Source organism: Bos mutus, chromosome 9, assembly GCF_027580195.1.
Source record: "Bos mutus isolate GX-2022 chromosome 9, NWIPB_WYAK_1.1, whole genome shotgun sequence".
Classification (NCBI taxonomy): domain Eukaryota; kingdom Metazoa; phylum Chordata; class Mammalia; order Artiodactyla; family Bovidae; genus Bos; species Bos mutus.
In genome coordinates, this window is record NC_091625.1 from 100,912,415 (window position 1) to 101,040,857 (window position 128,443).

Here is a 128,443-nt window from a genome sequence, read left to right on the forward strand (position 1 = left end):
CGAATCTCTGCTTCCTGGTTTTGCTCGGAAGGCTGGGCGTCTCTCAGCTCTGCCCTGCGTTGTGGTCCCCGTTTCAGTCCTGTTCCTACCTCGAGGCGTATCTCTGCTTCCACGTCGTATTTCTTGCCCGTCCCGTTTCTCCACCGTTGCATCCCTCAGCCCTTTCTGCAAGAATCGTGCAGCCTGTGAGATAATTTTCCCGCTTCCTTCTGTCAGTTTGCTTTCTTCCGGCACGTTTGGTTTTTATCGCCTCCGGTGCAGGATTCCTTTCTGAGCCGTAGGGTGGGTTTTCGGACAATCCTGATTCCCTCGTCCCTGCAGCCTCCCGGCGGCTCCTTCTCCTAGAGGCCATGGTTTTTGTGTTTGACTGGAAAGGAAGCCAATCTGTTCTCTGATTTTCTCTTCTGCTCCTTGTCACTGATTATTTCCAGCGGCTGTTTCACCTTTGGGTTTCAGGACTCACCCCGCTGCTCCCAGCCCTGAACGCCTTGCTCCCTGCTACTTTCTCCCCGCCCCTCATTCTCTTCCTCCCTCGGTCGGTCTCCCCAGCCTGCCCGCCGCCCTGAGGACCCCTCCCGCCACCCCACAGGCAGGCAAGGTGCAGGGTCTGTTTACTCACTCAAACCAGCACCTGACTCCCGCTGGGGGCCCAAGGGGTCCCTGTGGAGTGACTGGGTGGGCAAAATCGGAAAGCAGCCCACACGGGCATCTAAGGAGAAGCTAGAGCTCCAACCCCCCCAACACACATACCCAGACCTGCCAGGGAGCATTTTAACAGCAGTGTAGACAAAACATTAACCCTTAACTTTCACCGAAACAGGAGCCACAGAATCCACAGTGGCCTTTCTTCGGCCATTATCATGGACTCAAATCGCCTGTTGTTGGGAAGACGGTAAGGGAAGGACCCCCTGTGGGCATTGTGTATAAAAGGAGACCTAAGAATGAAAAGAAATGAACTCTTTCAAGAGACGTGATCAGGGCGAAGAGGTAGGATTTTAGGCTTAGAGGTGCTAAAGAAGTCATGCCTGGGGACTCTACCCCGTCATCTATTCCGTGACTGTGTATAATACTACTCACCCCACGCTCCTCTCTATATGCCTTAGTTTTGAGGATCCTATTTTGGCACAAATTATATCTGAAGTCCCAAACCAATTCTCTTCCAGGAAAGAACGCTGGAAATAAATGCAGGTAGATGTAACCCGGTCACTCTGTGGACTGCAGCACGTGAGGCTTCCCCCTCATGCATCACAGCCTTATCGTGGTGAAAGGCTTGTGTAACTCAATGAAGTTACGAGGCATGCCATGCAGGGCCGCCCAGATGGGTCATAGTGGAGAATTCTGACAAAACATGGCCCAGTGGAGAGGGGCATGGCAACCCGCTCCAGTGTTCTTACCTGGAGAACCCGGTGGACAGCGGAGCCTGGCGGGCTACAGTCCATGGGGTCACAAAAGAGGCAGACGCGACTTAGTGGCTAACCAACAACATGTATAAAATAGATAACTAATACAAAAGTTTAAAAAATTTACATAAACTGACGACAACCGAGAGACCATGGACTTTTAATGACAGTGGAGGCTCCAAGGACGCAGTCATCTGATTAGTAAGAACCAGTGGGACACGAAGACCGGAGGGCTGAGTGCACGAGGGCTCCTGGTGAGGCAGGCGTGCTAGGTGGTTTGGGAAGAGGAGACGGGAGGTCAGAGATGAGCCAGCGGGTATGGGGCTGGGGCACTGGGTGGGTTTCAGGGATCTTAGGGACTAATAGCAGGAACTCTAGAAAGGTCTGCATCGCATCGTAGACACTCTGGGGCACGTCCAGAGGCTTCCTGTAGAAATTCCCGTAAATCCTGTAGACAAAGACGCACACAAGGGAGAAGAGGAAGAGTGGTCCAAGTGTAGGATATTTGGGGAGGGCTCAGCTGGGCCTGGGAGAGAAGGGAGACAGGGTGCAGCCCAGAGCAGATGCCAGCGGAAGGACTGGTAGGGCGGGCGGGGGCAGCTGGGGTGGGAGCAGGAAGCTGGAGGGAGACCCTGGGGAGCGCCCAGTGGGGAGAGCTGGGGGCAGGGTTAAAGGGCAGCCTCCTTCCATACCAAGTACCAGACTGACGGGACAAAGGGGAGGGTTAGCATGTCTGTGAGAAAGGAGCCCCGGTCAATGGTTCCCACCGCGGGGACTTTGCCAGCTGAAAAGAAGCCTCAGAGGAGGAAAACCCATTTGGAAATTAGAATTAGCACATTCTGCCACCTAAACCCACACAGTTTCCAGAGTCCCAGCCGTCCCAGCCCAGAACCCAAGGAGGAGGAAGTAGCATTCAGTGTGCTCTATTATATGCAAGGAGGCCTGCATATGCTATCACCAGGCATCAGCTTGCAAGGCCCTGAAACCCCTCTTTTATATTCAGGTAGCTAAGGCTCCTAATGGCTCCTCAGGGGCTTCCCTGATGGCTCAGTGGTAAAGAACCCGCCTGCCAATGCCAGAGACAGGAGAGACACCAGGTGGGGAAGATTCCCAGGAGAAAGAAATGGCAACCCACTCCAGTATTCTTGCCTGGGAAATCCCACGGACAGAGGAGCCTGGCGGACTGCAGTGCCTGGAGTCGCAAAAGAGTTGGGCATGACGGAGCCGCTAAGCAACGAGGACTCCAGAGAGAGGGGAAGGGGACCAGCTGGACTTCTGACTTGTCTTACTTTAAAACTCATCTTGTTTTCACTAACCTAAACTAGGTTAAATAAAGAGCAAGTGGAAACACGTATTTTTCTCTTTCCCACCCACCACACTCATAAAATTGCTTACAAATGGAATCTGGTGTGTGTGTGTGTTTGCAGAGGGGACACTGGTGGGCTTAAATACTTTCAAAATCTGAAAAATGTTTCATTATGCAAAGGATAACAGTGTAATAGGAGCTGGACAACCACTCCCTTACACAACTTACAGTCCTGCAGAGGTGCTAGTGACTCGGAGAAAAGCAAAAGCCAAACAGTGCTTTGGCCTGAATACATCATCCCTGTGCTTCCAAAGCACCCTATGAAGGTCACTATAGTTATCCCCTTTCTTTTAAAAATCTTCATAATAAAGCGTGGATCAGAGAGGTAAAGAAGTCTCCCAAGGTCGCACAGTTCATGTGGAACTCCAAGTTAGGTTAGGGGACTAGTGTCATTCCGGAACAGAAGTAGGAGGACTCAAATTATGTCCCTTGGTCTTTGTTTAATTCATTTCTGTCAACATGTATAACTTTCAAACATCATCAAAAATCTCAGAGGCTGGCTCAAAAAAAAATCTGCTATTGTAGCTACCTCCTTGGCTTTAAACAAAAAAATCTATTGTAGCTACCTCCTTGGCTTTAAACAAAATCTGCTATTACAGCTACCTCCTTTGGGTGCTAGACGTGTTGGTGAGATTAAAGGCATGAAACGGTGTGGGAACTTGGACAGTTATCTGCTGAGGTCTGAATACAGGTTATAAATCTTGTGATGCCCATGTGTGAGAGTGTTCATGTGTGAGTTACAAGACTAAAAAGGGAATTTCTGAGTAAGGTCCACCTTCGGTATTTACAGTGTTTGCTGAATTGTTTTTCAGAAGAGGTTGTAGCCGTTTTATATGCCCCCTGCGGTGAGTAAGCCTCCTCTCTCTTTGCATCCCAGCCAGCACCTAATACTGTCAGATTTTACAGTTTTTCCAATCTGAAGGGAATAAAGAAGAACGTCCTGGTTTTAGACGGCGTTTCCTGGAGCACTGAGGACTTTGGGTCTTTTAATCGAAGGACAGTTGGTCCAGAGCGCTGTGTTAGTTTCTGCTTTACAGCAAATATTTCGTTTATTGTATTTATCTAACTTTTTCCTGTCTTTCACATTATGGTTTATTACAGGACACTGAACTTAGTTCCCTGTGTTACACAGGAGGACCTTCTGTTTATTTTACATGTAGGCGTGTGTATCTGTTAATCTCCGACTCCTCATTTACCCCTCCCCACACCCCCTTTCCCCTTTTGGTAACCACAAGTTTGTCTTCCATGAGTCCACTTCTGTTTTGTAAATAAGTTCATCTGCGTCATATTTTAGATAGCATATGAGAAGTATACGGAATTTGTCCATTGAATCTTTTTTAAAAATTCAATTACAGGCGTTTTCTTTAATGCTGATACTACTCATTTCTTGATGTCATTCTCCCTCTTCATGAGTAGTTTTTCAGGTCCTCAATGATGTCTTTTTGCCAAAACATAAATTCTCAATTTCAATAAGGTCATAGGTCTTGCATTTTTCCTTTCCACTTTACGCTTTTTGTGTCTTTGTTTAGGAGAGCCATCTCCCAAGATGGTCACTTGGATTTTTAAAGTTGTATAGCTCTGTCTTTTTACATTCAGGACTTTAAGGCATGCAGAATGGACTTCTGCACATAAGATGAGAAAGAGGTCCACTTTCAATTTGGAAAACTGATTGTCAAGCACTGTTTATTAAATCATTCATTATTTCACTAAACAATCAGCAATAAATCTGCCGTCAATAGTCTTCGTTCTGCATCTGAGTCTGGGCTCCGATCCTGGGCTCGCTTCTAATTCACTGACAGAGGCTTTTATCTGTACTCGTGCCAGTGAAGCACTGGCTTAATTGTTCTATGGCTTTGAATCGGGGCGGACAGTAGAACAAGCCCTACGCCTCCCTGTTTTCTGTTTCGGGTAGGTCTTGTCTGTTACAATTGGTAGCTCTTCTATATAAACATAAGCTTGTCGTGTTCCATGAAAAATTATTGAAATTGCTTTACATCTAAAGATCAGACTGGGGAGAACTGAAATCTTGGAAATGTATAGTATTTCTCTCCATGAGGATGATATCCCTTTTATATCAGTTCAGTTCAGTCACTCAGTCGTGTCCAACTCTTTGGGACCCGAGGACTGCAACATGCAAAGCTTCCCTGTCCATCACCAACTTCTGGAGCCTACTCAAATTCATGTCCCTTGAGTCAGTGATGCCATCCAACAATCTCATCCTCTATCATCCCCTTCTCCTCCTGCCTTCAGTCTTTCCCAACATCAGGGTCTTTTCTAGTGAATTGGCTCTTTCCATCACGTGTCCAGAGTATTAGAGTTTCAGCTTCAGAATCAGTCCTTCTAATGAATATTCAAGATTGATTTCCTTTAGGAGTGACTGGTTGGATCTCCTTGCAGTCCAAGGGACTCTCAAGAATCTTCTCTAACAGCACAGTTCAAAAGCATCAATTCTTCAGCACTCAGCTTTCTTTATACTCCAGCTCTCACATCTAAACATGAGTACTGGAAAAACCATAGTTTTGACTAGACGGACCTTTGTCAGCAAAGTGATGTCTCTGCTTTTTAATATGCTGTCTAGTTCTGTCTTAGCTTTCCTTTCAAGGAGCAAGCGTCTTTTAATTTCATGGCTTCAGCCACCATCTGCAGTGATTTTGGAGCCCAAGAAAATAAAGTCTCTCACAGTTTCCATTGTTTCCCCGTCTATTTGCCATGAAGTGATGGGACTGGGTGCTATGATCTTCGTTTTCTGAATGCTGAGTTTTCAGTCAACTTTTTCACTCTCCCCTTTCACTTTCATCAAGAGGCTCTTTAGTTCTTCTTCACTTTCTGCCATAAGGGTGATGTCATCTGTGTATCTGAGGTTATTGATATTTCTCCTGGCAATCTTGATTCCAGCTTGTGCTTCATCCAACCCGGCATTTCACATGGTGTACTCTGCATAGAAGTTAAATAAGCAGGGTGACAATATACAGCCTTGACATACTCCTTTCCCAATTTGGAAGCAGTCTGTTGTTCATGTCCAGTTCTAACTCTTGCTTCTTGACCTGCATACACATTTCTCAGGAAGCAGATAAGGTGGTCTGGTATTCCTATCACTTGAAGAATTTCCCACAGTTTGTTGTGATCCACAGAGTCAAAGGCTTTGACATAGACAATAAAGCAGAAGTAGATGTTTTTCTGGAACTCTTTTGCTTTATCGATGATCCAACGGATGCTGGCAATTTTATCTCTCGTTCCTCTGCTTTTTCTAAATCCAGCTTGAACATCTGGAAGTTTACACTTTACGTACTGTTGAAGCCTGGCTTGGGGAATTTTAGGCGTTACTTTGCTAGCGTGTGAGAGGAGTGCAATTGTGCGGTAGTTTGAGCATTATTTGGCTTTGCCTTTCTTTGGGATTGGAATGAAAACTGACCTTTTCCAGTTCTGTGGCCACTGCTGAGTTTTCCAAATTTGCTGGCGTATTGAGTGCAGCACTGTAACGGCATACTGACAAATTGAAAAAAAAGAAAACTGACAGAATGGTGTGGGAAACACATCCCACAGGTTCCACAATACACACAGAAAGGCCAAGGGATGAAACGTGGGGAATCAGAATTTCATTTCTGAAACTGAGCAAAATTATAAAAATTATTGAGAGATATTTTAAAACCTGTATAAAAGAGTCAGTACTGAAATCAGATTGGCTATATTCTTTGCAGCAAAAACAAGACTGGAGCTGACTGTGGCTCAGATCATAAACCCCTTATTGCCAGATGCAGACTTAAATTGAAGAAAGTAGGGAAAACCACTAGACCATTCAGGTATGATCTAAATCAAATCCCTTATGATTGCACAGTGGAATCGAGAAATAGATTCAAGAGATTGGATCTGATAGAGAGAGTGCTGGGAGAACTATGGGTGGAAGTTCATGACATTGTACAGGAGACAGGGATCAAGACCATCCCCAAGAAAAAGAAATGCAAAAAGGCCAAGTGGTCGTCTGGGGAGGCCTTACAAATAGCTGAGAAAAGAAAAGTGAAAGGCAAAGGAGTAAAGGAAACATATTACCCACCTGAATGCAGAGTTCCAAAGAATAGCAAGGAGAGATAAGAAAGCCTTCCTTAGCGATCAATGCAAAGAAATAGAGGAAAACAATTGAATAGAAAGACTAGAGATCTCTTCAAGAAAATTAGAGATACCAAGGGAACATTTCATGCAAAGATGGACTCGATAAAGGACAGAAACCTTATGGACCTAACAGAAGCGGAAGATATTTAGAAGAGGTGGCAAGAATATACACAAGAACTGTACGAAAAAGATCTTCACAACCCAGGTGATCACGATGGTGTGATCACTCACCTAGAGCCAGACATCCTAGAATGCAAAGTCAAGTGGGCCTTAGGAAGCATCACTACGAGCAAAGCTAGTGGAGGTGACAGAATTCCAGTTGAGCTATTTCAAATCCTGAAAGATGATACTGTGAAAGTGCTGTACTGAATATGCCAGCAAATCTGGAAAACTCAGCAGTGGCCACAGGACTAGAAAAGGTCAGTTTTCATTCCAATGCCAAAGAAAGGCAGGGCCAAAGAACATTCAAACTACCGCACAAATGCACTCCTCTCACACACTAGCAAAGTAATGCTTAAAGTTCCCCAAGCAAGGCTTCAACAGTATGTGAACCGTGAACTTCCAGATGTTCAAGCCGGATTTAGAAAAGGCAGAGGAACAGGAGATCAAATTGCCAGCCTCCGTTGGATCATCGAAAAAGCAAGAGAGTTCCAGAAAACATCTACTTCTGCCTCATTAACTACTCCAAAGCCTTTGACTGTGTGGATCACAATAAACTGGAAAATTCTGAAAAAGATGGGAATACCAGACCACCTTACCTGCCTCCTGAGAAATCTGTATGCAGGTCAAGAAGCAAGATTTAGAACTGGATATGGAACAACAAACTGTTCCCAAATTGGGAAAGGAGTATTTCAAAGCTGTATATTACCCTGTTATTTAACTTACATGCAGAGTACATCATGCAAAATGCAGGGCTGGATGAAGCACAAGCTGGAATCAAGAATCCCAGGAGAAATATCAACAACCTAAAATTTTCAGATGACACCACCCTTATGGCCAAAAGCAAAGAACTAAGGAAACTCTTGATGAAAGTGAAAGAGGAGAGTAAAATGTTGGCTTAAAACTCAACATTCAAAATATGAAGATCATGTCATCCAGTCCCATCATTTCATGACAAATAGATGGGGAAACAGTGGAAACTGTGACAGACTTTATTTTGGGAGGCTCCAAAATCACTGCAGATGGTGACTGCAGCTGTGAAATTAAAAAACACTTGCTCCTTGACAGAAAAATTCAGACAGACCTAGACAGCACATTAAAAAGGAGAGCCATTACTTTGCCAACAAAGGTCCATCTGGTCAAAGCTATGGTTTTTCCAGTATTTGGGTATGGATGTGAGAGTTGGACCATAAAGAAGGCTGTACACTGAAGAATTGATGCTTTTGAGCTGTGGTGTTGGAGAAGACTCTTGAGAATCCCTTAGACTACAAGGAGATCAAACCTATCCATTCTAAAGGAAATCAATCTTGAATACTCATTAGAAGGACTGATGCTGAAGCTGAAACTCTAATACTCTGGACACCTGATGGGAAGAACCGACTCATTAGAATAGACCCTGATGCTGGGAAAGATTGAAGGTGGGAGGAGAAGGGGACGACAGACAACAAGATGGTTGGATGGCATCACCAACTCAGTGGACCTGAGTTTGAACAAGCTCCAGGAGGTGGTGAAGGACAGGAAAGCCTGATGTGCTGCAGTCCATGGGGTCGCAAAGAATTGGACATGACTGAGCAATTGAATGACAATAATATTTTGTTTTGTTCTTTAGCTGCTCAGTCGTGTCTGACTCTTTGTGACCCCATGGACTGTAGCCCTCCAGGCTGCTCTGTCCATAGGATTCTCCAAGCAAGAATACTGGAGTGGGTTGCCATGCCCTCCTCCAGGGGATCTTCCTGACCCAGGGATCAAACCCACATCTCCTGCATTGCAGGTACATTCTTGACCACTGTGCCACCAGGGAAGCCCTTAATAATATTTGTAAGCACTTTTATCTCGTAACAAGATGTCACATAGTGACTCATTATGAAACAAGCATTAGTAATCCCCTCCCCATTCTCAGCAACCATACGTTCCCTTCCTAATCACAAGCCTTTACCTCCCCATTAAACATTTTCCAGAAAATTATAATAAGTATTCTCTTGCTTTTCTGTGCTGGAATTTTTCTATTAAAAAAAGACATTTTATATCTTTTATGAACCTTATGATTTTTATTTCTTTTTTCTTTTTTATACTGGTCAAACTTCCAGTCCAAGCTTGAATAGAAAAAGGAAAAAACAGGCTTCCTTCTATCATTCCAAAATTCAAAAGGAAAGGTTTCAGTATTTCACCATTAAGTACAGTGTTTATTTGCAAATATTTTTAAAACTATATTAACCGATTAAGAAGTTTCCCTCTTATTTATACTTTGCTATCATTTTCACTATGAGCAGAAATTACTGAAATAAACAATAGTCACTGGGCTCAATTTATTAATATCTTGTTTAAAATTTTTGGAGCTGTATTCTTGAGTGAGATTAACCTTTTTTTTTTCTTCTAAGTTTTGCAGGCATCACAAAAAGAGGTGGAGGACTTGCCTTCTTTTTCCATTTTCTGAAAGAGTTTACTTATAAAAGATGACATTATTTTCCCTTAAATATTTGGCTGAAATTCACCCATGAAATCATATGGGCCTATAGTTTTCTTTGTGGGAAGGTTTTTAAATTATGGATTCAATTTTTTTAATAACTGTAGGACTACTTGGATTTCCTATTTCTCTTTACTAAAGTAACTTGTCCACTGTTGCTATTGAGATGTCATCTGCATTTCTAATCGTTATTTCTTTGTGAGTGATCTGTCTTTTCTCTCTGGCTTCTTTAAAAAATTTCACTTTACTTGTGGTGGTTTTTAAAAATCTATTGCTCTTGTGGTTCTTTGGAATCCTTAAATCTGAGGACTGGTGTCTTTTATCAATTCTGAAGTTGAAAACAAAAAGTTTCAAATATTGCTTCTTCCTTCTCTTGATTACTTCTACTAGTAACGCGATGAAACATATGTTGGAGTTTCGCGCTCTGTCCTGTCCGCCCTTAACCTCTGCGCTATATATTCTACCACTTTGTTCTTCTGTGCCCCATTTCAGATAATTTCTGTTGATCTGTGTGCCGTGCTTAGTCGCTCAGTCATGTCCAACTCTTTGCCACCCCATGGACTGTAGCCTGCCAGGCTCCTCTGTCCATGGGGATTCTCCAGGCAAAACTATTGGAGTGGGTTGCTGTGCCCTTCTCCAGTGGATCTTCCCAACCCAGGAATTGAACTGGGGTCTCCTGCATTGCAGGAAGATTCTTTACCAGCTGAGCTACCAGGGAAGCCCTCTATTGATATATATAGTTCACTAATTCTATCTCCACATATGCATAATATACTCTTTAACCCACTTGCTATTTTTACTTACTGTATTTTCCACTCTAAAAATTTCTTTTTCAAACAAATTTGATTCATTTTCATAGTGTCATAGTTTTTACTCATGATTTAAAATTTGTAAAATTTTATTTAACCATATCAATCATATTTATTGTATTTTCCACACACGATAATTTCCATTATCTTGACTTTTTTGTGAATCTACTTCAGCTGATTCTTATTTCTACTGATTTTTATTCATATTTCTGGGTTTATATTATTATTTACTAGATAATACCATATTTTCTTGTCATAAATTTGAAGAAAAAGAAATCTGCCATTTAATTATTTTGGGGGGAGTTTCAACATTTCTTCATTCTTTTCATGCAGGTGAGACACTACATTCGCTTTCTCAATCCACATAGTTAGTCCAGTATCGACTTGCTGCCTTAGCCTCCTAGAATCAAAAAAGAAAAAATAACATATAAACTCTGAAGGCAAAGTGCCGTGGGGAAGTGCCCTCACCTCCACTATAACTGTAATTCTTGGCTCTTTGCTCTTACTCACCAAGGAACTGGGGGGAGATTCATGCCCCTTCACCCTCCTCCTGCGTCTTCATGGGAACGTCCATATTCTCCGGCTGCTCACCCGTCTCACTCGGCCTCCCTAAAACCGCCGTGACCTTCACCCCCACTCCACGGAGGGCAGGCGCTCACGCTCCTGCCTTCAGGCACTGCCCAGAGCTGCTACGACTCTAATCTTCAGCTCAGCGTCCTGCTCTGACCCCAACCTCCCAACTCGGGCATCTGGGGCTTGTACTCCTGCTTTAACTTGTTCTTCGATCTCCTGGGAACCACACCCTCTAACTGTCTGGGCAGAGAAAAGAGAGGAGCCCACCAGAACACGGGACTTCTGACTTGCTTGTTCCAGGGTGAGGGGTGCTGTGGTCATCCCTGGAGAGGCAGGCTTACTCCTCGTTTGTTCTGGAAGGTTACTCCTGAAGGAAAGAGACAGAGTCTTAAAGATTGTATTTACCAACAGTGAATCTTCTGAAAAAGAAATCAATCGCATTTACAATAACATCAAAAACAATTAAATACTGGGAACAAATTTGACCAAAAAGATGAAAGCTATCTGCTCTGAAAACTGTAAGACTTTGATGTAAGAAAGCTAAGAAAATACAAATAAATGCAAAGCTATCCCATGTCCATGGACCGAAAGAATTAATATTATTAAAATTTCAATGTTACCAAAAGTCATCTAGATTCAACGCAAGCCTTATCTCAGGAATTCCCAGGCACCCCCCCAGAAGCCTGACTTTCCCAGTCTCTCCATAAGGCCCAACTCCCAGTTACGGTGGCTTCTTTACAATGCAAGGGGCCTTAACAAAAACAAGAACTCTGTTCATTTCTCTCCAGAAAGACAAGAGGAGTTGACCAGTTAGCAAAGTAGTGAGATATGGAACCCCAGTGTCTTGTCTTGGCTTTTCCGTGTCTGCCACATGAAGCTGGGCTCATGCCAAAAGCATCTTTCTCACAGACACAATCAGACAAGACCAGCAGCCAGGCCGCAGCTGAGCTTCCCCTCATCAGAGGCCGCCTCACCAGTGCGGCTCCAGCTGGAAGCCCAGGCCTCCCCTTCCCACTATTTATGAGGCTGTCCTCATAGCTCCGCTGGTAAAGAATCCACCTGCAATGCGGATTGGACAGTCAAGAGCTTGTACCACGAGCAGGCGCTATGGTACCTTGGTACCTTACCTGCATTGCTGAGTTCATCCTCACAACAACCCTGGAGCAGGCGCCTTTGTACCCACCGCTCAGAACAAGGACACCACGGGCGGACCTCACTGAGGCCACGTGAGGAGACAAGGCCAGGCAGGACCTGTCTCTGCGTGAGAAGCTGGGGCGGGGCACGGGCAGTGCACTGACTTGGTAGATGGAAAGCTGAACGGGGAGGAGCTCGCTCACTCGTTCATTCGGGACAAGTCATGGATCTCCTCTGTGGGCCAGTTACTGTTCCTGAGGCAGGAGACTCTGCAGTGACCGAGACTGCTCTTGTCCACTCACCGGTTTCCCGCATGGGAGGAGGGTAGGGGGAGAGAGGAGGGCGTAGATCGTAAGCCATTATCCCTCCCTCCATGGTGATGAGAGGAGGAAAACACCAGATGGGAAGGATGGGGCAGGAAGGGGCCCAGTGCGGGCCCCACTCCCTGCTACTGGCATCCTAGAAGGCTTCCTGGAGGAGGTGATACTTGGGTTGAGATTGAAAGTGGAGCCACAGTCTGCAATCTCTCAAGTCTCTTTCCACTCCCCCTGCCAAACTGTTCTCAAAAACAGCAGAGGTTTTAAAGAATGGATGAAGATGTGGCACATATATAGAATGGAATATTACTCAACCACTAAAAAGAATGCGGTTCATGGGGTCGCAAAGAGTCAGACACAACTGAGCAACTGAACTGAACTGAAAAAGAAAGAAAGAAAGAATGCCATCTGCAACAACATGGATGGATCTAGCAACTGTCCCGCTGCGTGAAGTCAGTCAGACAGAGGAGGAGAAATACTGTATGACGTCCCTTATACGCTGAACCTAAAAGGAAATTACATAAGTGAGCTTATTTATAAAACAGAAGCAGACTCACAGACTTAGGGAATGAACTTACGGTTGCCAGGGGGAAGGATGGGGGAAGAGACAGTGAGTTTGGGATGGACACGTACGCACTGCTGAGTTTATGATGGATAACCAACAAGGACCTACTGTCCAGCACAGGGAGCTCTGTTCAATGCTATTGGCAGCCCTGATGGCAGGGGGCTTTGGGGGGAGCATGGACACATGCATAATAGATGTATGGGTGAATCCTTTTGCTATTAATCTGAAACTATCGCAACATGGTTAATCAGCTATGCTCCAATACAAAATAAAAGGTGTTTTTTTTTTTAAATAGCGGGGGTTGTTCTGTTTATTTATTGTTTTCTTTGTTTGGAGTATTTCTCATTTCTGGCGTTTTTCTAGACCACTCACATGCCACCCAGGGCTGCTGCGTGTCCTCTTGCCTTCTCATTGGAATCCTTCTTCCTGCCGGGCAGGCTGTCGCATCTCAGGAAGACGAGAGGAGGCCGGGCTTCGCGCTGACGACCAGCGGCCCGGCGGGCACCGTCAGGCCGCCTCTCCGGGGGCCGCACCTGGCGCTGCCCATGTCCACTGAGGAGCGCGGGGTCCCACTTCGGGAAGCAAGCATCATTTTTGTGGTTATGGTTTTCATTTCATTCACAATGTGAGAAATAACTTTTAAAACAGATCTTGATACAGTTGAACTAGCAATAATCACTAAAATGTGTATTCATATTTTCATTATACTCTCTTTGATATTTTGGAAGATTGTACCTTATTGCTATTAATAAAAAAATGATAATAAATACCACTTAAGTCCCCGAGTTCATCTTGTCTATGATCGCCCACTGAGGGGCGGGGAGCTTTGCTGGGTCGTGAGAGTGGGTGGAGAAGAGAGGCAGAAAACTCAGAGCAGAAAGGCAGGTGCGGTTCTGGCTTTGCGTTGGTTTTAAATTAGAGTCAAGGTTAGATCTGTGTCTCTAAAACCAGAACTAACATCTCTGTCCTCTGGTCACCGCATCAAGACCCAGAATGCAGATGGACATGCCTTCATCCTAGGTTATTAACGGTGGCCGCTGCTTCCAGGCAGCCCTCCTGGGTGCGTCAGGACTTTGACCGCACAATCGCTGCCCTGCAGCAGTGGGAGGGGCGGGGGTGTGCTGCGCAGTGGTGGCTCCTGCCCACCCACCCCACCCAGATGGGGACAGAGCCTCCCTGTGCGCCTGCCAGACCCAGACGACACTGACCAGACCGCTGGCTCTGCCGTCCGCGCCCACGTCTGCACCCCGGCGGCTCGCCTCCAGCAGGCTGCTCGGGGTAGCACCAAACAGAGAAAAGCAAACACAGAAGAAGCTGTCAGGCTCGGCGCCTTGAGCACACAGCGCCGTTGTCAGGACGCCTCGAGGCTTTTCCTGGCTGGAAGCCGAGCGTGCGCACTCATCATGAAAGAAGCAACAGTAAACGGGGGAGACGGCATTCCCGACGCCGCGCAGCGTGCGTTCACGAGTCTACCATCTACACGGATTCTGTATGAAGCACGTTGAATCCACCATCATAAGAGCCCATTTCCCTTTCCGCCTCCAGAGCATCAGTGATAAAACCTGGCACAAAGTGTGCCTGAACGCAGAAAGTTAGGGGCTGACGGAGAGCGCGTGGCTGGAGGGCGCCTCCCTAATGCGGGTGAGGATGTGGTCCCCCGACCTGTGCCCCCAGCCCAGGTGGGCTGCCCGCTGCTGCGGCCCTGCGAGTCCCCCCTGAGCCCGCTCTCTGATCTGCAACCCTGATGACTCAGAGGCCCGCGAGGGACAAGGGACCCACGTGCCCAGTGCCCAGCCCCCGGCCGGCCCCACCAGGTGCCGCCTCTCTGCTGACGCTAACAACAGGGGCAGCCTTTGTCACCAGGCTGCGTCCGGTCTGCCTCTCTCACCTGCATCCTGGAGGGCCTGGGAAGGTGAGGCCAGAGGCCAGGAGACCGTGGTCTCATGGGGAATTCGCTTCAGGGCACTGGGACCAGAGGGTCATGCGTGGGGCCTGTTTCGGACCCCCCGGGGACAGTGACAAGGACGTGTCCCAGCTCCGTGGCTGTCAGTGGCCCCACACCCTCTCCCCTGGGTCTCACAACAGCTCCGCCAGAACACGGAGTGATGGGGGTCATCACTGATTTCTGAGAAAACGGACTCTAGACCAGGTGGGAGAACTGCCCAGGGCGCGCTCTCAGCGGCAGCCCTAGACCCCCAGCGTTTCATCTTCCCTTCCCGAACTGCTTCTCCCGGAGAGGCGGAGCAGCTGGCAAAGTACAGGCGACCCCTGCCCCAGGGGTGAGCTCTGGGGGTGCTGGCACCAGCCCCAGGGGGCAGGTGGGGTTCCCTGGCACGGGTGCCCGCATGCCGGGACAGGACAGGTGTCTGAAAGCCCGGCTGCCGTTTGTCTTCTGTACACACGACACCGCAAACACCAAGGCAGAAACAAACACAGCCTTTCTCCCTCCTGGGGAGCAGCTGCTTGACAAATTGCTTTCCTCGGGAAAGTGCTCAGGCCTGTGGGAGGACACACGATAATTAGAAGACACGGTGCCTGCCTTTGAGGTCCTTACAGAGCTCACACAGCTGCAAAATGCAACTGGCAGAAGGCTGGTTTCAGCCCTGGCTTAGCCGGGAACCCGGGAGAGAAGGGGAGGCATCCTCGAGGGCTTCCCGGAAGTGGTGATTTGTGAAGGGGACGGGTCAACCACGTCTCAGAGAGGGGAATTCTCCAGATGTCCAAAGTAGGTGGGGGAAGGTAGCTAGCAAATGTTTCAGCCGGACGCATGACAAAACGCGGCTTGCTGTGCTCGGATACCCTCTGCAGGCCCAGGGTGATGTGGGAGCAGTTTCTCCTTGTGCTGAGCCTGGTCCTGGGGCAGAGCAGGGCCAGAAGCGTCTCATCTCTGAACATGCAGAGCAGAGCAGGGCAGCCTCGGCTCCCCCCACCTGGAGCTGAGACCATGGGTCCAGGACTCCTCCCTGGGCCTCAGCTCACGCGACTCCTAGGGTTTTACAGTCTTGCTTTCCAGATGCTCTGTGGGGATGTTGCCAAGCCCGTCACCCTCAGGGCCCAGGAGCCGTAGGCCCTGAAGAGCAGCCAAGAGCTTCCCAGCGGGTGGCGGCCCGGCCTGGCTGTCAGGGTGCGGAAGTAAGCCATCCTGCTGACCTCGGCTCTGAATTTGGCTACAAACTCGTCAACTTAGCAAAGACCTTTTTTTTCACCAGATGGGTGGTCTTTAGTCATCTGTGTTTCTAAGAATCCAAAACTGTCATGTCTGTGTGTGCAAAATATGAGAAAATGTGAGCGAAGTAAAGGAACAACGAGGCAAGTGAGGGGTTCTGAGAACTTGGCCCGGCATCTTCTTCAATTTAGAATTTTGCAGCTTTTCTTCGCTAGGAAAGTGAACAGAGTGTCTCCTATGCACACAAATTAAAAGCAAATCGCTCCCTGGACCCAGGACCTGGGCTTCCAGGCGTGTCGGTGTCACCTCGGGACCTGCCAAGGAGCTGCCCCTTCCCGCCTCGTGCACAGGCCACGGATCAGCCCACAAAGAGGAGACCTTGAACGCCCACCTTCCAGCTGCGTCTGTCCTGCTGTGCGTGCAGGTTCAGTCGCTCAGTCGTGTCTGACTCTGTGACCCCGTGGACTCTGGCCCGCCAGGCTCCTCTGTCCTGGGATTCTCCAGGCAAGAACACTGGAGTGGGTGCCATTTCCTCCTCCAGGGGTTCTTCTTGACCCAGGGATCAAACCCATGTCTCCTGCGCTGGCAGGCGGTTTCTTTACCACTAGCGCCACCTGGGAAGCCATAATTATTGGGGTTGGTTTAATGCAAACAAAGAGAATAATATTTTGAAGCTATCCAGCCAGCCTCTGACGGACAGGACAGCCGGCTAATGGGGGTTGGGGTCTCCCAGGCTGAGCGTCACTTGCAGCACGAGGGGCTGGTCTCGGGCAGCTTCAGCTTTGGGACAGGAGCTGCGTTTGCATTTCCGAGGCCAGACCACACCTTTCCCGTATATATCGCCATTTCCCCCAAATCTCAGGCCTGATTAAAGGAGGGGAGAAAATCACTTACGCCCCTGAATTGCAACAACAAAGGCTGGGTTTCTCTTTTCAATCAAAACAGCAGGGCGGTCTGATTCAAATGCTAATCGCGGGGCCTGAATTGGCCACTAAGAGAGGGAGACACTTTTCCCTGCAAATGACCACAAGGCCACTCCTTTGCCCAAGAACCCATGGGATCCGCCCAGTCAGACAGCTGTGAGATCTGTGAAGTCGCTTCACGGGAAATGGCCCCGAGGTGGTGTCCGGCCCGGCCAGCTCCGGGAGCCTGTTCCTGGAGAAGAGAAGACGGCCTCCAGTTTGAACAAAGTTCTCCTCTTCCCATTACACGTCCAGGGAGAAATGACAGGATCTGGCATGACACCGGGCACGGCGCTGGCGTCCACAGTTCTGGGTGCATCGTCAGGTGTTACAGGAGAGGCTGTCACAGAAGGACGCCCCCCGGACGCCAGCTGAGCGGTCAGGGCGAGGCTGGTGCGGGGCGCCGGCGGGCCCCACAGGGCGCACATGCCCTCCTGCCTGGGGAGGCAAACACGGCTCTTCTCTTCCTGGGACTGTCCCCCTAAGGACTCAGGGTGCAAGGAACACACAGCACAGAATGGGGCCCAAGGCCACGCCCTGAACGGCAGGACTTGAGCTGGGATCATTGGCCCCACGGCTGCCTGTCTCCAGCTGTCCCACCTCCCCAGCAAGCAGAGCGCTGGGGTGCAGGATGCTGGTGGGAGGACTAGGGTGGGGGGATGTGGCTGTGGGGAGCACAGTGGAAGCAAGGCCATGTCAGAATCAAGATGAATTAGGACGACAGCGGCCACTCTCGACCTGCAGCCTTTCCAACAAAGGCTTCCAAAGTCTCCCCTGATGGAGAGGCTTGGAAAACTTCTCAGCCTCTCTCTGCCATTATCACAGCATGGGTCTGTTTCTGTAGGGTTCAGTCAGTTCGGTCACTCAGTTGTATCCGACTCTTTGCAACCCCATGGACTGCAGCACACCCGGCCTCCCTGTCCATCACCAAATCCCAGAGTTTACTCAAACTCATGTCCATTGAGTCGGTGATGTCATCCAACCACCTCATCCTCCGTCGCCCCTTCTCCTCCTGCCCCCAATCCCTCCCAGCATCAGGGTCTTTTCCAGTGAGTCAGCTCTTCCCATCAGGTGGCCAAAGAATTGGAGTTTCAGCTTCAACATCAGTCCCTCCAATGAATATTCAAGACTGATTACCTTTAGGATGGACTGGTTGGATCTCCTTGCAGTCCAAGGGACTCTTGAGGGTCTTTTCCAACATCACAGTTCAAAAGCATCAATTCTTTTGTGCTCAGCTTTCTTTATAGTACAATTCTCACATCCATACATGACTACTGGAAAAACCATAGCCTTGACTAGCTGGACCTTTTTGGCAAAGTAATGTCTCTGTTTTTTAATATGCTGTCTAGGTTGGTCATAACTTTTCTACCAAGGAGTAAGCATCTTTTAATTTCATGGCTGCAGTCACCATCTGCAGTGATTTTGGAGCCCCAGAAATAAAGCCAGCCACTGTTTTCACCGTTTCCCCATCTACTTGCCATCAAGTGATGGAACTGGATGCCATGATCTTAGTTTTCTGAATGTTGAGCTTTAAGCCAACTTTTTCACTCTCCTCTTTCACTTTCATCATGAGGCTCTTTAGTTCTTCTTCTTTTTCTGCCATAAGGGTGGTGTCATCTGCATATCTGAGGTTATTGATATTTCTCCCAGCAATCTTGATTCCAGCTTGTGCTTTCTCCAGCCCAGTGTTTCTCATGATGTACTCTGCATATAAGTTAAATAAGCAGGGTGACAATATACAGCCTTGACGTACTCCTTTTCCTATTTGGGACCAGTCTGTTGTTCCATGTCCAGTTCTAACTGTTGCTGCCTGACCTGCATACAGATTTCTCAAGAGACAAGTCAGATGGTCTGGTATTCCCATCTCTTGAAGAATTTTCCACAGTTTGTGGTGATCCACACAGTCAAAGACTTTGGCATAGTCAATAAAGCAGAAGAAGATGTTTTTCTGGAACTCTCTTTAGTTTTCGATGATCCAACGGATGCTGGCAATTTGATCTCTGGTTCCTCTGCCTTTTCTAAATCCAACTTGAACATCTGGAAGTTCATGCTTCATGTACTGTTGAAGCCTGGCTTGGAGAATTTTGAGCATTACTTTGCTAGCATGTGAGATGACAGCAATTGTGTGGTAGTTTGAGCATTATTTGGCATTGCCTTTCTTTGGGATTGGAATGAAAACTGACCTTTTCCAGTCCTGTGGCCCCTACTGAGTTTCCAAATTTGCTGGCATATTGAGTGAATTGATGCTTTTGAACTGTGGTGTTGGAGAAGACTCTTGAGAGTCCCTTGGACTGCAAGGAGATCCAACCAGTCCATTCTGAAGGAGATCAGCCCTGGGATTTCTTTGGAAGGAATGATGCTAAAGCTAAAGTACCCACTCCAGTGTTCTTGCCTGGAGAATCCCAGGGACGGGGGAGCCTGGTGGGCTGCCGTCTATGGGGTCGCACAGAGTTGGACATGACTGAAGCCACTTAGCAGCAGCAGCAGCAGCAGACACAAGTAAAGTAATTCTCAAAATTATCCAAGCCAGGCTTCAGCAATACATGAACCATGAACTTTCAGATGTTCACCTCATGCGAAGAGTTGACTCATTGGAAAAGACTCTGATGCTGGGAGGGATTGGGGGCAGGAGAAGAAGGGGACGACAGAGGATGAGATGGCTGAATGGCATCACTGACTCGATGGATGTGAGTCTGGGTGAACTCCAGGAGTTGGTGATGGACAGGGAGGCCTGGCGTGCTGCGATTCATGGGGTTGCAAAGAGTCGGACATGATTTGAGCAACTGAAGTGAACTGAACTGAGTACAGCACTTGCACAGCATCATCTTTTAGGATCTGAAATAGCTTAACTGGAATTCCGTCACCTCCACTAGCTTTGTTCATAGTGATGTTTCCTAAGGCCCACTTGACTTCACATTCTAGGATGTCTGGCTCTAGGTGACTGATCACACCATCATGATTATCTGGGTTATTATGATCTTTTTTATACAGTTTTTCTGTATATTCTTGCCCTTCTTCTTAATATCTTCTGCTTCTGTTAGGTCCATAATGTTTCTGTCCTTTATTGTGCCCATCTTTGCATGAAATGTTCCCTTGGTATCTCCAGTTTTCTTGAAGAGATCTCTAGTCTTTCCCATTCTATTGTTTTCCTCTATTTCTTTGCACTGATCACTGAGGAAGGCTTTCTTATCTCTCCTTGCTATTCTTAGGAACTCTGCATTAAATGGGTATATCTTTCCTTTTCTCCTTTGCTTTTCACTTCTTTTCTTCTCACAGCTATTTTGTAAGGCCTCCTCAGACAGCCATTTTGCTTTTTTACACTTCTTTTTCTTGGGGATGGTCTTGATCCCTGTCTCCTGTACAATGTCATGAACCTCCATTCATAGTTCATCAGGCACTCTCTCAGATCTCGTCCCTTAAATCTATTTCTCACTTCCACTGTATAATCATAAGGGATTTGATTTAGGTCATACCTGAATGATCTAATGGTTTTCCCTACTTTCTTCAATTTAAGTCTGAATTTGACAATAAGGAGTTCATGATCTGAGCTACAGTCAGCTCCTGGTCTTGCTTTTGTTGACTATAGAGCTTCTCCATCTTTGGCTGCAAAGAATATAATCAATCTGATTTTAGTGTTGACCATCTGGTGATGTCCATGTGTAGAGTCTTCTCTTGTGTTGTGGGAAGAGGGTGTTGTGGGAAGAACTAGTGTGTTCTCTTGGCAAAACTCTATTAGTCTTTGCCCTGCTTCATTCTGTACTCCAAGGCCAAATTTGCCTGTTAACCCAGGTATTTCTTGACTTCCTACTTTTGCATTCCAGTCCCCTATAAGGAAAAGGACATCTTTTTGGGGTGTTAGTTCTAGAAGGTCTTGTAGGTCTTCATAGAACTGTTCAACTTCAGCTTCTTCAGCATTACTGGTTGGGGCATAGACTTGGATTACTGTGATACTGAATGGTTTGCCTTGGAAACAAACAGAGATCATTCTGTCATTTTTGAGATTGCATCCAAGTACTGCATTTTGGACTCTTTTGTTGACCATGATGGCTACTCCATTTCTTCTAAGGGATTCCTGCCCACAGTAGTAGATATAATGGTCATCTGAGTTAAATTCACCCATTCCAGTCCATTTTAGTTCGCTGATTCCTAGAATGTCGACATTCACTCTTGCCATCTCCTGTTTGACCACTTCCAATTTGCCTTGATTCATGGACCTGACATTCCAGGTTCATATGCAATATTGCTCTTTACAGCATCAGACCTTGCTTCTATCACCAGTCACATCCACAGCTGGGTGGTGTTTTTGCTTTGGCTCCATCCCCTCATTCTTTCTGGAGTTATTTCTCCACTGATCTCCAGTAGCATATCGGGCACTTACCGACCTGGAGAGTTCCTCTTTCAGTATCCTATTATTTTGCCTTTTCATGCTGTTCATGGGGTTCTCAAGGCAAGAATATGGAAGTGGTTTGCCATTCCCTTCTCCAGTGGACCACATTCTGTCAGACCTCTCCACCATGACCCGTCCGTCTTGGGTGTTCCTACACGGCATGGCTCATAGTTTCATTGAGTTAGACAAGGCTGCGGTCCATGTGATCAGATTGGTTAGTTTTCTGTGACTGTGGTTTTCATCGTGTCTGCCCTCTGATGGAGAAAGATAAGAGGCTGATGGAAGCTTCCTGATGGGAGAGACTGACTGAGGGGGATACTAGGTCTTGTTCTTGTGTTTTTGCAGGGTTGGGAGGGTTTAAATCAGAAAAACGTGTTTTATTTCTTTACTTTTTAAAGGTGAGCAGGGCTGTGCCGCTCTCGCTGCGGCATGCTGGCCTCTCTGTTGACGGCGTGCGGGCTTAGTTGCCCTGTGCATGTGGGATCCAAGTTCCCCACCAGGCATTGAACCCATGTCCTCTGCGTCGGAACCTTGGAGTCTTAACCACGGGATTTCCAGGGAAGTCCCATGTTTTAAGACAAAATGGTTGACTGGGCATCCGACACTTCTATGGACACAAAACTCTGGAAAACTAAATTCTGAGGCAGGGCTGAGAGGTGTTCGTGCAGGCAGCCGGCCCCCAGGGAAGGGGCTCAGAGGCAGCCCCTGTGCACTCCTGACCAGCGTCTGGCCAGTGCAGCATCTCCCTACACGTGTGGCCAGGGCCCCTCGGACATGCTGAGCTGCCACGTTTAACTCACACGGCCCACGGCCTCGAGGCCTGCTCTTAGATTTACAACAGCTATTGTTTAGCTGTAAATCAACCTAGGTATTATATATCAGTGTAAACACCTTTTCACATACTTCACCACATAACTTGTCATTTTTAATCTCCTGACTTTAATCTCCTGCCTAATCTCATTTTTAGTCTCTTACCATCAAACTGTCAACACAGCATGGAGTGCATTTTCTACGTGACTAAAATGAGTGATTGAAGAGCTGATTGAAAAAGAACTGTGTGTCTTTTTAATATTTGCTTTTGTGTCGCCCCTATCCACCCATCAGGCTTCCCAAGTGGCACGAGGTAAAGAATCTACCTGCCAATGCAGGAGACTCAGGAGGCTTGGGTTTGATCCCTGGGTCAGGAAGATCCCCTGGAGGAGGGCATGGCTACCCACTCCAGTGTTCTTGCCTGGAGAAACCCATGGACAGAGGAGCCTGGCGGGCCTCAGTCCTTAGGGTCACAAAGAGCTGGACACATCAGTGTCTGAGCACACACACCCACCAACCCCATGTTTGTGCATGAGTGGACCCTGCACCCACCAACTGCTACAGTCTCTCACTCCTGGTGCGTGCCTGGACTCAGCTCCATTCTGCCGGAATCTGCATGTTTGGTGGGAGCAACGCTGGTTTTAAATCGGCATGAGTGAGAGGCTTTAACAGTTTGCAGTCTCGAGGGAAGGGCTCCACAATCCTCTGAGATACCCATCCCTTTCTCTCCTCTCTACCTCCACCTCCTACAGTCTCCACGACCCCAAAGGACAGGGGTTACTTTTGCTTACTTTTCAGATTTACATTATGCTAGTTACTCCACTCCAGTATTCTTGCTGGGAAATCCCATGGACAGAGAAGCCTGGAGGGCTACAGTCCATGGGGCTGCAAGAATCGGACACAACTTAATGACTAAACAACAACAACAGATTCTTATTGATTAGATTTTATGATGCTTCTTTTCCTGGAAAACAGTGTTGGTACCATATTGTGTAGTGACAATTCTTTCATATCTCTGTGAAAACACCATGGATGTGATTGTGCAAAAGGCGTCTAAAATAAGCATCCACGTATGTGTTAGAAAGAGACTTACCTCCTGGAGAACTCCATGTTGGCGAGCGAAGTGGAATACATCTGATGTAAGCGACTAAGATATCTTTTACTTTGAGAATCCTTCTTATCTGATTTACAGATAATCTTGTCCTGAAAGAAATGTTTTATTTGTATTTTTTGTGTCTTACCTCTGAAGCTAGAATCTAAGGCTGTCAAAGATGGGTCCTCATTCCTCTTCATACTTCTGAGGCCGGGATTCATGTACCACACACAATCAGTGTGCACTGTGCTGCCGGAATAAGGAAGAGCCTTTGCAACCTATTACAAGTTAATCTCTAAAGGGACATTGACTCTAAGTTTAGACGATACATGGCGGCCCACCCTTGGGAACCTTGTCTTGCAGATTAGGAGCATTAAGCTAAAATATCTTCTCAGGAAACATGGTGACCAAGCCTATATGCGAATGGCGGCAGGAAGGAATCACACGTCCCCTCAGGAGGCTGCCTGGGACCACCAGACGTTTGGCTTTCCCCCTCCCCTTTTAGCATAAAAGAAGCCTGCCTTCTAACTCAAGCAGATGCTTCTCTGGGACACGAGTCTACCATCTGCTCGGTTTGGTGCCTTTCCTTGCCCTAACAACTCATCTCTCAGTTCATGGCCCATGTTGTACGAGCTTGGACTCAGTATTATTTACTATGCTGCGTAAACCTAGCAGCTACTCTCTGAATTTTATATTTATAATGCTTTTGGATCTATGTCAAAATATTCTGGTATGCTATAAATATTAATACTTAGACTTCCCTGCCCTGGCCTTCTGGTATAAACTAGTTGACAAGATCACGTTAATGCCACTGGACTGCCAAAACATCTCACGAAAAGCGGACTCCCAGGCTAAGACTTGTTCGAACCAAAGCACATGATTTAGCACAGGGTAATTAAGGGCAGTATTAAATGCAGTATTTGAGACAACATTTTAAAAATTCAAAAATACTGATGTAAATTATATCACCCTAAGTGTAGAAAAGGAGAAATTTAAAAAACACACACACAGAACAAAACATAGAAATAGTCAGAAAGCTAAAGTAATGGGTTGGTCAAAAAGTTCCTTTAGATTTGTCTATAAGATGTTATGGGAAAACCCAAACGAACTTTTTGACCAACCAATAAAATGAACTGAATGCCAAGTGATAGAATATCAGGTTAGAGAAAATCCCAAATGGATGAAAAGAAACCAAGAAACAAGTGAGACCAGGAAGGTGGAGGAAGGGAGGACTCAGAAATCAGGGCTGCTGGGTTGAGCTTTCAGACCCCTAAGGCCTTGGTGGCGACGTGCACGGCTCACTTGGGGCCAAGGAAGGAGCTGAGCCTGTGAGCCATCCCTTAATTTCATGTCCACCAGACCAAGCCAGCACCAGTGGTCACGGGCAGGTGCTCTGATTCAGGATTTCCCATGTTTGTCTAATCCTCAGAATCACAGGGATTCGCTGAGAAGTTTGATAACAGCGCAGATTCCTGGGTCCCCCCAGAGACCCACTCAAACCGAGTCTTTGGGGAAGGGCCTGGAACTGCACATTTTACAGGTGCCCCAGGCGACCGCTGTGGCCCAACACGCCTGGGGACGGCCACACAGCTGAGGATGACCCAGGAAGAGAAGCCAGAGATAGCGGAAGAGTCAGTCTTTCAGACAGTCCCACAGCACGCGCTTACCACTTGCCCTTCGCGTAAGGAAGCAGATTTCAAGATGGACTACGTTAGTGATGGGCCTCCCTGGAGGCTCAGACAGTAAAGAATCTGCCTGCAATACAGGAGACCCAGGTTGGATCCCTGGGTCAGGAAGATCCCCTGCAGAAGGGAATGGCTACCCACTCCAGTATTCTTGCCTGGAGAATCCCATGAACGGAGGAGACTGGTGGGCTACAGTCCGTGGAGGAGTCGCAGAGAGCCGGACACGACTGAGCGACTAACACTTTCACTTTCGTATTAGTTACAGGACAAGGTTTGTTTTACAAGTGAAAGGCATTCGTGTGTGTGTGTGTGTGTGTGTGTGTGTGTGTGTTTCCAGTTTACTTGTCCTGTTGGGGTGGTGGCTGTAACCTGGTCCCTAGATTTCTACACATGAATATTCATGGAATTTTACAGTCTGAACAAGTGGCTGAGAAGATCATCTTCTCAAAGTCCCTCATTTGACCGACAGGAGATGCCCCTGTGGCTCGCACATTTCCACGTGTGTGTGCACAGGAGGACCTTACTGCAGGTGTGGGTCTTTGACCCTTTTCTGAGCCTGGGAGGATTCTGGAGCTCACTCCCTTAAACTTCAGCCTATAAATGAATTAAAGAGAGTCCGATGCTGGCTTTCATAACCGACGACAGTAAACCTTTAGCGGAAAGTTTGTGCAGCAAAATCCAGGAGTTTCAAGAATTCACTTGCACCCTAAGAGGCTCAAATGGGGCTCAGGTTATCCTAACGTGGCCTTGACATGCTTTTGGGAGATTGAGCCAGTGTATCTGGCTTTGAGGCTGGCACTTCAGATAGTGAAGATAACCCCTTTATCTCAGGGAAGGGAGCCTTTGCTCAGCCCTCAGCCAGGCTTTGTGGCTATTCTCATGGTAAAGAAAAGCATTTGTCTGTGGCTTTTCTTTTCTTCTTCGCCACCACTGGTTCTTCTGAATTTCACTTTGAACCCCTGACACCTTGGGCCTTCTCTCAGGCTGAACGGGTGGAATCCACAAGACGCCCAGGGTGGGAGGAGGAGGGGTGGGGGTTGGGGGGGAAGGTGCAGGGACGGGGGAGGCGGTCCAGCAGGGACTGAGGGACACACACACCCCCAGCCCACCTGCTCCGGGCCTCGGGGTCGCCGGGCTGCAGTTTCTCGCTGTTCACGCTGTTCCTTCCATTCCGTAAGCCGAGAAAGAAGGCCCTTAGGAGGAACGTGAGATATCCTTTAATAAATATTAAAGGATTTAATATTTAACACTCCCGTGTCACAGTTCACCAGCCCTGGCAGCTGAGCATGGCCCTCCAATTTCCACCACAACTCACAAAGTGGGGGTCTTGCCTCAGCGTTTTGTACCCGGACCGGGGGTGGTGCGGGGCAAGGCCCCCTGTTATTTAAGGCTAAGGTTCCAAACGCAGCCCAGTGTGGCTGAGACCCACGTCTCAGTGAGGCTTCTCCCCGGTTTTAAGACGTGCATGCACATCGTCTCCACTCCAGTACTCTTGCCGGGAAAATTCCATGGACGGAGGAGCCTGGTGGGCTGCAGTCCATGGGGTCGCTAAGAGTCAGACAGGACTGAGCGACTTCACTTTCACTTTTCACTTTCATGCACTGGAAAAGAAAATGGCAACCCACTCCAGTGTTGTTGCCTGGAGAATCTCAGGGACGGGGGAGCCTGATGGGCTGCCATCTGTGGGGTCGCACAGAGTCGGACACGACTGAAGTGACTTGGCAGCACATCGTCCCTGGTTCGATGGTGCCGGGACCTCCGTGTCCGCGTTACGACGGCTCTGCGTCTCATGCAGAACGCCAGCGATGGAGCTGGATCTCGTATTCTCTGGTTAGGTAGGAATGGGGTGCTTCAGATACAGCACAGTACTGACGACTCCCTCCATATTTTCCTTGGCTCCTCTCACTGCTGGCTCTGCAAGCATTCTGGGCACCAGGTACAGGGTCTTCACGGCCGTCTGCCCGGTGTAGGGTGACGTCACTGCCTGGCCCGGCCGGGGGCGGGGACTCTCCCGGGGGGGAGGGGTGGGGCCCACTGGGGGCCCATTTTCCTCCTTACTCACAGGGCCCCAGCATTGCATTGAGGTACAAAGCACACGGGTGAAGGCGGCTTCCTGGCACTCAGGATGCCCAGGGGAACCTGGGTGAGTTTGGATGCTCGCATGCCAATCACTGTTCCCAGGACTCCGGACCAGGTCAGCCTGCCCATCCTGCTCGGTCCGGTTCCTCTCACACTGGCCTAAAGTGCTGAAGCCAGATGGGTGCCCTGTCTTCTCCAGCAGACTGTCTTTGCCAGAAAGCGTCTGGTCTCTCCCACTCCAGCAGGCCTACCCTTCCAGTTCTCCAGACAAAAAAGATTCAAAGGTTTTCAAATATTTTATTTCCTTGTTTTAGTCAGAACTTTTGTTATCTTGGAGTTTGTAATCATTCTCAAATACTTCTAGATCTGAGGTCACTGACACACTGTCCCTTTATAACCAGTATTCATTTTCTCTGCTCATTTTGGAAGTTCCGCTGCTCTGAAGTGGTCAAGCTGGAAGTAGACGAAGCACAAGCTGGAATCGAGATTGCCGGGAGAAATATCAATAACCTCAGATATGCAGATGACACCACCCTCATGGCAGAAAGTGAAGAAGAACTAAAAAGCCTCCTGATGAAAGTGAAAGAGGAGAGTGAAAATGTTGGCTTAAAGCTCAACATTCAGAAAACGAAGATCATGGCATCTGGTTCCATCACTTCATGGGAAATAGATGGGGAAACAGTAGAAACAGTGGCTGACTTTATTTTGGGGGCTCCAAAATCACTGCAGATGGTGACTGCAGCCATAAAATTAAAAGACGCTTACTCCTTGGAAGGAAAGTTATGACCAACCTGGATAGCATATTCAAAAGCAGAGACATTACTTTGCCAACAAAGGTCCATCTAAGTCAAAGCTATGGTTTTTCCAGTGGTCATGTATGGATGTGAGAGTTGGACCATAAAGAAAGCTGAGTGCCAAAGAACTGATGCTTTTGAACTGTGGTGCTGGAGAAGACTCTTGAGAGTCCCTTGGACTGCAAAGAAATTCAACCAGTCCATCCTAAAGGAAATGAGTCCTGAATATTTATTGGAAGGACTGATGATGAAGCTGAAACTCCAATCCTTTGGCCACCTGATGCGAAGAACTGACTCATTTGAAAAGACCCTGATGCTGGTAAAGATTGAAGGCAGGAAGAGAAGAGGACAGCAGAGGATGAGATGGTTGGATGACATCACCAAAGCAAGAGACATAAGTTTTCGTAAACTCCGGGAGTTGGTGATGGACAGGGAGGTCTGGTGTGTTGTAGTCCATGGGGTCACAGAGAGTCAGACACTACTGAGCGACTGAACTGAACTGAAATTAACTGAAGTGGTCAAATCAATCACCTCCATTTCTGAACAGTTGTCCTTCTTTACAAGTGTTTCACGCGATTATCCACTTTAATCAGAGCGCCATTCAATCGCCATATCTGCACAAGAGCCTAGTTGGATTTCTTCCAATCTTCAGCTGCAGAAGACTTGTCTGTCTGCAGTTTGTGTCTCAGACTTTTCTAATTCATAACAAGCTGTCAACCAGCTGATGAAGGGACACTTTCCCACGGGCTCTGCACATCATACACAGAATCACTGGATCATCCTCGAAAATCAATAAAACGCAACTTCTGTTTACCTGTTTTCTGTACTTGGAAACGCACACTGACAGTTGATTATAGTTGAAGTTAGCACTGTAGTTTTGCTTTCGTTCTATCTTCACTAGCCAGGCTAATATACTGAAAGAAAAATAAAAGTAACGCTATCTTGAAATCTATGATACTCCCAGGAGGTAAAGTTGGGAGAAATTTTTCTTTTTAACTCTAAGAGTTCTCATTTTTTTCGGCTGTGAACTCTAAGATTTCTCATTTTTTTCTTTTTTGGCTGCGCTGGGTCTTCATTTTGTGCGGGCTTTCTCTGGTTGCGACGAGAGGGGACCAGTCTTCATTGCAGTGGCTTCTGTGGAGCACAGGCTCTAGGAGCTCCAGCTTCAGGAGTTGTGGCTCTCGGCTGCTAGAGCATGCAGGCTTCAGTAGCTGTGGTGCATGGACTTAGTTGCTCTGTGGCCTGTGGAATCTTCCTGGACCGGGGATCGAACCCATGTCCCCTGCATTGCCAGGTGAATTTTTATCCACTGCACCACCAGGGAATTTCCCTAAGGTTTTTCTAACTGCTTAGTTTGAAAGAGTTTCAAATTTACACAAACTTACAAGAATTATACAATGAACTCCCATCAGTTCTTCAGCTACTTGTATCAATTACAAACATATTTCTCATTGTGTCACATTAAATGCATGTTTTATGACTCCCTTTCTCTCTTTTTACATGTTTTTATATGTATACATATAATTATGCTAATATTATTATTATTAGTTCACCATTTGAAAGTTAAAAACATAATGACCCTTTACTCATAAATATTTTATCAGTAAAAAAGTCATTTTCTTACACGACATCACTAAAATGACCAGATTTAGGAACTGAATATTGCTATAATGCTATTATCTGATTTTCAGCCTACATATTACCAACTGGTTTCTCTAGAGTGCTATAGTTATACTGTTTTAAGGACATGTTGACATTCAGTCAACTAAGACAAAGGGATGTTATTAACACTCACAACTTGCTTTCAAAAGTGATCTGTGTCATAAAGGGAAAAAAATCTACGTGAGAAACAGATTCTATGGTGAGAAACAGGCTCAATCAGCAAGAATTGTCTAAGTATTCAAGAAGATACTGGAAGAATGGCTTTGGCAATATGTATATACTCAAACTGGAACAATGCGGAGGAGGCCAGCATGGCTCCTGCACCAGACGACGCATGAATCCACGAGACGGTCACTATCCTTTCCAGAAAGGGAAAAAAAGCATGTAAGTGTTATGGACTGGGTTATGTTCCCCCCAGATCCTTGTGCTGAAGCCTTAACCCTCTATGTGACACGTCTGGAGACAGAGCCTTTTAAAAAGGAGGGCAGGTCACCTGAGGATGGGGCCCTGGTCCAAGAAGACTGGTCTCTGGGAAGAGGGAGGGACACCAGGCTGCTCTCACACAAAGGAAGGCCACGTGAGGAGAGCTCTTCGCAAGCCAGGAAGAGATCTCTCACCAGGAACCCAGCCTGCTGGTGCTTGGATCTTGGCCTCCAGCCTCCAGAACTGTGAGAAATGAACTTCTGTTCTTTAAGCTGCTCGGCCTGTGGGATTTTGTTACAGCAGCTGTAGCAGAGTAACTCACTGGGTAAAGACAGTAGACTATCCTTCTCATCAGATTCTTAAATTAGATTTGATGGTTGAAGCAAACATGATAACGCTGTCTGCTGTAGTGTTCCATGTGTGCAGAGGAAATACTTAGGACGATTTTATTTTAAAAGCAGAAAGAATTAAAGGACCTAAATGGGAGTAAACACTCAGCATTTCACTCAGAGTGCTAAGGCATGGAGGAGGCCATGCTGAGTAACTTAAGTGTGCCATAAGATCCAGAACAGCCACCAAGAAAACTACATACAAAGATATGATCAAAATGTTATACATAAATAAAAACGGTATTTTAAAATATGCTGAGATAATCCAAAAGAAATCAAGGAAAGAAAAATAGAGGAATGAGAAACAGAAGAAGCAAAGCAAAAATTGAAATGTAAGCAAATTTTAAAAAACTGAAATCATGCATAATTTGTTCTCTGATCACGATGGAGTCATTTCTCAAACCCACAAAGGACAAAAACTCAGCCAAGATGAGAAAGATAAGCTTCTTAATCTCAGAACTCTTAAAACCGTGAAAGAAATTGAATTTAGAAATATCCAGTCCCAGATGATTTCACAAGGTAATTTTATCTAACACTTAAGTAAGAATTGGACTTCCCCGGTGGCTTAGACGGTAAAGCGTCTGTCTACAATGTGGGAGACCCGCGTTCAATACCTGGATCAGGAAGATCTCCTGGAGAAGGAAATGGCAACCCACTTCAGTATTCCTGCCTGGAAAGTCCCATGGATGGAGGAATCTGATGGACTACAGTCTGTGGGGTCGCAAAGAGTTGGACACGACTGAGCAACTTCACTTTCTTTCTTTTCTTTCGAAGTAAGAATTAACGCAAAATTTTATACAATCTCTCCAACGAAATGGACGAGGAAGAAATATTTGCCAACTCATTTTATGAGGCTAGCTAGTACTTACCCTGACAGCAAAGTCCAAAATACGTTCTCCATTCAAAAAAGAAGGGAGTACAGAGTAATCTCTCTCATGAACATATACTCAAAAATTCTCAACAAAATATTAGCAAACCCAATCCAGCCATGTATAAAAAGAAATAAAACACCATGACCAAGTAGAATTTCCAAATATCCAAAGCTAGATCAATATTCAAAAGTCAACCAGTGCAAACCACCATATTAACAGGCTAAGTAATCCATGGGCACAGAAAAATGATTTGGACAAATTCTGTACCCAGTGGCATAAAATCTCCCAGCAAACTGGGCATGGAGAGGCGCCTCCTCTGCCTCATGAAGACCATCTACAAACCCCACAGCCGGTATCACAGTTACAGGTTAAAGACTGAATTCTCCTCCTGTAAGAGTGAAGCAAGGATGCCTGTGTTTTTAACTTTAAATTCCAATCATTCACTGTTGGTGTATTGGAAAGTTGATCATCATATATTAACCTTGTAACCAAGAGCCACAGTATAATCATCTAATTCGAGGCATGTGAGGGTTCTTGGGAAGTTCGCCCTCAGAAATGTTTTTGCAATTATTTCCTCTCAGTCTCTGATTTGTCTCCTCAGTCTTTTAACAGTGTCTCCCGGATTCTTGACCACTGCACCACCTTGGCAGCCTGCAAATGTGAAAAGCAAATGTATGAAACTTCTAGAAGAGGACACAGGAAGAAAGCTAGGTGACCTTGCTTTGGCAAGGAGTTTTTAAGCTACCATGCTAAAAGCAGCGCAGTCCATGAAAGGAAAAAATGATGCACCGGACTTCATTAAAACGAAAAACATAGGCTCTGAGGGAAACACTGTTAAAACACTGAAGAGACAAGTCAGAGACTCGAGGAAATATCTGCAAAAACATATCTGAAGGGGGACTTCCCTGGCGGTCCAAGGGTTAAGGCTTTGAGTTCCCACTGCAGGAGGCCCTGGGTTTGATCCCTACTCAGGGAACTAAGATCCCACAAGCTGCAGCCAATAATAATAATAATCAAAATCAAATCATTAAAAATATCTTGAGGGTTTGTATTGAAAATACACAAAAGATACTTGAAACTCAACAATCAGAAATCTGTACAATCGAAAAATGGGCCAAAGATCTTAAAAGAATACTGACCAAAGAAGACACACGGAGAAGCATTTGAAAAGATGTTCCACATCGTATGTCATCAGGGAAATGCAGGTTACAAAGAGATACCACTGCACATCTGCTAGAACAGCCAGTGTCTAACCAACAGGGACCTGCTGGACAGCACACGGAACTCCACTCCGTGCTATGTGGCGGATGGGAGGGGAGACTGGGGGAGAACAGATACCCAAACATGGATGGCTGAGTCCACCTGAAGCTACCACGACGTTGTTAATTGGCTATCAGTTCAGTCGCTCAGTCGTGTCCAACTCTTTGCGACCCCATGGACTATAGCCAGGCCTCCCTGTCCATCACCATCTCCCAGAGCTTACTCAAACTCATGACCATCGAGTCGGTGATGTCATCCAACTGTCTCACAATCTGTCGTCCCCTTCTCCTCCTGCCTTCAATCTTTCCCAGCTGCTGCTGCTGCTGCTAAGCCGCTTCAGTCGTGTCTGACTCCGTGCGATACCATAGACAGCAGCCCACCAGGCTCCCCGTCCCTGGGATTCTCCAGGCAAGAACACTGGAATGGGTTGCCATTTCCTTCTCCAATGCATGAAAGTGAAAAGTGAAAGTGAAGTTGCTCAGTCGTGTCTGACCCTCCGAGACCCCATGGACTGCAACCTACCAGACTCCTCCGTCCATGGGATTTTCCAGGCAAGAGCACTGGAGTGGGCTGCCATTGCCTTCTCCGATCTTTCCCAGCATCAGGGTCTTTTCCAATGAGTCAGTTCTTTTCATCAGGTGGCCAAAGTATTGGAGCTTCAGTCTTTCCAATGGATATTCAGGACTGGTTTCCTTTAGGATTGACTGTTAATTGGCTATACTCCAATACGAAATAAAAAGTTTTAGAAGAAGAAAGAATGGCCATTATGCTGACCAGGACCCACTCACTGCTGACAGGAACGCAGGACGGTACAGGCACTTTGGAAGACACTTTGGCAGTTTCTAATAACACCGAACATACTCTGACCGCAAGATTCAGCAATCATGCTCCTTGGTATTTATTCAAGAGAGGTGAATATTAATGTCCCCACAAAGACAGATGTTTATAGCAGCTTTATTCATAATCGCCAAAATTTGGAAGCAATCAAGATGCTCTACAGTAGCTGATGGACAAATAGCGGGGTCCATCCAGACCATGGAATATGGTTCAGCACTAAAAAGAAACGAGACATCAAACCGTGAAAAGACACGGAGGAATCTTACACGCCTATTCCTAAGTGGAAGAGGCCATTCTGGAAAGGCTACGCACTGTACAATTCCAAGGACATTTGGAAAACGTAAAAACCAAGGAGATGATAAAACGGTCATTGCTGCCAGGGGCTGAGGAGTGGGGGCATAAATAGGCTGAGCATAGGATTTTCAGGGCAGTAAAACTAACCATTATGATACTAATGTGGTCGATACACAGCAGCACACATTTGTCAAAATGTATAGAATATACACCTCTGAGAGCAAACCACAACGCAAACTGCGGGCTAGAGTTAATAAATGTGGTAATTTTATCCTTGCCTTGAAGGGTCTTGGCTTGACTTCTTAACTCTGCCAGGTAGCAATCCAGTAGTTGTTTGTTATCTCAGAGAAGGTCAGTAAATTTGGAGCTCTTTCTTTGCATTCATCACACACTAAAGTCTTCCAAGTGTCTCATTCAAAATGGACCAGTAACCGCTGTGTGGTACAAGAGTGCATGGCCAGGGCCCACGTCGTGACACGTCATTATAACAACCCTCACACGGTTTATGTTTTATTTTTATTAACTATCAGATCAATAATGTTCTACATATCTTTGCCCACTTCTGGATTCCACTCTTTTTGCCTGAGTTTGCCTAGGATGATCCAATGAATTAATTTCACACATGATACTGTATCTGGGTTTCCCAGGTCGCTCAGTGGTAAAGAAATTGCCTGCAATGCAGGAGATTCGAGTTTGATCCCTGGGTTGGGAAGATCCCCTATAGAAAGAAATGGCAACCCGCTCCAGTATTCTTGTCTGGGAAATGCCATGGACAGAGGGGCCTGTCAGTCCACAGCCCATGGGCCGCAGAACGTTGGACACGACTGAGCGACTGAGTACACACACACACACACACACACACACACACGATGCTGGGCCTATAGCTCTGCCCCAGGTTCATTCTCCTTCATTCCTGCCAAAGCTGTCACTACAGCAGCAATTGCATTTTCAATGATTTTCCATAATTTTTAAGTTATTGACTCTTTGAAAATATGCCTTTATTGTATACATCATGAGTGATATTCAAAAATGTTTTTTAAACGGTGTTGTACAAACAGACTTCTCTGATGGCTCAGTGGAGAAGAATCCACCTGCCAATGCAGGAGACGAGGGTTCAGACCCTGGTCAGTAAAATCTGTCTTAGCGAAGAGATGCGTGCGCCCACTTGGGAGGATCCTGAGACAAACCAAATATGGACTGCAAGCCAGGGAAGTTAAAACAACTGACCAAAGAAACCTGGAAGAAATACTCCATGAAAGTAATTCAAACTGCCACGAGGACGCAACTCGGCAACTCTGTCTTTCCCTGAGTCTGCCCGTGTGTCTATCCACACGTACTGTACTTTTTTCCTCTTAATGAATACTCGTTTCACTATTTTCTGTCTTTTCTGCAAAGCTGAAGGGCCAGGGCCTTGTCACTGACCACTGGTCGAGCGCTCCGCTCTGAGGCTCTCTCTGCGGCGACCCCGGCTCCCGTCTCTGGCGGGGAAGCCAAGCCCCGCTCCACACCTGCAGGCGGAGGCCCCGGGAGATCAGGAAAACCCTTCGGTCCTGACACAAACGCCAAGGTTAGCGGGCGGCGGGAGCCCTCCGAGGATGGAGGTCAGCCTGTCTCCCGAGAGGAGAGGGTGGTCAAGGATGCCCCTCCAGGGGTCCCGTGTTGCCCAGCAGGCAGGGGCGGACCCGGAGCAGGACAGCGGCCCCCGGAACCACCTGCTGGGAGATGGGTCTGCTGCCTGTGAAGGGATCCCCGGGGGCACGAGGGGTGGGCTGGGGTTCTGCAGCACCCTGGCGAGGGCCGCAGGCAGGGCTCAGAGCTCCGGAAGGGCAGAGTAAGAAGGGCCCTGCCCGCCCCCGGGCGCTTTGCAGGAGGGTTTGTAGACGCCACGAAATATAAACTAGAAGTCCCCATCTCATACTCACTGTTGACCCAAGTTAACCAGTGACTCTCACGCTGTTTCCTTAAACCATTTTCCCCAGTGGACACAGCTGACGCGGCTGTGACCAGAGCCTGGGCCCTTTCAAGCAGTTCCTTCACCAGGCTGAGCAGAGAGCCGGTGCTGGGGCGGCGGGGGTGGGCTGGGCTGGGAGCGATCGCCTGGGGCTCCCTGCTGTTCCGTGTTAACACACCTAGGCGGGATCAAAGGCTGCCTGCCCATCCCAGCCTCTCCACGGGGGAGGGAGAAGTCTAATATCATTACAAGTAAGCTGCAATTTGGCGTCATCGGCAGCTGTGACAGTCGGTTACGGAGGTGGAGGTTTATGGAGAGCAGTTTGTAGGTGCTGTGCTCAGCCGTGTCCGATGCTTTGCGACCCCGTCGATGGCAGCCCGCCAGGCTCCTCTGTCCCTGGGATTCTGCAGGCAGGAATACTGGAGCGGGTGGCCATTTCTTCCTCCAAGGGATCTTCAGTTTACTACAAGCCAATTGAGGAAATCGCTGCAAACTTTTCTATGGAAAATTTCCAGTCTTTGTCAAGATGTGGTCTCAGACCTGCTTGTTTCAAATGGTCTAGAAATCATTTTGAAGGTATGCCATCTCATTTGTCGCCCACATCACACGCAGCCCAGTATGAAATACCTTGTTGAATAGGTAACATGGTCCTATTGATTAACTAAAAGGACAGGGAAAAGGAAATATATGTGTGTGTGTGTGTGTGTGTGTGTGTGTAAAAGGGCATCTTACATGTCAGACTCTGTTAGAGGCTTTATTATAATTATCTGCTCCAATGAATATTCCATACACGATGTATGGACTGTTTGCTGAGACCTGTGCCAGCCATGGTGGGCCCGTTGGAGGGTGTCAGGGACAGGATTCCTGTCCCCAAGAGGTCTGAGTTCCTCAGGAGATACAGATGTCATTAACCAAAGGGCCACAGAAATACATCCGAAACTGCAGCTGGGTGAGGGCTCCTGAGGATGGGGACCCCAAAGCTGAGAGCCTCGGAGAGAAAGAGGGTGGGATAGGGGGAAGGGAGGAGGGCCAGGAAGGAGGGCAGGAGGAGGGTCAGGGAGGAGGGCCAGGGAGGAGGGAGCAGGAGGGAAAAGTGTGTAGGAGGCCCCGGTGAAGACCCCCTTCATCCACTTTGGGACCCAAAGGCCAGTGAGATGGGAGTTGAGGACACAGGGTCCCTCGAGACTGGGGCTTTCATCTTTATCTTAGGAGCCCTGGGTTGACACTGAAGTATTTTGAGGGGGAGGCTGACAGGATGCTAGGGGTCCCTTTGAAGTCACTCTGCTAATGAGCATGGGTGTAACAAAGAGCAGAGTGGACACAGAGGCTGCTGGTCCAGGCGCAGACGGCGTGGCCACGCCCAGCGTGGGAGGGTGCAGGGATGGACAGCAGGCCTGGCCTCGGCCGCCTGGAGTCTGGGGTGTTCGTCACAAGGGTGGGGGATCTGTCGGGGGGAAGGAAGAGAGTGTTGGGGGGACAGTGCCCGGGGTTCTGGCCTCTAAACCGTCCCTGGGTGTGGCCACACTGAACGCTCAGGAGGACCTCGTGGATCACCCTCTGGTCACAGTGAGTGACCAAGAGTGTAGCTTCTGGTGCTCCCAACTGGTGGGGCGCTTTCCCACCCAAGAACCTCCCTGAAACCCCACTGAACCACCCACCAGACTAGCCCTCCACGCTCCTTGAAATACGCCCACAGGCACCAGGGCCGGTTAAGCAGGACGGCAGGACCTTCTGGTGTGACCTCGTGGCTCCATCCATCACCAAAGTGATGGTCATCGGGGGTCCACTGTGTTAGTTCCCTTCCAATGCCAAGTATAGCTATAATTAGAGTTATATAATTTAATGAACTATTTACATACTCTGGAAAAGTATAACTGGAAGGGGTGGGACCACCGTGCCAACTGCTTTGGGAAGACACATACAGGTAAGTCACCAAAGACCACCAACGGACTGGGTCAAGGGAGAGAACGAGAAGGGTCTGAAAAGGATTCTGCATTTAGATCTGGTGCCAGGAGTGTTTAACTAATCGTGTAACCAGAAATCTGAAACCTGAATAGTGCCTTTAAGTTGCTGGTGATGCAAGAAAAGCCACAGGAAACTAATCGGCAAACCCAAATTCAAAGGAAAGGCCTTGACCCCGGCAAAAAGTTTCTGAATGAATCTATGAGTGTATCTTTCACTTTAAATGTATTTACATTAAATGAGTCAAGAATAAACCAGCTTTTAATCTTAACTCAATACCTACCAATCCAGATGGTTCTATCAATTATTATATTCACACCATGACTCTCTAGTGCCTTTCTACTTAATCAACCGAAATTGATGGTGGTGGTTTGGTGACTAAGTTGTGTCTGACTCTTGCGACCCCATGGACTATAGCCCACCAGGCTCCTCTGACCCTGGGATTTCCCAGGTAAGAATACTGGAGTGGGTTGCCATGCCCTCCTCCAGGGAATCTTCCTGAGCCAGGAATCGAACCTGGGTCTCCTGCATTGCAGGCAGCTTCTTTACTGACTGAGCTATGAGGGAAGTCTAAAATTGATAAGTGCTATTTAAAATGTGAGCTCCACGTCCAGAAGTAACCAGGGAGAATTCAGCCTACGGGCACAGTCTGCAGTGCCATCACAGGAACCAATCAGACAAAACAGAAAACACAAAGTCCAAATGTCCTTGAAAGTGGAGTCTGTGAAAAAGATGGTGTTCCAAAGAAGTCGGGAGAGAATGGGCTTAATAACCAATGGATTATAACAGATGGATTTAAGGCAAATGGCAAGTTCAGTTCAGTTCAGTTCAGTCGCTCAGTTGTGTCCAACTCTTTGTGACCCCCATGAACCGCAGCACGCCAGGCCTCCCTGTCCATCACCAACTCCCAGACTTTACCCAAACTCATGTCCATCGAGGTGGTAATTCCATCCAGCCATCTCATCCTCTGTCGTCCCCTTCTCCTCCTGCCCTCAATCCCTCCCAGCATCAGGGTCTTTTCCAATGAATCGGCTCTTCACATGAGGTGGCCAAAGTATTGGAGTTTCAGCTTCAATATCAGTCCTTCCAATGAACACCCAGGACTGATCTCCTTTAGGATGGACTGGTTGGATCTCCTTGCAGTCCAAGGGACTCTCAAGAGTCTTCTCCAACACCACAGTTCAAAAGCATCAATTCTTCGGCGCTCAGCCTTCTTCACAGTCCAACTCTCACATCCATACAAGACTACTGGAAAAACCATAGCCTTGACTAGACGGACATTTGTTGACAAAGTACTGTCTCTGCTTTTTAATATGATGTCTAGGTTGGGCATAACTTTCCTTCCAAGGAGTAAGCATCTTTTAATTTCATGTCTGCAATCACAATCTGCAGTGATTTTGGAGCCCAAAAAAGATAAAGTCTGACACTGTTTCCACCGTTTCCCCATCTATTTCCCATGTAGTGAACAGTATGAAAAGGCAAATGGCTAAATATTTTGTAAATATAATGTCAGCTGTCTGCTTCAATCAGATAAACATAGAACATGGAATCATAAAGGCGCTACACAGTATGGATCACGGTTTATCGTGGCTTTCCAGCGGGCACATGGTAGAACTCTTGGGGAGGTGGGTGGCCCCCGGCACCTGTATGTCTTCAACCTCCTCAGAGGGCTCCACCCTTCAGCCAATGTACAAAACCACAACACAGGTCAGTGTTTATAGAAGATTTGCTTTGGGAAGACGTACCACCACAAAGGAGAAGACTGAAACTTTTAAATCACCTAATAATGAAAACTGTCTTTGCTTCCACAAATTTAAAATATAGAAGTATCTGGGACTCCCCTGGGGGTCCAGTGGCTAAGACTCCGCACCCCCAGCGCAGGGGCCCGGGTTTGGTCCAATGAACTAGATTCCACATGCCGTAACTAAAGATGCCGCATGCCACGGCTAAGACCTAGAGCAGCCAAACATCTAAATTAACTAATTTTTTAAAATATATGCACATTAAAAGGGAATTGACACACTGCGTGTATAATACTGATGCAAAGAACTGACTCATTGGAAAAGACCCGGATGCTGGGAAAGACTGAGGGCAGGAGAAGGGGACGACAGAGGATGAGATGGCTGCATGGCATCACCAACCTGATGGACGTGGGTTTGGGTGGACTCCGGGAGTTGGTGATGGACAGGGAGGCCTGGCGTGCTGTGGCTCATGGAGTCACAAGGAGTCGGACACGACTGAGCGACTGAACTGAACAGAAAGTGATCTACAGAACACACGTCAATGAAGCAGTGGGAGTGGGTTCTACTTCACCGGGAATAAAAGGAACGCAAAACTAACCTTCTTTACTTGAAACACTGATAAAACGCACTTTTTAATTGGAATGCGTCCGTGTTGGCCGACGTGTGAAGACTGATGCTCTCTGAGTGGAAGCCGGTGGAGACGTGGAGAGCTTGCAGACGTATCCTGCACCTGACCTCAGCAACTCCACTTCTGAGTCTTCATCTCACAATGCTCCCCTGTGACTGCTGCGACAAAGCGCCTCTCCCCCTCCAAGGCTCAGTGCCCCTTTCGGAAGCACCCCCGGCAGGATGCCCAGCAGCCTCTGCACGCCGCCCCTGTCGCTTCTGCATTTGGGACTGTTTATTTGCTGGTGTCCTCTTGCAGACAGTAGGCACCTAGCACATAGCCACGATGGATTTTGTCTTTATGTCTCCAGCCCAGGGCACGATTCTTGGCTTTCAGCAAGTGCTCACCACATATCTAATGAATCAAAGACTGCAGACCTGCTGTGATAAATACTATAATCGTGATTCCACCAGCTGTCCACAGAAGGGGAGAGTGGGCGGCTGTGAGCAGAGCCCAGCAGTCCTGGGTGCTGCTTCTTGGGTCCCATAGGGTGACACACACGTACGGTCCAGTGTTGACCCGCAGAACCTTCCCTGTGCCTTGTCCTTTCTTGGAAGCACAGATGGCTTTAATGATTTATGGTAAATAAAAAGGAAGCTTGAGTCTATGATTGAAAAGTGAAAATAATTACAAGCATGTTGTTGTTCAGCTGCTCAGTCTTGTCCAACTCTGTGATCCCATGGACGGCAACACACCAGGCTTCCTTGTTATTCACCTTCCCCTGAAGCTTGCTCAAACTCATGGCCATTGAGTCGGTCATCTCATCCTCTGTTGTCCCCTTCTCCTCCTGCCTTCAATCCTTCCCAGCATCAAGGTCTTTTCCAATGAGTTGGCTCTTCGCATCAGGTGGCCAAAGTACTGGAGTTTCAGCTTCAGCATCAGTCCTTCCAAAGAATATTTAGTACTGATTTCCTTTGGGATTGATTGGTTTGACCTCCTTGCAGTCCAAAGGACTCTCAAGAGTCTTCTCCAACACCACAGTTCAAAAGCATCAATTCTTTGGCACTCAGCCTTCTTTATGGTCCAACTCTCACATCCACACATGACCACTGGAAAAACCACAGCTTCGAGTATGTGGATCTTTGTCAGCAAAGTAGTATCTCTGCTTTTTAGCATGCTGTCTAGGTTGGTCAGCTTCTCTTCCAAAGAGCAAGTGTCTTTTAAATGGCTGCTATCACCATCTTCAGTGATTTTGGAGCCCAAGAAAGTGAAGTCTGTCCCTGTTTCCATTGACCATCTATTTGCTGTGAAGTGATGGGATTAAATGCCACGATCTTAGTTTTTTGAATGTTAATTATAAGTGTATTTATACAGAAAATACAAGCTTCCAAGAGATTAACATTAATTAACTGCTGTCAAAATAAAGATTTAAGGAGACCAAAAATAAAATTGCTTAATGAAAAGTGAAGTGAAAATGAAAGTCGCTCAGTCATGTCCGTCTCTTTGCGACCCCATGGACTATACAGTCCCTGGAATTCTCCAGGCCAGAATACTGGACTGGGTAGCTTTTCCCTTCTCCAGGGGATTGAACCCAGGTCTCCCACATTGTAGGTGGATTCTTTACCAGCTGAGCCACCAGGGAAGCCCAAGAATACTAGAGTGGGGAGCCAACCCCTTCTCCAGGGGATCTTCCCGACCAGGAACTATACCAGGGTCTCCTGCATTGCATGTGGATTCGTTACCAACTAAGCTATCGGGGAAGCCCTATGAGTAGGACGCCAAAACAACAAAGAGGGAGGTGTACAAACCAAGAAAATTAACGAAGGAACGCGAGTAGCAAGAGGCCAGAAGTGTCTCACAGACGGGGTTTGGATCCGAGGGGCGGACAGTGCAGTAGCCACCAGCTGCCTGGGACTGCCGAGCACTTGAGATGTGGCTGCTCAACCGTGGGATTAAATTGTTAATGTTACTGAAGCTCCAATCCTTTAGCCACCTAATGAGAAGAGCCGACTCATCGGAGAAGACCCTGATGCTGGGAAAGACTGAAGTTTGGAGAAGCAGGTGACAGAGGATGAGATGGTTGGAGGGCATCACCAGTCCAACGGATATGAATTTGAGCAAGCTCCGGGAGATGGTGAGGGACAGGGAAGCCTGGCGGGCTGCAGTCCATGGGGTCACAAAAGAATCAGACATGACTTAGCGACTAAACAACAACAATTGTATTAAATTGAAATGTAAACAGTCACAGGTGACTAGTGGCTACAGAATTGGACAGAAAAGGTTGAGACCACATGCCTTGTTTCCCCCAAGAGTGGGAATGGAGTCCCAGGAAATTCAAGGATTGGTCTGAAGGCTTACAACCAGACACTGAGTACTTCAGTGATGGAAATGGGAGGATCCGTGGGTTGGTTTCTAGGTTAATTTCCACCCTACAAAAAGGGTGTAAGTATTTATGTTCCTTTTAATAGTTTTGAAGGAAAAGTAACAGACTGTGAGATTCTTTGTTTTCTTTAAATATTATGCTGGCTTGGAAGCAGTCATTATAAAATGGCCCTAATTCTTATTTTAGAATTGAACATCAGAGAGTTTAAATCTGATCCATTTTGCGTACCTTTCTTTAAACAGAGAGTTAAGATCATTGTTAAATTGTTAAATGATGTTAACAAATGATGTTAACATCATGTAACATTGTTAAATGATGCAACGAAGGAAGTTACATCTGGAAATCACAAAACTGCCAAATATGAGGTCTGTTATGCAATTTTTAAAGAATCCTTTTTACTTTTCTCATGTGCATGGTTCAAACTTCAGACTCAAGCCCCACAGTCCAGCGAGGTCTCCTGAAGATCCGCTCTACGGGATTCACACACACACACACACACACACACACACACGCACACACACACTCTCCAGGACATCTCATGCTAAACTGTGTAAAACCGACAGAACAGCTAAAATCCTGAAAGCCTTTGCTTAAACACAGAGAGGAATCCTGAAAACAAAACGGAAAGGAAAAGCATCCAGTGGAAGTTAAAACTGAGACATGAAAATCAGAGGAAAACGCAGTGCCAAAATTCCTATTCACTTTCTTTGTGTTTCTCCTTTAAGGACAACAGCCTGAGTAAGCCCAGGGGGGCAAAATGGGGGGGCGCAGTGATGGCTTGTGCCCTTTACCCTTCAACTTGAATCCAGAGAGCACTCTGCATGCTTGTGGGTGTGTGTAGGCAGAGCATCACCCCTTACTACACACCTTCAGCCAAAATCCACACTCCTCATCCGCTCCCTACAGATGCTGTCTCTGAAATGAAGGCCCCTGGGCTCTGGGATTAAGAGGCTGAGAACTGCACAGCCCTGCAGTGCGGGGAGGAAGCGGATCTGTCCTTGTAAAGTCAGCCGATGGTGGCTCTCAGCATACCTGGGACACCAATTCGAAAAGGAAAAAGGAAGTGGTCAAAGTCATGCTTTTTTGTGAACTTCAAAGGTTCTCTCTCCCTCCCCCATCTTTCCATTTTACTGTCTGGTGAGCTGACTGTCTGCAGCTGTTGGCAGAGGCTGTGTCCCCCGGCGTCAAACCTGCCTCCTCACGCCCATAAAACTGCAGCAGGGGACCCGGCGGCAGGTGTGGGAGGCAGGGGCCAGGACGCCCTTGCGGTTTCCCTGGAGCCGCCTGCTGTGCCGAGGAGACCCGCCTCTCAGCTCACCCCAGCCAGGCTTGCAGCTCCTCAGAACGACCCCCCCAGATTTCCGTGCTCCGTGTGCTGGGGGTGTGCGGAAACCGGTCTCATATCCCTCTTTCCTAGATCCTCATGTCCCTACGCCTGCCCGGCAGAACATTTTAGTGCAACTCACATTCACCAAAACCCAGGCCACTCGGGGAGATGGTGAAGGACAGGGAGGCCTGGCGGGCCTCGGTCCATGCGGCTGGAGTCGGACACGACTGAGCGACCGGATGACAACAGGCCACTGACGGGGGAAGCAGACAGAAGCCAAGTCAACGCCGACATTTATAACCCACGTTAAAAAAATGTCTTAAACAGCATCGGGTACCATCACAGATGCTTCTGAAACCACAGAACCAGGCTCTGGTTCTTCTTCAAACTGGGAGAGATGAATAAACACCGCATTTTTTTGGAGATGTCAGGACTTCAGTAAGGATGTAATAGCTTGCCCTCTTCCTCTTCTTTTAGTGATGGGAAATGAATTATTGCAGGTGACATATTAGTCAATTGTATTCTAACTTTGCAGACCACTAGGTCATTATGTCGTATGGCTTAGTGCCAGTGTTTTGGGGGGATAAAGGGAATGAACAGAAAATCAATTTATTTAAAGCCACTTTAAATTGTTCATATTGTTTTTATTTGGCAGATTGAAAAATGCATGCTTTTCTAAACAAAGGGAAACGTCATTGCAGCATTTTTGCAAGAAGAGAGAAAAATAATGGGAAGGGGAAGGACCATCTTGGAGGCAAGCCCAGGAACCTTAGCATTTACTGAGCTCCCAGCGTGTGTCGAGTCGTGAGCACTTCATCACCTTCAGGGGAGGAGGCCAGGGGAGGGATGAAGGGGAAAGAAGTATGAAAGAAATATGAGAGAGAAAGAGTCCTGGTTTTGCCCTCAAGGACGCTACTTTATAATCAAGGAGACCCAACAAATAAACGCAAAATGAGCTTAGACACATTGTAAAAACAGCATTTGAGAATTTATCTCATCCCTTTAAATTTTCAGTCTCTAATAGTGTGTTTGCCCTATACATAAATATTGCTCATAGAGGTAATAGTTTTGGTAAATTGTTTTTGTTGGTTTCCATACTTTAAATTCTACAGAAAACGGAGGGTCCGGACGGAGTGACATAAGGAAATATTCCAATTAAGGCTGATGGAAGAAAATCCAGCTCTCAGAATTGAAGCCATCCTTTCAATACTATAGGTTTTGATGGAAATAAGAATGTTATCGTATGGTAAGTATTTTCTAAAAACCTACTGTATATCGGGCATTGGGTTAGGATCTTAGCATAGAAGGGTAAACATAACAGAGTTTGTGGTTTAAACAGGAGAACGCAAGATTATAAAGAAGGCAGCGTTGGTACTTACAGATTCCAAAAGATGCAGGACACATTTCAATTCATTTTTCTACAATTTAAGCTCAGAAAGGAGAATGTCAAGTTACCGTCCTAGATGAGACGTCTGCCAACTATAGCCTTCGAGCCAACACTGTGGTTTTCAGGTTTTTAAAGGGTTTTTGAAAGAAAGAAAAAGAGAAAGAAAGGAAAGAAGAAAGGGACGAAGGAGAGAAAGAATACACCACAGAGACGACGGTGGCCTGCAGAGTCTTAGACGACGACCACCACCCCCTTCTAGGAAACGGCGTCTTCGCTCATAAGAACATGAAGAGCATAGGCCTTGCTTCTCCAGCGTTTCATCTTCCTGTTCTTGGAGTTCTCAGGGCCTCAGATACTTGAGGGCTAATTCAGATTAATTCTAAATTTATCTGAATTTCTGGTTTAGCATTGACTATGTCGATTTTACTTAATGAAGGTATCAGTGTGTTAGTTTTTTTTTTTCATTGGAGGACAATTGCCTTACAATATTATGTTAGTTTCGCCATATATCAGCATGAATCAGCCAAAGGTATACTCCTGTCTACCCCGTGTTAAACCTCTCTCACTATGTTAAACAGTCTAACAATATGCAAACGCTGTTGATCCCTAAACAGTCTTTCTGGCCACTTCACCACAGCACCTCTTATAACCCAGACATTTTGCCTGCTTAAAATAAACACACGTATTGGATAATCTGCATTTTTAAGAACCATAATTTCTATCTAGTTGCACTTAAACCACAAAAATTGTTTCATCTGGGGACAAATTACTTTTTAGGGATAATTGAAAACAAGTCTTCATTTAATCACCAAGTTATGTCCCTGCTCTCAATTAAAATACATGGTTTAAGCAAAATTTCAGACTACGCCGATTTCTCCAAGGAGTAAACACTGAGGTCATTGGGATTTTCATGGGCACATTTACATGCTGCCCTTGTCGTCACTTTTTTTGAGTTGGTAAACTACTCATATGGTGAAGTCAGGGTTTTTAGAATTTTTATGTAGGCATTTTATATTACCTTCATGTATACCTGGGAGTGAATGAGAATTTGTACATTTTGAGAAATTAAGGCAAAACACATCAGCCTGTATTTATTTAGGGTAGATATGTAGAGTATCTACCCAAAAAAAGCACACCAAATAAAAAGAACATCTATTTGGAATTTGCATCATTTTATGGATGACACATTTGCTCAATATAAACAACAAAACATGTTTTCCTGGAAGCAGGCAGAATAAAAGTTTGATCCTTGATCTTAGTAGAGGATATGGTTCGTTCCTAAACCCAATGACTCCATTTGGCTGATGCCCATTTGAGGTCATTAATGCCATTTGTACCACCCAGAACTGCAGCCACATTTCACAGCTGGCCGGACCCAACAGGGACAAGCCCTGAGTTATAGATGACAACCTACCTGGGGACAAGCAGGGCCTGATTAAGTACGAGTTGCCTGCCACAGTCAGGCAACTGCATGTAAAATTCCCAGCTGAAGCTATAAACTAAAGACAACAAGAAGTTGTTTCAAAATTTGCATTAAGGCAAGGCATCCCACCAGCTACAGCTATACACCTTCCTAGATTTTATTGCTCAGTCTCTTTGAACAGAATGCAATCAGACACATTTTTCTGTGGCCCAGAGAATTCTACCAATTTGAAAGTTTGGGGGAGAAATGCTACACAATAGACACAAGTAATTATTTACCAAAGATTATTGGAGTTGATTTGAGGACAGAAGAGGGTTACAGACTCCCTTAAATGTTCCAGAAAAGTGGGGAAAAGAAATATCGACAAGCATGAATATATCAAGCAGATGCCATGTGTATCTGATTGGCAAGCGGCTAACTCCACTCAGCAGGGAACAAGACACCCCTCCAAGGAAGGAGAACAGTGTGGGGACCCTGAAATCCAGCATCGAGTTTGACTGACAGCACCCATCTACAGCTCATCAACCAAACCTTTCCGTCCCAGATCTTCATGGAAAAGAGTAAAACTGTGTATTGGATCCATGTGATATAGAACCATTTCTTAAATCTATAAAATGGTTAGAGAAAGCGGCTGCGGCGTGACCTGAATACTGAATTTATTCTGAATAATGGTAAACTAAGCAGGGACACTTTCCTGGTGGTTCAGATGGTAAAGAATCTGCCTGCAGTGCAGGAGACCTGGTTTTGATCCCTGGGTCGGGAAGATCCCCTGGAGAAGAAATGGCAACCCACTCCAGTATTCTTGCCTGGAGAATTCCACGGACAGAGGAACCTGGCGGGCTACAGTTCAGGGGGTTGCAAAGTCGGACACACCTGGGCAGCTCACACTTTCACTTTCTTTGCAGAGTGTAATGTTCCCTCTCCACTCTTTTCAATTCTTTACTTCCCATTTTAATCAAGGCTATTTTTTAAATTGAACTCAGTCGGAGAGATAAAAAGAACATACATTCCATGAGTAATAAGTTTGAGAGAGGAAGTTTGTATGATTTAATTTGTTTGATTGAACTCTTTAATTACTGAAGAGGGTTGGAATTACTGTTCCTATTTTAAAGACAGGAACACAGAGACAGGGCAAGCAGAAGGGTTAGCGCCTGCAACAGGCAGTTGAAAGAACCAGCTCAAAGTCCACATCTGGCTAACTCAGAATAACTTAACAATAGTGCGTGTCACAGCTTACAGTGTTTTCCAACAAAGCTAAAACGCTAAATTGCTCTGAGGCATTATTGAGGAAATCTTAGGTGTAGGTAGTAAAGGAGCTTTAAAAGAAGATATTTTTCTGGTTGAATAGAATCAGTCATTTGATGGTTCCCAGTAGTGGGAATTGTGTGCCGAGAGGCTTCCCTTGTGGCTCAGCTGGTAAAGGATCCGCCTGCAATGCGGGAGACCTGGGTTTGATCCCTGGGTTGGGAAGATCCCTTGGAGAAGGAAAGGCTACTCACTCCAGTATTCTGACCAGGAGAATTCCATGGACTGACAGTCCATGGGGTCGCAAAGAGTCGGACACGACTGGGCGACTTTCACTTTCAGTATAGCCTCACCCTGAATTGAAGCCATGAATCTTCAGGTCCCACGGTTAGGGCCCCATGATGTCATCAAAACTGCTGACAACTTCTAAGACAGGGTCACAGATTCTATCACAGGTCACCCTCATAACCCAGCATGGTGGGGTAGGACGCATTCATTCATTCATTCCTCATCTTTTCATGTTTGTTATGTCCCACTCATTCTGTGCCTGCAACTGTATTAGAACTTAGATACACAGAGATTTTTTAAAAGATGTAGTTCTGGCCCCAAACACTCACAGTCTCACACACATTGAAAGAGGAGACAAGACGAGTGAAAACAGTCCAAATTGAACATAAACTAATAGTAACTAGTGTTTCCAAAGGAAAATACGCATGCATGTGTGCCCAGTCGTGCCCAACTCTCTGCAACCCCCTTGTCTGCAACCCGCCAGGCTCCTCTGTCCGTGGGATTCTCCAGGCAAGGATACTGGAGTGGGTTGCTATTTCCTTCTCCAGGGGAATCTTTCTAACCCAGGGATTGAACCAGAATCTCCTGCGTCTCCTGCATTGGGAAGCAGATTCTTTACTGCTGAGCCACTGGGGAAGCCCCAAAGGAAAATAAAGCACCTTGAAAACAGGCCACCAGTGATGGGACATGATCATCACTATTTATTTTTCTCTTCATTGTATATATTTCTTATTCTTTCCTTTTTTTTTTTTTGGCCAAGCCGTGCAGTATGTGGGATCCTCTGACTAGGGATCAAACCTAAGCCCCCTGGGACTGCTCTGGTTTGTCTGGTGGTAAAGAATCCGCCTGCCAAGGCAGGGGGCACGGATTCCATCCCTGGCCTGGCCACAAGTACTGAAGAGGCCGTGCTCAGTAACTAAGACCCAGCACGACCAAAAAACCCCTAAAAAACCTGAGCTCCCTGCCCTGGAAGTGCAGAGTCCCAGCCACTGCCCACCAGGGAAGCCCTGTGCTCCTTCCATTTTAAAAGCCAGCACTTCGGTCTCATAGAGGATCTACTATTGCTTATGAAAGAGCATAAAGGAGGATCTTTTGCTTCAAGTCAAATGTGTTGTTTACACCAAAGGGAGAAGAGATCTCCTGAAATGGAATTTTGCATCAAAAGGAAGAGTTTTCAGAAAAGGAAGGTGATTCTACAGACTGTCCTGGAGCACTGAGCATCCTCACCAACACCCTTTTCCGTGGTGCCAAGGGTCCCTGGGGATCAGAGGCTGGGCCTGCCTCTTTCTGGGGCTGCGGGGGCTTCCCGTCTCAGTCTGTCCGAGTCCGGGTCAGGGCCCTTTGTCAGGTGACCGAGAGGAGCAGGCTGGGCCGGGAGGAAGCACTCTCACTCGCGGGCTGATCGACCTTGAGGATGGAGCCAGAAGTGATGGCCTCAACCACCCCGTCTCGAACCCGGTGAGAACATGACGCGTCGTGGGAGGGGGACCCCGGTGAAGGAGCCTCTGTCCCTGAGAGGTTTAAACCTGGGGGCGGATGTTGAGGCCGTTGATGTGAAGGGCACGCCTGTGGGTGGATGGAAGAGGCTGAGGGTAAAGCAGTGTGGCCTGACCGGACGAGGCCTGGGCGCATGGGGACCCCCCCCGCCATGGGCAGCAGGGGACTCCCGGCTGCCAGGCTGAGTGGGCCCCCGCGCTGCACAGGGCCAGCCCTGGGGAGGTGCTGAAGCAGGACTGACCGCCCCATCTCGGCACCGACAATCTGCTCTGCAGATTAAACTAGAGAGGAGAGCGGGGGTCACCAGTGGGATCCGCCAGGGAGGCGTGCGGGGAGGCGAGGCATGAGCTGGGCCAGGAAGAAGTCTGGAAGGGTGGAGGGGGGCACCTGGCCAAAACAGGGAAGCCTGGCGACTATGGGCCCCCGCCCCAGGGAGCCGGGAGCAGGTGACAGCCAGCCTTGAACACTAGTTCTGACCACGTCCACCGCCAAACACCTTCACGGGTCCAAGCTCATGGTTCAGAGATGGTGTATTACAAAACAAAATGAAAAGTTTTGCCAGGGAAAATAACATGCTTTCAGAAGACTCCCGAATCTTCATTTATTCATCAAGTGTTTCTTGAATGCTGGGCACTTTTCTAAGACACTGGGGATTCTAGGAAACACTGTGTAGAGTGAGAAAGATGCTCTAGAGCAGAGGGGAGAGAAACACACTGAAGAAAATAAGTAAAAAATGCATGGAGTGTTGGACGGTGGTGTGCTAAGAAGAGAAACCAAAGCAGAAGAAGGGGATTTACGCGCAGGGAAGGGCGTGGAGGCGGTGGGGACGGGTCACATGGTTCCTGGGCGAGGCCTTCGAGTACAGACCGGAAGGAAGTGAGGGAGCACCATAGGGACGTCTGGGGGGTCATTCCCGGGAAAGGGAACTTCAGTGCAAAGGCCCTGGGGTGGGAGGACCCCGATGTGCTCAGAGAACATGGATGCCAGTGCAGCCTGGCGGGAAGAGCAGGACAGTGGGTGACGTGAAGGACAGCCAGCCTCCTATCGTGGCTCAGAATCGTTTCTAGACTTATTTCTGCTCCTGTGTGGTGCATGCTCTTGGCAATCCCATGGACTGCAGCTCGCCAGACTCCTCTATCCATGGGATTCTCCAGGCAAGAATACTGGTGTGGGTTGCCATTTCCTCCTCCGGGGAATCGTCCCAACCCAGGGATTGAACCCGAGTCTCAGACGTCTCTTGCATTGCCAGGGGTATTCTTTACCACCAGAGCCACCTGGGAAGCCCCATTTCTGCTCACGTAGAACAATAAAGCTGTCTGCTCACAAATTCTGGCTCCTTCCAACCTCCGGAAGGGATTTAGCAGGTCCAATTTCAGAAATCGTGATCAGTGCAAAGAGCTCTGTGTGCCTCCTTAGGTATCCAGGAGCCTCTGAGAAAATTCATCACCCAGGGGAGCCAGTCCCTCACACTGAGAGTGAGGTGGGGTCTCGTCCTGATGAAGCCTTGCCTCCAGAAGTGGGAGGACTTGGCCAGGAAACAGCCTACGTAGGGAGGAGGGTTTCTCTTAAGCACAAACCCTGAAACATACGTTTTCTCAGAGCCCCTGTAAATGGCGGGCGGGAACCCTCCCAGGGGGTTCCTTTGCTCCAACTCAGTCCTGACCAGTCCAGGGGGGCAGCTGGATCCGAAGCTGACTCTCGAGCAGGCCAGCTGGGGCCTCCGGGATCTGAACGTGGGGTCTCAAGGGCCGCCACCCTTGCCCTCCTCGCCAGGAGGAGGAGGGTCAGGTCCCAGGCAAGGGGCTGGAGCGGAGGGGGAAACCACAGTTCCTAAAACCAGCAAGAAAAGCCGAATCCACTTAACCAAAACAACGAAGGCTGTTTAAGAACAGACCGCAAGTGCATCTGACAAAGTGGTATCGCCCAGAAACCGGAAGTGAAGTGAATGGCGGTGTTTACAAGCCAAGGCAGATGTTCAAAGGGAGGCTCAGACACAGGACAGCTGGCGGGGAGAAAGCCGGCGCGTTCAGCCAACACCCACAAAATGCAGATTTTTCTAAGTGCCCTGAAGGCTGTTTATGGCCCAAGGGCCCCGGGCTCGGTCCCCTCAGCCCCAGCAAGCCCCTCAGTGTCCACACCACGGCCTGGAAGGGACAGCTGGCAGCCTCTGCTTAGGGAACTTTCATTTTCATGCGGACACATTTTATCATTTTATCCGTCTGATAAAAGCCAGTCAGAGTCGCTCCACCTGCTATGTGACAAGGAGAAAATTGCGAGAAAAACGGGGGGAATATCTCAAACAAACCAGCACACCCTCTGCTGTCTGCTTTAGGGGGTATCCAAACCCTGAGGGACCCTGGGCCTACAGTTCTTTACAAGTCCAACTACAGGAGCTGCAGAAGGGCTCTGTAGTTGCACCTCCTAGGAACCTCTGCAAAAATCATTCTAAAGCATTCTGCCCGCATTTGATGACGACCGTTTACACGAATATTAAGTACAGATTGAAGGATGCTGATAAAATGAAGGACAAATTGGAACCCTGAGTTGCTCGTAGTCAATCAGGTAGAACGTAAGGGAGAAAGCATGTATTTTCATGGCTATTTGCTCATTGCCTGTGATTTCTGGTCCCTTTAGAGCCTTTCTCATGCTGGAAGTATTTTTAAGAAAGGAAAAAACAAAAACAGCCAGGTCAAATTGTACATATGTTATCACAATGAAAAAATGACTCTACCACTTATCCTAAAACCCAAATCAAGTTACAGTACAGTAATAGATACCAAAAATTTAGCAAAATGCTGGTCATTCGAGGAGTTGGTTCATGTCTTTGTCACTCACAGAATCTATTTTGGAGCACATTCAAGGTTTTTTTTTTAATGGAATATTTTTTTTAAATAAACGGGTGAGTGATTTTGATTATGTTCACAAGTAAACTTGAACTTTAGAGACACGCACCCTCACATTGAGAACAATATCCCCTTCCGATAGGAGAGACAGAAGGAATACGCAACCAGCTTCATCTTCACAGAGAAAAGGCTGCTGCGTGGACAGGATAACATCACAGCCCCAGACTTAGAGACTCTGTAGTGAACGTCTTGGGAAGGAAGACGACCTTCACCACACTCCGTCCTGGTTTGGTCACCGAGCTGATCAATAATCTTAAGATTTCCAGGCCACACTGAAGCATCCTCTGTCACTTACTCGGGGAGGGGGCTTCTGAGGTACCTCCTGTGTGGACTCTGGGGAAGACGCCGGGGTCTGTAAAGAAATGCTCAATTCCAAAGACAGGTCAGCCTGGATGAATGGATGCATCATTGCACAAAAGCATTTCACAGAAATAAAGCGCTTCTTATTTGGGGATGTATTTTTCAACATTTCTGAGATTATAAACATATTCTGGCATGTCTACTTGGAATTTGGTAATGGAGATAACTTCTCGTCACCTCAAATAAATACACTCTTTATATCTGTTCAGATTCTCTACATATAACAAATGTTTTGTTGCACATAATAAGATGCCCCAAATGTACTATTATTTTCCATCATTTTTATTATATTTTTATTTGGTATCATTTTTAGAGGAAAATTATCTCTGATCGTTTAAATTCCTTGTGTGACTATCCGCCTGCAGTGCAGGAGGCACGAGAGATGCAGGTTTGATCCCTGGGTCGGGAAGCTCCCCTGGAGGAGGAAAATGGCAACCCACTCCAGTATTCTGGCCTGAAAACCCCATAGACGGAAGAGCCTGGCTGGTTACAGTCTGTGGGGTCGCAAAGAGTTGGACATGACTGAGCAACTGATCACACTCCACACGCACACACACAAATATTAGTGATGAATAAATATCTATAAAACTAAACAGCCATATGATCTATTGCTTCTCAGAATATCCAGATGTGCTTCCAGTCAAAATAAGACAGACTGCCAAGAAAAAATAACTTATTAGAAAAGTTAAACTAATATACTTGCGATTTCAGGTTCATTAATACTGGGTCAAGTCAAATTAAACTATATTTAATATGATGGTAACTGTTTTGTCTTTTCACTTTTGAAGTTAGGAAAGTTTTATTTTTCTTGATGCTGCTGCTGCTGCTAAGTCGCTTCAGTCGTGTCCGACTCTGTGCGACCCCATAGACGGCAGCCCACCAGGCTCCTCCGTCCATGGGATTTTCCAGGCAAGAGTACTGGAGTGGGGTGCCATTGCCTTCTCCAAATACTGTTTATATTTACATTCAAGGAAAATGAAAATTTCAGCATTAACTATCCTCTTAAAATGAATGTGTGCTATAGCTGAATGGATTGACAAAAATTTTACAGCTAAACTATTAAGGCTTCAAGATTGTGGAAGATAAATAAAAATGAAAATTTGAAAGAAGTGAAAAATAAAAAGAAGAATGGCCAAATAGGACACCCCCGGTGGTCCCGTGGTGAAGAGTCCATGCTTCAGTGTAGCAGGTACAGGTCTGATCCCTGGGGTGGGGGGCGGGTGAGAATTAAGATCCCACAGGCCTGGCAGTGTGGCCAAAAAAATAAATGAAACTATCAGGGAACGGCCAGATGACAGTCTTCTAAAAGAGCCTTCCCGTGTTTCTGCTTCATCCTGGTGCTTTAGGAATGGGAAGAATCCCTTCTTCCCCTTGTCCTGGATGCACTCTTACCGTCACTTGTTTTTATCTCCATCCTGCCTGAAAATGTCAGCAGGTATCTTTCCTGCAGAAACTAAGGACCTTCCCAGATTTAAGGGCCCTATTGTTCAATAAAGTGCCACAAACTAAGCTTCGAGAATTAGAACCCAATGTTTGCATTGGTCATACTCTGTAAGCAGACTAAACTCAGGTTCTTAGCTGAGTGACTAATTTCCCACTAACTCCAAAACAAGGGCAATTTAAGGAAAAGCCTCAGCTCTGGAGATCCGTTAGGGAGCTAAAAATACTTTATGGCTGTATTATTTTAATGGCTTTCCTGGTGGCTCAGTGGTAAAGAACCCGTCTGTCAATGCAGAAGACTCAGGTTTGATCCCTGGGTTGGGAAGATCCCCTGGAGAATGAAATGCCAACCTACTCCAGTATTCTTGCCTGGAGAATGCCATGGACAGAGGAGCCTGGTGGGTTGCAGTCCATGGGGTCACAAAGAGTTGGACTTGACTTAGCAACTGAACGACAACAACATATCATTTTAATGTATTTTAATCTTAAAACTGGTACTTTTTTTTTTTTACCAATCAGAAAAAGAGAAAGAAAAAAGACTCACTTGATAAAAATTCACACATTAACAGGCCAGCAGGGAAGGTGGTGGTCATCCCTCTAAATCTAAACACAGGTTTAACAGGAAGAGAAGCTTCTCTGGTGAGTCTCGGGATGGATCAGCCCAGCCTGGTCCTGTGTGGTACTGCCTTCTGGCACCCATGGGCCTGCGCACTGTCCGCTTGCTCGCTGTGGCCAACGGCACAGATGTGGCCCCGCTGTTCGGAGCAGCCTGACTTCTGGGCACTGCAGTAGCCGGGGTGAGTGGGACCCCTTCCAGTCATGCTGGGTTCTCAGCTCAGTTACACTTTTGCTTCAAAACCTCAGCTCAGACCCAGGAGGATATGTTCTGTCCCACGTGGGTCATAAGGACTTGCAGTCACAGGCGTTGCCTTACACAGCATCCTTCAGGGTGTGCTTGTAATTAGAGAAAAACCTATGTCTGGTTTACCTAAATGTGCACATTTTCCCTCTACTCATTCCACAAACATTTGTTGAGCTCCTCCTACGTGCTCTGCACCACTCTCGGCTTTGAGGACCACAGGACAGAAATGCTGGCTCGCAGTGAGCTTCTATCCAGGTAAGGAGAGCAGAGTGCTGACAAGGAACGAATAAACAAGTCTGCTCTCAGGCAGCTCAGGACCTCGGCCTTTACGACACGGGGAACCACTGGAGGGTTTTCATAGGACCGGCCTCAGAAGGCACCCCGGCTCCTCCGTCTTCACAGGGACAAGTGACCACTTCCGTCCAGAGGTGGGACAGGTTCCCCGGGCCATCCCTGTGACCTCCTGACTCACAGAGTGTGACAGAGTGGAATTCTGTGACTTCCAAACCCAGGTCTGAAGAGCACAGGCAGCTCCTGGTGCCTCTTTATTAGAAAACAGGCTCCCTTTAGGAAGCACGGATGTCCCACCAGTGAGAGAGAAAGAGGGGTGGGCAGAGAGACACAAGGAGAAAGGCAGAGGGAGACAGGCAGAAACAGAAACAGAGAGAGAAAGACACAAAAAGAGAGACAGAAGAGATGAAGACAGGGAGAGAGAAGGTGTCAGAAGCCAGTGAGCTCCCAGCTAAATGCAGCCAGGTGATGGAAACCAATAAAGGAATCCTCCAAACAACCCTTAGAAGTAATCCAGTCTCGTTTGAAGCCGCTGGGCTCAGGGGCCTTTTGTCACGGGGCAGAGATCACTGAAATGCAGGCAAGCATTGCCCCAGTGCTTTGTTAAGACTGCGGGCTGTGGTGGCGTCCAGGGGAGCAAAGGCAGTGAAGGAGACAAGAGGCCGGCCGGCCTGAGCGTGGGTCACCGTCAGTGCACAGGCATGGTGACCTGTGCTCAGGTTCTGGAGAGAGAGGCCTTGCAGTAGCACTCCGTTAATTGAAGGGCAGGCAGAACGAGCCTGTGGCCTCCTCTGGACGTTAAAGGGGCCGCCACGATTGCTGACACGCAGCGTGGGCTGTGGCTTCACCAGCCGATGGGGCAGCAGCATACACACGGCCCAAAGTCTCCATCAGCAGGTGCTCAGCTGCAGCTACAGGCCGGCTGTTCCCCAGGGTGCCTGGGGAGGTCCCTGGCTGCAAAGGTGCAGGCTTGGGGTGAGCAGAGCCAGCGGGAGGCACCTGCCACCTGAGAACACCGGGGAGCTAGGAATTCCTCTCAGCACCAGGTACAGGTGCCAAGGCCCCATGGAGGGCACCCAGGAGGGCTGATTGCTTAAGACCCCACTGGAGTTACCCAGTGGCTTCTTGGAGATGAACCTGTTAGGCAGTTAGAATAGGAAACAGGAGTCCATAAGGGCGGTGCCCAAAAGACAAGGAAGGGAAAAGCCCTCGAAAATAGAACAGAGGAAGGTCCGAGGACCGGAGTGAGGACCTCAGGTAGAACAAACAGCACCCCTGGCTAGCCCAGTTTACACAGGGCAGGCCCATGGGGAGGAAAAAACATATAAAAAGAGGAGCCAAAGGGCCAGGGGTTTCTCTCTCCGGCACGTGTGCCCTCTCTCTCTCTTCTCTTCATGTCTTTTGGGTCGGCATGCCCTCACGCCTCGAGGATGTATTTTCTTTTTATTTTCAAAATAAAACTGAGCTGTAACACGGAGCTGTAATACTGACCTGTCCCAGAGGTGTAACACGGTCTGTCCGAGAGCTGAGACAGGTTCTGTCCGAGGGCTTTAACGTCCGTTGCTTCAAATTTTTGTTGTGACGAGACAGAACCGAGGAAGTGACACACTCCCCTGACAAACCCAATTGTGGTTTTGTTCTCAAGAAGCAGGTTCTCTTTATTTGCTCACAGAGGGGACACAGTACTGAATGGGGAGGCGCTGTCAGGGAGAATCCAAGAGGAAGTGTCCTCTGGGACACAATCTTTCTTTTAAAAATTAATTAATTTAACAGAAGGATAGCTACTTTACAGTGTTGCGATGGTTTTTGCCATGCATCAGTATGAATCGGCCGTAGGCAGACACGTGTCCGCCCGTCCTGAGCCCCCTCCGTCCCCACCCCATCCTTCCAGGTTGTCACAGAGCACTAGCTTTGAGGGCCCCACGTCACATGTCAAACTCACACTGGTCATCTATTTTACAGATGGTGATACAAATGTCGCAGTGCTATCCTCTCAACCATCCCACCCTCTCCTTCTCCTGAGTCCAAAAGTCTGCTCTTTACATCTGTGTCTCCTTTGCTGCCTTGCACGTAGGACTGTCGGCACCATCTTTTTAGATTCTGTATATATGTGTTAATATACGATACCTGTTTTTCTTTCTGCCTGACTTCACTCTGTAAACAGGCTCTAGGTTCATCTACCACCTCATTAGAACTGACTCAATGGGACCCAGTCTGTGGAGGGTCATCAAACCCCGAGTTCACTTCCTCTCCTGGGACAGGCACCTCAGCCCATCCGCTGCTGCCTGCTGAGAGTGGTCGGAAGGATGGGGACACTCAGCCCCCGGTGTCCTGGCTATGGCTGCAGACCCTTCTTGTGGCCCCAGTCAAGCCCTGGCTCAGAAGCATGATGCTGGTCTCCAGGGAATCCACAGGAGCGCCGCCTGCCTCCCCGGGAACTGGCCTTGGTGTTCCCTTGGCTTTCCCAGGGGCTGTTCATTCCATCAGTGGGTCTCTTCTGGGCACCTACTGTGTGTCCAGGAACACTCTGCTCACCAGGTGTCTGCAAAGAGTGATTCTTTATTGAAAAGAAAGAAAGTGAAAGTCTCACAGTCGTGAGACTGTGCAACCCCATGGGCTATACAGTCCATGGAATTCTCCAGGCCTGAATACTGGAGTGGGTAGCCTTTCCTTCTGCAGGGGCTCTTCCCAACCAGTGATCAAACCCAGGTCTCCCACAGCTGGCAGATTCTTTACCAGCTGAGCCATAAAGGAAGCCCAAGAATACTGGAATAGGTAACCTTTCCCTTCTCCAGGGGATCTTCCCGACCCAGGGATCGAACTGGGCTCTCCTGAACTGCAGGTGGATTCTTTACCAGCTAGGCTACCAGGGAAGCCCCAAGAACTAGAAAAGGCAAAGTTCAGACCTGGCTCCTGGAAGGCTAACAGTTTCTGAAATCACTCAACGGGTTATGTCCATCCCACAGCCCCTCAACCTCCCTTCTAAGAAATCTCTTGTCTAAGTGGTTTTCGAGATGATGAAAACCTTCTTCATTTTCCGTTTCATCCTTTTCCCCTCCCCTCCCCTCCCCTGCTCTCTCCCCCCAAGGGCTTGTCTCACCTCCCGGGACAGTGTTTACTCTGAGCCTGAGTGTCACCAGTTCTACTTCTCGCACTGCGGAGGCCAAACCGCGGCCTGCAGCCACTGGACAGAGGAAGGGCCGGAATCCGCCCACTCGTTCTCACAGCACGTGGATCCTGCAGACCTCGGCGGCCACCAGGAGTACAGCAGGGTCCGAGACTGAAGCCAAAGGCCCGAGAGGGTTCAGGGCGTGTGCAGTCCCTGAGCCCCGGGAGCACGCTGAAACGCCTCTGGGAACCAGTTTTGGTTGCTGCCCTGTGCTCAGAGGGCCCAGGGCCTGTATTCTAAGAAATGCCACGTGGGGTTCACACACACACGTGTTCACACCACAGACAGACGCCTCCGCCTCCTCTTCCCCCCAACCCTGGCAGGAGAGACACCCCACAGGCCCCCCACCGCGGCCCCCAGGCAAGTGTATCAGGCTCAGCGTCAGCACGGGGGCCACAGCTTAACCCCCAGTGGATCTCTGACAGATACGCCCCACTGTGGGCCAGGCGCCTGGACGGGCAAGCCCACACCTGCCCCGTGAGGAAACACTCAGAGCCCGGTGCCCTGACCGACTGGGGTGCAGCTGGGGGTGGCAGGGACAGGCAAGGAGTGCTGCCCACTCCCGGGGCTGGTGCATGCAATGGGAAAGAACCACCTTCAGAGACAGGCCCAGGCGCTCACTGCTCAAAGGCAGGCGGGCGCCAGCTGCAGATTCAGATGCGACTCAATGGCCCTGCCATCAGATGGGACAGTCCAGCTGCAGATTCAGATGCGGGCTCAATGGCCCTGCCATCAGGTGGGACAGTCCAGCTGCAGATTCAGATGCGGGCTCAATGGCCCTGCCATCAGGTGGGACAGTCCAGCTGCAGATTCAGATGCGGGCTCAATGGCCCTGCCATCAGATGGGACAGTCCAGCTGCAGATTCAGATGCGGGCTCAATGGCCCTGCCATCAGGTGGGACAGTCCAGCTGCAGATTCAGATGCGGGCTCAATGGCCCTGCCATCAGGTGGGACAGTCCAGCTGCAGATTCAGATGCGGGCTCAATGGCCCTGCCATCAGGTGGGACAGTCCAGCTGCAGATTCAGATGCGACTCAATGGCCCTGCCATCAGATGGGACAGTCCAGCTGCAGATTCAGATGTGACTCAATGGCTCTGCCATCAGGTGGGACAGTCCAGCTGCAGATTCAGATGCGACTCAATGGCCCTGCCATCAGATGGGACAGTCCAGCTGCAGATTCAGATGCGACTCAATGGCTCTGCCATCAGGTGGGACAGTCCAGCTGCAGATTCAGATGCGGGCTCAATGGCCCTGCCATCAGGTGGGACAGTCCAGCTGCAGATTCAGATGCGGGCTCAATGGCCCTGCCATCAGATGGGACAGTCCAGCTGCAGATTCAGATGCGGGCTCAATGGCCCTGCCATCAGGTGGGACAGTCCAGCTGCAGATTCAGATGCGACTCAATGGCCCTGCCATCAGATGGGACAGTCCAGCTGCAGATTCAGATGTGACTCAATGGCTCTGCCATCAGGTGGGACAGTCCAGCTGCAGATTCAGATGCGACTCAATGGCTCTGCCATCAGATGGGACAGTCCAGCTGCAGATTCAGATGCGACTCAATGGCCCTGCCATCAGGTGGGACAGTCCAGCTGCAGATTCAGATGCGACTCAATGGCTCTGCCATCAGGTGGGACAGTCCAGCTGCAGATTCAGATGCGGGCTCAATGGCCCTGCCATCAGATGGGACAGTCCAGCTGCAGATTCAGATGCGACTCAGTGGCCCTGCCATCAGGTGGGACAGTCCAGTCCCGGAGCAGCGTGAAGGCGGGAGCCTGGTTCTCACACTTTAGCCTCTAGGATGAGGATCACTGGGGGGGCTGTCAAACCAGACTGCTGGGCAGCCCGGGTTCCTGCGTTCAGGAGGTGTGTGGGCAGCCTGAGAGTGTGCATTTCTTGTTCTATTTTTAATTTATTTGTATTTATTTGGCTGCACTGGGTCTTCTTTGCAGCAGGTGGGATCTAGTTCCCTGACAAGGGACCGAACCCAGGTCCCCTGCATTAGGGGCTCAGTGTCTTACCCGCTGGGCCACCAGGGAGGTCCCCAGAATGGACGTTTTTAAGGAGTCTCCTGGGGTGGTTCTGGTCAGGGCCACTGCAGGGACCACTGATGCCGTGCGGCTACGGGGTCGGGCGTGCCCATGCCTGGTGATGGTGGAGAATCTATCCCGACACATACAAGAAAGCCCAGTTCGCTGATACGCCTGTGCACACCTGCATCCAGCCCGCCAAGCTGGTCCACCCCGTGGTCAAGGGCCAGGTTCAGGATGCAGACACCACGCAGCTGACCGAAGGGCCCGATTTACAGCAAAATGACAGGCAACCCCACGCTCAGCCCTCAGAGGCCCCTGGAACAGCAGAGGGTACGACTGTCTGTCTATGAAGAGCAAGATCTGTGTGTGTGATTAATGGTGACACGCCCAGAGTCACAAGGTGATAATAAAGCACTTAGGATCCACCCACAGCGCCCACTGGTGGCACTTCCCTGGTGGCTCAGAGGATAAAGAATCTGCCTGCCGTGTGGGAGGCCTGGGTTCGATCACTGGGTTGGGAAGATCCCCTGGAGAAGGAAATGGCCACCCACTCCAGTATTCTCACCCGGAGAATCCCATGGACCAAGGAGCCTGGTAGGTTATAGTCCATGGGTCACAAAGAGTCGGACACGACTAAGTGACTGACGCTACTTTGACTAGAGTGCCCACCCGCTGTAACCCAGCCAACCACCCGAGGTCTGGCTTTGAAAGTGGCATGGAAGGCAGCTCCCGCCCCGGACAGACACTCCTCGCTGCGGCCAAGGGAACCCCCGTTCTCTGCTGAAAAGGCCACTGGGACTGCCCGGCGTCTGGGTCTCCCAAGGGTGACCGCAGCCTCTCAAAGGGGACCCGCAGCCACACAGGCCAAGCTGCTCACGGCCTGCATGGCCTGGTTTCGGTGTCTCAAGAGCATCCTTTCTGGGATTTCTGCGAGGCTTCCTGGTTAAACCTTACCCAGCTTCTCACACCAGCAGCCATGGTCACATGTCCACCTGGATCACGTCGCCCAGAGAAACCCCAACCCAGCGCCCCACGTGGAGGGAAACGTGAAGCGACACAGGGAAGAAGGTGCAGCTGCCCACACGGCAGGCCGCAGACACGAGTGCGAGGCCAGGGCCGGCCAGCCACGTCCCTCCCTTCCGTCCCTTTCATCTCCTGCCTGTCACTCTCCTAAAGGCCGACGTGTCCACGCTCACCGACCCCCTCTGTTGACACAGCGTTAGAGCGGCCTCCTAAAACTCGTTTTGGATTTAATTTCAAGTGGCATTTCTCCTTTTCATGGTGGAAAGGGTCTTGCCACGTTTCAGTTTTTTTTTTTTTTCTCACCCCTCTGTGAACAATCTCCTCCTCAGGTCCGCTCTGGAGTAACAATATTGAGTCAGAGATACGCTGGCTTCAGTGCAGGCAAACCAAACAGGCACCCCAGGGCCGGCAGAGACCCACAGGCCAGATGAAAGGCGGCCAGCTTTCTCACAGCTGGGTGTGAGCTGCCCCCACCACGCTCCAAACTCACCTGCAGGGTCCTTGCGCGGAAAGGCTTCAGAAATACCCATGTGGAGCGAAACGCCATGATCGGAAAGGGACTTTCAGGCTTGAGAGTCACTTTATCTCATTTTTTAAAACTGGGATATTTGAAAGAAGCTGGTGGTTCAGACGCTAAAGAATCTGCCTGCAAGGCAGGAGACCCAGGTTCAATTCCTGGGTTAGGGAGCTTCCCTGGAGGAAGGAACAGCTACCCATTCCAGTATTCTAGCCTGGAGAATCCCAGAGACAGAGGAGCCTGGCTCCATGGGGTCGCCAAGAATTGGACACGACTGAGCACCCACTCTTTTGTCTCTAATAAAGGCTTTACTTTCAGAGCAGTCTTAGCTTCACAACATAATTGAGAGGAAGGTACAGGTTTGGCACAACCTCCCTGTTTATCAGCTTTACTCTCCAGGATGTACCTTTGTGACCAGGGATGAAGCTACTTTGACACAGACTCTGAAGGTTACGTTAGGGTTCACTCTTGGAGGTTTATGGGTTTGAACAAAGGAATGACGGCATACATCCAACATTATGACACCACACACAGTACTCGCGCTGCCTGAAAAACCCTCTGCGCTCTCAGCCTGTTCAACCCTGCCCACCCCTAACCCGCGGCAACCCCTGATCCTTGCACCATCTCCATGGCTTCGCCTTTTCCAGAATGCCATGCAGCTGGAATCATACTGTACGTGCACTTACAGACTGGCTTCTTTTACTCAGTTATGTGCACTTAAGTTTCCTCTAGTTCTTTTCATGACATGACAGCTCTTTTTGGGGGGATGATTAATATTCCATTGTCTGGAAGTACCACAGTTTATTTGCCCATTGCCTACCGAAGGACATGCTTCCACATTTTGGCAATTATGAATGAAGCTGCTATACACATCCAGGTGCAGATTTTTGTGTGGACATAGTTTTCAACTCCTTTGGGTAAATAACAAGATTGTGATAGCTGGGTTATATGGAAAGAGTATGTAAAGCTTTGTAGTCAGTCAGTTCAGTTGCTCAGTCATGTCTGACTCTCTGTGACCCCATGGACTGCAGCACACCAGGGCTCCCTGTCCATCACCAACTCCCGGAGTTTACTAAAACTCATGTCCATTGAGTCAGTGATGCCATCCAACCATCTCATCCTCTGTTGTCCCCTTCTCCTCCTGCCCTCAATCTTTCCCAGCATCAGGGTCTTTTCCAATGAGTCAGCTCTTCGCATCAGGTGGCCAAAGTATAGGCGTTTCAGCTTCAGCATCAGTCCTTCCAATGAATATTCAGGACTGATGTGCTTTAGGATGGACTGGTTGGATCTCCTTGCAGTCCAAGGGACTCTCAAGAGTCTTCTCCAAGACCACAGTTCAAAAGCATCAATTCTTCAGTGCTCAGCTTTCTTTATAGTCCAACTCTCACATCCATACATGACTAATGGAAAAACCATAGCCTTGACTAGACGGACCTTTGTTGGTAAAGTAGTGTCTCTGCTTTTTAATATGCTGTCTAGGTTGGTCATAACTTTCCTTCCAAGGAGCGTCTTTTAATTTCATGGCTGCAGTCACCATCTGCAGTGATTTTGGAGCCCAAAAAAATAAAGTCTCTCACTGTTTCCATTGTTTCCCCATCTATTTGCCATGAAGTGATGGGACCAGATGCCATGATCTTAGTTTTCTGAATATTGAGTTTTAAGCCAACTTTTTCACTCTCCTCTCTCACTTTCATCAAGAGGCTCTTTAGTCCTTCTTCACTTTCTGCCATAAGGGTGGTGTCATCTGCATATCTGAGGTTATTGATATTTCTCCCAGCAATCTTGATTCCAGCTTGTGCTTCACCTAACCCAGCATTTCACATGAAGTACTCTGCATATAAGTTAAATAAGCAAGGTGACAATATACAGCCTTGACGTAGTCCTTTCCCGATTTGGAAAAAGATAGGACATTGAATGAGCTTTGTAAGAACCCACCAAACTGTCTTCCGGAGTGGCTGTACCAGTTTGCAGTCTCACCAGCAATGAATTCGAGTTCCTGTTGCTCCACAAACCCACCACCATTCGGGGTTGTCAGCGTGCCAGACTTCGGCTGTTTCTCTTTTTATTGGCTGTTCTAATAGGTGTGTAGTGATGTCTCATCATGGTCTTCATTTGCAATTCCTTGAAGGCATATGAAATGGAGCATGTTTTCACATGCTTATTTGCTACCTGTATATCTCCTTTGGTGAGGAGTCTATCGTGGTCTTTAGCCCATTTTTTATTTATTTCTAAGAAATGTGGGGGCTGGATCTCTGCCTCGGTGTGCAGGCTCTTCGTACAGCGCGTGCGGGGTTCTCTCTAGTGTGGCGTGTGGGCTTAACTGTCCCTCGGCATGTGGGAGTTTAGTTCCCTGACCCGGGATCAAACCCACATCCCCTGCATGAAACGTGGATTCTTATCCCCTGGACCGCCAGGGAAGTCCCTACCCCATTTTTTTTAAACGCAGCTGTTTCTTTTCTTACGGTTGAGCTTTAAGAGCTCTTTGTATGTTTTTGTATAACTCTCCTTTATTAGGTGTTGGCCTTTGCAAATAGGTTCTCCTAGTCCCATGACTTGACTTCTCATTCTTTTTCTACTTTCTTGAATTTGATTGCTGACTGTTGTTGAGAATTTTTACATCTGTGTCATGAAAGATATTGGTCTGTAGTTGTCTTTTCTTGTAATATCTTTATATCATTTTATTAATTAATGTTAGTAATGAAGTTGGCAGACTAATATACAGTAAAAAAAAAAAAAAAAGACAACATTTTGATCCTTGTCTCGAAACTTCCATGAAATCTTACAAGTTGTCTACCAAAACCTTTCTCACTCCTGCCAGAGTAAATACTTCTATATACCTGTATGTACTAGCAAGTACGTGCGGAAGAGGAAACTGCTTTCAGTTCCTCTTTGAATTCAGAGGGGTCATTAGAAACAATTAACGTTAAAAATACTTTTAATTTCTTCCATTTCTGCACAGACAATAAAGCCTTATTTCAAGCGGATCATGACTTTTTTCAAAAGCTCCACATTTCTAGTATTAGAGAAAACCACCTTTCTGAATTTAATATGTAAGATTTATCCTGCTTTAAAAGTGTTAAGCAGCTGATCTACAGTCATGAGGGCATTTTGTCTTCTCTCCAGAGAATGCGGAACAGAAGTCAAATGTTTGCTACAAATTAAGCTTTCAGCCATCTCCATTCATCTGACAGAGCGGCTCCACCCTGCCCTGTCTGGCAGTGGAGAATGCTGTGGTCCTGACACCCAGGTGCAAAGACCCAGGCCTCCCGGCTCAGCTGGAAGGGCCAGGGCACCACAGGGACGGGAGACAGATGGAAGCACCTTCCCTCTGCCAAGGGCTTTGGGTACCACCAGCACCCACACCATCTTTTAATGACGAAAACTTTCAGTACGAAGCCTACCAAGTTGTCCAGAAAAATAACTTGATAAAAATCATACACACAAAACAAAACCTATTTTAAACAGCACACACTCTTCACTTTTGTCTTCAAATGAATCTGTGCCAGGCACTTGCACATAAGGGTCTTCTCATGATAGCCTCATGAAATAAGCACCATCCTCCCCATTTCCTAGAGGCACTCAGGGGTCTGAGGACCTGCTCAGAAGGCCCCGGAGGAGCCAAACAAGGAGTCAGATCCAGGTCTTCTTACCTCTATCCTGCTGCTATGTGTGAGCACACAAACAAAAACCCAGCTCTAGGAACAAAGGCAAAAAGTTCTCGTCATTGTTAAACCCAAGCGATGACGTACAGGTATTAAAGTACAGTTCATGATATTTCACGTTCTATCCCAGATCCTCCTGCCTTTTTATTTCCAATTCGTGTTGTGCGAGCTTGCCGAAGATGTTACGTGGGTTCTGAAACAGCAGAGCTCTCTCAGGAGGGAAGGACAGCGCACAGGACAGCAAAGGAACAAAGATGGAAAACACACACCCTATCAGGAGAAGGCCGTTCCCAGGCCCCACAGCAGTGGAGCCGGGCACTTAGGAGACGACACCAGCTACAACTCACCGGAGACACATGGCAGGCAAGCCCTCTCCTTCCTGGAAAAGCAAAACCTTTAAGACCATACTAAAACCTGTTATCTCCAGGAAACCTCTTCAGTTTATTTTCACCTTGATTTTATAACAAAGGCTAAGGATAATTTATTTTCTTTTTTTAAAAGAAAATGTATTTATTTATGTTTCTGGTACCATGCAGCTTGTGGGTTCTTATCTTAGTTCCCTCACTAGGGATTGAACCAGGCCCTCAGCACTGGAAGCATGGAGTTCTCACCAGGGGACCACCAGGGATTTCCCAGGATAATTTATTTTCTTTCTCTCCAACTCTGTTTCTATCTGGTGACTTCCTTGCTGTTAAGTCACTTCAGTCGTGTCCAACTCTCTGTGACCCCATAGACGGTAGCCCACCAGGCTCCCCCGTCCCTGGGATTCTCCAGGCAAGAACACTGGAGTGGGTTGCCATTTCCTTCTCCAATGCAGGAAAGTGAAAAGTGAAAGTGAAGTCGCTCAGTCATGTCTGACTCTTGGCGACCCCGTGGACTGCAGCCTACCAGGCTCCTCCGTCCATGGGATTTTCCAGGCAAGAGTACTGGAGTGGGGTGCCATTGCCTTCTCCGGGTGAGTTCCTTACTCTCCTTGAATCACATTTACTGAATGCTTTTCCTTCCAGACACATTATATTCTCTTTGCAGGCAGAGATCATGACTTCCTTCTTTGACATCATCTAAATGAAACTATTTGGATGATGCAAAATGTTATTTTACATACAATAAGATTTTCAAATGCTCGTTACACTAACCACTTCACTGAAGTGAAAATTTGAATTCTGAGTAATTAAAAACCATGGAACATAGTAGACATGCAAAAATATCCGCAGTGGAAATGAATATAGTGTTAGAAAACACATTTTTCATCAATATGAGAAATCTCACCTCTTTCCTCTGTTCAGTGTTGATGAATAGCCTGGTTCCTATTCTCCTAGGAGGGGACACTGGAAAGAATATTTAATTATAAGGTCCTGTTTGCTCATGGAGCAGTGTATTGCAGTATTTGATATTATACGCATTCATTGCTGCTGCTGCTGCTAAGTCACTTCAGTCGTGTCTGACTCTGTTCGACCCCATAGACGGAAGCCCACCACGCTCCCCCGTCCCTGGGATTCTCCAGGCAAGAACACTGGAGTGGGTTGCCATTTCCTTCTCCAGTGCAGGAAAGTGAAAAGTGAAAGGGAAGTCGCTCAGTCATGTCCGACTCTCAGCGACCCCATGGACTGTAGCCTACCAGGCTTCTCCATCCATGGGATTTTCCAGGCAAAAGTACTGGAGTGGGGTGCCATTGCCTTCTCCATACGCATTCATTACCTTATAAATAAAAAAGAATATGAATTCACAATGAGATATACTGCTTGATATTTAAGGCCAAAGCCTGGATGGGGGTGGGGTCTGGGGGAGGATGGACACATGTGAATGTAGGGCTGAGTCCCTTCACTGTTCTCCTGAAATCATTACAACATTGCTTGTTAACTGACTCTACCCCAATACAAACCAAAAGGTTTAAAAAACAACAACAAATACATAAATAAATCTAAACTGTAAAATATATATGTGTGTGTGTATATATATTTAAGACCAAGTTTAACATTTGAATAATAAATTCTTCCTTTTGGTTTAAAACTGGAAATTTACAGTTCTTTCAACTCTGCCAGATTTACTCTGGTATTTCAGTATCTGATACTATTGTTTATAAACATAACTACTGGTAGACTTTTTAATTTATCATTGTATACAAGTAAAAAATTATCAGTGTTTTAATTCTTAAAATTCTCAGAGAAACTAAACTTATCTTGGTAGAGACAAGAAATGCATTATATATATATACCATTTAAATATTCCAACATTAAGGACCTATTGTATATAGCCTAAGGAACTTTACTCAGTATTTTGTATTAACCTACAAGGGAAAAGAATCTGAAAGAGAAAATATACATACACACACACACACACACACGTGTATGTGTGTGTGTGTGTGTGTAACCGAATCACTTTGCTGAACATCTGAAACTAACAGGACATTGTAAATCAACTATACTTCAATAAAATTTTATTCTGAAATTCCAAAACTATCACAAACAACATTCGCAGACACTTATTTAGATCAGAGTCCCGTGCTTTCCAGAAAACAGTACTATTTTTCTCTCGAGGGGATCTACGAGCTGGCTGCCAGCCTGGCACTCAGACTCCCCCATGTCAGACACTGAGCCTCATTTCACAGCTGTGACATCCTTGATGACCATGACAACTGAGATTCCCAGCGGCAATGAGGACCCTTCATCACACCGGCCTGTTACACGAGACCACAGCTTTCACCTTCACACACACAGGGTCTCAGTGGTGAGGAAGGTGTTTCTGCTCAACCTTCTAGCTCTAATTTAAAGCCCTTGTTGAGATAGTCAGCGTTCTGCGTCCACTCTAAAAGGTCCACCTCAGTCACCAGGGTTGAGTCGTGTGCACAGAGAGATGGGCAGTTCGGGGCGAACACGCTTAAGCCCGAGTTCAACACCGAGCAGCTCCAGCAGGGTCCTGTATCCCTCCTTCCAGTCTGGACCAGCCCACTGGCTCCTTTCCACAGCCCCACTCAGAGGAGCTTCCCAAAAATGGCATGCCATCACCTCCCTTCACCAGGGCTGCAAAGCTCCACACACCACTCCAAAATTGCCCTTGACTCTACTAACAACATTTAAATCTTCTCTGAAAATGCCATGTTAAGTGGATTAAATGCACAAATTTCTTAAGAAATTTGCAAGCTTGAGCAAAATTTCTTTAGACATTTTATGGAAATAGTACATAACAGTATTTGGGGTAACATGAAAGATTACATTGACTCTAAAATCCTGAATGCAGGTTAGAGAAGGGAGATTGGAATCTTCATGCAGGACATTAATGTGAAGTGTTTGTATCAGTCGCTTAGTCATGTCCAACTCTTTGCGACCCCATGGACTGTAGCCTACCAGACTCCTCTATCCATGGAATTCTGTAGGCAAGAATACTGGAGTGGGTAGCCATTCCCTTCTCCAGGGGATCTTCCTGACCCAGACAGCAGGCCCGTGTCTCCCACATTGCAGGCAGATTCTTTACCTTCTGAGCCACCAGGGAAGCCCCATTAATATGAGTGCATTAATAAAAGGTGATGCTCACCTGAACTCCAGGAGTTGGTGATGGACAGGGAGGCCTGGCGTGCTGTGGTTCATGGGGTCACAAAGAGTTGGACATGATTGAGCGGCTGAACTGAACTGAACATGTAAAAATGCTTTGCCTCAGCAATGTGTCTATAGGAAAACTACCTGCGATTATTGGCCTGTGATGTTCCCCCTGTACCAACCTGGACCAGTTCTGGCATGGTAAGCGTTTAATAAATATTTATGCAAGAATTCCAGAGGGTTTCATTATTGAGAACACTTCAGACTTCAGGGAAGGTGACAGTCACCCACCAAACTCTATGAGATTCTCATGAAGATCATGTGAACCAACCAAAATTTACCCAAATGCACCACAAGCCGCTCAGAGCTGTTGGTTAATTCACTTTCAAATTACTGCTCTGTTCTACCTTCTGAAAAATCATGCTTCTGTTAGCGTAAGTGATGCTGCTGGGATGACACCACTGTGTGACGTTACTGGTGTTACGTGACTCAATAAAGAAAAGCTAGCTCACGGAGCTTCCTGCAGCCCTACTTGGAAATCTCAAACAGGCTTTGGGAACACTGGGTTCTCAACCCTTAGGCTACTTACATCTGTATTTGTGCACAGTTCTAAGCAGAAAGTAAGCGCTCCACTTTATTGAAACGGGTTTCCTCTCTTTGGTGAAAGCAGCAGCTCAAGTGTTGTACTGAGTGGGAAAAACGGGTACCTTTGTGCCACCTCTGAACTCCAGCTCCTGATGATCATGGCTATCACTGAACGGGCACCTTTGTGCCACCTCTGCACTGCGGCTCCTGATGATCATGGCTATCACTGACGTCCATACACTAAAGGAAAACACCAGACGCAGAGGCACTATTTTACAGCGCTTACTTTACTTAAGGAATCATATTAAAATCAATATAGTCTTAAAATACTTAAAAATGTATTTTTTAATTAAAAAAAATACTTATCGATGCACGATACTGGATGCTTGGGGCTAGTGCACTGGGACAACCCAGAGGGATGGTATGGGGAGGGAGGAGGGAGGAGGGTCTAGGATGGGGAACACATGTATACCTGTGGCGGATTCATTTTGATATTTGGCAAAACTAATACAATTATATAAAGTTTAAAAATAAAATAAAATTAAAAATAAAAACATTTTTAAAAAATACTTAAAAATGCTATGTAATGTTAACTTAATTGGAAGGCAGATTACATCACTACTTCCCAGAGTTAACTGCTAAAAAGTGGGAAAAAAATTATTCAATTTCAGAAGGAAAAAAAAAGGATAAATACAAACTTTTAAATTTTATATTCTGGAGTTTTTGTTTGATTTCTGTTCCACAAGCTTCCTCCCAGATCAGCTTCCAAAACTCCTCATTGCCACTCCTGTTCTTCCAGATTCCACATTTGGGCAGTTCATTCTGCAGCCCTACAATATTATCTTCAAAAAGAACAGTATATATGTGCGTGGGCATATATATACACACACACACACACACATACATATATTGCAAAGTTACATTTTAATGGCAAACAATAAGTCGGTGGGTAATTAGAAATTTAAAATGCCATTTCTAAGCATCAAAGGACAGCACCTGGATAACTTGCAGCTATCTAGTTAGGAAAGGATTATTTTCAACAGTAACTGACGCCAGAAAACTAACACCTTTAAAAGTCTCTGTCCCTTAATTCTAGGGGTTATTTATATTTAAAAACTAAAGGAAACAATTTCAAGGGAAGTAAACTGTTTTCCTTTCTTTCTTCTTCTTTTTTTTCATCCTAGATGGTGGTAACTAGGAGTTAATATCGGAGAAGGCAAGGGCACCCCACTCCAGTACCCTTGCCTGGAAAATCCCATGGACGGAGGAGCCTGGTAGGCCGCAGTCCATGGGGTCGCAAAGAGTCGGACACCACTGAGCGACTTCACTTTCACTTTCCACTTTCATGCATTGGAGAAGGAAATGGCAACCCACTCCAGTGTTCTTGCCTGGAGAATCCCAGGGACGGGGGAGCCTGGTGGGCTGCCATCTGTGGGGTCGCACAGAGTCGGACACGACTGAAGCGACTTAGCAGCAGCAGCAGCAGCAGAAGTTAATATAAGGAGAAATCTTGGGAGAGGTGGTGGGGGAGAGGAGGGCTTCGGGAAAGGAAGGGAGAAAAGGGTGGGTAGGTTTGAGGGCGATGAGAGGAAGTAGATAAAGGTAACTTTCTCCTAAAATTCAGTTTCTAGTTTTATCGCCTTGACATGCAGACTCCAGAATTACCATACACTGTAAACCAATCGTCACATAGGAATATGCTGCTTGTGATAAAAGACGCGTCTGCCAGGCTCACAGAAAACAGGCACCGGGAGTCTGACCGCTTTTAAATATTCATCTCTTAGAAACTGATAAGGCCTGACTTAGGATGTGCAGCTAGATACACGAAATAGCTTCTTTAAAACAGTGCCTCCCCAGAAGACCCCTCTAATCTCCCCCAAGGATCTGTAGCAATAGCTTGGGGTGGAATTTTCCATTCAATTCAAGACGACGCTGAGGAAGTCCGGGGCTCTGGGAGATTGGGAGACGATAGGGGACGCTGCCAGGGTAACTCGGATGAGCACTGACCGGTTTTTCAGTCGGATTCCTACAGCATTTCCTCATTCAGGAGGTCGTTTCAGGCGGCACCCTGGACTCCCTCAGATACCCAGGGCGGTCCCCCCTACCCCCCAAGGTAGGTAGGACCCTTCCCCCTCCAGAGGGAAGGGCTTTCATTCGCCGGGGCCTGTTCTCAAGACTCTGCCCAAAACGACTTGCGGTCTGGAATGAGATTCCCTGCTCTGGCCAGGGGGCAGCCCCCCGGGAGCGTAAAGGGTGTGAAGGCCCTGGGGCTCGGGTCTCCCCTACTGTCCGCTCCCAGCATTTCACGTGTCCCCGAGGGGCCGACGGGGCCGGCACAGCTCCCACCAGATTCTGGGCAGAGGGGCTCCAAGAGCAGCGGCTTGCCCAGGGAGGACCCACCCCCGCCATTCCTGAGCCATTCTGACGGTGAAGCGCACTTGAGGCCGGACGGGAACGCGGGTCCCGGGTCCTGGGCCGCGCGCCCAGCCCCGCCCCGGGGCCTCCCCGGTAGGCGCCGGAGCGCGGGGTGCCCGCCGGGCGCGGGGCTGTGCGCGCCGAGGCCTAGGCGGGGGCGCACGTCCAGCAACTCCCGCCGCGCGCGCTGCAGAGAAGCCAAGAAAAGCCGCGGTCAGCGTGCGGGTTCGGTAGCTGGGCAACCGAGGCGAAAACAAACGCCAAGTAAACATCCAGCCCCAGGAAGCCATTAAGCAGAGTGGGCGCTAATGAGCGCGCAGCGGGGACCCGCCTCCCGCCGAGGGGGCGGCCGCGGCCCCCACGCCGCCTGCAGCCCCGCCGGCGGCCGTCCACCTGCCGCGCTCCCCTGGCCTTTCAAGGCGAGCTGTTCGAAGCCTCAATTCCTGTCGTCCCCCAAAAGAGGCCCCGGGGGGAGGCCAGAGGGAAGGAGACTGGGATTCCTGTATCTCGCACATTAACCCGTTTTCCCGGGAGCCAGTGGAAGGCTCAGCCCAGGGGCGGGGGTGCAGGAGGGCTCCCCCCGCCCCACCCCAGGTGAAGGGACACGGAGATGTCAGTACTAACCCACTTTCCGGGGCGTCTTTTGAAGCTTCTCGTAAAAATCAATCCTTTTGTATAACCAAATGTTCCTCTGTGCGCCCTTCAACCATTCCTTAAAACTTCAAGTGGCAGTGGCTTGTCCAGCAAGGACTGAGGGTCTCCGTCGAACGCTTCTGTCTGAGCTTTTTTAAGATGCCTTACAGCTCGCTTTGATTTGGGGAGCCAGGGTCCCTTCCCGGGCGCGGCCCGCGGGCCAGGCGGGGTCTCTGCAGCAGCGACACCCCGCGGTCAGCCCGGCGCGTCCCGGTGACACGCCCGCGGCGTCCACCGCGGTCCCAGGGCGGGTCCTGGGAACCCACAGGGTTCATCTCCCGGGGTTCAGCCCCCAGACCACACACGCAGACGGGCTTAGGAACTTCGAGCGCTATGCAAAGGCGCTTCCAACAGAACCTGCCTCTTAGACTGTTATCTTCAGCATTTTTAAAGCACGTGGTAAAGTGGTTAGTGTGCGTTAGAGCTCGGGGAGCCAAGGAGTCACTCGGCATCACCTAGGACTTGAGAATTACTTCTTTATGCTTTCTTTATACGTGATAAATTCCCTTTATCATAAGGAAGAAAGAATGTATTTAATCATACATCACAGGAAGGAAAGAATGTCTAAAATCGGAAATCTATAAAAACCTATGAAGATACAAAAACTGATAAAAGGTAAGGAGAGATAACCACAAGTCACTTCAAGGAAATAATCCTAAAAGGAATTCCAGTGTACGTAGCTCGGTTATTTCCCACTACGGCGATTCTCTGTCTTCTGTTGGTGTGTGTGTGTGCCTTTCTTTTCAGCCGGTTGTCTTTCTCAGTGAAAGACACTGTTTACCAGCCACTACATAAATCCCTTGTGGCTCAGCTAGTAAAGAATCCGCCTGCAATGCAGGAGACCTGGGTTCAATCCCTGGGTTGGGAAGATCCCCTGGAGAAGGAAAAGGCCACCCACTCCAGTATTCTGGCCTAGAGAATTCCATGGACTAAGTCTTCATCCTTGAAATTCTCTTTTGAATCAATCTTAGCATCTCATCACCTTATTAAGCAATTAGTTGAATCAAATCTTTGATACATGTGCCACTCAGTTCACCTGTTTCTCCCACCTTCCAACCCTCTACCCGTCTGTCCTGCCTGTGGGCTTGGGTTTGAGAGGTTTGTCTTACTTTTTAGATTGAGTCTAATCTGTATTCAGGTTCCACATACAACAGCGATCACTCAGTGTCCTCCTGTGTCTCACTTAGTATGATGCCCCCCTCGAGGTCCATCCAGGTCGCAAATGGTAACTTTTCATTCTTTCGATGGTTAAATAATACTACAGCACATCTTCTTTATCCACTCATCCATCAATGAAAACAGGTTGTTTCCATACCTTGGCTACTATGAATAATGCTAATGAACATGTGGGTGCATATATCTTTCCAAGTTAGTGTTTTTGTTTTCCTTGAATAAATACCCAGAAGTGGAATTGCTGGATCATATGATAGTTTTATTTTCAATTTTTTTGAAGAATCTTTATACTGTTTTTCATAGTGACTGCACCGATAGACAGGGACTTCCCAGATGGCAGGTAAAGAACCCACCTGCCAATGCCGGGGACACAGGAGACACAGGTTCGATCCTGGGTCGGGAAGATCCCCTGGAGGAGAAAATGGCAGCCCCCTCCAATGTTCTTGCCTGGAGAATCCCATGGACAGAGGAGCCTGGCAGGCCACAGTCCAGGGGGTCGCAAAGAGTCAGACACGACTGAGTGTGCACTCATGCACACACAAATACACATTCCCACCAACAGTGCACAAGGGACCCCTTTCCTCCGCATCTTTACCAACACTTATTTCCTGTCTTCTTTATAATAATCATTCTAATAGGCGTGAGGTGTATCTCACTGTGGCTGTGGTATACATTTCCATGGAGGTTAATAACACTGAGCATCCCTTCCTGAACCCACTGGCCATCTGTATGTCTTCTTTGGAAAAATGTTTATTCAGATCTTCAGCTTATTTTTAAATTGGATTGTTTGGGGTTCCTGTTGTTGAATTGTATGAGTTCTTTATAGATTTTGGATATTAGTCCTTTATCAGGTACATGATTTGCAAGCATCCTCTCCCTTGCTAGCATTTTTTTTTTCAATTGGCCACACTTGGTGGCACGTGGGACCTTGGTTCCCTGACCTGGAATTGAACCCACACCCCTTGCATCAAAAGGCAGAGTCTTAACCACTGAACCACCAGTGCAGTCCAGTGCTTTCGTGGTCTGGCCATGTCGTGTGGCTTGCTGGATCTGTTTCCCACCCAGGGAATGAACACAGGCCACGCTAGCGACAGCCCAGAATCCTAACCACTAGGCCACCAGGGAACTCCCTCCGTGCTAGTGTTTAGTTGAGGACTTTTGCATGTATGTTGACCTGTAATTTTCTTTCCTGTGGCATCCTTGTCTGGCTTTGGTGTCGAAATAATGCTGGCTTCATAAAATGAATTTGGAAGAGTTGCTGAAATAATAAAGGAAAGTGCTTACATTTCCACTACTCGAAAATTTTAAAATACTTAAAGATTATCACTCTAAAAAACATGTGCTGGTTAAAGTCAACAGATGAACAGCACTGAGGGAAAAGAATCTTCTACCTCTGTAACAATTTAAAAATAACCAACATAATGTACACAAAGAACGTGAGTTTGGGGGTCCATCTAACTTGGGCTCAAATCCAAGCTCTGCCCTTATGGGCAAGTCATTTAACATCGTCAACCCTCAGTTTTTCCAGTTGCAAACTAGACTTAGTGATAATATCTTTCTCTCAGGATTTTTGTTTCTTTGTTTGCTTTACGACTATAACCATCTAAAAACTTTCTTTAATTGGGGTATAGTTGCTTTACAATGCTGTGCTAGTTTCTGCGGTGCAAGGAAGTGAATCAGCTCTGTGTGTAGATATAGAGCCTGGACCATCCCCTCCTTTTTTTGGCGGGGGAATATGATCATGTCTGGTAAGTGCCTAGAACTATCTGATAAACAGGAGGAGATCAAAGCACAATTAACAATCCTTTTGCACCCCATAAATCCAAGTTTGACCTAGGAAACTGTATCAATTAAAATTTGAGGGCTAAAAAATATAGAGAAATTACTACTCTGTGCAAAATTGTCTTAAAATCTTAATGCTTATTTCATAAATTAACTGGGCTATAAATATTCTAAGGACTCAGATTAATGAAAATAATGAAGCAAAGCCATAATCATATATCCATTAAAATTTTTACTATATATTGGCATCACACCCTTTACTCATGTTAAAGGAATAAATTGCATGCGCTAATTCTCTGTGGCTGTGTAACAAATTACCACGGCTGTAACAATTTAAAACAACACACAGTTGTGATCTCTGAGTTTCTGCGGGTCAGAGTCCAGGGATGGGACGGCGCAGCCTCCTGCCTCGGGCCTCACGAGGTGCTGGCCAGGCTTCTTCTCATCCGGAGGTCTCACTGTGGAAGCGTGTGTCCCTGCTCACAGGGATGTTGACAGTATCGTTTCCTTCGGTCACAGGACTCATGGTCACTAGCATCTTCAGAGTCAACAGAGGGAGGGAAAGTGAGTTTACCAGCAGTCTGTACCATGGTCAGGAGAGCGGTATTTGTCATCATTGCTGTAAGCTGTGGGTTAGAACCAAGTCACAGGTCCTGCTCTGTGAGTCAGGGAGGGGATTCCACAAAGGCAGCAGCAGCAGGACCCTGAGCCACTGTGGGTCTGTCTGCCACCATCTACCCTCTGGCTTTTATTATTCAAACACATTCAGCCGCTCCCAGGGCTCCCAAGATTCTTATCTCTCATAGCGCAAACTCAAAGTTCATCAGCTTCTCACTGGAATTAGAAAAAGGTCAGAGGAGGCTCCTGGGTCTAATCAAGTTCAGTTTCTGCCCATCCATGGACCTGAGAAGTGAAGGTCGCTCAGTCATGTTTGACTCTTTGTGACCCCACAGACTACACAGACTCTCCAAGCCAGAATCCTGGAGTGGGCAGCCTTTCCCTTCTCCAGGGGATCTTCCCAACCCAGGGATCAAACCCAGGTCTCCCACATTGCAGGTGGATATTTTTACAACCTGAGCCTCCAGGGAAGCCCAAGAATCTTGGAGTGGGTAGCCTATACCTTCTCCAGGGGATCTTCCTGACCCAGAAATCGAACCGGGGTCTGCTGCATTGCAGGCAGATTCTTTACCAGCTGAGCTATGAGGGACCTGAGAAGCCAGACAGAAAATCATCTGTCCCCAGCCCAGCCGAAAAACCGTGGTGGCACAGGCAGCAGGAAAGGGCTATGGGCTGCTCATTTCACAAGAAGAGAGAAAGGAGGTGAAGAGGGGTCTCTGTGCTGTAGGAATCCTGAAGCCACACGGTGAGCTTGGAAGTTCCCCAGTGAGGCTTCAAGTCTGGGGAAAATCGGGCCTTCCCAGGCAGCGCTAGTGGTAAAGAGCCTGCCTGCCAGTGCAGGAGATGTAAGAGACTCAGGTTCGATCCCTGGGTCAGGAAGATCCTCTGGAGGAAGGCATGGCAACCCACTCCAGTACTCTTACCTGGAGAATCCCATGGACAGAGGAACCCATGGGCTACAGTCTACAGGGTCACACAGAGTCAGACACAACTGAGCGACTGAGTGGGCCCACAGGCAGCACGCTGGGGATAATCTTCATGGCTTCACCATTGGCTGTTGGCTCCACCTTCTGAGTCTTTGCTTTGAAGTGAAAGGTATGGCGCTTGTTTGCAGCTGCATGGCCTTCTCAGCCTGCCTCCTGACAGTGGAATCCGGGGGCTGTACTCTCTCCATTCCTTTCTGCCCAAGTGGGCAGTGTTTTTGCAGAAGTAGTTTGCTCAGAAACGTTGTGTGTCTCCCACGGACTTCAGTGAGACTCACTGCATGAAAAGAAGACCTCGCTCATAGATGTTTTTGAGATGATCTCTGTCTGGATCCTGCTGAGATGACCCTGGATGGAGGCCCTGAACCTCCTCAGAGGCCCCAGATTGGCTGATTGGCTCTGAGGCTCCCCCTGAGTCCCTTGAAAAGGTCCTAGTGTGACTGGAGTCCCTGACCTCGGTGTCTTTCTGTTGCCCCCTCCAAACACTGTAGTCACATCCTTGGCTTTTTCTCCCAATCGTCACGTCTTAATTTTAGCACATTAGTCATTGGGACAGGCTGATGCCGTGCGCTCACACTTCCGCACTCCAGAACTGCAAGGGACTGAACTCCTGTGCCCACCACCACTTTGTGGTCACGCCTTCCATAGCCCCAGGGAGCTAATATGCTGGACCAAAGAACACATGCAGCTGCTTCCTCCCGAACGGTTCTTAAACTCTGCTCTGTATCAGTCGGAGAGCAATGTGGCTGGAGCTCCATCGACGGCTGGTCTTGTGGGGTCTTCAGTCCGCCCAAAGCTCGTTTGCACGTCTCTAGTTGAGGCCCGCCTCTGCTCTTGTACCTCTGGCCCCTCCTGGGCTGAATTCCTGGGGAGACCGTGGCCTCTCTCCCCGAACTGCCGGAACCCAGCTCCAGCTCTGCGCCTTGTAGCTGGGTTTCTGGGACATACGTGTACGCCCCCTTTTCTCATCTAAAGATGGGAAGAGACAGGGGAAGCCCACACCCACAGCGTTGTGAAGACAACTGAGCTGATCGGTGCCTACAAGAGGGCCTCTCCTGGGGACGGCGGTGTGGGGCGTGCTGTCACGCGCGTGTGTTCCAACTGCTTGTGCCAAGGATGCAAACATCTGTGGAATGAGCTATGGTTTCATGCTATGTCCTGAGCGCTCAATTGGGTTTGATTTTTTTAAAAAAGGTATAATTTTATGTTTGTGTGTCTTCACCATAAGCCAGATTGCCTTCAGGCAATAGGTACAAATTAAAAACAGCCATTGATCAGCCCCTTTTCTACTCCAGAAGTCGAAGTAGTAAAACCTCAGCCATCCAGAAACTTAGGGAATTGAGACGAGCTGGACTGTCAGATTGCCTAGGTAATAGGATTTTAAAATAAAGTTTTAAACATTTTGTTTATTAAAAAAAAAAAAGCATCAGCTACTTTCCTGGCTTTTTTCCCCCACTATGCATTATTATAGTTAACTTTACAAAAATAAACGTATAGGATGAAATCAGAAACTCTTCACATGTTCTGCATCTCTTGTATTTCTAAGAATAATCAAAGTGACTTCTAGTCCTGAGCACCTTTCAAGAACCTTCCAGGCAGTCTGGTGCCTTCTGCTTTTGTTACCTAATTTCACAGCTGTGTGTTGAACCTATCTATTCTAAGAAGTCAGGCTCTGATCTGTGCTCTGGGTCTCCTTAACAAACATGAAGCCATGGCAACCTTGCAAAGTGGTCATTTCATTTCATAGGTGGGAAAACTGACCTAGAAGCAGATCTCTTGGTGACCCCAAGCCCTGTCGGTCCTCCCGGGCTGTGCCCCGTGCCTCTCATGATAGCCGGGGAAACCTGGAGTTCACAGAGAGGGCCTGGTAGTGCTGTTTGCTGTTTTGATTTTTTACTCACGCTGAAGCTGCAATACTCTGGCCACCTGATGCAAACAGCTGACTCATTGGAAAAGACCCTGACGCTGGCAAAGACTGAGGGCAGGAGGAGAAGGGGGCGGCAGAGGATGAGATGGTTGGATGGCATTACCGACTCAATGGACATGAGTTTGAGCAAGCTTGGGGAGACAGTGAAAGTCAGGGAAGCCTGGCGTGCTGCAGTTTATGGGGTCGCAGAGTCGGATATAACTCAGAAACTGAACGACAACCGAGGAAATGCAAGCGCTTTCGTGAAGCCTTTATACACACGGCTGTTTGAAAGGCTGGATGGTCAGCTAAAACAGTGTTTAGAATCCAGAGCGCCCCACCTGGGCTCAAATCCCAGTTCCACCACTGGAGAACTATGGCACTTTAACAAATGATTTCATTTCACTGCACCTCAATTTTCCTCATCTCCAAAATGGATTTGAAAATAAAGTGTCCAGCTGACATGGTTTTTGTGAGAATCGAGTTAGTTGATACATACAAAGCACTTAAGGTAGGCTGGCCTGAAGAACTGCTTGCTGCTATTATGTTTTTATCAATTTTGTCAATATCAATTTACACAGTGCATGGAGTCTGTGACATGTATTTTGATTTTTTAAGGTCATTTAGCTTGTTTCCTGTAATCAGTAAAGTTCAGAAAGGCTCAGGGTGCTGGAGAGTTAATCCTGTATGGGAAAGAGATCACAGAGTTGCAGGAATGCATCAGTGATGACATAGAGAGGGTTGATCCTGACCTGTCTCTGTGTCAACACAATCTCTGTGTGTGATTTTAAAAGACACACACGTGTATTCGCACACACACACACACTGTACACATCTCAGGCACTCATTTGTGCTAAATAATAAAGGCATATTGAATCTCATTAAGACACAGCAGAAAGCGTTCTGCTGAGAGCAGTGAAAATAATGTTAACATGTTGAAATGAATTGTCTCAATTTAATTCTGCTTACTCTCTCTCTGGGGTATAATGTAGTTTGTCACGGTTGGTTTTCACTGAGTTCAAGGTCATAGGAAACTGTGTGCTAGATTCCCTGACACAAAAGCATCACTATGACTTAAAAAATCAGTTACTTCAGTGTTGTGTAAAACCAACAATTGTATGCACCTAATAATGTATGCAAAGTAGCAAAAAGAAACAGAATTTTCTGCTATTTTGAAAACCAATTATTTCTGCTACCAGAAATAATATACTTATAATACTTTTTTTCCCACTACTGATATGCAGAGTGCATCATGAGAAACGCTGGGCTGGAAGAAGCACAAGCTGGAATCAAGATTGCTGGGAGAAATATCAATAACCTCAGATATGCAGATGAAACCACCCTTATGGCAGAAAGTGAAGAGGAACTAAAAAGTCTCTTGATGAAAGTGAAAGTGGAGAGTGAAAAAGTTGGCTTAAAGCTCAACATTCAGAAAACGAAGATCATGGCATCCGGTCTCATCACTTCATGGGAAATAGATGGGGAAACAGTGGAAACAGTGTCAGACTTTATTTTTCTGGGCTCCAAAATCACACTGCAGATGGTGATTGCAGCCATGAAATTAAAAGATGCTTACTCCTTGGAAGGAAAGTTATGACCAACCTAGATAGGATATTCAAAAGCAGAGACATTACTTTGCCAACAAAGGTCCGTCTAGTCAAGGCTGTTTTTTCCAGTAGTCATGTATGGATGTGAGAGTTGGACTGTGAAGAAAGCTGAGCACAGAAGAATTGATGCTTTTGAACTGTGGTGTTGGAGAAGACTCTTGAGAGTCCCTTGGACTGCAAGGAGATCCAACCAGTCCATTCTGAAGGAGATCAACCCTGGGATTTCTTTGGAAGAAATGATGCTAAAGCTGAAACTCCAATACTTTGGCCACCTCATGTGAAGAGATGACTCATTGGAAAAGACTCTGATGCTGGGAGGGATTGGGGGCAGGAGGAGAAGGGGATGACAGAGGATGAGATGGCTGGATGGCATCACCGACTCGATGGACATGAGTTTGGGTGAACTCCGGGAGTTGGTGATGGACAGGGAGGCCTGGCATGCTGCAATTCATGGGGTCGCAAAGAGTCGGACACGACTGAGTGACTGAATTGAACTGATATGTATATTTTTATTGATTTTCTCTATTAATGTCTCCATGTACAATTAATAGAACAATGCCCACCTGAACACTGCTGAAAATAATGAATTTGATCTTTCTACCCCATCAGAATCTGCCAAATGCTAGCACTTTCCCATAAATCTCAGTTCCTACTAAATTATTCACATTTATTATATTAAAATTATTTAAGTGAACAATTTTATCTTGGTAAGCACTGACCCTCTGGGAGGGCAAGTGTATAGCATGTTCTTCTTTTCTGGGAATTGGGACCGGGAAACTGGGAAACTTCCTCTTCTGTGGAACTGGGCTGGGGCATGTGGGCGTGACCCAGTCACTCAGTCGTGTCTGACTCTCTGTGGCCCCATGGACTGCAGCCCACCAGGCTCCTCTGTCCATGGGATTCTCCAGGCAAGAATACTGGAGTGGGTTGCCGTGCCCTCCTGCAGGGGATCTTCCTGACCCAGGGACTGAACCCAGGTCTCCTGCGGCTCCTGCATTGCTCTGGCTTGCAGATTCTTTACCCCTGAGGCACCGGGGAAGCCCGGTATCTTTTTCTTTTTTAAGGATTAAAGTTCAATGTTTCAAAAGATATTACACAAGTATCTATTAATTTATAAATAAATGGTCAGTATATGCACTGGTTTTAAAATATTTCATTTTAATAACTACCAAGCGTTCATTTCACGGGTCAGCCATTCTTTGTTTCATCTATTATGAAAGGACAAATCTGTCGGTCCAAATCGTGAATGTGTGTGTGTGCTTGCTTGCTCAGTCGTGTCTGACTCTTTGTGGCCCTGTGAACTGCAGTCCGCCAGGTTCCTCTGTCCATGGGATTTCCCAGGCAAGAATACTGGAGTGGGTTGCCATTTCTTTTTCCAGAGGCTCTTCCTAACCTAGGGATAGAACTCACATCTCCTGTGTCTCCTGCATTGCAGACAGATACTTTACTAAGCCATCAGGGAAGCCCAAAAATCATGAGTACGTTCATTTGAACAATTAAATAGGATTTTCTACCCCACGTGGGGTAAATGGGGCTTCAAAGCCCTGGCCATGCCACGTCGTGTGTGGAGTGACCGGTGGGCTGGCGCCTATGGCCAGCTCACCCTAAGATGTCTTGCCCTGCACTTGTCCAGCTCTTTCCTTCAGGACGTGCTCCACAGCAAATGCCACGCCAGACGCTGTGCTCACGGCAAACTAGAGGCACCTGTGCTCGCAGCTACATGAAAAAAATGGGCACTGAATTTCCCCGGCGAAGCTGGTGGCGCCCGGGAAACCCCTCCCTGCAGACGCCTCTTGAAACACGGTAAGAGAATCTACAGGTCAGGGTGCTGGGGGAGGGTGGGGAGGTCGGATGGTTAGGTGCAGCCTGGTTCCTGCTGATTCTACTGCAACAGCCTGCCTGACGTCAGTATCTATTAATTCAGTTGAATGTGGGAGTCCAGACCCTTCCAATGAAGGGGAAGATGGAAGCTGTGGAAAAGTAAAAGTAAGTTCGGGTTTAGCCACTTAGGGGACTTCCCTGGCGGTCCAGCGCTTAAGGCTTTGTCTTCCAATACAGGGCAAGCAAGTTCAACCCTTAGTCAGGATCGAACCCACGTCTCTTCCATCTCCTGCATTGCAGGCAGGTTCTTTACCAGCTGAGCCGCCTGGGAAAGCCACAGGATACCACATCCCTCTCAATTAGCTTTGTGTTGCAGATGTGAGTCCTTGTGCCAAAGAGCCACAGGATGGACATTTGAGGTAAGATAGAAATCACATCTTAAATACACACACGAGGCCATGGGGAGTCGTTTTCTAAGTTGGAAACTCACTCCATGTTTCTTACAAACAGAACTGTATAAAATCTGTCCAATCTCTCAAAAGTCAGTTATAAAAACCTGTCTTAGAGCAGACTTTTTGCCCTTCAGAGACTGAAGTTCTTAGTTCCTGGGCCTGAGGAAAGTCCATGAAAACCGGGGAAGCATGATATGACCTAAGGAAAATCGTGCTACCAGGTCGTAACCCACGAGAAGACAGCGTCTGAAAGCGGGGCGAGTGAGCCCAGACACCATCCAGTCCCCCCTCCAGGCCTGCCCCCACACGTCGTCCCACTTACAAAGCAGGGAAGCAGGACCAAAGGCCTAGAACTCGGAGCACTGCCATTCAGATCCGCCCTCCAGAGTCCAGCTAACACAGACTTCCAGAGTCCAAGGGCCTGTTTTATGAATAAGTGCAGGCACTTTCATGGGGTTGAGCCTTTGTGCAACTGATGCCAAGCTGGGCAGCACCGTGTCTCTCAAATCCTGGTGAACTGCAGGTAAATAATGTACATTGCATTCACTTCTAACCCGAAAAGTGAAAGTGAAACTGGCTCACTCGTGACTCTTTGTGAGCTCATGGACTCTACAGTCCATGGAATTCTCCAGGCCAGAGTACCGGAGTGGGGAGCCGTTCCCTTCTCCAGGGGATCTTCCCAACCCAGGGATCGAACCCAGGTCTCCCGAATTGCAGGCAGATTCTTTACCAGCTGAGCCACAAGGGAAACCAGAAGAGTTGATTAAAATTGGTTAAATATAGTAGTGGAAACAGAAAGACGTCTGAAGCATCTGGATCAGACAGACACCGAGCCAGGACAGAGCCCGGGGAGGGAGGCTGCCCCGGCCCCTCAGGGTCTCTCCCACCAGGAAAGTGGACCAGAGGGTTTCCAAGCTCCATTTAACTCTGCAACTGTTCAAACTTCAAGAGTTTCACATCCTTGGTTATAAGGAAAATGAGATAACTAAATAAGTCCACTAAAGCCCTTAAGATCTTCAATGAATTCAGTCTCAGAGACAGAAAGTTTTTGTCCCCCCAAAAAGCCTATTTTAACTTCTTCGAAGCATGCAAAATTTACCAAGAGTATTTGCTGAACATTATTAAATATTTTTAAACGTTTCATTAAAAACTGGTTTTTTCCCCTATTTTTACTCTCTGTACCATTTTTAATCTACTTTAGCGACGGCATGCTATTTTGAGCAGGAAACCTATTCTTTAATGTCTATAAACTAGATCTCTTTTTATAATTCCCTCATAGGACCTGGTTCAAAGTCTATGGCACCTCAGTAATTGTTTGCCCCGCCCCAAAATAAAAGCATTAGTTAGGTGTTCGTATAAATTCCACACAGAAGGCAAGTCCTTTGTAGTCACTAAATTTCCTCGGAATATTTTCTCAAGAGCCTCACCCACAGCTTTAAAAAGGAGGGCAGGAAAAATGCCAGCTGCAATCTCCCACCCTCATTAGGGCCCCCTGTCAGAAATCGGTTAAGGAGCGGGGAATAAGGGGTAATTTTCCTTTAAAATGGAGAGGAGTTTCCTTTAGAAAGGAAATTCGCTGAGGAAGTTGTTTTAGAACAAATAACTGTTCGGGAGGAAGCCGGCAAAAGGTGGGAAGAGGTTCCCTTTGATTCCCCAGTCTGTGTATTTGGGCTCAGACCAGACAACATTTTATGCACATATTAATAGAATGCAAATGAGCCTCCCGCGAGGACAGTGGTATTTGGCACAAAGTATTGTCAACAGAAAGGGCTTGGGTGTATTTTTTTAATTCCATCAAGGTGCCCCGTCGCGGTGGGGGGGGTGGGTGGGTGGCGGTGTTGGGGGAGGTGGGGGACCCCTGTGCTTGGGAATGGATCCAGGTCTGACCTCCAGTTGGGCGGAGAGCAAAGCGCTTTTTCAGTCTCCACTTCAAGGCCCTCTCTGGAGCTGTGAGCATCCTCTTCAAAGTCCTCAGGTGCTACTGTTTACTCAGCTCTGCTCACCGGCAGCGAGGGCCCCCCAGAGTCACCTGGAGCTTCGGCCCACAGTGTGCGGCCCCCAGCGCCCCCCCTCAAGCACCCCTCCAGGCGCTGACTCAGCAGGTCTGGGGGGCCTTGGGGCTCTGCTTCCCCAGGGTGTTGCTCCCCCACCCCCCCACCCCCAGGCCCAGGCTCGGAGGCTCACTGCTGTCAGCATCCATTTGATGAAATGGTGAAAGGGGGATGCAGCATGGAGCTTCCTCTGCAGTGGGATGAGGACAGTCTTATGCTCTTGCAAGCAGGGGCCAGTTCAGTCAGTTCTGTTCAGTTCAGTCGCTCAGTCGTGTCCGACTCTTTGAGATCCCATGGACCACAACACGCCAGGCCTCCCTGTCCATCACCAACTCTCGGAGTTGACTCAAACTCATGTCCATTGAGTCAGTGATGCCATCCAGCCATCTCATCCTCTGTCATCCCCTTCTCCTCCTGCCCTCAGTCTTTCCCAGCATCAGGATCTTTTCCAATGTATTGGAGTTTCCGCTTCAGCATCAGTCCTTCCAATGAATATCCAGGACTGACCTTCTTTAGGATGGACTGGTTGGATCTCCTTGCAGGGGCCAGAGGGACGCCTAGAAAGCTCCACAGGGTGAAGCCTCTGGGCCGAGGTGGGGGTAGGGCAGGGGCCAGAGGTGGAGGAAGCCCACAATTTCCAGGTCCAGCCTTTGTCTTTGCACAGACTGCTTACTGGTACATACAGAGAAGTCGTTCAACCTCAGCCAATGCTGTCCCATCAGCTATAAGCACACTTCAGAGAAACACTGAAAGTGAAAAGTGAAGTTGCTCAGTCGTGTCTGACTCTTCACTGTAGCCTACCAGGCTCCTCCATCCAGTCGTGTCTGACTCTTTACTGTAGCCCACCAGGCTCCTCCATCCATGGGATTTTCCAGGCAAGAGTACTGGAGTGGGTTGCCATTTCTTCGTCCAGGGGATCTTCCCAACCCAGAGATAGAACCTGGGTCTCCAGCATTGTAGGCAGATGCTTTAGGTCTGTGCCACCAGGGAAGCCCTCAAACACTAAGTGCTTTCTAGTCGTGCAGCTGCTCAATTCCTCTGAAGACACGGCTTAAATGCCCCCTCCGTGGCAGACCCTGTTCGGGGCTTTTGGGAGACACTGGGGATCAAGGCGAAGCACACAGACAAAGGCTTCCCTCCCATGGAACCAACGGGGAGATAGACTGGGCGATGATCTGTGCAACTCGGGGTGCGGGGAGGGTGGGGGGCGGGCACAGCGAGGGGGGGTGAGGGCACCGGGGGCGGGGTGAGCACGGAATGGGCTCCGTCTGGGCTAAGGTCCTAGACAATGGCCCTCCGGGCGCTCCAGGGTCACCGAGTGGGCCTGACGGGGCGGACAGTGCCCGGGCCAGGCTGAGCGTGGCCATGGGGCAGCGACGGGACCGCGGTGGCACCAGGTGGATGGAGGCCGGGCAGGAGGGGCCCCCATTGTGCAGGGACGGGGCGGGCCGGGGGCCGGGGGGGGAGGCGACCCCGGGGACAGCGTTCCGCATACGGTGCAGAGCTGGGCGGTTTGTGTACGAGGTTGCCGGGGTGGGGGTCCGAGGTTTTGTGTGATTCCCCAGCAAACGCACACAGACCCCCGAGGAGGCCGCCCACATCCGCTAGAGAGAGCCTGCACCCGGGGCGGCACAGACCTGGCGGAGAACCAGGGACGCGGCTCCTCTGGCCGGTGTGGACCCCGGAAGTCTGACCCCAGGGCCGAGGGGGATTCACTGAGGGGGATCCATCCGGCCCTCGGGGCTGCGGACGTCTTGGGGGCCGCGGGAGGCGCGTCCCGGTCTCTGCCCCGAGCTCACAGCACCTTCCCACCCCCCACACCCGTGTCCAGGGTCCCCTTTTCTTAGGACACGGTTTCTCCTGGCCTAGGCCCCCCACCAGGACGGCCCACCCTGACTACTCACGTGCTCCCAGGCCCTGTTTCCAGTCCCTGCGGGAGGCCTTCAGCACCTTTTCCTAGGGGACCCGAGTCTCCCCTCACTGAGGGCGCACTGCTCTTCTGTGGGTCCTCTTCCTCCTCCGAGGCCTGCCGGAGCCTGGGTCTGGGTGCCAGCACCCACCGGCCCGGACCGCTTATAAATGGGAGCTGTGTGGCCTGGGGCGCCCGCTGGACCCCCAAAAGATGTGGTGTCTCCACAGCCTCACAAAGGTGCCCCAGGGACCTGCGTGGGGTCCAGTGGTTAGGACTCCACACTTTCCACTGGGTTCAGCCCCAGCTTGGGGAACTAAGATCCCGCAGGCTGAGTGGTGTGAGCAAAATGTAAAAACACCACCTTGTGTTAGGAGCTGAGGGCGTTCCAGACACACTCCAGCCCTCGGTGTGCTGCGTTCCAGGGAACCGCAACACAGACACCCCTGAGGACGCCCTAACAGCAAGCGGCAGACATGTGGCAGCATTAGCTGGATTCCAAAGTTTGAGAACCACCTGTGAGCTTGCTCTCGGTCGAGGCCACTCTCTGCTAAAACCCTGTGGTGGCGCCTCCTCGGACCCCAAGTAAAAGCCACGGTCCTTCTGGCCCGTAGGCCCGGGACCCCAGCCCTGCCCCTGCCCGCCGCGTCCCTGCCCCTCCCCGTGTCCCCGCTCTCTTCTGGCCCGTAGGCGCGGGACCCCCGTGCCCCTGCCCCCCACATCCCGCTCTCTTCTGGCTCATAGGCTCAGGACCCCCGCCCCGCCCCTGAGCCCCCCGCGTCCCCACTCTCCCAGCACCCAGGGGTCCTCACTGTGCCCTGCTCACCACACACACCCCAGGGCCTTGGCACCTGCTCTTCTCCAAGGTGGTCGCACCCAGAGGCCCGCAGGCCGCCCTCCCCAGCACCCCAGATATCCTTTAACCTGCCCTCCATTTTTTTCACAGCCTGTATCCTCTCCCATCTTACCATCAAATCTATTTTTCTTTAATCTTTTTAGTTTTTTTTTTTTTTTTGTCTCTCATTGGCACAAAGTAAATGTTTTGGAGGCACAAGCTGCACTGACCACGTACTTCGGGGAAGGTCCCAGATCCTGGAACTCAGGGCTTGGGGGCTCTGGTGATCAGCCTGAGGCACGAAGCCAGCAAACTTCAGAAGCAGCTTTGTGGGGGACATCCCTGGTGGTCCAGTGGCTAAGACTCTGCACTCCCAATGGAGGGGCCCAGGTTCGATCCCTGGTCAGGGAACTAGATCCCACGTGACACAGCCGAGGGCTCCCATGCTGCAACTGAAACATGGCGCCCGCTGCATCGAAGATAGAAGCCCCCGTGTGCTGCAAGTAGGACCTGGTGCAGCTCAAGATACCAGGAGAAATACCAACCACCTCAGATACGCAGGTGACACCACCCTTACGGCAGACAGTGAAGAGGAACTAAAGAGCCTCTTGATGAAGGTGAAAGAGGAGAGTGAAAAAGCTGGCTTAAAACTCAACATTCAAAAAACCAAGATCATGGCATTCGATCCCATTGCTTCATGGCAAATAGATGGGGAAACAATGGAAACAGTGACAGACTTTATTTTCTTGGGCTCCAAAATCACTGCAGATGGTGACTGCAGCCATGAAATTAAAAGACGTTTGCTCTTTGGAAGAAAAGCTATGACCAACCTAGACAGCGTGTTAAAAAGCAGAGACATTACTTTGCCAACAAAAGTCCATCTAGTCAAGACTACAGTTTTTCCAGTAGTCATGTATGGATGTGAGAGTTGGACCATAAAGCTGAGCGCAGAAGGATTGATGCTTTTGAACTGTGGTGTTGGAGAAGACTCTTGAGAGTCCCTTGGACTGCAAGGAGATCCTAAGGAAATCAGTCCTGGCTGTTCTTTGGAAGGACTGATGCTAAAGCTGAAACTCCAATACTTTGGCCACCTGATGCAATGAACTGACTCATTGGAAAAGACCCTAATGCTGGGAAAGATTGAAGGTGGGAGGAGAAGGGGATGACAGAGGATGAGATGGTTGGATGGCATCACCGACTTAATGGACATGAATTTGAGCAGGCTCTGGAAGACAGTGAAGGACAGGGAGGCCTGGCGTGCTGCAGTCCATGGGGTTGCAGAGAGTCAGACAGGACTGAGCATCTGAACTGAACTGACTAAAAAATAAAAAGGAACTGTGTTGGATTATTATAAAGGGTGTGGGAGAAGGTTGTTTGGGAGCTGCTGAGAGCAGATGAAGTCTTCCTGAACAGGGTGGGATGGTGGGAAGGACCAGGACCCCTGCAGTCAGGCAGGCCGTCGACTGGGAAGAAACTTGGAGTCGGGAAGGCATATGAAACGTGTCTGAGATGTTCGGGCAGCCTCTCTGGAGAGGCTTGAGACGGCAACTCAGAGGAGGAATTCAGAGATAGAGATAGGAAGGAGCCAGTCCTGGGCAAGCTCTGCTCAAAACCGGCCTGGACTGTGGGCCCGGACTGTGGGGGAACGGGCAGCAAGGGTCGTGGGTGGGGGGAAAGCTGGTGAGAGCACATCTTGCCGAGGGCAGTGAGGAGTAGCCAGAGGCCTGGGGCACACCCCGGCTCTGCCACTGCCCAGCTGCGCCTGGGGGCAGCTCCCTGACCTCTTCCAGCCCAGCTCTCCCCTGGGAAATGGTCTGGATAAGACGTGACGGGAAGGGCTTGCGTGTGATCGAGAGGAGGTGAAGTAAGACCAGGCACCTGCTGCGAACCTGAGGCCTGAAGGGCGCGTCCCCAAGCTCAATAATGGCAGCACGTGGGTCCGTCCTGCAAACGCGACAGACCACCAGGTACCTCTCTCCGCTGGCTCTCCAGGTCCCGCTGAGAGCCGAGGCTGGGGGTCTTCCTCTGCCTCTGCTGCGTATTCATTTTCTCTTGGAGCATCTTCGTCCAGAGAGCATCCCTTGGTCTGTGCTTGTCCTTGAGCAGCTCAAGGTCGTACTGAAAGAAACATCCCGATACAGAATGAGGAACTGATCATTCAAACAAGGCCCACAGCACCGGGGACTCACCGGGGAGATGGTGGGGTGAAGGCTCACAGAGTCTCACATTCATCAACAGTCATCCACATCCACGAGCGTACTTGAGACGGGTGGACGTTTGCTGTGTGCAAATTACACATCAGTAAAGATCCTCACGACCCAGGTAATCACGATGGTGTGATCACTCACCTAGAGCCAGACACCCTGGAATGTGAAGTCAAGTGGGCCTTAGAAAGCATCACTACGAACAAAGCTAGTGGAGGTGATGGAATTCCGTTTGAGCTATTTCAAATCCTGAAAGATGATGCTGTGAAAGTGCTGCACTCTGTATGCCAGCAAATTTGGAAAACTCAGCAGTGGCCACGGGACTGGAAAAGGTCAGTTTTCATTCCAATCCCAAAGAAAGGCAATGCCAAAGAATGCTCAAACTACCGCACAATTGCACTCATCTCACATGCTAGTAAAGTAATGCTCAAAATTCTCCACAACACGCTTCAGCAATACGTGAACCGTGAACTTCCTGATGTTCAAGCTGGTTTTAGAAAAGGCAGAGGAACCAGAGATCAAATTGCCAACATTCACTGGATCATGGAAAAAGCAAGAGAGTTCCAGAAAAACATCTATTTCTGCTTTATTGACTATGCCAAAGCCTTTGACTGTGTGGATCACAATCAACTGTGGAAAATTCTGAAAGAGATGGGAATACCAGACCACCTGACCTGCCTCTTGAGAAATCTGTATGCAGGTCAGGAAGCAACAGTTAGAACTGGACATTGAACAACAGACTGGTTCCAAATAGGAAAAGGAGTATGTCAAGGCTGCATATTGTCACCCTGCTTATTTAACTTGTATGCAGAGTACATCATGAGAAACACTGGACTGGAAGAAACACAAGCTGGAATCAAGATTGCCGGGAGAAATATCAATAACCTCAGCTATGCAGATGACACCACCCTTATGGCAGAAAGTGAAGAGGAACTAAAAAGCCTCTTGATGAAAGTGAAAGTGGAGAGTGAAAAAGTTGGCTTAAAGCTCAACATTCAGAAAACTAAGATCATGGCATCTGGTCCCATCACTTCATGGGAAATAGATGGGGAAACAGTGGAAACAGTGTCAGACTTTATTTTTCTGGGCTCCAAAATCACTGCCGATGGTGACTGCAGCCATGAAATTAAAAGACGCTTACTCCTTGGAAGGAAAGTTATGACCAACCTAGATAGGATATTCAAAAGCAGAGACATTACTTTGCCAACAAAGGTCCGTTTAGTCAAGGGTATGGTTTTTCCAGTGGTCATGTATGGATGTGAGAGTTGGACTGTGAAGAAGGCTGAGCGGTAAAGAATTGATGCTTTTGAACTGTGGTGTTGGAGAAGACTCTTGAGAGTCCCTTGGACTGCAAGGAGATCCAACCAGTCCATTCTGAAGGAGATCAGCCCTGGGATTTCTTTGGAAGGAATGATGCTAAAGCTGAAACTCCAGTACTTTGGCCACCTCATGTGAAGAGTTGACTCACTGGAAAAGACTCTGATGCTGGGAGAGATTTGGGGCAGGAGGAGAAAGGGACGACAGAGCATGAGATGTCTGGATGGCATCACTGACTCGATGGCCGTGAGTCTGGATGAACTCCGGGAGTTGGTGATGGACAGGGATGCCTGGCGTGCTGTGATTCATGGGGTCACAAAGAGTCGGACACGACTGAGCAACTGAACTAAGAACTAAAGTTGATTACTTTATGATTTTTTTAAAAAATGAAATACGTCCTTATCCTTTTAGTTTACACCGTAGATGATTCTTCAGTTCAGAAAAGTTCTACATGACAAGCTTTAAGTACAAAGAAACGGGGCTGGTACCCATAAGCAGGCAGAAACATCAGTCTTGCTATTTTATAATCGAGTAGTCCAAAAAAGAAGGATATGATGCAGGACATAACCTACTGCCAGGAGTAACTTAGGGTCCTCTTTGAGAATCACAGGTATCTCCCTGACCTAACCTGGAAAAAGGACACGTTTGGGCCCGGGGAGCAGGCGGGAGGAAAGCAGTGGGGGACGGGCGGCCCCATCACCCGCTGCTCAGGGCAAGCAGGAGGCAGGACCAGGGGAGACGCTCCCTTTCCAACACGGAGACAGGTTTCCTGAGGTCGGTGGGCTGGCGTCCACCGCGCTCCGGAGCGCTCCCGCCCGGAAGAGCAGAGCTGTCTCACACAAGACCTTGCCTGTCTCGAGCATCACTGTTATCGAAGCCAGGGTGTAACTGCACTTTAAATTCTTGCTGCTTTTGCCTCTTCTGGTTTTTAATTTTTCCAGTGCTGTGTTGGTGCCTTCCATACGGCAATGTGAGTCAGCCTTCGTTACACATATGTCCCCTGGCTCTCGAGCCTCCCTCCTCTCTCCCCGCCCCATTCCCTCACAGTCACCACAGAGTGGCAGGCTTGGCTTCTTGCACTATTAATATACAGCAGCTGCCCGCCAGCGATCTATTATACACAGGTCATGTATGTACCACTGCTGCTGCTGCTGCTGCTGCTAAGTTGCTTTAGTCTTGTCCGACTCTGCAACCCCATAGACGGCAGCCCACCAGGCTCCCCCGTCCCTGGGATTCTCCAGGCAAGAACACTGGAGTGGGTTGCCATTTCCTTCTCCAATGCATGAAAGTGAAAAGTGAAAGTGAAGTCGCTCAGTCATGTCTGAGTCTTCTCGATGCCGTGGACTGCAGCCTTCCAGGCTCCTCCGTGCATGGGATTGTCCAGGCAAGAGCACTGGAGTGGGATGCCGTTGCCTTCTCCGTGGATGTACGAGGTTGCTGCTTTCTCCATTCATCCCACTCTCTCCCACCCCCGCTGTGTCCACAGTGCATTCTCTACATCTGTGTCTCCACTCCGTCCCTAAATAGGTTCATCCGTACCGTTTTTCTAAATAAATTCCATACAGTTAAAGTTCAATCACTAAGTCACATCAGACTCTCCTCGACCCCATGGACTGCAGCTCACCAGGCTTCTTGTCTGTCACCAACTCCTGGAGACTACTCAAACTCACGTCCATCGAGTCAGTGATGCCATCCAACCATCTCATCCTCTGCCGTCCCCTTCTCCTTCCACCTTCAGTGTTTCCCAGCATCAGGGTCTTTTCCAATGAGTCAGTTCCTCCCATTAGCTGGCCAAAGTTTTGGAGCTTCAGCTTCAGAATCAGTCCTTCCAATGAATATCCAGGACTTATTTCCTTTAGGATGGACTGGTTTGATCTTGCAGTCCAAGGGAGTCTTAAGAGTCTTCTCCAGCACCACAGTTCAAAAGCATTAATTCTTCTGCGCTCAGCTTTCTTCATAGTCCAACTCTCACATCCATACATGACTACTAGAAAAACCATAGCCTTGACTAGATGGACCTTTGTTGGCAAGGTAAGGTGTCTGCTTTTTAATATGCTGTCCAGGTTGGTCATAGCTTTTCTTCCAAGGAGCAAGCGTCTTTTAATTCCATGCATATGCATTAATATACTCTGTCTCTTTCTGACTTACTTCACTCTGTATAATAGGCTCTAGATTCATCCACCTCATTAGAACTAACTCAAATTCGTTCTTTTTACGGTTGAGTAATATTCCGTTGTATATATGTGCCACAGCTTCTTTATCCATTCATCTGTTGATGGATTTCTAAGTTGCTTCCGTGTCCTGGCTATCGTAAATAGTGCTGTGATGAACACCGGGGTGCAGGTGTCTTTTAGAATTGTAGTTTTCAGCATATACGTCCTGTTTAATCCTCTCGCCTCTGAGGAAGTTCACCTCAGTGAAGGCCCTTCCTCTCTGAAGAGTTAGGATGCTGGACGCCCAGTGCCGTGGACCGCCGTGTGGACCCACAGCCTGGGCCCCAGCAAATGGACACGTGCAGAGTCCACGCAGGTGGCTCCTGTGACGGACTCCCAGGCCCACAGCTCGTGGCGGTGGGAACAGCACGTGGGTTCCTCGGTAGGAACAGCCCCAGAAGTCAGCACCTCACACGTGGAGGTCCAGGGTAACGTGGCACACCACCGACCCCCTCTTCAGAAACTGGTGGTTTTGCGTTTGGCTCACAGATCTCTGAACCTCTGGGATGAGCCCAGGGACAGCACAGGGTATGGATCTAATTTACATTTTCCCAGAGGCGGTCCACGATTCTCCACGTCATTCAGTAAAAAGCCCATTGTTTCTCCCAGTAAGGTCTAAGAGGATGCACTTATCACCCTAAATTTCCATCTGCTCTTGGGCTGACTCCTTGATTTTCTGTTCTGTTTCAGTGATGTGCTAATACTACCTTGCTGTAATTATAGACACTTTATCACATGTTGTAATGCCTAGAAGGGATAGCCTCTTCCCCCAACCTAAATTCTTCTTTGTCAAGATTTTCTTATTGATTCTTATCATTTCTTATTGATTCTTATAAATTCTACTTATTTATTTTTCATGTAAACTTTATAATCAATTTATCTATCTCCAGGGAGAAAATTGATAGCCTTTATTTGGAAACAATACAATGGGAAAGACTAGAGATCTCTTCAAGAAAATTAGAGATACCAAGGGAACATTTCATGCAAAGTTGGGCTCAATAAAGGACAGAAATGGTATGGACCTAACAGAAGCAGAAGATATTAAGAAAAGGTGGCAAGAATACACAGAACTATACAAAAAAGAACTTCGTGATCCAGAAACCACAATGGTGTGATCACTCACATAGAGCCAGACATCCTGAAATGCGAAGTCAAATGGGCCTTAGGAAGCATCACTACGAACAAAGCTAGTGGAAGTGACGGAATTCCAGTTGAGCTATTTCAAATCCTAAAAGATGGTGCTGTTAAAGTGCTACATTCAATATGCCAGCAAATTTGGAAAACACAACAGTGGCCACAGAATTGAAAAAGGTCAGATTTTATTTCAATCCCAAAGAAAGGCCAAAAATGTTCAAACTACCGCACAATTGCACTCATCTCACATGCTAGCAAGGTAATGCTCAAAATCCTTCAAGCCAGGCATGAACCATGAAATTCCAGATGTTCAAGATGGATTTAGAAAAGGCAGAGGAAGGAACCAGAGATCAAATTGCCAACATTTGTTGGCTCATAGAAAAAGCAAGAGAGTTCCAGAAAAGAATCTACTTCTGCTTCACTCAATATGGTCGCAAAGTTGGACACAACTGAGCGATTTAACTGAACTGAACTGCTTCATTGACTACGCCAAAGCCTTTGACTGTGTGAATCACAACAAACTGTGGAAAATTCTTAAAGAGATGGGAATACCAGACCACCTGACCTACGTTTTGAGAAATCTGTATGCAGGTCAGGAAGTAAGAATTAGAACTGGACGTGGAACAACAGACTGGTTCCAAACTGGGAAAGGAGTACATCAAGGCTATATATTGTCACCCTGCTTATTTAACTTATATGCAGAGTACATCATGAGAAATGCTGGACTGGATGAATCACAGCCAAAATCAAGATTCTGGGAGAGATAACAACCTATAGTTTGCAGATGACACCGCATTTATGGCAGAAAGTGAAGAGGAACTGAAGAGCCTCTTTATGAAAGAGGAGAGTGAAAAAGCTGGCTTAAAACTTGACATTCAAAAAACTAATATCATAGTATCCAGTCCAATCTTCTCATTGCAAATAGAAGGGGAAAAAGTAGAAGCAGTGAAAAATTTTATTTTCCTGGGCTCCAAAATCAGTGCAGATGGTGACTGCAGCCATGAAATTAAAAGACACTTGTGCCTTGGAAGGAAACGTATGACCAACCTAGACAGCATATTAAAAAGCAGAGACATCTCTTTGCTGACAAAGGTCCATATAGTCAGAGCTGTTGTTTTTCCAGTAGTCATGTATGGATGTGAAAGTTGGACCATAAAGAAGGCTGAATGCCAAAGAATAGATGATTTTGAATTGCGGTGCTGGACAAGACTCTTTAAGAATCCCTTGGACAGCAAGGAGATCAAACCAGTCCATCCTACAGGAAATAAACCCTGAATATTCATTGGAAGGACTGAAGCTGAAGCTCCAACACTTTGGCCACCTGATGCGAAGAACTGACTCATTGGAAAAGACCCTGATGCTGGGAAAGATTGAAGGCAGGAGGAGAAGGGGACGGCAGAGGATGAGATGGTTGGATGGCGCTGCTGAGTCAATGGACGTCAATTTGAGCAAGCTCCAGGAGATAGTGGAGGACAGAGGAGCCTGGTGTGCCGCAGTCCATTAGCAACCAAACAACAAATATTTTGAAAATCAGGGAGAACTGGTCTCTTTATGTCGGTAAGTCTTCCTATGAAAGTGTTGTATGTCTTCTCTGGTTGAAGGCTTCTCAACATGAAATTCCTCGAGCCTTAAATCACGCGCGCAGATGCTACCCAGGCCGCAGCTGCACTCATAGCTCATTTTGTCAGCACGCCCGCTCACTGGCGCCATCCAGACGTCCTGCTGACCCTCATCACTTCCCCTTTCCTCCTGCAGAGGGCGCCAGGGACCAAGGAGCCGCCACCCCTACCTGGAGCCAATCTTGACTCCGGCAGGGAGAGTTCAGAATAGGCGAGGTCCTTGGATTTTCCACATTATTGGCTGATTTCAGCTCATGTTCTCTTTTGTGACTGTGGGTGACCACGAGCTGCGTGAATTTCTCACACGAGCTCAGTAAAATGACCTTTTTCTGAAAGGTTTGTTAGAAACTGCAAATTCACACTCTTAAAAGTGTTACTTTTGCCAGAATATAGGCTTTTAGCATCCACACAACAGGGATATTTTCTGCCACCAAGAACAGCCTGGCCGTGTCGCACAGGAACTGAGGGCGTTACATAGGGAGATAGTAAAGGCCACAGAGTTGGCTTGTGACGTAAGCAGTTACTGCCTCCTCCAGCAGGACGAGCTGTGTTTCCTTTGTCTTCAGCAGAATGAAATGTCTGTTGCAGGGGCTCTTTCCATTAGCCGTTTCTCATGATCTTTCAAGATTCGTGACCTGTTAAGGCGCACTTGAGGAGAATCGTACCAAACTGTGGATGAAGATCCCTGTTACCCTAAGGCCCCTTTCAGCCTGTTTTCTCCTGCACTTCACAAGACGTGGTTCCCTACAATGCTGTGAGAAGGCTGTGGTGTTCGCTTTGTGCTAACACACAGCTGAAGGATGAGCAGGCAGATGGCAGAGACAGCCGTCAGCCACCGTGGGCGGCCCTGCGTCCCCAAGGCCCGGGGCTCCGTCAAGCAGAAAGGGGCTCCGCAAAGCCCCCGCCCAGGCTCCCAGGGGGCGGGCGGAACTGGGATGATGGCTTTTGCACGAGGCAGCTGTGGACGCGAGACGCTCAGAGGACCAGGCCGGGGGACGCTGCAGAGGGACTGTCTTCGCAGCACAGCAGCGCCCGCTCCGGGCCGGACCCGCCCGCAGAAGCGTGAGTCACCAGGGCTCAGCCCGGGGAATTCAGCCACCGCGAGCCTTTGTTTTACATCTCAGCATTTTCTCCTTCCTGGAATTCGGAGCCTGGCAACAGCGTGGAGTCTTTAGCAGGTGGCTACTCAAAGGCACTGGGAAACCAGTCCGCGGGGGTCCTGCGTCTACAGGAAACACTTCCTTACGTTTCATCCTCATTTCTCATGTGTTTCTTCCACTGGGCACTTGCATTAGCCTCTTTTGGAGGTTAGCAGAAGATTGTTTTTTAACTGAGGCATGTAATTCACAGGTCCTGAAACTCACCCCCTTAAAGAGTTCACTTGAGTGTCTCTCAGTGTACTGCGCCCATCACCAGAATGAGCGTCAGACCGTTTTCACTGCCCCAGAGGAAGAGCCTGCCCGTCAGCTTCAAGTGGCTCTGGAGCTAAGGAACCTGCTTGCCAATGCAGGAGACGTAAGAGATGGGGGTTCGATCCCTGGGTCAGGAAGATCCCCTGGGGGAGGGCACGGCAACCTATACCAGTGTTCTCGCCTGGAGAATCCTGGGGACAGAGGTGCCTGATGTTGGAGTCCTGACCTCGGCCCCTCAGAGTGTGACTGTATGTGGAGATGGAGGCTTTACAAGGTCATCATTAAAGTGAGACGATCCAACCTGATGGCTGCCCGTATAAGAAGAGGAGATTTGGACACAGAGGGACCCAGGAGTGCAGGTACACAGAGAAAGTCCACGTGAGGACATGCGGGGTGGGCGAGTGTCTGCAAGCCAAGGAGAGAGGCCTCAGGAGAAACCAAACCTGCCCACAGCCTGACCTTGCAGAGCCAGCCTGTAGAGCTGTGTGGAAATAAACGTCTAAGCGCCTGCCCCGACTGTGCTCTTTTGTTAGGGCAGCCCCGGCAGACTGATTCGGACCCCAGCAGACCTCTAGTCTGGATATTTCACACAAATAGAATCATTCCAGACAAATAGTACCACGCAACATGTAGTCTTTGACATCTGGTTCCTTTCACTTAGCGTAATATCTTCAAGTTTCATCTGTGCTGCACCAGATACATAAGAACGTAGTTCCCTTTTATGGCTAACTGGTATGGTTGTGGAGAGACCGATTTTGATGTCTGTTAATACTTGATGGACATTAGGGTTGTTCTCACTGCTTAACTCTTATGAATAATGCTGTTATGAAAATCATGTACAAGTTTTTGTGTGAACATAAATTTTCTATTGTCTTAGGTATGTGCTTAGAAGTGGAATTTCTGGGTCATGCAGTGATTCGAGGCTGAACTTTTTAAGGAACCGTAAACCACTTTCCAAAGTGGCTGCGCAGTTTTACCCTGTCACCGTAACGCACAGGGCTTGGATTCCTCCACGTCCTCGTTACGGTCTGTCCTTTCATGTTACAGCCACTTGAGTGACTGTGGGGTGACAGCTTGTTGTGGCTGGGATGCTCTTTTACGTCAAGAGTGGAAAACATAACGTGGTTTCCTTCTCTGTGCCTCACCTTCCAATGTTTGTACTTTTCACAAACGTGAGAAATGTAATCACTGGTTGTGCGGCCCCTTATCAGATCTCACATAATGGTTTTGTAGCTCATCCAGGTTGGCAATGTTGACCTTGTCTAAGTGTCTGTGTGCACACATGTGTGTGATGTGTGCATGTGTGTGCGTGTGTGCATGTGATGTGTGTACACGTGTGCATGTGTGTGCCTGCAGGGGGGTGTGCAAACATGTGTGTGTCCTCCTCCCACGGGACAAGACCCTGTCCTGGTCAGAGTGACTTTGTTGTTCCCTTGCCCGCATTGCCTACACAAGGCTGCAAACAGCGGGTGCTTTACAAACCCGGGAGCTTCTGGGCTGGTTGCTTCAGAGGGGCTTTGGGAGCCCGCTCCCACCGTGCTGGCCCCCAGGCTGCCCCCCGGGTGCCCTTCCAGAACAGGGCTCGGTCACCTCCTCTCCCTGAGGCTTGTTGCCATGGAAGTTCCCCGCCCACGTGACCTGTGCCCCAGGGCCCCAGCTTACGCCCAGGCCCAGGAGCCTGGCAACCGCTGCCCTGGGAGCTCCGTCCAGGCAGGTCTGTGCCCATGTCTGCACTGCGGGCCCGTCCCACCCCCTCCAGCGCACTTCTTGCTGGGCCTCCCCCGCCCCTGGTGCTCGGCTGCACCCCTGGTTCATTTTCCTCCACTCTGCTCATCACATCAGGGCAAACTCTCTGCGTATGTCATGTACTTGTGCGTGATTCGACCTGACTTGTATTGACAAGTGATTTCCCTGGTGCTTCAGCAGTAAAGAACCCACCAGCAATTCAGGAGATACAGGAGACATGGTTTCAATCCCTGGGTCGGGAAGATGCCCTGGAGAAGGAAATGGCAATCTACTGCAGGATTCTTGCCTAGGAAATCCCACGGACAGAGGAGCCTGGCGGACTACGGTCCCTGGGGTCACAGAGAGTCAGACACGACTGAGTGAGTAAACAACAACGGCTGACTCTTCTGGCTCCACGTTGTCTCCCTGCAGCAGAACCAAGGCCCGCGAGGCCAAGGACTCTCCCTGCGGCAGAACCGAGGCCCGCAAGGCCGAGGACTCTCCCTGTGGCAGGACCGAGGCCCGAGAGGCCGAGGACTCGTGTTTTGCTCACCTCTTGCGTCTCTGCCCTGAGAACACGGCCCGGCCCACAGGAGGCACCTGTACGTGGTCCTGGAGCTCAGCGTGTGTTACGTGGCTCAGAGGAGAGAAGAATCTGGAAGTGGATGAGAGCCCCGGCCGCCCTCGTGAAAATCCTAACCCCATCAGAGGTGAGAAGCAGCAGCTTCCTGTTGAAGTAACCCGGGGACGTCGAGCATCTTAAACAGATGTGTTTAAACTCGACCATGAAATAAAATAGTTGAACTCTTTTCACATCCAAGTCGTCTTGATGCTTTTAAAGCTATTACTTAAAGTATATGAGGTCTCAATAAACATCTTCCTAAAAAAGTTTTGGGCTTTGCTATGGTAACAGAAGTAAGAGAGCCTCAGAGGAAGAAAATCTTGAAACAGGAACAGATATGAACTGTCAGGAGACCTGGGTTCAATCCCTGGGTCAGGAAGATCCCCTGGAGGAGGGCATGGCACCCCACTCCAGGATTCTTGCCTGGAGAATCCCATGGGCAGAGGAGCCTGGCGGGCTGCAGTCCACGGGGTCACAAAGAGTCGGACACGACTGAGTGGCTGACACCTTCACTTTCAGGAAGTGTCACACGTGATTAAAGCACAGATAGGCTCAGACCCTCTATTTCACAAGCATCAATGTTGCGAATGAGCTCATAGAGGCGGACAGAGAGAGACCACCATCACATTGACCCCAAACGTTACTTCCTGCTGTTTCATCAGAACTCGGCGATCTTGTCAAAATAGGACTAAAGTCCGCATGAGCGCGGCGCTGTGGAATTCACGTCTTTATCTTCACAACGTTCACAGAGCCTGCTGCTGACAACAGAATTAACCTTTGGAAATCTGAGTTCTGGGTACACACTATGCTAAAAAGAGGCTCAAGTCTAAGAAGGAAAAGTGGCAGCTACAACTGACTGCAACGCTGGCGGGTTGCATCACCTTTACTAAAAATCTGTGGGTTGATGTCTTAAGCCCAGTGCCTAGAATGTGACTTCACTTGGAAAGATGGTGGTTGGAGACACAGTTGAGACAAGATCATACTGGAGCAGGGTGGGCCCCAGATCACACATGATTAGTGTCTGTATAAACAGGAGAAACTCAGCCACAGACACACACACACAGGAGGAGAACGCTGTGAAGGTGAAGACAGACTCGGGCAGATGCACCTACAGCCCAGGAAGCCCAAGAATCACCTCCATCGCTGGGGGCTGGGGGCAGCGCCAAGGCAGGAACCAGCCCTCCCCAAGCCTTAACCACACTCTCTGGCCTCCAGTATGAGACAATGAAGTTCTGGTGTTTAAGACACCCACCCTGTGCCGCTTTGTTACAGCAAGCTGATGTATTACCCATGTCTGACATTCAGGTGTGTTACCTGTTTCATTGCGGGAAAAACTACTTTTAAAACCATAGAATATTCTGTGTCAACTTTTGACCTGAGAGTTAGTGCTATGAATGCAGTTAGTTGAAGAAAAGAGAAACCCACACTGTCAAATTCTGAGGAAAAATAGTAATAATACTAAGGTCACAAATGAAGGAAACTGCAGCCCCATCAGTGTGGCCCCTCTGTCCCCTTGGAGCCCAGATACCCGGAAGGCCGGACGCGCGTGGCGGCCGCTGCAGAAGAGCCCCCCCAGCTCCAGCACTCGGGCCCCGGGCACGGCCCTCAGGTGCGGCCTTGCCAGGACCACCTGGTACCTGCCGGCTTGGTTAACAGCCCCCATCTGTGCCTGTCACTGAGCTCTGGGCACCTCCCTGGGTGCATTGGCACAACTGTGCAAATTGGCAGAACACCCTCCATGTGAGAGTGACCGTCCAAGGAGTGGGGGTGCAGGAGATGCCAGAGCGGCCCGGGCGGCCAGCACCTTTGGGAAGCAAGTCTTCCAGCTGCTTCAGGCGGTGACAGAGGAGCTGCATGTCCCTCGTTTTACACCCGCTCCCCCCAACAGCCTTTTCCAGCTGTGTGCCGCCTCGTGGCCTTGGCTCCCTTCTGTGCTGCAAATACTTTCACGGCGGCAGATCTCAAGCTTCTCGTGCGAGGTTGGCCAACCCAAGGAATTCCTGAAAGGTCATCAAGTTCAGTTCAGTTCGGTCGCTCAGTCGTGTCTGACTCTTGGTGACCCCATGGACTGCAGCGCTCGAGGCCTCCCTGTCCATCACCAACTCCTGGAGTTTACTCAAACTCACGTCCATCAAGTTGGTGATGCCATGCAACCATCTCGTCTTCTGTCGTCCCCTTCTCCTCCTGCCCTCAATCTTTCCCAGCATCAGGGTCTTTTCCAATGAGTCAGTTCTTCTCATCAGGTGGCCAGAGTATTGGAGCTTCAGCTTCAGCATCAGTCCTTCCAATGAATATTCAAGACTGATTTCCTTTAGGACGGACTGGTTGGATCTCCTTGCAGTCCAACGGACTCTCAGGAGTTTTTTTGAAAACCACAGTTCAAAAGGTCAACAAAGACCCGCCCCAGAGGGGACCAGCTCCAGCCCCAGTGCAGCTCTCGGGCAGTTCTGAGCAACCTGACCCGCTGTCTCGTGCTGGAGGAGGGTCTCTTTCTGGACCCCACAGCCTGGGTTATGCTGCCGAGTCTCCATCCTCGATTATGTGTGTGCGTGTGTGTGCACATGTGTGTGTGTGTGCACATGCGTGCGTGCGCGTGTGCCCTGGCCACTGTGTGGTCAGACTCTTCCCTGGTTGCATCCCGCGGTGACAGCCCTGTGCCCGGCAGAAGCCTGAGAAAAGGAGCGCTGGGCACCTGGCTTCAGCCTTACCCTCCTCTTTAACCCTTTATCACCATCCACACCCTCCACCCCGCCGCAGCTCCTGACCTGCCCCCTGACCGGGGTCAGCTTCATGTCTAGAGAAGAGCGTGTCCCCTGTCCATGGTGCTGGAGCTGTGTTTCCACCAGGCACCTGCCCGTCCCTTCCCTGCAGGCGAGGCTCTCTTTCTGACCCACTGATGTTGCCGCAGAGCAGATTATACAGGAAGGAAGACCACACTCAGACAGCAGACCGGATGCCACCCACCCCGCAACTGGAGACTCTCACACGCCCCTCAGGGTCCAGGTTCCTTGGATTTCGGCAACTTCATCTCACTGCTAGCAAACCCAGGTTTCAACTTTTCAACATTTCTGCTTCGTCCCCTACCAACTAATGTTCAGGTTTTCATACCAACTGTATTTCACAACAGAAAATATTCTTTACTGACGTCATGGCTATCAAAAGCATTATAATCTATTATGCTAATTCCTGTGTGGCAGAGTATTAAATAATTTTTTTTCTGTAACTATTTTGAAAAAATTTGAGTGTGTAATTTGTAAATTTTAAGGAGCTGTAGCTAATTTCCTGGAATAATACGGTTTTCTTTAACAATAGTGATTACATAACATGCACAAATACGTTGGTGACCCTTAAAAGTCGCAACCCACGGGTATTTCAGCTCTCACGTTGCTTTTCTTCTGTTCAGCATCAGGTACGGATTCTGAGATAATGAGATGCCACCAACTTGAAATTTCTGGAGGTTTCCATGGTAGCACAAGTCCAGAGCTCCAAGATCCAGTTTCTTGTCTGATGAGAGTTTGACAGATTGAACTATGCCTTTGAAAGAGAGTTTATGCAACTGTAAATGCCAGTGTCTCAGTTTCCAAAACATTCGCAAAGTCAGTTGCCAGCATGGGGACACAGGGGACACGGTGCTTCCCCTGAGGGAACCGTGCAGCCCAGGTACTTGGTGCCGTGAAGGACAGGCTGTCACCCCAAGGTGCAGATCCAGTTTCTGTCCCACAGCCTGCTCTTAAAACCAGGCGGGGGGGGGGTGGGGGGGGGAGGAGGTGGCAGCTGTCTGTGCAAGAGGACAGGGGCAGGAGGGACTTTGACTCCTCCGTGCAGAGGGGCTCCGGGTGGCTCCTAGGCTCTTGCACCCAAGCAGTCTGCACTTGGGTTCCTTGGTCTCTGCTTCTGAAGGACTATTATGAGCTGGCCTTTCACGGCTGGATTCGGGGTCCAGAGTGCTCACCATTACACCGTGGGATGGCTCAGTTGGCAAAGAATCCTCCTGCAATGCAGGAGACCCCAGTTCTACTCCTTTGTTGGGATGATCCCCTGGAGAAGGGAAAGGCTACCTACTCCAGTATTCTTGGGCTTCCCTTGTGGCTCAGCTGGTAAAGAATCCTCCTGCAATGCAGGAGACCTGGGTTAGGATGATCCCCTGGAGAAAGGAAAGGCTACCCACTCCAGTATTCTGGCCTGAAGAATTCCATGGACTGTATACTCCATGGGGGTCACAAAGAGTCAGACATGACTGAGCGACTTTCACTGTCACGGCAGGTCTGCTAATTCTGCATTAAATGCCGATGACTCATGGTGAGATTTCTCTGTTTTAGGCAGGTGTTATGCTACCTTCCTGATGGTGCTCAGTGTGGCTCAGTAGCTGGCCTGGGAGCTGGTCGCCTCTCTTGTCCCTGTCCCTGTCCAACCCACCCCTAGAAGTGAGATCACCGCCCACTGCTGCTGCTCCCCACACGCTCAGGAAGCCTTGTTTTCCTGAAGAAAGATGGCATTATTATCCATCATTTGTCACATCCAAACCCAGCATGCCCTTGCTAGTCTCCAGGAACTGTTATGTTTTCACTTTGGAGGGAAGCTTCATAAATGATGCTGTGGTCTCATATTTTATCAGGATTCCTGCCTGTGCTGAGTCAGCCCACATTCTCTGGGCAGCTTAGACCCCGTTGCTGTGAAGGTGATGAGGGTGAGGACGGAACAGACAGAAAGGTGAATGGCCGGATATTTAACTGGCCCAGAGTGTAAATGACTAAAGAGAAAGATTGCTGACATTTCAAAACAGACAATCACACAGACTCAAGGATAAATGAGAGGGAAAAGGAGATTAAGTGAGGCAAGGAAAGATGGAAGGGAAAAAAAGAACGGCACGCTAGAAAAAGTAGAGGAAAGCACAGAACCAGCTTTGTGCAATTTGAAATAAATACTACACTCCTGTGAAAATTCTCATACTTTCATGCTTCGTGACAGAATCTTATTTTTTCAGTAAGTAATTATACTAATGATTCTGGGGCCCTACTGATTTACTATGGTGTCAAATAACTATGACTCAGAAGCAGGTAGAATAAAATCTAAAAAGAGAAATTTAAATTGAATAAACTCAATGTTGAAACAAAAATAAAGACAAATTGAAATGCATTTCTAGAGGAAAATATGTTGACAATGTATGTTACAAATTGGAGGACACCTTCCCAGAAAATATTCTAAACTTCAGATGAATTGCTTTGGGAGATTTGGAAATACCAAGAATATGGACTTTTATCCCTGAAAACATTTTTTAAAGAAAAGAAAGAAATTATATTCTAGTGCCTTTGTATACCAGTTAGAGCCCCCATAAAGGCCACTGTATTTCAGTGCTGTTTGCTGTTCAGTGGCTCAGTCATATCCGACTCTTTGCGACCCCGTGGACTGCAGCACACCATGCTTCCCTGTCCATCACCAACTCCCGGAGCTTGCTCAGACTCATGTCCATTGAGTCGGTGATGCCATCCAACCATCTCATCCTCTGTCACCACCTTCTCCTCCTATCATCAGTCTTTCCCAGCTAAAAGTGGCTAAAAAACAAACTTCTCCTTTGCAACTGGAGACACCCCTTCCCTGCCTGAGCCAGGAGGCCATGGACATCCGGGAGGACCCTGACCTGGCTGCCCAGACCCTGCCCGCTCAGCTGGGAGCCCAGGAGGAAAGTCTGTGAATCTGTGCCTCAGTTTCTTTCTGCCTAAAAGAGGAAAGAAAGCAAGTGAGCCTCTGACCACATTTAGGAAAGTGCCTGAAAGTTTATCCATTAATCTGGGCACTTTTCCAAACCTCAAGTCTGCAACCGCTAGGGTCATGCATTCAGTTTAGTGGATCATTTTTTATGGAACAGAAGAGAAAATAATGCAACATACTCTGTATACTATAAATGTGGTAGAAGAGAAGAGATTGCATTTCACATACTAAGGGCGAGCACCGTGGCATCACACGTTTCTGATTCGGACACACACAACCCCAGTGTGAAGCTCCTTTCCTCTGCAGGTCACAGTGAGGCTGGGGGGTTGGGAGAGGCTCGCACGGCCCTCCAACCAGAAGAGGATGCTCTGCCCACAAGCAGACAGAAACCAGGCTGGCCCTGTGCCGACTGGGCCTTCACCTGTGTTGTCATGGCAACCTGCTCTCACCGCCTCCACGTTTGTAGCATCCTGTCACTCCCCGCTGCTGGGCCTGTGAACCTGCTGTCTGGGGGGCTCCGTGCACCGCGGGCCCCTGACGCCCACAGTAGCGGGGGAGGAGGGAGCCCGATGGGAAGCCCCCATCCACAGACCCGCCGGGCCGAGTGATTTCTTCTCATCAGCAGGCAAAGCTCCCCTCTTGCGTTTTTTCCTGTTACATGAGAGATGCGCTTACAGGACTCGGGACTCGGAGCGGGTGGTGGAAGCAACAGGAAGACCGTCCCGGTTCCCTTGGAGACAGCCTGAACCTCCGCACGGGATTGGGCCGCGGACTGGGGGCTGGGCTGCCCCCTCGCTGGTGATGAAGCAGATGAAAGGAGAGAAAGGCCACAGAGGCACCCAGGGGACCCCGCGCTGCAACGCGGTTTCCTCAAGAAGTGGATTCAGGATTTCTATCGGATCCTGCTGCTGCTTCACGCTGTGGTGTCTGCATTTTGATCTTTCAGTCATTGAAGAAACAAGACACATTCACAGGGGCAAAAACACCGAAGACAAAGGACACTGTTTAAGAAAACCACATTCCTGGCAGTGTCTGTGTAAGCCTAGCATTTCTTAAGCCTTTCATAATTTCTCCTCATTAAATATTTGATCCCTTTCCAGTGAGTGAGCGGGCCTTCCCAGGCAGTGCTAACGGTAAAGAACCTGCCCGACAATGCAGGGTACCCAGGAGACAGGGCTCTGATCCCTGGGTTGGGAAGATGCCCTGGAGGAGGGCTTGGCAGTCCACTCCAGGATTCTTGCCTGGAGAATTTTGCCTGGAGTATTGCCTGGAGAATATTGCCTGTATTCTTGCCTGGAGAGGTTGCAAAACACACACACACACACACACACACGCAGAGTGAGTGCAGGGACCCTTTAAGATTAGAACGAGGAAAATCACCAGAAACAACATTTTTAATGGGCAAAAGATGTGAATAGACACCCCAGCAGAGAAGATCCAGGGTTGGTAAACAAACATGTTGCTCAAGTCAAAATCAGGATGAGATGCTACCAGAGGCCGAAGAGAACAGCTAAACTTGAAAAGGGGGCCACTCCAAGTGTGGGCTGGGGTACAGAGCTCGGCCTCCAACCGGTGAGGACGTGAAACGTGCCACCACGTTGGTTTCTTAAAAAGTTAATCATAGTTTACGATTTGAATCCCCTTTCCAAGCCTAGATATTTACCCAGAAGAAAGTGTAGGAACGTCTGTGCACGTGTGTGTTTATAGTAACCTTATACGTCACAGCCAACAGCTTGGATTCCACTCAGATAGAATTCTGGAAAACGCAAACTAATCGATTGTGATGAAAAGCCCGTCAGTGGTTGCTTTGGGGTGAGAGGGGAGGGCGGGGGAGGATGGGGGGAGGACTTCCCAGGAGAAACCAGAGATTTGAGGCTGAGGACACAGCCACCGTTTTGATCGTGGCGATGGTTTCGCAGATGCGACATATATCAAAACTGGCCAAAGTACGTGGGCTTACGTCCGTGAGGTAGAATGTGTGCCTGCGACATGGCAAAAGCTTTAAGGACAAACAGAAATCCTCCTTTGCCTCTCAGCCCCCGGGGAGTGCTGTCAACCATCTTGTTCCCTCCCAAGACGGCATTCTCCTCCTTCACTGTCTCGCCCCTTACTTATCGCTGCTGTGATCTGATTTCTACTCTCATGACTCTACCAAAATCACTCTTGCAAAGGCCACTTCTTATCCACAGAGTATGAGACCCCTGGCCCTTGTCCATCACCTCATCCTGGCACCCGGCCGGGGGTCCACTCCTGCGGTCTCCCTCAGCTCCCCTTGCTCCTCCTCCTGTCTCCCTGGCCTCTGCCCTCCATCTGTCTCCCGGGTCCTCCCCTTGCCCACATGCCGCTGGCTTGTCAGGGCTCTGCTCTGCCCTCTTGTTCCTTCTGCGGTGACCCCCAGGCTGCTGACGGCACCACACCCCGTCTCCACACTGGCCTCCATCAGGGGGTCCCGTCAGCCCCAGGAGCCCCACGGGTCCTACTCTGAGCTCCTTCTCTTCTCCTGGGAGTCACCCTGACTTTCCCAATCTCGGGCACCGTCACGCCATCCTCCAAATCAGGAATCTAGGGGTGCTCGGGCACGTGTCCCTGCACCCACAGAGCGTCTTCTGAGACTCACCCCCGAGGGTTCACATCTGGTCTCTCTGCTCCACGTCTACCTCGGTCTTCATCGCAGGTTCATCCTCTCCATCCCGGACTTTCTAAACTCCTCTGCTTGTCAGAGCGACCTCTCTAGAAGGGAAACCTAACCACCCTCCCCTGCCACCACTTACAAAGCTCCCATATCCACGGCACTCAAGCTCTAACGTGCATAAAACCATCAGGGAAGACTTTAAAAAGCAAATTCTAACCTCAGGTCCCGGGGTTTCTGCTCCAAGGGCTCTGACATGGGCTGGGGAACTTTAACAAAACCTCTGATGGGGGTCACGGTCAGGAGGGGCAGATACTGTTGCCTATCGGTCGTCATTCCTGAGGAGGGGCGGCTCGTGCACTCAGTGAATAGAGGCCAGAGGTGCTCCTCGATGTCCCCCAGTGCACGGGCAGCCGGCCCACCCGGAGCCACCGAGAACAGCCCACCCTACACCGTCAGTGTCGTGGAGATTGGGCCTCCCTGGCCTGGAGGAGGGGCGTCCGTTCTCTTTGCAGGACACACGAGGCCCCCTGACTTGCCAGAGTGCAGTCCCAGAGGGAGACGCTTGCAAAGACCCCCAATTGGTCACTGTCCACACTCACCTGCTCGTGGAAGCCCCCGCCACCTTCTACTCAAATGCCAGGTCCTGGCAGCGTCAGCCGAGCTTGGGACCTGCATTTGCCCACAGGAGATCTCGTGTTCAGATCCTGAGGGCTGGGCGCATCGGGGCGCCGGGCCAGCGGAGCAGGGCGTGTGGGCCTTGGTGACGGTCCCCGCCTGTGGCTTCACCCCTGGTCTCCTCCATCCTGCCCGCTTTCCCTCAGCTGCTCTCTAGACGCATCAGCTCTGTGAGCTGCTGACCATCCCTCCCATCCATTCCCTTTATTTTTTTTTGCAAAGTTATTCAGAATTGGTTTCTACTTTTTCCGACCAAGAGTCTCACTTACGCAGCCTTGTTTGGAACCAAAAGGCGCTCAATACATATGTGCTCGATGACTGTCATTACGGAGAGGAAAGGTGGAAGGACACAGCCTGACAGAAAGCCAGGGAAACCTGACCTGCGTCCACCAGCAGGGTGGCACTCACCGCTTCAGAGGCCGGGCTGGCTTCTCGGACTGGCAGCACGGTTACTGACGGTGATCCAGTCGGCCTCTGCACGTCCACGCTGGTTTTCAGAGCAAACAGACGATGAGTTAGATTACAGCCTCTTCCCGAAGCTAAGGAAGCACTCTCCGAAGCAGAGTCAGAGAACAGGAAGAGGACCCTGCGAAGGGAGGGGTGACGTGGTGGCCGCCGGTGCCTCTGCGGTTGCACTCGACAAGCCCACGCTTGTCCACCTGAAGTGCGACAGGAAGGACGGCCGGGCGCGCGCACAGCTCATCATTCGCCTGAAAGCAACCGAGAAGATTAACGGCACGGGCTTACGGACGGAGACCCGGGGAGGCCCAAAGCAAAGGCCTGATAAGACGTGTGCCGTGCAAGCTCCCTCATCTGGACAGATTCTCTCCGTCAGCTTGTCAGGAGCTGAGTTCAGGCTCCTAGTCAGAAGCAAAGTCACATCCAGAAGGTTCTAAACCTGACGCACTGCGCAAACCCACAAGGAGGCAAAGGCCCTTCAGAGCCATGACGCTCAAAGCTGGTCCCTGGGAGATGAGCACAGAAGCCGGTAGGAAGGACTCAAAAGCCGCTTAGAAAACTGAAAGTGGAAATTTTCATGTGTGCTCAGTTGCTCAGTCATGTCCGACTCTGTGACCCCATGGACTGTAGCCTGCCAGGCTCCTCTGTCCATGGGATTCTCCAGGCAAGGATACTGGAGTGGGTTGCCATTGCCTCCTCCAGGGGATCTTCCTGCCCCAGGGATCGAACCCAGGTCTCCTACGTCTCCTGCATCGGCGGGCAGGCTCTTCACCACTAGAGCCATCTGGGCTACAACGTAGGTCAAAGAAGCCTTACGTCTGTTGAATTAATAATAGAAAAATTTGCCGTGTACTTTGCAGGTCTTTTTAAAATTTCATTGAAATTGAAGATAGAAAAAAAAAATGATTCTTCACCCCAGATAACTTGAGAAGCAAAGAAAATGTATAAACTAATGGGCTGATCTAGGGCTTTGCAGGTGGCACTAAATGTAAAGAATCCACCTGTCAATGCAGGAGACCTGGGTTCAATCCCTGGGCCAGGAAGATCCCCTGGAGAAGGAACTGGAAACCCACTCCAGTATCCTTGCCTGGAGAATCTCATGGACAGAGGAGCCTGGTGGGCTGCTGTCCAGGGGGCCGCAAAGAGTCAGACACGATGAAGCGACTTAGCACGCACAATGGGTTGATCTATGGAAGTAAAAGTCTGTGGAAATCAGTCAGATGAGTATTTCACGTCCAACAGCACAGTCTTCGGGGAAAGAGCTGAGATGGGGCAAAGCTCTATATGGCGGCATCAACACGCTGTTTGGAGCTCCCCTCCCCTGGGAGCTTCCTTACCAGATCCTTCCAGAAGGCTGAGACACAAGCCAGACACCACGGCCTGGGACCTCTTTCCGTGGGAGAGGCGGCAGGAGCTTCTCAAGGAACACCCCAGCCCACCGCCCATCAGCACTGGCCCCGCGATCTCAGATCCACAGTCCTGGCCATGGAGCCTGGAGGCGGGGAGGCAGGCATGTATTCTGCATGTGGAGGAGAGGCCAGGAGGGAAGAGGCTGACAGAAGGCCGCCTTTGTCTCACATGTTTCATATTGTCCTCCCGGGCCTGCCCTGGGGGCCTGCCCCCAGCCAGCCCTGGTGTCAGGCGCTGGGATGTGGCCGGTGCGCCCTGCGGGGCTGTCGCCAGGTCGCTCCGCCGTTCTTTCCTCTGCCCCGTTCTCCGTCAGTCCCAGGCCCCTGGCGGGGAGACCCTGAGGAGGGGGCAGCCTGGCCTACAGCTGACGTGACCTGGACACCTTGTGGGCTGCGGGGGTCCCCCAGCACAACCGCACTGACCATGGGAGGAAAGCTTTTCTGCAAATGTGCTCACGCTGAACTCGATGAATCCAGGGTGGCGTGCAAGAAGGCGGCGATGTTGTGACCACCTCACTGCTCTGTGCTGCCCAGAGGACGGAGGCTTCTGTCTGCAGGGAGCAGCAGTGGGGGGTGGGCACAGCTGCGGTCACACTGCGTGAGGGCGGGTCCACAGGGCGTCACCTGCGGGGACTCAGGTGAGTATCGGCGGAGCACAGCCCAGGATGTCACAGCACACAACCCAGACCCAGTCAGCACGCAGAAAGGAGAACATGAGTGTGCATGTCCTGAGATGATGGTGGTAGAACTGAATGGAATGAGAGCTAGATGGGGTCGGGGACCGGGGTAAAGGGTCTCAGAAGCAGTGAGACCCCCCAGAGGCAGTGAGCCACCTGGGGGCGAGGGGGTCCTGGAAGCATGAAAGGGCCCAGCAAGGTGGAGCCCTGGGGTCAGTGTCCAGAGTCTGCCATTAAGTCTGACTTAGGCCCATAACTCCAAGCTCACGTGGCTGAGTCGTAGAAGGACAGGAATCAGTCCACGTGTGTCTGATCCCGACCCAAACGTGTCTAACCCTCTGGCCTGTTAGGGACTGCTGGGCCTCCCTCTAAATTCTGTGAGATGGTGATGGACAGGGAGGCCTGGCGTGCTGCGATTCATGGGGTCGCAAAGAGTCAGACATGACTGAGCGACTGAACTGAATTTGTAAATGGGACTGGAAGGACCTCACCTGCCTGACGCAGGGACTCCCTGTTAATATCTTGGGACCCTGTGGCTGCAAACTCTGAGGGCTCACCCTGTCCGTAACCCAAACCAGCGGGAGGTGACGGGGCTCTGGTTTAGTGCCATGCAGGTTTACTGCCTTGGACACGTTTCAGCATTGCTGCATTGCCGAAAGCCGGAATACCGCTTCCTCGGGTTTGCGTACTGGGAACCGAAACTCTGCATCTCCTTCTATTCGCGTTACACCGTGAAGGTGGTGCTCTGCAGCCTGCGTTCCCAAGGTTTCTCCGCTACAAATGCTGGTGAGAAGGGAAATGAAACACGAGTGGGTTTTAAGTTGCTGGTGTAAGTGAGGTGCTTAAATAACTCCCTGGGGAGCTGGGCGTGTGGAGTCTGGGTAGTCGAGTTTTAGACAGAGGTTCCCACCTCCGGCCACACCTTACGCGCACCAGGAAGTTTCGGCCGGGTGCCCAGGCCCCCCGGGGATCTGAGTCACTAGACGTTGTCTCCTGCTTTGTTTGTTCCTAACAATCCAGGGGCAGCCAGGGCTGAACACAGATCGCTCAACCATGACACAGAAGAGCTGTTAACTCAGCTGGGAGGAAAAAGACAGTTTAATGGTGCCGCCACTTAAGACTTATTTTCATGACAAAAAAAAAAAAAAAAAAAAATCAAACCCTCCGCATTATTTCCAAGAGTATTTAAGAACATGTGTGTGTTAGTTGCTCAGTCGTGTCTGCCTCTTTGTGACCCCATGGCCTTTAGCCCGCCAGGCTCCTCTGTCCATGGAATAATCCAGGCAAAAATACTGGAGTGGGTAGCCATTCCCTTCTCCAAGGGAATTTCCAGACCCAGGAATAGAACCCAGGTCTCCTGCATTGCAGACAAATCCTTTACTGTCTAAAGCACCAAGGAAGCCCATTTAAGAATATAATACATTTCTTTTCTCTTGAGTCTTTTTCATGAAAAGTGAAGGGATACAAAAATCTGATCTCCATCGCCAGGTTTAATTTTGCAAAACAAACCCCAAAGCTACCAAACAATGGGATGTTTGTTTTTAAATAAAGAGGCCTGTCAGGCCCGCTGCAGCATTTTCAGGCGTGGTTCTAGTCGCCTCTTAATTCCCTAGAAAAACAACCAGGCCCACTGTCTTTCCTGGGCCAACGCAGAGGGTGCCCAGGTGGCCTCCCGGAGAGGAAGGTGCCAGAGAGGTCGGCGCACCCATCCCCTTATCCCGCCCTCTCCTCTCTTCTGCTGCTTGATCTAGCGGAACCCCCATCCGGCCGAGCTCCAGGTGCCTGCGCGCCCTCCCCAGCTCTGCGCGCTTGGGCGCAGCTCCAGCTGGCCCTCGGCCCCGGTGTGTGCACCTCCAGTCCGGGCCGGGGACTCGTGCCGGCCTGAGCCTCTATAGCTGGTTGTCACAACATCCCAGCGGTGCCTGGCGACCAGCGGGCGCTCACAGGCCCCTCGCCAGCATCGCCAGTTCTGTTTACCGTCCTAACAACAGCTGCCCTTCACGTCGGAATTCATTGCTGATTTGCTTTCACCCCATAACTTTCTTGCTCTTTTTAGATTCTTTCCCCCAAGAAAGCTCCTTGAACATTAGGATCTTTGCTCTTGCCTGGAAATCAGTAAGCACTTGGGAACACACATGTGTTTGCATTTTTAAAGGCTGCAGGCACTCGTGAAATGGAGAATTATACTAAACCAATCCACTCCGGTATTCTTGCCTGGAAAATCCCGCGGACAGAGGAGCCCGGTGGGCTACAGTCCGTGGGATCATGAAGAGTTGGACGTGACTGAGCACAAATGTGCGAGTCATAGCCTGATGACACCTCAGGAGACTACGTAACTGTGGAAGTAGCCCTCATTATCTGTTTGCTCTTCAGTCAGTCACATCAGACCACCCTTTCAGGTGCTTTCGTGCGTCCTGGCAGCAGGATGCCGAGACGTGTGGCCAGGGCAGATCTGGGATCTGGGCGTCTGCAAGTGGACCCTGTTCATGGCAGAGAGACAGCTGAAGGTCCGCTCTTCGGCACTTACTTTCACTCCCCCAGGAAGTGGGCGGCTACCCTCAAGAGGGACAGAGACTTCCTGCTCCCCGACACAGACTTCGTACGCTCAGCTCTACTGTCCATGGGATTCTCCAGGCAAGAACACTGGAGTGGGTTGCCATTTCCTTCTCCGGGGGATCTTCCTGACCCAGGGATGGAGCGCAAGTCTCCCGCATTGCAGGCAGACGCTTTACCCTCTGAGCCACCAGGAGGCCCCCTGAGGGGAGCAGAGTGCTGGCAAGTAACGGCTGTGTTCATAGTGTTTCACAGAAGTCCACACAGGATCGCTTTTTCCGGTGAAATTGCTGGTTCTCATAGTATGTTCCCTGTTGGTGGGAATGCAGATCAGTTCAACCACAACAGAAAATGGTATGGAGGTTCTTCAAAATGTTTTTAAAAATAGAACTACCAGACAATCCAGCAATCCCACTTCTGGGTGTATTTCCAAAGGGAAAGAGGTCTTTATGTTAAGAGATATCTAAACACTTGTTCATTGTGCATTATTTACAATAGCTGAGATAAGGAAGTAACCTCAGTGTCCATCGGAGAACAAATGGATAAAGAAAATGTGATTTTATATATATACATACATACTTGTAAATATATATATATATATACATATATCCACTTTTTTCTTCTAACACGAAGAAAAATAAAACCGCTTAGAAGGGGACGTCTCTGCTGATTGCAAATCTACGAGCCCCCTTCCCCCCAGCCCTGAAGCCCGTGAGACCGTACCTGTGGCGGCATTAGGAGCAGACTGGGTCTGCTCCTGGCCCCCACGCTGACCGCCGTGTGACAGGGGCCGAGTGAGCAGCCTTTCTGGGCCGCAGTCTTCATGTCTGCAAAATAGTGCCTACCTCACAAGGACGTGAAGATAATTAAATGAACTCAGATACGTACGCTCTGTGGCGTTAAGGATGGCACCTGTGAAACCAGTAAGGAAAGTGTTATCCCGGGCTACTGCACTGGGGCAAGACCAGCGGCAGACACACACAGCTACGCATAAAAGAGACGACGAGTGAGGACCCGCTGCACGCACGGGAACTCAGCACCCTGGGGGGCCTGAATGGGAAGGAAATCCACGAAAGAGTGGATACATGTATGTGTGGCTGATTCATTCTGCTCTACAGTAGACGCTAACAACATTGTAAAGCAACTGTGCTCCGATTTAAAAAAAAAGGAACAATTATCTCCCCTCCTCAATAACAAGATTTTCACAATAGGAAGAGAGACTGGGCTTAACTCCAAATATAGCAAATGCAACCGGGGATTCAGAGTGGAGGAGCAGAGTGGGGGTGGGGGGGTCAGCAGGTGGGGAACTACGGATAAAGACGCCAAGGGTGAGGATTCTTGCTGAGAGCAGGCCAGGGTGACCAACCGAGGACAGGAATCCCCAGCCCTACTTAGCAGGATTCCTGCTGCCCCCCACCCTACCCCCTGGACGAGGCAGGCCCAGGACAGGCCTCAAGAAGGAGGCCCAGGGGAAGGGTGCCAGGAACTGATCTTGAGTTTGGCCAAGCAGAGTTTGCAATAGGAGACAAGTCTAGGAGACACTAAAAGCTTTCTAAATATGAGTAATTGTGGTCACCTTTCATATGCTGAATAGAATACTTTCAACAAACAGCCAAGGTAAACAATTCATCCAAGAAGAATGACCAGAGTTACAACATGAAAATAAAAGTTCAGCTTCATTATTAATCAACAAAATCCCACAAGCTGTCTTTTTTTTTTTTTCCTATCAAATTAACATTTCTTTAAGTGATCCTACCATATGCTTGCAGGGGTCAATGGGAAGGACATTCTCAGAGAGCACTTCGAAGTGTCTATTATCACAGACTTTCTCACAGAAAAGCTGTAAGGACGTCCCTGGTGCTCCAGGGACGAAGACTCACTGCTCCCAAAGCAGTGGGCTCAAGTCGGATCCCTGGTCAGGGAACTCGAGCCCACACGCCACAACCAAGACTCTGCAGGGCACAACGAAAGACCCTGCTTTCTGTGGCTGAAAAAACATCCTGCACACGACCACTAAGACCCAGAGCAGTGGAATAAATAAATATCTAATTTTTAAAAGAGAAAAGCTATTTTAAAAAGACTCAATATATTCAGACTCTTGGTTCCAGAAGTTTATTCCAAGAAAAATCAGAGATGCATATAAAGATGCACAAACATCCCTACTCACTAAAGTGTGACTTACATCAGTTCAGTTCAGTTCACTCACTCAGTCATGTCCTACTCTTTGCGACCCCATGGACTGCAGCACGCCAGGCCTCCCTCTCCGTCACCAACTCCTGGAGCTTGCTCAAACTCACGTCCATCGAGTCGTTGATGCCATCCAACCGTCTCATCCTCTTTCGAACCCTTCTCCTCCCTCCTTCAATCTTCCCCAGCATCAGGGTCTTTTCAAATGAACCAGTTCTTCGCATCAGGTGGCCAAAGTATTGGAGCTTCAGCTTCAGCATCAGTCCTTCCAATGAATATTCAGGACTGATCTCCTTCAGAATGGACTTGCTGGATCTCCTTGCAGTCCAAGGAACCCTCAAGAGTCTTCTCCAACATCACAGTTCAAAAGCATCAATTCTTCTGCGCTCAGCTTTCTTTACAATCCAATTCTCACATCCATACATAAAAAACCAAAGCTTCAACTAGAAAGACCTTTGTTGGCAAAGTAATTACATCTCTGCTTTTTAATATGCTGTCTACGTTGGTCAAAGCTTTTCTTCCAAGGACCAAGCGTCTTTTAATTTCAAGGCTGCAGTCACCATCTGTAGTGATTTTGAAGCCCCCAAATGTAATGACTTACATAAATAAGTGACTTTATACAAATGCATAAGTATTAGCAGACACAGTTACTCACTGTAACACAGTTACTCGTGTTTAAAATGCCTCCCCCAAATGGAGGTCAAACTGAATACTGTGTAGGGAATTTGTTTTAAAAATTAGAGTAATAGGGGAAAGCTACACGGCCAATAATATCACGTGGTAGAAAAACTTTTAATAATGTGAGAAAATTCTCATGTTAATTTTCAGTAGGGCTCTTTACATTTGCATAGATGATAAAAGGGAGAGGCACAAAGATGATCAAAGAGATGACATGTGGATAGCAGAATTACGAGTGGTTTTTATTTTCTGATTTTTATCTCTCAGTATTCCCCCAGGTTTTTATAAGCAAGAAAAACCTAGTTATTAAAAAACAACAAAAGCTCATTGTTTGACTTTGATGTTTAGAGGAAACAATCACTTTAAGTTACTAATTCCTTCATGGTTACCAGAAACTTCAGAAAACTTCTCAAAATCATGTTGTTTCCTGTGTTTGTATTTTACCATTGTCAAATACCTCATCTCCTAAGAAACGAGCATTCCCTCTATCTAATCTGATACTTTTGTTAATAGAACAATGAGACAAAGCATATGAAAATGCTTTGACTACTGTTGCTCAGTAACCAAAACTTGCATAGGACACCCTCAGGATGAACAGGAAGAGTCCTCATTCTGTCCCGATAACTGGTGCAGCACTTAGGAGAGGACCAGTCTAGCCACAGCCTGGCTTTGCTCAGCAGCACTTAGCATCTTTAATTACTTCACTGCACGAGAACGATAAAACGTGACCAAGGCGAGATCAAGCCATAGAATTTCTCCTTGCAAAAAGTGAACGTCTGCTATTTTTGATATTTAATTACCCTTTAAAATATGTTTCAAATTTCCGTAAGGTACTACTGAAAAAGCAGCAACTTAGCTGACAAATGAACCACGTTTCTTCCTTGCCCGGAGGACTTTGCAGAGATGAGGTGATCCTGGAGGTGAGCTGATGCTCACAGAAGGCCAGGTCCTCCCTGAGGGTGGGGAGGGAAGGCCACACACGGAGGCACAGAACTATTTAGGTGGAACCGCGGATCGGCCACTGAACAGCTGTGCAGACCCGGGCAAGCACCTCCCTAGAACTGCCTACCGCCTACTCACGCAGGTCCTTGTGCGATCCCCTCGCCTCCCTGCAGGCCCACTGCCCATTCACCACTCGGGCTCCCTTGGGGCTCAGTCCCACCACGGAGCTGATCCTCCTACCTGAGGGCTCGCCCCCAGTATTCAGCATCTCCCACCACCAGCGTATAAGCCCCACAGGGACGTGCAGTGATGCACCCCAAGCTCTCAGACCAGAGGCGGCAGGTTCGGATTTTGTAGGTGGATGCCCATGGTCACCATGGGGACAAGCTCAGAGGGGCCCAGTGCAGGGCGGTGCTCCACATCCCTGACCTGCAGTGGCCAGTGGCATCCAGCCCGTCCCTCTTTGGGCAAACATCCTCACTTCCCCACACCCACGACGTGAGAGCAAAGCCCCAAATCTGCACCCCACAGGGACTGACACAGGGTCACCCAAGACGGACCCCCATTATTGCCTGCGGGCTGGATAACCACTCTCACCAAAGCCTGCTTCCTCAGCCTTTCCTCCCATTCTTTCAATGTTTTAAAAAGTGAAGTCTAATTTACTTGCACACATGCTAAGTCGCTTCAGTCCTGTCCAAGTCTTTGCGACCCCATGGACTGTAGCCCGTCAGTCTCCTCTGTCCATGGGATTCTCCAGGCAAGGATACTGGAGTGGGCTGCCATTCCCTCCTCCAGGGGATCTTCCTGACCCAGGGATCGAACCTGCGACTCTTATGTCTCCTGCATCGGCGGGCAGATTCTTTACCACCACCTCGGAAGCCCATAACTAACTTACACTCCTATAATATTGTATGTACTAGTTGAAGGTGTACAACATAGTAACTTTGTATTTCCACACATTAGGAAAGGATCACCAGGTCAGTCTAGTTACCCTCTGTTGCCACTCAAAGTTGTTCCAATGTTAATGACTGTTCTCACCAGCCGACTCCTTTATTTTAAGCTGGAGGTGTGGGCCTGAGTCTCCCTCTCCGATGGCACTCCCCCAACTTCCATTCTTTTCAGATCCCTCAAGCTTCTCAGAACTCTTTTTTGCTCAAGTTGAGGCAGAGTTAGCTTTTATTTTAGAAACCAAAGAACTAAAAATAGCTTTTGCCTCCTCTATTTCCTTATTGAGATGCTCATGGATTGTGAAAACCAAACTTAAAAAGTTGCTTGTTTTTATTTAATAACTGAACTGAGTAGTTACCTACCACCCAAAGAAACCTCAGCTAGTCATTTGGAAGAGCTGGAAGTTAGCAGGGCAGCCCCACGCTTCAGAGCGCAGAAGCTGCCTGGTGGTGAGCTGCAGATCACCCCTAGTGGAAGCCGTGAAACAGAAATTCAAGTGTTCATTCTAGCAGGATCTGATACCAAAGAAATAATGTCCAAATCCCCCTGTCCTTCCCAGTGCCTCACTCACATCACAGTCCTGTTAGCAAGGAGGACAATCAAATTCTTTCCTGCTACCCCATTGAAAAATCGTCAGGTCACAACTTTATCAGGCTGTGTGTGTGTGTATTAGTCACTCAGTCGTGTCTGACTCTCCGTGACCCCATGGACTGCAGCCTGCCAGGCTCCTCTGTCCGTGGGATTCTCCAGGCAAGAGTACTGGAGTGGGTTGCCATTTCCTTCTCCAACCTTATCAGGCTACTTAATAGTTTATGTAAAAATGGATATAAAAGATTACTGAAGAATGGGATTTCCCTGCTGGTCCCTGAGATTAAGAATCCACCTTCCAAACCTCGGTGTCCATCAACAGATGAATGGATAAAGAAGCTGTGGTACATATATGCAATGGAATATTACTTGGTCATAAAAAGGAACACACTGGAATCAGTTCTGATAAAGTAGATGAACCTAGAGCCTATTATACAGAATTAAGGAAGTCAGAAAGAGAAAGACAAATATCGTATATTAGTGCCTACGTATGGAGCCTAGAAAGATGGTGCTCATGAACCTGTGTGTAGGGCGGCCACAGTGTCGAATCTGCACTGGTGTTTAATTCCAAGCACATATACCGAAATGTGTGGTGCTTAGTCACTTATCATGTCCAACTCTTTCTGATGTAGCCTGTCAGTCTCCTCTGTCTGTGGGATTTTCCAGGCAAAAATACTGAGTGGGTTGCCACACCCTCCTCCAGAGGATCTTCCTGACCCCAGGACTGAACCCAGGTCTCCAGTATTGCAGGTGGATTCTTTACTGTCTGAGCCACCAGGGAAGCCCAACACATTAAATACTTTTGTTTAACTCTTATTTCTTTGCTTGAAGAAAACAAGAAGAGGGAAGACAAGAGAGAATGAATCTTTCTGACCAAGATCACGTGACCACTGGGCAACTTCTTTTCTCTTCTGTTCTTATCTGACTTTTTTTGGTTGTTGTTGTTAAATTACAAACGAGGTGGGGAAATCTAGTGTCTCTATTTATTGCAAATTACAAAATTTGTACTTGACTGCAAACTTTTATGATATACTAAGTTCTTTGATAAAGGAAAAGCCAAATGAATAGGATCCTGGAGTCAAATTAGTTGATACAGAAATAAACTAGGTTTCTACAGAAGCTGGGGCTTGTGGAGACCGTGCTCATGGATGGTTTCCACGGTGGCTTTAATCCACGCACTCAGCTGTGTACTCTGACTCGCCCTTCATTGTGGTCTTGCTATTTTAAGACTCATTATTTGACCAAGACACAGAGCGATTTCTGAATGAAAGCGATCACTTCCTTGATTTGGGTTTATCGTGCACCAAAGGGCCCCTTATTTGGTGCAAACGAGCTGGAAGAGAGCCTCTCAGATCCTTCCAGCCGGCAGTCCTGAGGGGAGGAGGAGAAGGATGGAAGGTGCCTCCAACGAGCTGGGCCCTCAGTTCTCCTGACGGAAGTAAAGTCAGTAAAGCCAGCGTGGGGCAGTGGCGGGGTGGAGAATCTCAGTGAACCGGAAGTAAAGCCAGCATGGGGGAAAGAATCTCGTGAACCGGAAGTAAAGCCTGCGTTGGGGAAGAACCTCAGTGAACCGGCGTGTCCCTGGAAAATCAGGGGTTGGTGGGTGTTGCAACGCTGTGACTCCGCATCTCCCTTCCACCTGGGATGGGATGATGGTGATGCTGGCTCTTCCCCACGAGTGTAGACGTGGGGAGGCCCCCAGGAAAGCTCAGCCAGGGCCGCTGCTCAAACAGCCGGCTCTCTGGCACTTCGCCTTCAGGAGACAAAGGACAATGGCTCCCAGTGGCCATTAGTACGGTCGCCCTGCGTGGCTGGGGCCGGGGTCCCTTTGATTCACACCAGTAACCATCAAAGTCTTTTAGTGGGTAAATGAGGGAGTCTCTTCAGATGAATGTTTTTAATAAGCTTTAAATTTTTTTTCATTTGGCTTCAATTTTTTTTTTAATTTCACAAAATTGCAGTACCCACCCAGCAGAAAGATAAGAGCAAACTGGAGGTCGCCTGCAGAAGGCTGGAGGAACAAAGTTAGAGTTCATCCTGGGGACACGGACTCCTAATTTCTTCTTTAAAAATCTGGTACCTTTGATCTCTGGTACACAATGAGCTTGGGTAATTTAGTAATTTTTAAAAATCTGATTAAGGAAAGTTGTGACTGAGTCTTCCTCTTGCGTGATGCTGATGTTCAGCTGATGCAGGGGAATTCTTGACTATATCACATACCTATCCAGGACGGCGGACAGGACACAGGGCAGCTTCCAGGTCCTTCTAGCACCAGCTCAGCGAAGCCCGCTAGAGCACACTGCTCCCAGCTCAACGATATCGAAGAGCAAGTTTTCTGCGTGGACCCGTCCAAGGTTCCTGAAAGACCCCTGGGCATGTCCCCCCACAGTGCCAGCATACCACGTGCCCTAGGTGGACATCCCTGGGACCCAGCACTGGGGCTCCTGATCTCGTGAAGGAGCCAGTAATACCAATCAAAGTCAGCAGTCATGTTCTGGAACATCGGCGTCCACGGCCCCAGCTGAACCGGCAAGACCTGCTTTCTCTGCAGCTCAGGGTGGGGTGTTAGTGATCCTTCACAGTTAAGGACAGTCTGGGCTCTGAGGTACAGCTGGCCTGACTGTGCTGCTATGGAGAAGGACAGGGCCACTCAGGACCGTCCACCACCCAGCTGGTGGGACCGTATCCGTGCGTGTGGGGCGTCCATGTTCCAAGGCGGGCACCCCACCAGCAGGCAAGCATGGAACTTCTGGTCACACGTCTCCATGAGCTGGGTTCCAATGTGTGTGCGTTTGCATAGTCACTCAGTCATGCCTGACACTTTGCAACCCCGTGGACTGCAGCCCACAGGGCTCCTCTGTCCATGGAATTCTCCAGGTAAGAATATTGGAGTGGGTTGCCATGCCCTCCTCCAGGGGATCTTCCCAACCCAGGGATCAAACCCAGGTCTCCCACATTGCTGGTGGATTCTTTACCATCTGAACCACCAGGGAAGCCCAGTCTTATGTTCAAATGTATGTTTGAACAGTGATGTCATGAGATACTGACTTGGGTTTGTTTCCTTAAAAACAGACTCGGTGTTTTCCATGGGGAGGTACCAGAACTCTCTGAAACCTCAGAGAGTTTGCTCACACCAAGAAGACGAGGACAAGGGAGGTTTTGGAGGTGGCTGGTCTGTATACTGCCCAGGAGGGTGGGCCAAGGGGACCCTGGGCACATTACAAAGCCCACCCCCAGCGGCTTCATCCCCCTCTCTGCTCACCAGTTTTCTCCTGCCCCTTCCCAGGGCTGGCAGACACGACATCGCCAGTGGGCACAGCTGACCAATCTTCCTATCCCATCTCTCCTGGTCCTGCAGTCCCCCTACCCCCCACCTTCTCTGATGCCTCTCATTCTTCCCTGTGCAGGGAGAAAACCCCACATTTGTTCTGGAGCAAACAGGCCGCCTCTGGTTGTACAGCTGTGTGAAGAGTTACGCACATCTCAGGGCAGAGCTAGAATCTTCGCAACACTGACAGTAAGTGCCCACGAAGGACTCGTCGATGGGCAGCTGCAGGGCAACTGGGCAACGGGCTGACTGCAGCTCTTCCCATCTCATTTACTGCCTTTTAAAATACTTATTTATTGTTTGGCTGCATTGGGTCTTCCTTGCGGTACGCAAGATCGTTCCTGGCAGTGCATGGACTCTACTTGTGACATGCGGGCCTGGTTGTTCCCCAGGATGTGGGCTCTTAGTTCCCAGACCAGGGATGGAAGCCACGTCCCCTGCTTTGCAAGGCAGAGTCTTAACCACTAGACCACCAGAGACGATCCCCTCACTTACTTCCCTAATGAGGCTCTCCTGGTGATTCTAGAACGAAGGTCAGAGCAGCTAGACTTCAAGGCACCGCTCACGTGATCACAGCTCCGTTTTTGCCCGGATGTCTGCTCTTTTCTTTTCCACTGGTGAGGGGTCCCCTCCCTTTGTGCTTCATGTTTAACATTTTGAGGACATTTTTCTCAACTATGGTCAAATATCCCATTGTTAGTGGAAGAGTAGTGTAATCTCTGCCGGGAGCTACCAGACTCTGAGCATAGACAGGCGTCCTTGAGACAGTGCCCCTGACTTTCAGACATGCCTTCTGAGCAGACAGAAAGTGAGGAAAGAAAGTGGAATAATCTCTGCGATTCGGCTTTGACTGCAGGGCCCTGGTGCCCACCAGCCAGTCTCTTGGGACAGCTGTGCTTTATAATAAGCATGAAGTCATCTTTGTCTGTCACTGGCCCTCCCACCACCCGCAGTGTTTCTCTGCAGGCCCTGGGACGGCACAGCAGTGGGTACTGGCTGTGCTTGGTTGTGAATGGGCCCATTGTTGGAAGTCCCATCCCCACCACTGAGAGATTGTTTCAGAACTCTCTGGCTCTGTTGTCTCAGCTGGTATAGCCTCAGGGTCAGTGGGGTCATGTTCAGGGGTCTGAGCCCTATGAGTGCAAACACCACGTCACCACATGCCAGGCCAGGTCCCCCGCCTGGAGCTCCCATCACCCAGGTCCAGAGCGGGAAGTGGGGCAGACAGTGACCAATGAGGTCACTGTGAACGTGGGGAGCTGGGATGGGCCAGGCCCTGGGCTCGGGCACTGCCAGCCAACCTGCATCATTGTGCAACCCCTGGACACCGCTAGTGCCCCTTGGGGTCACCCAGTCTCCTCCAGTGTCTCTCTGCTTTCTCCTTTACCCAGAAACTTAGTTTCCCTAAGAGCACCTTCTCGGCAAGTCCCTGGGACAAGGCTTCCATCCTGGAGACCACGTCACCCCTTCCCAGCCCTGGGTAACACACTGGTGAGTCTCAGGTGACTCTCTAACCCTCAGGAGCATCGTAACTTGGAGGGTGCTGGCCCCTCCACCCATGAAGTGACAGTGATGAGTCCACATTGGGAGATGTCTGGACAGACTTCCCAGGATGCTGCCCCGAGGATGTGGGACATAGCATCTAGGGGTGGGGAGGGTGGGCTCCCCTCCCTCTGCCACCCCAGCACCGTGGAGCCTGGATCCGCTGGGCACTGGCCACAGTTCGGTTGCTGCAACTCACACCTGAGTGCTTGGGCCACATCACGGGCCCCCTTCTGTCTGTAAAATTGACCAGAGAGCGTCATCCAAATCGATGGTGAATGCAAGTGCTCTGAAAAGAAGGCTAGTCTTGGTATCAGTGGGGCTCCCCGGTGGCACAGTGGTAAAGAGCCCGCCTGCCAATGCAGGGAACACAGGAGACCTGGGTTCGATCCCTGGGTCAGGAAGATCCCTGGAGGAGGAAATGCCAACCCACTCCAGTATTCTTGCCTGGGAAATCCCATGGACAGAGGAGCCTGGCAGGCTACAGTCTACATAGTCACAAAGAGTCGGACTGACTGAGCATGCGCACACACACTCGTTATCAACACAGTAAAAAGGGCAGAGAGCAGGGACCAGGGCAGAGACTAAACCCAGAGGCTCCACAGAGACCGCAGCCTGTTGTGGGGGGGGAGTGGGCCGTGGGACTCCCAGGGGCGAGGGCACGGGAGCGGCCCCTCGCTGTGAACGACGTGGCCTTGCAAACCAGGCTCTCCCAGTAAAAGGGAAGCAGTTTTCCCAACGTATTTGCGACTGTGTGCTGGACGCTTTCTGTTTATCCTTTGCTTAAGGAAACAGGCAAAATCCTCCTTGCGTCCAAATGAATCGCAATGCAAAATAAAAAAACATTTATGCCTCACACATGCAAATATCAGCTGTTCTGTCTGGCAAACTAGATATTGACCTCGGAAAGGAAATGTTTCTGAAACAACACAGAGAAAACCTCAGCTGGTGCCTGTTCCGACCAGCACTGTCGGCAGTGGCTGGGAAAGCTGTTACTTCGATTCTGCCTGCCCCTGGTTTGACTGATTGCCCTTTTAAGATCTGTAGGATTGCAGTTAAATTCCCCCTAATTCCTGATCTTGACAGTTTGTGATTTTTTTCTGTCTTTCTTTTTTCATGATCAGTCACAACAGGTACCGCTCGTTTTAACTAATCTCGTGTGCTAAGTTGCCAGTCGTGTCCAGCTCTTTGCGACCCCATGGACTGTAGCCCGTCAGGCTCCTCTGTCTGTGGGATTCTCCAGGCAAGAATACTGGAGTGGGTTGCCATTTTCTTCTCCAGGGGATCTTCCAGACCCAGGGATCAAGCCAGCATCTCTTTCATCTCCTACATTGGCAGGCAGGCTCTTTTAGCTCTAGGGTCACCTGGGAAGCCCAACTAATCTTTAAAAAGAAGCAACGTAAGACTTCGTGAGTTTTCTGTGTTGTTAGTGTCCTATTTTGTTGATTTCTAGTGTAGGGCTTCCTGATAGCTCAGTTGGTAAAGAATCACCTGCAATGCAGGAGACATAAGAGATGCTGGTTTGATTCCCTGGCTTCAGAAGATCGACTGGGGAAGGGATAGGCTACCCACTCCAGTATTCCAGCCTAGAGCATTCCATGGACTAGAGTCAGACATGACAGAGAGACTTTCACTCACTCGCTCAGTGTGATCTTTATCCACAAAAGATTTTACACCTATACTCCATGGAAAAGTTGGTTCCATGGAAAACCCACTGAGGGAGGCACCTGGAAGTGGCCCCTTGTGAGGGCCCTCCCCAGGCGGTCACCCGTGCACCCCTCCACGCTCACTAGATCCTTCGTGTGAAGGTTAAGAACTTGAACTCGGGGGCCTGGTGATGAGGGCAGCTCAGCAGCTGTGTGCTGGTGTGAGAGGCTCTCCCCTTAGGACTCACTGTCTACACCTACAAATAGAGGGAAGGCAGCACCGCCTCCCAAGTGGGTCCCCTACACGCAGAGACACCCGTGGGGGCCCCTCCCAGATTTCCGGGGACGCCCAGGCCCCAGCTCTGATACTCCTGCAGGCTTCCTCCAGGTAGGAACGACTGTGGGCACTTCAGGCATCTTTTGCATCAGGTGGCCAAAGTATTGGAGTTTCAGCTTCAGCATCAGTTCTTCCAGTTAATATTCAAGACTGATTTCCTTTAGGATGGACTGGTTGGATCTCCTTGCAGTCCAAGGGACTCTCAAGAGTCTTCTCCAACACCACAGGTCAGAAGCTCAATTCTTCAGCGCTCAGCTTTCTTTATAGTCCAACTCTCACATCCATACATGACTACTGGAAAAACCATCGCTTTGACTAGTCCAACCTTTGTCAGCAAACTGATGTCTCTGCTTTTTTAGTACACTGTCTAGGTTTGACATAGCTTTCCTTCCAAAGAGAAGGGTTTTTAATTTCATGGCTTCAATCACCATCCACGGTGATTTTGGAGCCCAGGAAAGCAAAAATCTGTCACTGTTTGCTCTCTTTCCCCTTCTATTTGCCAGGAAATTATGGAACCAGATGCCATGATCTTTTTTTTTTTTAATGCTAAATTTAAAACCAGCTTTTCATTCTCCCCTTTCACCCTCATAAAGAGGCTCCAGTTCCTCTTCACTTTCTACCACTAGAGTGGGATCATCTGCATATCTGAAGTTGCTGATATTTCTCCTGGTGATTTGGATTCAAGGGTACAAAGTTACAGATTCAGAGTCAGTTTCATCTGACCAGATCCCACAGATCACCACCATCCCTGGAACTTTGTCATTTGTTGGGAAACCACAAAACCGAAGTTTCTGATTCCTGGCATCTGCTTTTTCCAGGAAGAGAACAGATGGACATAAAACCTCTCTTAAAGTGCCAGGGTGTTTCCTAGATATGCAGAATTTAGTCACACGTGCCCTGCCCTTCGATAGAGACCTTCCGTGTCCGCTCACTATAGCACAGACGCCCGGCCTACGGAGTGTGTGCTCCCCCAGCTACGGGCAGGGCAGCGAAGGGAGGATTAGGCCCGAACATCGCCAGTTACCCAGAGAACGCGGGGTTCCACCTTCTTCCTTCCGTGGACATCGCTTATCACCTTTTCTCCATGGACCGAAAGATTTCAAAGACAGACCTCATCCTGTGAGTAATCTATAGCTCTCACCATCATTCAAACGGACTCTTCTGATTGGAATGACACACCAGACTGAAAGTACTTTCAGCAAAAGGAAAGCATTGTAGTAGTGAGCGTAGATGGAACTCTTAATCTGGGGTCATGAGCTCCCTAAAACATACGCAGATTTGGTTGTTAGCAGGCATATTCTTAGGAGTATTTCTGAAATTAGCTCTCATGGGGGTTGGGACCCCACAAGAGGTTAGGTACTACTGGCAAGTAGCCTTGTCAAAGTCACTCAGTCGTGTCCAACTCTTTGTGACCCCATGGACTGTAGCTGCCAGGCTCCTCTGTCCATGGGATTCTCCAGACAAGAATACTGAAGTGGGTAGTTGTTCCCTTCTCCAGGGGATCTTCCCAACCCAAGGACTAAACCCAGGTCTCCCACATGGCAGGCAGATTCTTACCATCTGAGCCACCAGGGAAGGCCAAATAGTTTTATTATGACATTATTTGACCTAGCAATAGAATTCTTAAAATCCCGGTCATTGCTGGCAGCAATTAAGAGCTAGTGGTAAAGAACCTGCCCTCTAAAGCAAGAAACATAAGACTCTGTTCTGGGTCTGGAAGATCCCCTGGAGAAGGAAATGGCAACCCACGCCAGTATTCCTGTCTGGGAAATCCCATGGATAGAGGAGCCTGGTGGGCTACAGCTCATGGGGTCACAAAGAGTCAGACTCAACTGAAATGACTTAGC

The 128,443-nt window shown here is 48.8% G+C and overlaps 1 protein-coding gene and 1 non-coding gene across 2 annotated transcripts; one reads left to right on the forward strand and one right to left on the reverse strand.

Moving 5' to 3' along the window:
- Positions 1-9,074: 9,074 nt before the first annotated feature.
- On the reverse strand, positions 9,075-112,457 carry LOC138989157 (uncharacterized). Its single transcript, XM_070376463.1, has 9 exons — positions 112,405-112,457; positions 111,099-111,280; positions 109,711-109,961; positions 90,012-90,158; positions 23,313-23,422; positions 14,103-14,163; positions 13,267-13,466; positions 11,146-11,245; positions 9,075-10,705 (listed from the first exon to the last, which is right to left on the reverse strand). The coding sequence occupies exons 1-9, from the start codon at positions 112,455-112,457 to the stop codon at positions 10,661-10,663; spliced, it is 1,149 nt and encodes a 382-aa protein (XP_070232564.1). The 3' UTR covers positions 9,075-10,660.
- On the forward strand, positions 88,380-88,451 carry TRNAG-CCC (transfer RNA glycine (anticodon CCC)). The gene has a single exon. It is a non-coding gene; the product is annotated as a tRNA-Gly (tRNA).
- Positions 112,458-128,443: the final 15,986 nt, after the last annotated feature.

Excerpts from the sequence above, each read along its gene's own strand:
- LOC138989157 (XM_070376463.1), bottom strand. The coding sequence starts at position 112,457 with ATGGCACTAAACCAGAGCCCCGTCACCTCCCGCTGGTTTGGGTTACGG. Across the intron at positions 109,962-111,098 it reads CAGCCTTCTGGAAGGATCTG|GTGGACAAGCGTGGGCTTGT; the intron begins GTAAGGAAGCTC and ends GTCGCACTTCAG. Across the intron at positions 11,246-13,266 it reads GCAGCAGCCCTGGGTGGCAT|GAGTAACCTTCCAGAACAAA; the intron begins GTGAGTGGTCTA and ends TCTTTCCTTCAG.